Source organism: Malaya genurostris, chromosome 2 (genome assembly GCF_030247185.1).
Source record: "Malaya genurostris strain Urasoe2022 chromosome 2, Malgen_1.1, whole genome shotgun sequence".
Lineage (NCBI taxonomy): Eukaryota > Metazoa > Arthropoda > Insecta > Diptera > Culicidae > Malaya > Malaya genurostris.
This window is the reverse complement of record NC_080571.1, coordinates 80,597,756-80,721,933: the sequence shown is the minus strand read 5'-3', so window position 1 is coordinate 80,721,933 and position 124,178 is coordinate 80,597,756. Positions and strand designations below refer to the sequence as shown.

Genomic DNA, 124,178 nt, shown 5'->3' with positions numbered 1-124,178 from the left:
CATCGTTCGAATGTAAAAATTGCAAGTCGCCTCACACTCAACAGATTCATACATAAATCGCTCCTTGATGCTGGAAACACATACAGCGTAATCTTTTTAGTTATTTTCATTGTGGAATACGCTTTTAACAGGCACTTTTTCGTCATTTTTTCAATTTTTAACTTGCAGTCGCAAAACAAAACAAGTACACGGCAACTGTCAAAGATGAACTTGATTCATCGGCAGTTCATTTGTGTCGTCATCGTGCAAAACCTAATTAAAACCGAACTGCTAACCTCAATCGGATGAACACTTTTTGACAGTTCAGCAGTACTGTTTGTAAACAGAGATTTTTTTGTTTGTCTGTTAACAATTTGGATGAGATATCGCCTAAATACAGTTGCAAAGTGTAAAGATGATTGTTTAAAATGTGTTCTTCGATTTATGTTCAGGCTTGTTTGTAAACAGTACCGCTGAACTGTCAAGGGTGCATGCTTGTTCATTTGTGACGTCACGATAAAAAAATCTAGTGGCGGTAAGAAACCTAATGAGAGCGGCCTTCAAATGAGGTTCATGTAAGCATTCGAATTGGTTCAAGATAATGTATTAAAGGTAAACCATTCATGATAACTGAAATGTCAATTACAAAATAAACATAAATTGGGGTAACAGAGGTATTTGGGACACTTCATATATTTTGGACCACATAACAAACTTTACCGATTTTATCGATGTTAAGTAACCCATGTTGCATCAATTTGAAGCTAATTACATTAAATTACCTATTGCGGAAGGAGTTTTCAAAGATATTACAATATTTGATGGATATTTTTGCAAAGTGGGCCAAAATAAAATCAATCCCAAAGTGGGCCAGAATACCTCTGTTACCCTAATTGTTCCCTCTTACAGTTTTCATTTTTAATACTTTTGAACACATTCGAATACATTTCAAACAGCCGAAAATTATCGATTCAAACTTGCTGGTGATAATCAAAAGCTCAAACGAGAACCGCCACCCTCTATTTTTAATTCTGGCCGGAGAGAGTTTTATGTCATTTTCGCTTGAGAAAACTGAAACTGACCCAGGTTAGTTTCATCAAACAAACAAACAAACGTCGCGAAACTGTGTTGGGTTCGCACTTGGCAAACTTGATATAAAAACCAGGCTCGAAACTGACTCGATTTTCAGTTCAACAACGTTGAAACTAGCTTCTAGGTTCGAACGGTTTGACAGCAGTTAGGGTGTAAACAGTGCTAGGGTTGGCATCAAGCAAAAACGACATTAGTTATCGAGTTGATGTTCGTACCTATTCAATCGAACTTGCTCACCACCAACAGTGAAGACAATGAAGCAGGTAGACTACTTGGCACTTAAAACTTCAAGTGACTAGGTACGGTTATTCAATTTACGATGAATGCTGGGAGCTTCATTTCAGTATGGCAACAAAAGTCAAATGGATGTCCTGACAATCAGTGGCTATAAATTTCATTTTCATCTAATATTATTCGATTGAAATGAATGTTTAAGGTCTGAGGACAGACGGTCACGTATTGAGTTTTAAATCGACCACGTGGCTCGCTAAATTCCCTTTGCGCAACGTATTGCTCTTGTACTCTCTCGTATATGAGCAAAATGTACCGGGTTGCCAGCATACATTTTATTATTTTGATGAGAAGTTTTATCACATTAATCTATCGTGTGGGTTGGACATTACATGGATTCCAATAAACAATGAAAAAATATTCAACTTCCACAAAGATAGAATGTCTGTGTGTTTGGCAGCCTTGTCAAGTCAATTTTATTTCTCTCTCCTTTTTCAGAATGCTATCAGGAAACCAAAATGGCGGATGCATTGAAACTGACTTTGTTTCACAGAAAAATACAAGACTTTTTTTATCGCGATAACATACATGTTTTTATGTACTAATCGCATCTAAACTAAATTATCTAGACTTAGTCACGGTAGATTTATGATACAAGCCTTCAATGCCGAGATATTCGATGAATTAGTAGAGGTATGCATTTCCGAGCGTTCCAATTTTCAGCAGTTCTTCAATAAGAAAAAAATACAACACAACCGCTAAACTCAATGAATCATTCTGAAAATTTCACAGAATATTCTCAACTAAATTTCGAAGACATTGTCAGGTGGGTTTTTCTATATTCTGCACCGTTTCCAAGTACATTTTAATTTGAAACGGGAAAATAGCAAAAAACCTACCACTTTACGGTACTGTCCTCAGCCCTTAACGGCACTGCTTGATGCTATAAATAGAACTGCAAACAAAACTCCAGTAAGCACTATAAATGTATACATAATTGTATATTTTTAGGCTATAGATGCCCATGTTCTTGGTACGCGTGTTCGATACTCTTCGGGGTTTCACGCGAAAAGTAAAAACTTTGCATTTCGAATAAGGATCGATAAACCATTGCACATTAATAATAAAGTATAATGGAGACGGATTGGAGTGAGTAATGGAAAATATCGTGCATTTAAAATTCCCATGAGGCTAACCCTTGTTTTGTAAAATTATTTTTCTCCACAATATCAATATATTTTAAAAAATACTAGAGAAATAACCAAAAGCAAATGACAACACAGCAGCAGTTTTCATAGCTATTCTGACAACTACTAAGAATACGACATTTTTATTTATCAAATATCTAGGACCTGTAATAGTTGGAGTCTCACATTTAATTACCGGCGAAGTATAGAAATAGTTTGGTTGATAATCACTGCCACAATTAGTACAATACTGATTATGATAGATTCTGCAGTTCGATTCGTAACTACTGGGATAACCTCCCGCGATCAATCAAGACTTTCTTTTAATGTCCACTGTAAACACCGAACATCGAAGATAGCTACTGTTTTCATATCGATTATCTTGTTTATTGTTCCAATGGTACCATGTGCTCCGGAAAAGTGGGCTTGCGTCCATTACCGAAGCGACACGGCAGTACATGGCGATTACTAGTCGTACAGAGCAACCAGAAGATGAATCTCTAAATTGATACTGTTTGCGTCTTCCTACTGTGGGCAACGATGGCCACCCTAATCACGTGAGAATCGTGTCATCTAACTCTTCTTCTTTGCCCACTGGCTGCAGGGCTACCTTCCGCAGGACTTTACTGACCACTTCGCTCAGGGAATCTCGGGCGCCCAGTTCGAGCAGTGTCAGACATTTCTGGTGTACTTCGTCACCCTCGCGCAACCGAAGTACGTAGACTAGTGCAATTTCCGAGTTGGATTTGACGTAACCGTTCTTTTCCTTTGTTCCATTCACGAGCATCGGAATCACTAGACGCAGGTACTCCGGTGCCGTTCGATCGACCGGAACGGTTTTCGCCAGATGAATGCAAGTTTTTGCGAGCAATTGTTTCACTTCGTTGCTCGTGTGATTCATAGATTTCACGAAAGGACCGATGATTGTCTGGGGAAGTTTGATCTCATCGGTACACATTCCGTACTGGAGAAGGTAGCCGGCGGCACGAACACCATTCAAAGCTACTTGGATCTTGTCCGTCTGTATCGAAGTGATAATGGTTTTGCAGATTTTAGCCACATACTTGTCAATGTAAACAGCTGCCGGATATTCCTTAAGAATCACGAAAAGAGCAGTTGTACGTCCATGCCGAAGAATCGTATCTTCGCCGTAGTCTTCATTCAGTAAGTGTGAATTCATGGCATCGTCCAGCTGGTCAGGGTTCAACCATCGACAAAGGGCACCGAAACAACCGGCCGCTGCCGACCGAGTGATGTCCTCTGGGTGACCCAACATGCCGGCAAGTGTACCGTAGATCTGTTTCTTCAGTGGTTCCGTCATCTTATCACCGGCCGGTGTCAACAGTCCACGCAGAGCTTGCAGCATCGTTTCCCGAACAGCCGAATCGTCTGCATTCTTAATACCGTTGTGCATTTCGATGAACAATGGATCCGGTCTGGTGTGTATTACAATCAACTCTGCCAGTGCGTGACCTGCCTTGATCCGGACAATTCGGGTGGGATCGTGCAATGCTTTGAGGAATGTAGTTTGCAGTTGAGGCAGAAATTGTTTCAACATGATGCCAACCTTATGCAGTAGAATAGCCAGAGTCTCGAGAACTGCGGCTTTAACGCCAGCATTGAACCGATCTCCGAGGATACGAATCAATGGTCCGGTGATGTGAACAACAGAAGGTTGCAGTGATGTCGGCGATGTCAATTGAATGACTTCTCCCAAACCCTGAGAGGCATTTTCCTTTTCCTCGGGTAAACCATTGAGAATAGCTTCACGGAATACCGGCAAGAGTGGTGTGATACCTTTCGGTAGACAGAAACCGGGTAGTTCCGTACCTTTCAGATCACTGCTGGCGAACTTGACTGCTTGACGAACGTCCGTTACGTGAGCAATTTGCTGAGCTGAATCTAGAGTTTTGGTAACGGCATTAAGAGCATCCCACGAACGCTGCAGAATATCTCGATCAGAGTCCGCAAGAAGTCGCAGCAATCCGCGGAGCAATTGAGGAACGTATTGGGAGTAATCTCCCGGAGAATGGGTACAGAAAGCACAGAGGAGTGTGGCAGCCGCTTTTCGAGTTCCTTGATTTTCCGATTTGGTAGATTCCATAACGGTATCCATAATGGTGCGGATTCCCACTTCGTCACTAACCGATAGGATGACAGCTTGACAATATTCCAGCTCTTGAGCTTCTTCCGGAGTTCCCTGGGCAGCTGCGAGGGCCGACAAAAGAGCCGGTAGGATTTTCGGTAGATATTTAGTAAGGGCTTCCCCGGCAACGGACGCCAAAATGGAAAGTGCTTTCGTATTAACCGGATTGGCCGTCAACTGCGGAATGAGATATGGCAGAACGACACGAGATTTGATGGCCATAACTTGACGAAGACCATCCAAAGTCCATTCGGCAACATCGGGATCCGGATCGGAGAGACTTTCCAACATAGACGGTAGAATATCGTCCAAAGCTCGAGATCCTACGGTTGCGTGCAAGGAGTCAAACGTCTTGGCAGCGGCTTGACGTACTTCTGGGAGAGGATCTGCCAGGGCTTTCCGAACCGTTGGAACTAAACTGTTGACGAAAGTTAGCACCATATCCCTCGACGTAGACGCCATGATTTCCGAGAGACCAATACAGACACCCTGTCGTTGATCGGCTTGATCTGAATTCAAGCCCTTCTCCAAAATGGGAATGATTTCCGGTAGAACACGTTCCCCTAGTTTTCGGACTAGATCTCCCAGCGTTCTAGCGGCCACCTGCCGCTTATCGTAGCTCGTACTGGCCAAACATCCCAACAACAAACTGAACAACGTGGGCAAAATCTCGCGCAAAGTTCGAGGGGTATTCGTTACTACCACCTTCCAGACATGCAAGGCCGCCTGTCGAACCATCAGTGAAACATCACTACGACCCATGTACAACCCTGCCAACACTCGGTTTCGGCGTTCGCCACCCAAACTCCTGATGATCGCTTTGTGGCTTTGCTCCGTTCCGAAGTTGTCATCTTCGGAAGCGGTCTGTGTGGTCATCTTTCCAGAAACACCGGAAATTTTGTACAGCAAATCACCCAACAACTGTACCGAACTGTACCGAATACGCCAGTTGTCGTCGAACAAGCCCTTCTCGAGTTCCGGTAGCAACAAAGCGATGGCCGATTCCGCGTACAGATTCACAATTCGTTGACCGGCCTTCAGCGCAGTATCCCGCACGTATTCATTCTCGTCGGCGAGCGCCTTCAGAATCGGATTTATGATCTGTCCAATGTACGGGGTGAAGTCATTCGGAAATGCACTCGGCATGTAGATGAACATCATAATGTAACCGTCTTTCACGTGCGGAGCGATGTCGGTTCGCTCCGCCGTGGCAATGATCTCCGGCATCAACTTGTGAAGCTTTTCAACGCCCAGTCCACCGACAACCTCCGACAGTCCTTGGGCGGCACCGGATCGATCAACGCTGCTACTTTCGGACGTGAGAGTTTGCATCAACCACGGCAGCAGATCTTCGAACGAAGATTCGCCCATTCCCTTGACCATTGCTCCGAGGGCACGCGACGAAACGGCACGAACCTCCGGTACCGGATCCAGCAAGGAAGTCTTCAAACCGGGAATGATGTTCGGTAGATACGGGGTAAGATCTTTCTGATCCGTCAGTGAGTACATATTTCCAATGATCTGTGCTGCCATCTTGCGAGTTTCCGTTGACCGGTCCATGAAGGCTCGCTGAACCACGGGCATAATCAGAGCAAGCGAGGGAGCATCGATGAAGTGAACAAATTTGGTTTCCAACAGACTCTGCAGACAGGCGGATGTTTTCGAAGATGGATTTTCCAGAGCCTTCAGCAATACGGGAACAATCGCTTGAATTTCGGGATTTTTAATTACACTGCCGATCACGCGCAGAGCATCCGCACCCGCTTCCTGGACTTTAATGTGTGAGTCTCCCAACACTTCCATCAGTTTCGGAACGATGCTCGGTAGACAAGAGGATAGCTGTTTCGGAGCACAGAATGCCATTGCACCGAGCAACTCGACCGAAGCAGTTTTCGTACGCCACGAGTCTTCGTCCAGTGCATTCAACAGCGAGGGTAGCACCAACTTTACTCCATGAGCCGACAGCTTAGCCATAACCGTTTTGGCACACTCGTCCGCTGCTTCCCGAACGTAGGAGGAAGAATCTCCGAAGCACTGGAGCAGATGAGGCAACACGTGAACAATGTACGGTTCAAACAAACGACCCAAAGTGGCGCACAGCATTTCGAAAGCGAATAGTGCCCCCTCCCGGCACTTGTAGTTCTTCTTGTCCTGGATGTGATTGGTAAGTTTCGTCATGATGTCGAGTTGTTTGAGAGACAGGATGCCAAGTCCTTTCACAATGCCAGCAATACCGTAAGCAGCTCCCTTTCGAACGCCATATTTTTCCGACTTCACCAGCTGTTGCATCAGTTTTCTTACCATTTGCGGGGCCTGGTCTTTTACGGACGGAATCAGATGAGGAATACAGTTGGCAACCGACTCCTGCACTTGCTGGGATGGCGTCGAAAGCGCCGACAGAAGCCGATTAACGATCGGTTGAATGCGTTCATCGTCGCGATCCAAGTGTCGAGCCAGCGAGCCCATCAAAATAACCACCGCTTGACGGATGTTGTCGTAGTCGCTATTGTTCGGTGCCTTATCCAGGAACTCTTCGAACGTCGGCAGCAGATAGGACACACTTTCCTTGCCGTGGTGTTCGACTATTGCCAGTGAAGCAGCCAACATTTCTTTATGTACGATTTCTTCACGATCCCGTAGTCCCGTTGATACCATAAACTGTGTCAAACTGTTCACCAGTTCGGTCGTTAAAAACGGTGCAATCTGACTGAGAGCAATCGAAACCCCTCTCCGTGGTCCCCAGGGATCAATGGCTGGTTCGATCTCACGATCAAATTGATCCAATTTCGCCGGAATCATTGTCAATTTTTCCTGATAAATTTCCAATAGTTGTTCCACAATACTGTCGATAATGGAAGAGTCCTCGGTCAGAATGGAAACCAAAGCATACGATGCTGCCTTTTGAATGCACGGCTCTGGGTGAATGATGTCCTTCATAAGTTCGTCTGCCATTACGATGGGTACTTCAAAGTTGCCCTGAATCCACAAATTTTCCGCTAGCTCTCTGGTATCCTGACATATGTCATGCTTCGCTACCCATAGTCTCCTGGTCAATCTCAACCCTAGTTCGTAATCGTCCGTGATCGACGGGAGAACATTGATCATGATTGCCAGCGCTCGTAAAGCCACGTCACGAACCGCATCCAACTCGTCCTGCAGGGCTACCAGCAAACATTCAACCTCGCTGTGGTCTGCCCGAGCCGTGTACTCTTTTCCCGAACTACTCTCAGCAACATCCAGCAAAGCAGCTACTGCCTGTGTCTGAATTCTTCCACGATTTTGCTGGATCAAACGCAACAACAGCTTCAACATATCCAGTCTAGGCATATATCTCGGATGGTACAAATCCTCAAAATCCATCCCGTCCACTGTATCACCCTTCAGTTGCGCATGATAGGCAATAATCTGTATTCCATTGATCAGCAAACTCTCATCCTTACCCGCCTCCGGCGTAATCAAAGCCCTTTTCAGAAACTCGAACGTATAGCTGAAGGCAGGGGCGTTTAGCAAATAATTCTTCGCTTTTTCCTCGTCAATGTGTACATTGTACTTATCGATCGTTTCGTCGTAAAGCGACACCAGAATATCGCTAACCAACTCGACCAAGTTGGCAGTACACCAACTCTCCTCTAAGTCACAGTGCGGTTTACTCAGTCGAACCGTGGCCACGGCCAAATCACGACCCACCTCGGTCAAATCACCGCAGAAACAGGTATCCATCAAGCGCAGATACAGCTTAACCATGGAAGGAGCCGCTAGTGGGGAAGAAAAAACACGCAGAATAGCCGGTAGCAAGGTCGGGAAAAACAACGACAGATGCCGGGGGGTTCCCTTGATGGCACCCTCGATCTGCGAGATTAGCGTCGCGATGATATTGTTCAGCTCCCGGAGCCGGGCTTTGATGGCCTTTTCCTTTTCCGTTTGCTTTTCGATCGCTTCCTTCTGCTTCGGTGTTAGCTGGGGCGGTTTGGATTTACCTTCCTTGCGACGCTTTTCCTCAATTTCTCCGCGGAGTTGGAGCTCTTCCAGTTGTTCCTTGTAGCTAAAATGAAATAAAAAAAGGATTTATTATTGAAGTCATTTAGAGATTTTTTTTCAGATAAGATTTGAAGACCTTTTAACTATACGTTGCCCGGATATTTCATTTTGTTAAAGATTGGTTTGATGCACATGACTCGATTTATTTTTCTTTACGTTTCGTCTTCGACTCGTCAGTGCATAACAGTTTATGTTGAACTGCTAGGTGTCATAACAATTCAACATAAACTGTTATGCACTGACAAGTAGAAGACGAAACGTAAAGAAAGCGATGCAGACTTAGGAAAAGAGATTGTACTCAAGAAGGAACCCCAAATTTGCCAGAGAAGACAATGAACAAAAAACAAAATTGATGGAACTGACACTGAACAAGCTTATCCAAGCAAGCAAAATGGCCTGCTTTTACATCCTGTGTTCATGGTAATCCATGGGCCCAACAGGGTAGAGAGACATGTGTTTCTAAAACAAGACGCATTATCTTGTGCATACCGTCTTGAAATTACAGAGCTTCACTCGCTTATGGTCTCAAACAGTTACTTGGGATGAGTAGTGACTTCCTTTCAATACATTCAGTGTGAGTTATCCTCTTCGTTGGAAGTGGCCAGGAGTCTGGTTATTTGGAATAACTTGCCTACAAGGTATTCTCCCAAATCCTTTGCCGTCGTCTATCACAAATAGCTAAGGAATTCGTAGGGCCGTACCAAGCGGGATTCACTGGAGCACGCGCCACTCCGGATCACATATTCGCGATAAGACAAGTACTCCAGAAGCATCGTGAATACAACGTACCCACAATACGAATACGGTTTCCCGGATAAACTGACGTGATTGGTCAAAGCAACGATGGATAGAGTGATGTGCTACGTCCGAGTATCTGGGACACTCTCGAGTCCCTTCGAATCTCGGAGAGGGCTACGGCAAGGTGATGGACTCTCTTGTATCTTGTTCAATATTGCCTTGGAAGGTGTGATTCGAAGAGCGAGGATCGACACGAGTGGCACGATCTTCCGAAAGTCCGTACAACTTTTAGGCTTCGCTGACGATATTGATATTGTAACACGTAACCTTGAGAAGATGACGGAAACCTACATCGGACTGAAAGCTGAAGCTAGGCGTATCGAACTGGCCATAAATGCATCAAAAACAAAATACACGAGAGGAAGAAGCTCTAGAGAAGAAACACTACGCCTCCCACCACGAATATTGATAGACGGTGACGATATCGAGGTGGTTGACGAGTTTTTGTATCTGGGCTCACTGGTGACCGCCGACAATGACACCAGCAGAGAAATACAGAGACGTATTTTGGCAGGGAATCGTGCGTACTTTGGACTCAGAAAAACCCTTCGATCGAGAAAAGTACGCCACCGCGCGAAATTGACCGTCTACAAAACGCTCATTAGACCGGTTGTTCTCTATGGTCACGAAACCTGGACTATGTCGGCAGAGGACCAACACGCCCTCAGTGTTTTCGAAAGAAAGGTACTGAGGACCATCTATGGCGGAGTGCAGATGGAAGACGGAACGTGGAGACGGCGTATGAATCACGAATTGCAACTGCTGCTAGGATAACCATCCATCGTACGGACAGCTTAAATCGGACGTCTACGATGGATTGGGCATGTCATAAGGATGTCGGACGACAGCCCAGTGAAAATGGTTCTTGAATCTAATTCGACTGGTACAAGAAGAAGAGGAGCGCAGCGAGCAAGGTGGATCGATCAAGTGGAGGGTCATCTCAGAAGCGTACGTACCTTGAGTGGCTGGCGACGAGCAGCCATGGACCTTGTTTGTCATACGGACGGTTCTCTGTTCATGCAAAAAAATTCCCAGTTGTTTCAAGCAAACAAACGATCAGTTGCTCATTACACAAAAAATAATTGTTTCAAATCGAGATATCGCAGATTCAAACAAAACATGTTTGCTTTAAACTAAAATTTGGTTATTCCAAACAAATGTTGACTGTTTAAAAAAAAACATTGGTTGGATCAAAAAAGAATTGTTATTGTCACTATATCAACTTGCAAAATTCGTTACAATCACCCGGAACTCAATCATTTACACAATTTGATTAGTTGTGCTGATGTCTACTATCGTGAAATGAAATGAGAGCAATCTCATTCACTAGGTGGATGCTGTACTATTGTTCAAGCAAAAATCTAGGCGATGTACAATCAGCGCTTGAGCAGAAGATCGATAGCAAACCGATTTATTTTTTGTTCCAGTAGTTAGGCGCAATGACATGATTTAAGATCAAATTCAGTGATCGCATTTCGAACTTAAATCGAAGACCTCAGCTTTTCAATGCCATTTGCTACTTCTGGGTACTCGGCCAATCTATTATTACTGAAAATGTATGAGTTGGCTAGAATGATTCCGTTGAGCCAGATCCAGCTTTACCACTGTCAACTAGGGCTGTTTTTTGAATAGTCATCTCTTATAGGAGTGTATCGAAAATAAGCGATCCACAAATTTTTCTTTCAAATTATGACAAAAAACGATATTTTATTCAAACTAAAAATTGATCCTTTATTGCACGAGGTTAAACTCGAGCATAATGAAAACTGGTTGAAAATTAAGTTATTCCTTCACGAATTTTCGAACTTTTGATCGAACGCTTTTCTTCAAGTTCCGGACAAGTGTTGCGTCGTATTTTTTGAACGCTTGAGCCCAATTTTTTTTTACTCCTGCATGTTCCCAGCTGCCTTACCAGTCTTCTTGAAGATCCTCTTCACGATTGACCAGTAACATTCGATGGGTCGAAGCTGAGGGCAATTTGGTGGATTGATATTCTTCTCAACGAAATTTATACCCTTTTCCGTAAGCCAATTGAGAGTGGTTTTGGCATAGTGAGCCGACGCCTAATCCGGCCAAAACAGTGGAGGTATAGTATGCTTCTTATATAAAGGCAGCAATCTCTTCTGGAGACACTCAGATCGATAGATTTCTGCATTTATAGTTCCGGTAGTGTAAAAAATGGTTGACTTCAAACTACAGGAGCATATTACTTGCCATACCAATACCTTTCGACCGAGTTTCTCCACTTGAATCGAACTGTCAGCATGACGACAGTAAAGTATTGTGGACCTGGAAGGGTTTTTGAGTCCTCCTTTACATAAGTCTCATCGTCCATCAAAACGCATGAATCCGGACATTGCAAAATACGCGAATACAATTTCCGGGCCCTTGTTGCTGTTCGCTTCTTCTGTTATACACTTTGTTTCCAGATTTTCTGCTTCTTGTAGGTCTTCAGGTGATTTCGCCTCTTTATATGCTGGATCATTCCGACACTCGTTCCCACTTTTTTGTCAAATCACGTATTGACATTGATTTGTTCTTCATGATTAGAGATACCACTTTCTGGTCCAGTTTCGGGTTGGAAAAACCGGATTTTCTGCCTCTTCCTAGGAACTCATCCAAAGAACAGTGCTCCCGAAACTTATTAATGATGGTTTTTTACACTAGTATGATGAATTCCAAACCGTTTCGCAAATTTGTAATACCCTCCTCACTTGTGCCATGTGCCCAGAACCTTAATTTTCACTTCCTTTTCAATCCGCGACATTTCGGAAACGCAGAATTTCAACCGCACAAACAAGTAAACAAACGAAAGCTAACAGCCAAACGCACTGCATGCTGTGATCTGAGCATAAAAAACCATCACAAATTCATGCGTACAACACAAATGTATGTGGATAGCTAATTTTCGATACACTCCTTAGTTGGTCTGTCGGATGATAAAAACACAATTTTTACGAATTTTGATGTGGAACACATCTTTGTTTTCTATATAGGGGTGCAAATTAGAAATTCAAGGGTAAATACAAGTAGAAATGTGGTCAGCTTTTGAACACTTACAGCTCAGTCAGTTTAGTTTTAATCAGATCAATTGTTTCACCAATAGATTGGAAATATTTCTACCTATCGATTTGAATGTTTATAGCCATGTATTTCAATTATATATCCTTGAAATGTTGATTATTAGCTCAATCTCCAGCATATCGAATTTCCCTAACGTAGACGACGGTTTTGAATCAATGGGAAAGCATCGCTCTGATTGGTCAATCGATTCAAAAGCGACGCTGTTGGAAGCACGCAAATCTATGAATGCAAGCGAAATTATAGCTAACGTTTCAGTCCTACGTGTAGCATGCCAGAGGTAGGTTGTTCCTAGACCGAAGGCTCTATAAAACGATTTGAAGCTTTAGTAGGTATGCTCTGATCTTGTGTCATGCAAGTTTGGATGAAATTCCATGTTATGTCGTTTTCGCCTGAGAAATTTGCAACTAACCCAGGGTAAATTTTGAGTGATTGAGATTAATTTTTAATTTATATAAGATGTACTCGATTAATAATCATAAAAAGTTTATCGCTTCAACCGAAATAGCAGAATGGTTGTAATAATAAAGAAACAACGCTTTAAATATAACTGCTTGCATACAAAACTTGAACACAAGCTTGATGAGGAGAAGCTTAAATATCGAAATCCATATCGCAAGTATGTACAAAGATATAATTGCATACTTTTGGGATATTGATGTAATTTTGTCGGCTATAAAACAAATACAAATCAAGACAAACAGAGTCTATATACTAGATTCGAGTGTTCGGTGATGGTTTCTAATAAAAAATCAATCTAAGCAGATTCTCGTGCAATCACGGATTCAAAAGTGTGACGATTGATTGAACTGTTTGATTGAAAATGTCGATCATTAGAAATTTTGGTTGCCTTGTTTCACATGAATGGCTCGAACAACCCCTTGGGGCTAATCCTTGTAGTTTTTTTAGAACTATCGTTTAAAAAAAACTCAAATGTTTTGCACAATACAAAGCGTTGTTCTAACACTGAACGCACGTTTGCTAGCTTCAATCTATGATAATCCTTGAACGGAGACACATCGAGTACACAGGCCTCCATCTACGTTAAGAAAGTGGAACTATACCCGACATTATTCAACTGGTGCTTCAACCAGTGGTGCATATTGAGCTCCGTTCCTCAAGCATAAACGCAGAAAAACAACAACTAGTTCCCCAGTGAGCACATCTGCTGTTGGATATTCGCAGTGCGAGTTTCGCTTCAAACAAGAGCGATTGTGTCATCCAGCTGCTGGTCATTTGCATTGGAGAAAAAGAAAACGAAACGTGGACAACGATGGGGAACATTATACAAAATCAACCGTTCTAATAGCTCGAAAATGTTATCTAAGGAACTATTAAGATTATTTCTTTGCAAATTGAAGGTAAAAATCATCAGTTTAGTGCAGATCTAGAATAATTTGATTTGCTTTGAGCACTTTTCGCTGTGTGAAATTCGCACCCAAATTCACACTCCAAAGAATTTGATTGCATTTATTTTTAAGAATGTGAGAGATATGAGAAAGGCAGAGCTGCTATATGTCACTATCAACTAGCAACTTTGCACGACGAAGATTGGAAAGCTTATGTCACTGGACTGCTGCCAACCAGGCTCTACCAATTGAGTGTCTGAGAGCCGATCTGACATAACTTAAATTCTCTTGATATTACACGCGATTGATATTATCTTCATTTCTCCTGTAACTGCTTGATTACGATGTGACTAAATATTAATCAAACAGCATAAACATTGAATTATATTCATTTACACCAATAAACTCCGAAGTTTTATGATTTTTTGCAAAGAGCAATGAACTATTTATGTTTATGTTAAAACTCTCATAGAATTTTTTAGGAAAATGAGAGAGAAAACAAAAAAGTCATCTGTCTTTGACTGAGTATACTTCTACTCGGTCATAGAACTATCGAGTATCTCATTTGACAGACACTTGACCGTACCGATTACAGTTGACGATGATTTTAGTCAGTCTGTCAAGGTCATTTGACATGACTGACAATTTGCACCTCTGGAGAAAGGCATCATCACCACTAGGTGGATTGAAACAGGTTTTTCACTTGCACTCACATGATCCAGAATTACTACTGCACATAGTTAAAAAAATAATAGTAATTGCCTTTCTCATATAGGAAGGCTATACAATTACTGTGTAAACCGACTTTTCAACCGAGATCCGGAGGACCAATAAAACAATAAAATATCATCAAAAATTGCACTTCTACTCGAAACTGCAAAACCAGAGCAATCCACGCCACCAGTGTTTTTGAATGAAAAGCGGCATTGGATTCGAATGAAAGGTCTTATTGTCTCGTAACCTGCTATTGAATTTCACTTGGATCCGATTTCCGGTCCCGGAGTTATAGGGGAATATGTGAAAATTTAGTAGAAAATGTACACTCAATTTTCTCAGAAATTTCTTACCGGTTTTCACAAATTGGGATTCAAACGAAAGGTCTTAAAATCAATTAAAATATTTTAGAACATTTTATTCGGATTTGATTTCCAGTTCCGAAATTAGAGTGCGATAAGCGAAAAATTTTCAAATTTCATGAGTATTCTATTCAAACTGCCGTATAAAATGACGATAGAAAACTAATACGCACCGGTGGGAGTAAACAAGGAAGAAGAAAACACTCGCCTTCACGAACAATGCACACCTCGGGCTTTCGTACACGCTATAAAGAAAACAAAAACCAACACCTAAACTGATTATTTCCCTCAGATATAGCGTGACCGTTTTTTACAAACTTAGGTTCAAATTGAAGGTTTTATGATCCCATAGAAAAGCTTTAGAATTTCATCCAAATACAGCTTTCGGTACCGGAATTACAGGGTGAAGAGTGTTGCAAATTGAATACCGTCACGTTAAGCGGCGAAGCTAAAAACATGAAAAAAGTTCTAAACGTAATTTGAAACTATTCCAACCGTTAGTCATGCTCATCAAACTAATTCTGGTTACTCTGATGCCCGATTTCCGATTCCGGAAGCATCGAAAATAATGTTTAAATACTTCAAAATGAAACTCAGACTATTTTCTCAGAGATGGTTTTGCCGATTTTCACAAGCTTAGGTTAGTTAAAGTAGAAGGTGTTATAATCCCGAAAAAAATTCCTGAATTTCATCAGGATTCGACTTCCGGTTCCGAAACTACTGGGCTGGTTAAGCGTTAAAAATTTTATACCGCTACTTAAAGCGACAAAGCAATAGATGGAAAATTTGACAATTAGGTTCAAAACTGTTCCAATTTGTAGGTCATATTTGTTGCTGGTCATACGAATTAACTTCGGCTATTTTGGTCCTCGAAAACAGGTTCCGGAAGTATTGGAAATAGTCGTAAATATTACTCGATTATCTGGGTTAATAATCGACCATTTGATTCATCGATCTCAAAACGGTTGCAAATGCATATCTTGAAGAGCTGCAGATAAACTACATTTGCAAAAACCATCAATCGTGTGCTGTACGACCTGACTGCCGCTCAATCGAACTCATTAGAGAAATAAAACCTACCTTTGATATAGCGCAATTTGTACGATTGCCGATTTGCATGCAAGAAGTCACCGCTTCCGACTATTAAAACCAGAATTCTATCTTAACTAAACTAAATTCTATCTAAACTACCCAACCGTCACGGTCGCTACTCACCTGTAAGCTTTGTTCTCTCGCTTCAAATGGGCAGTGTTCATCTGCTCGTCCGAGTTCGGTATCACACTTTTATCGTACAACTCTCCATCCGGTGTCAAATAGGTAAAATACTCTTCGTCACTGACATTGGACATCCGTGAGTTATTCAGTTGATTTGTCACATTTTTCACCAGCACCGGCAGAACCGTTTCCGGGCTGATGCGCGCTAGTGTGGCCAACGTATTTTCGTACATGGCAGTAGCTTTGTAGCCGTCGAAGAAACACTCCTTGATGGCGACAGAATTCATCGAGATGAAATACTTTCCGTTCAATTCGTAACGCTGCAGAATCGATTCCCACAGGTCGGATTGCACCGAGATGGCTGCCGGATGGTGCGTACAGAGCAGGGCGCTGAGTGCTATTATTTGCGAGTTTGCACTCTGAATGGAGTCAATTTCAGTAGTGGTTTTGATGGTATCCACCAATGCCTGAGCCGGAATGCCTCCTTCTTCCTGTTCGCCTTCGTTAAGAATTTTCGTACTTTCTACAAAAGTGATTAACGTTTGAAGCAGACTTTTCGCCAAACTGATGCCATTCGAACTGTTGACAATTTTCCTTAGCCGAGGTAAACAATATTTGCGAACTTTTTTGTGGGAAGAATTCACGCAGTATATTACCGTTTTGAAAAGAGCATCCGAGGAACCCTTAAGCTCTTCCAAATGATTGAGCAGTAGTTGTTCACAGAATAGCATCACGTAGCAAAGTGTCTCGGCTGCGGTATTGGCAAGAAATTTTTCTCCCAGAAAAACCTTTTTGTTCATGTCTAGAACTACGTTCCAAAAATCTTTCTGCTGATCGCTAACTTTAGGATTGGTCACCAGAATGATGCAAGCAGCGCCTACTCCTTCGGAAACCGCCGGAGTCTGTGTGGGATTCTGAGCAGCTTTCTCCACTATCTTTGACAGGGCAGCAGTGAAATCACTTCCACTGGGTAGCGTTCCATTCTCCAAACAGGCAAGAAACCATTGCAAATAACTTGTCCGCAGCACCGGTGATTTTGCCTCCAATCCCTTTTTGAATGTTTGAACGATTTTAGCGGGAATCTCTCCACGGAAATAAATCGACCAATGGCCAAACATTTCCAGTGCATGACAAAGCGCTTTCTCTTGCAGTTCAGTCTCCAGCGCTTTGGTGAAATGGTCGGTAACGGCCGACATGAGCGACTGAACCTCTTCGGAGTCAATTTTATGGTAGCTCAGATTACCGGCACCCTACGAAGAAAACGAAAAATGGCATATTTTCGAACCGAACTGAATGCAATGCAACTTACCTGCAACAAATTAATCCGCAGCTCAACCATCGTAATCTTTCCACCCGTTCCATTCAGTATGGCAAACACCTCTTTCAGCAACGTCTCAATGGCTTTCGGAGCAGCACATTTCATCGCTATCTGCTTCAACGACTCGGTAGCTTCATTGCGAACGGTTTCATCCTTGGAGGCTAAATTCTGCACCAGCGTTTTGCCGATATCCAGTGCAAAGTCGCTTATATCGGCCTGAATTTCGCCGACAATGGCACCTACGGCTCGTAGAATTACTTCCGGCGAACGTAGCATGGATCGCTGCAGTGCCGGTAAAATGCTGGCTTTGAATTCTTCTTTGCTGAAGGCACTGAACAAGATCGAACAACCGACGATGTCGCTTGCATGCGGTTTAGTTTTAACCGTAATCAACCCTTTCACTATATAATCTAGTAATTTTGCCTTGTTCTGATCCAGTAACGTAAGATTGTCATGCTCTTCTTTACAATACCTCAATATAGCCGATAGGAGAAGGACTACCGAACTGGAAGGTTCCATCGTGAGTAATTTAGCAAAATAAACCTTTTCCAAATCATCCTTTTCACCGAAAAATTCCCGCAAAAAGCTGTACGCTTTGTCGGATATTTTCTGAATGCCGGACGTCAGTGACAACTGATACAAACCAGCCTGATTTTCGATTAGCTTGGGGTACTCCTTCTTGCCGACATCGGATTCATGGTTTCCATGTAATGCAACCAGATTTGCCCATCCCAAAGCTAGGACGGCAGCTTGTGCCCCTTTCAGAGGTGGTGCCGCCGCTAGATCTTTCGTAACCAGCGCTTTCAGTACATTGTTCAAGTGCTCGTATGACAAATCGGGATGTTCTTTTAGCAACGCAACAATAAGCTCGCGAACCAGTGCCTGCGACGACGGGTCTTTGAATTTGGTTAGAGTCGTTCCAATCACTTTGCAAATTCCCCGAACGATGGTAGCGTTGATACCTGAAATAGAGCAGTCACAACATAAACGATATTAAAACCAAATAAAAAAAAATAACAGCTCGCGCCAAGTCAAAACACAGGACAGCTGTCAATGGCCCGTTAGAAGGGTGGGGATCTAACCAACAGAACAAAGTGAGGTTACAAACAAGTCTGGCGAGAAAAGTTGCTGGTACGTACGGAAAAAACATCTGATTCTTTCAAATAAACGCACGACGAGCTCTCTCACCTGGATTGGGCAGTACGGCTATCACATTCCGGAACAATTCGGGACGTTCCTCGACGCTCACGTTCAAAACCCGATTCGGCAAGTCCTTCAATGCTTTTGCAAGCTGCAAACAGAAGAAACGCTTTTGATGAACGAAAAATCACCTCAAACACATCATCCGGTACATCGCTGTGTAGAAGCGACATTCATTTCTTTCATGTTGTAAAAATTACCTCAGCATCTGCCATTTTTCTCAAGAAAAAAGTTTTTCTCCGGTCGATTTGTATTACAGACTTGCACAAGAAAACGCAAGAAGCACAAGACAATGCAAAAATTGACAACTGGACATCGGTTTGCTTTGGATTCTTCTTGTTTCTGTACCGCACTGTCATCGAATTTGCTTATGTTGCTTTCTTGTACCCACTGCCGGGGGGTGCCCGGATGAATTGATTCCATGAAAGAAGTGTGCCTCACGCTTAAAAATAGTTACTCACAAATGAGTAAGATCTTACTCATCTACAGAAAAAGTGGAACAACTCTAATTTAGAGTAACTCCGAAGTTACTCAAATTTGAGTTCTTCCACTGGAAACGATGTTTGGGTAAAATCTACTCATTTACTGAGTAATACTTTATTTTTACATGTGCCAAAAAATAGAGTAACTATCACTCAAATTTGGAGTGAAATTTTATTTCACATATACCAAATTTGCGAAAAAAAACTCCTTTTGTGATTGTATTGTATTGAAATATTAAGTAATTGAACTCAATACTATATCAAGTGGTGGTCGCTAGGAGTAGTGTTTCAATCGCAAATTAATATACATGTTAGTTATGCTCAGGCACCAATCAGACACTTATTCCTCATAAATGACATTTGAGCATATTCGTTTCCAGTCTAAAGCACAGCACGGAGTCTATCATTCCGGTTTTTGCAGACACAACACCATTTGTGTTGAGCGACTCACCCTCGAAAAACGCGATCTCACTAACAAAAAATACAACCTGTTGCTACAAATGCTTAATACAACTTTTAGACTGATCTTGCGAATAGTAACAAAAAAAACGAGTTCTTGCGTTAAACTCAAATTTAGAGTAGGAGTTACTCAATATCATTGATGATAACTACTCAATTTTTGACGTTTCCATGTATCATTTGAAAATGAGTAACTAGTACTCAAACTTTGAGTAACTTTTTCTAAGCGTGCTGTTCGTGTGACAATTACTCAACTTTTGGAATAACTAACAATGAGCAACTTTGGAAATGAATTGCAGGTGAACTATGTCTAATGAAATATAATCTTAATACTAGACGGAAGCTTCAATTTATAATTGAACTGAAACTGATGGTGAGTCGAGTTCGTCGAGGAGTCCTATTTAAGTGATACATGCAATATCACAGGCCACACTATTATGAGGTTATCTATGCTCTCAGTGATCTATGCTGCGGAATTCCTCTTTAGAGTGAATGAAACAGGTGGCCTATTTGGCAGTATCCCAAAAGAACGCAAAATACAAACTTAAATTCAATTTTCCTGTTTATGTTTTCTGGATTTCTCACTTATAGATAATTTTGACAACCTACAAGCTTTTCCTTTATTGTTCGATACAATAATACTAAACTACTTCCAGTCGGAAAAGCAAAAATAAACCAATCGTTCCATCGAAAATTTTTATTGAAGTTTCCTATGTGACTGTTATGTGTGATTTAGAAATGGGTAATCCGTTCGCGACCGGTTCAAAAGAACTAGTTCTTCTAGAAGAATGAGTGAACTGGTGGCAATTAGAAATAGAATTTTTTAATAGAGTAACACATTAACTGCGTAATGGTCTCTGGTTTCAGGAATATGGTAAAAATAAGGTACATAAAAAGGAATAATTATGAGTGAAAATTTCAAAATGCTGTAACTATCATTAAATTGATTTACTACAAAACATCCCGTAAAAAACCATTGATTTTACAGCATAAACAATTGATTCACAATTAGATCTGTGGGTTATAATACAATTTATTGTATCTTGACAAGATTTTTTTTCATTTCCAACGATTCAATGTATTGTTTCTACGATTCACAATTGAATTTATAGTACACGTGGAGTTTCAAACAATTTGCAAACTGTATATTTAATTGTTTTCCGAGAAAAAATGTATAAGAAAATTTTATGATTAGAATTGTACGATACTTAACAACCTATACATTCTATTGTGAAAAGCATGTTCACAATTAATTGAATAGTGTATAACAATACATTAAAATATTTTTCAATGGTCAAAGCAAAATTGTGCAAGGTTTTGTAACAACAAATCATATAGTTTTTCTACAATATTTTTTATTCGGGATAATTTATGGTTATTTTTTTGAGGAACATACAAAATCTCAGAAGAACGAAAGAACGGTTCAACAAACCTAGATCTTTTGGATGAACTATAAAGCTCTGAGCGGTTCTTTAGAACGAATGGTTTTGCCCATCTCTAGTCAGAGCTGCTAAATGTCACTATCAACGAGCAACTTTGCACGACGAAGACTGGAAAGTTTATGTCACTGGACTGCTGCCAACCAGGCTCTACCAATCGTCATTTATTGAGTGTCTGAGAGTCGATCTGTCATAACTTAAATTCTCTTGATATTATACTCACCAGTACGCTCATTGATTGCCGATGCGATTGATATTATCGTCATTTCTCCTGTCACTGCTTGATTAAGATGTGACTAAATGTTAATCAAGCAGCATAAACATTGAATTAAATTCATGTACACCAATAAACTCCGAAATCCGATGACTTTTTACAAAGAACAATTAGCTTTATCAATTTATGTTTATGTTAGTACTCTCATGGAGTTTTTTTAACTTCAACAGGGAATAGGAAAATGAGAGGGAAAACAAAATGCGTCACCTGTCTTTGACTGAGTATACTTCTTCTTGGTCATTGAACTATCGAGTATCTCATTTGACAGACACTTTGACTTGTCGATTACAGTTGACGATGATTTTAGTCAGTATGTCAAGGTCATTTGACATGACTGACAATTTACAGCTTTGTCTCTAGTATGAATTACTAGGTTCATTTTTTATGCGAAAAGTTAGGTGCGGTAATTTCGTTTTAAAATTGTAGTAAACCCAAGTAGAGATCTCAATATGCGTAAGAAATGTAACGATTGCTTGGTGAATTGATCACCAAGTAGCGGTTCGCCTAATGGCGCTTCAAGCAGTCCAGCGATCACTTAAGTTGCCATTCATACAGAATTACCTGTAAAGTATTGATTTGTATACGTCGATGCGAATTTTATGCAGGATACCGATTTTAATACATATTGCCAAAACTATATACATAATTGTGCCTACTTCTCATCCTCCAACGCAATACAAAATCAAACCCGTATTGTTACAATATTTACTTGCTTCTGGTCTGCCGCCACTTAATTTATTTTGGCCCACCCAACAAACTTTATGGATTTAACCGATGCTAAGTAACTAATGTTGCATCAATTTGAAGCTAATCACATTGAACTACTTTTTTTTACGGAAGGGTTTTTCAAAGATATTACAACATTTGGTGGATATTTTTACAAAGTGGGCCAACATATTTATCAAAAGTCTTATATATCATATTATATCCTGAAGTTAACACTGTTACAAAATATTTTTAATTCACTTTCTGTTCACATATACGGTTTTTAATTCTTTTGCAATTTAATTTGAATTATCTCGTTCATTTCTAATCTAAGTGTATCCCACATTTTAAAAATATTCGCCCTTATTCTGAATAACGACGTATCGTTTTTTGATCGTATTTCATTCGTATTCATAATAACGCTAGCAAAATCAAAGGTAGCTAGGATTCGACCGAACCATGTTCGATCGAAAAACCAATACGTCGTTACTCAGAATAAGAGCGATTAATTTTTATAATTCGCGTCACAGAATGCTACCCTTAAATTAAAATACACGCAGAAGTTATCTGTAAAACATCATTTTCTCCATGTAGTTTCATATAACTTCTATGTGCGAATCACTTAGATTGATGAAAGATGAATCTTATTACATATATTGGAACGAGCACATATATGCTATGTGAAATACTAATAAGAGTTACTGGTCCTTCCAATGTTGTTTAAGTGAAATGGCAATGAATGTTATTAGAGTTGGTCGTACATTTTATGTGCTTTACCTATAAGAATTACTGATGTGATATGTTATTAACTTTATTTGAAGTTGGTTCACCATCTTAAAATTATATTCAAAGAAATTAATTACAATCAGAAGCAGTAAAATCATTCGTAACCGAATGTTCGAAGTGAGCACACGCGTTTTTTTAACAATCGACATCGGTAAGACGAAGGTGCCTATCACAGCAGAGGCTGTAGTATAGGCATTAAATAAAAGTGATAAAAAGTAGCATCCCCGCAAGTGAGTTCTGTCTGTGCACCGGTTTTGTATCGGTATCGACAGTAGACGCTATTGTGCTATCCTCGGGCAGCAGTTATTTCTATTGTTTACTACCCGCATCGCAGCAGCCAAATCCTGAGTCAAGGTCACGCTGAAGCACAACGAAGGAGTGAAGGAGCAACTCACCTAACAGCTTACCGTGACATACTGTTAAGTATTTTCTCAAACTTTTTCTTTCAACTTTTACTATTCATATATTTTCTTTTCATTTTATTTCTTTCTTTCTCATTTCAAGTGCGGGAGACTTCTTTACTCCCGCACTTTAAATATGAATATTGATGACAGTGGGGGTGTCTCGGAGGAGGGCGAAGCTGAACGAATGAACGAAGAACATTTAGAGGCTGAGTTTGCTTCCGAGATGCCATCTACCCCTCCTATACCATCTCCCCCTCCGATACCATCTCCCTCTCCAATGCCATCTCCCTCTCCGATGCCTCCATCTCCCTCTAAGATATTGCCTGCTCGCCAAAAAGTTTACCAGGACGATGGCTCGGGGGGTCCGTGGGTGGTATACTTCCGGCCCAAATTAAAGTCTCTCAGAGTTTTAAATATTGCTCGGGACCTGGAAAAACATTTCTCGGCAATAAAAACAATAGATAAGGTTTCGCCAAACAAGTTACGCGTTGTTGTGTCCGACCTGAAGCAAGCAAACGAGATTGCTACCAGCGAGTTGTTCACGAAGGAGTACCGCGTGTACGTCCCGTCTCATGTGGTGGAGATCGACGGTGTGGTCCGTGACGAAAGTCTGACAATCGAAGATCTGATGAAGGACGGGGTAGGCCGTTTCAAAAACCCCGACCTTCAACCAGTGAAAATTTTGGAGTGCAAGCAATTGCACTCCAAATCGATAGATGGTAAATTTTACCAATCGGACTCATTTCGCGTGACTTTTGCCGGATCTGCACTTCCAAATTATTTGGTAGTGAGTGGAGTTCGTCTACCTGTTCGGCTGTATGTACCGCGGGTAATGCATTGTACAAGCTGCAAACAGCTAGGTCATACGGCAACCTATTGTTGCAACAAACTGCGATGCGGCAAATGCGGAGAGGCCCATGAGGACGATCTCTGCAGAAGAGCAGTGGAAAAGTGTTGCTACTGCGGGGAGAATCCTCATGATCTTTCGGTGTGCCCTACGTACATACAGCGTGCGGAGAAATTGAAGCGATCCGTGAAAGAACGTTCCAAACGTTCTTATGCGGAAATCTTAAAAAGAACCACTCCATCGACCCCTGAGAACCCGTTTGCAATCTTGCCAGTTGAAGAGGATACCTCTGACGACCCAGGCGAAGGACCTTCCTACACACAGGTTGAAGGAAGCAGGAAAAGACAAAATCTGGCTTCTCCCAAGCTTCCTCGTAAAGGCCTCAGACTGTCCTCTTCGTCACAAAAGAACCAAACGGAAACAAAAAGTGCTGACTCAAAACCGAAGCAAACACCTCCTGGGTTCAAAAAACTTAGGGATGATAAGGAGTACCCAGCACTTCCTGGGGCATCAAAAAACCCGAATGACCCCAAAGCACAACCAGAAAATCCAACAAACGCTGGATTATTGAAATTTTCTGATATCGTGGACTGGATATTAACAGCCTTCAATATTACTGATCCTCTGAAAAGCTTCCTAACTGCTCTACTGCCAACAGTAAGGACATTTTTAAAACAGTTGACTGAACAATGGCCCCTCCTTGCAGCGATCGTATCTTTTGATGGATAATTTACCACTGAGAATCGAAGATATGATAATTGTGCTTCAGTGGAATTGCAGAAGTATCATCCCAAAACTTGATTCTTTCAAACACTTAATACATACTCATAATTGCGATGTATTCTCCTTGAGTGAAACTTGGCTTACTTCTAACATCAACCTCGACTTCCATAATTTTAACATAATCCGCCTGGACCGAGAAGACTCTTATGGAGGGGTACTTTTAGGGATTAAAAAGTGCTATTCATTTTATCGTATTAACCTCCCCTCGACACCGGGAATTGAAGTTGTTGCTTGCCAAATTAATATTAAAGGCAAAGATCTATGTATAGCTTCTATCTACATTCCTCCCAGAGTCTCGATAGGGCATCGTCGGCTTGCAGACATCATAGAACTTCTTCCTTCACCGCGGCTGGTTTTAGGGGACTTTAACTCGCATGGTACAGGATGGGGCTGCTTATATGATGATAATCGTTCTTCGTTAATCCAAGATCTGTGTGACAACTTCAATTTGACAATTCTAAACACGGGAGAAATGACACGGAACCCTAGACCGCCAGCACAACCAAGTGCGCTGGATTTATCCCTTTGCTCGACATCGCTACAGTTAGATTGCAAGTGGAAGGTAATCTGTGATCCTCACGGTAGCGATCACTTGCCGATCATAGTTTCTATCACCAACCGTGGAAGACCATCGGAAATAATCAATGTTTCGTACGATTTCACACGAAACATTGATTGGAAACGTTACGCGAGCTCGATATCTGAGAAACTAGAAACATCACAGGAGCTTCCTCCGGAGGAAGAGTATACATTTTTGGCTGGCTTGATTCTTGACACCGCAATTCAAGCTCAGACGAAACGAGTACCTAGCGCGCAAACTAGTATGCGTTCTCCCAACCCATGGTGGGACAAAGAGTGCTCAGAGCTGAAAACGAAAAAAAACTTCAGCCTTCATCTCGTTTAGAAGGAACGGAACTCCAGATAATTATCGGAAATACGCGGCGTTAGAATTTCAAATGAAAAGTCTGATTAAAGCTAAGAAACGCGGTTACTGGCGAAGGTTTGTTGACGGATTAACGAGAGAAACAGCAATGAGCACTCTTTGGAATACGGCCCGTCGCATGCGCAATCGAAATCACGCGAACGAAAGCGAGGAATATTCTAACCGCTGGATATTTGATTTTGCTAAGAAAGTATGTCCTGATTCTGTTCCGGAACAGAAGATATCCCGCGTCGCGACATTGAATACAAACGAAACACCGTTTTCGATGGTAGAGTTCTCACTTGCGCTCTTGTCGTGTAACAATAGAGCCCCGGGGTTAGACAGAATTAAATTCAACTTGTTGAAAAATCTGCCCGACTCTGCCAAAAGGCGCTTGTTGAATTTATTCAACAAGTTCCTCGAGGGTAATATTGTCCCACACGAATGGAGAGAAGTGAGAGTTATTACTATTCAAAAACCTGGAAAACCAGCCTCCGATCACAATTCGTATCGGCCGATTGCTATGCTTTCCTGTATTCGGAAATTGTTGGAGAAAATGATTCTCTTCCGTCTAGACAATTGGGTCGAAACAAATGGATTGCTTTCAGGTACACAATTTGGGTTCCGCAGGGGCAAAGGAACGAACGATTGTCTTGCGTTGCTCTCAACAGAAATTCAAATGGCATTTGCTCGTAAAGAACAAATGGCATCAGTTTTCCTCGACATCAAGGGGGCATTCGATTCAGTTTCCATTAACGTTCTATCTGAGAAGTTGCATCAGCATGGTCTTTCACCAGTTTTGAACAACTTTTTATATAATCTATTGTCCGAGAAACACATGCATTTTGAGCATGGTGATTTGACGACAAAGCGATTCAGTTACATGGGTCTTCCTCAGGGCTCATGCTTAAGCCCCCTTTTATACAACTTTTACGTAAATAACATTGATGAATGTATCAACACATCTTGCACGCTAAGACAACTTGCCGACGACAGTGTTGTGTCTATTATAGGACCCAAAGCTGCCGATCTCCAAGGACCATTGCAAGATACCCTCGACAACTTGTCGACATGGGCTTTTCAAATGGGTATCGAGTTCTCTACGGAGAAAACTGAGCTGGTTGTATTTTCAAGGAAGCGAGAACCTGCGCAATTACAGCTTCAACTAGGGGGTGAAACCATAGCTCAGGTTTTCACATTTAAATATCTCGGGGTCTGGTTCGATTCCAAAGGTACCTGGGGATGTCACATTAGGTATTTGAAACGAAAATGCCTACAGAGAATCAATTTCCTTCGTACAATAACCGGAACTTGGTGGGGCTCTCACCCAGGAGACCTGATCAGGTTGTACAAAACGACGATATTGTCAGTAATGGAATATGGATGTTTCTGTTTCCGCTCCGCTACGAATATTCATTTCATTAAACTGGAAAGAATTCAGTATCGTTGTTTACGTATTGCCTTGGGTTGCATGCAATCAACCCATACGATGAGTCTTGAAGTGCTGGCGGGCGTCTTACCGTTGAAAAACAGGTTCTGGGATCTCTCATATCGACTGCTAATCCGATGCGACATTTTGAATCCGATGGTGATAGTAAACTTTGAAAAGCTCGTCGAGCTCAATTCACAAACCCGTTTTATGTCCTTATATTTTGACTACATGGCTCAGAATATAAATCCTTCTTCGTTTGTTCCCAATCGTGTTCATTTTGTGGATACTTCTAATTCTACTGTGTTTTTCGACACATCCATGAAAGAAGAAATTTGTGGAATCCCGGATCCTGTACGCCCTCAAGAGATCCCAAAAATTTTTAATAATAAATTTAAAGAAGTCGACTGTAATAAAATGTTTTACACTGACGGATCATATCTAGACGGGTCCACTGGCTTCGGTATATTCAATGTAAATTTCACCGCTTCCTATAAACTCAGTGATCCAGCTTCAGTTTACGTCGCAGAACTAGCTGCAATTCAGTATACCCTTGAGATCATTGACACTCTGCCCACAGATCACTACTTCATTGTATCGGACAGTCTCAGTTCCATTGAGGCTCTCCGTTCAGTGAAGCCTGGAAAGCACTCACCGTATTTCCTGGGGAAAATACGGGAACAATTGAGTGCTTTATCTGCAAAATCATACCAGATTACCTTGGTTTGGGTCCCCTCACATTGTTCCATACGGGGCAATGAGAGGGCGGACTCGTTAGCCAAGGTGGGCGCACTAGAAGGTGATATCTATGAAAGACCAATCTGCTTCAATGAATTTTTCAGTTGCTGTCGTCAGAAAACTCTAGCTAGCTGGCAGAATACATGGAATAGTGGAACTCTGGGACGATGGTTACACTCAATAATCCCACAGGTATCGACGAAAGCTTGGTTCCGGGGGTTAGACGTGAGCCGAGACTTTATTCGTGTAATGTCAAGGCTCATGTCTAATCATTATATGTTCAGCGCGCATCTCCGTCGTGTGGGGCTCGCTGAGAGTGGTGTCTGCGTTTGCGGTGAGGGTTATCATGACATCGAACATGTTGTTTGGACATGTGTCGAGTATTGTGATGCCAGGTCCCAACTCATAGGTTCCCTTCGGGCCCGAGGTATACCACCCTTCGTACCAGTCCGCGACGTCTTGGCAACTCGAAATCTTCCTTATATGACTCTCATCTATAACTTCTTGAAAACTATCAATGCTCAAATTTAGTGCTCTCCCTATCTCTTTCTCGTCTACAGCTCTACCGCACTCTTCTTTACGTTGCTGGAAGTATGGCCTGTGTAAACGATGCTTCGGAGCATGCACCTGCCTTGAACTGACTGAGTTGCTGGAAGCTACCCAAAAACGTCACATCAACGTCAGAACACACCAACGAAGCATCCCAATCCAGAATAATCTCTTCATTGCTACAAGCTGAAAAACATGAAGATTCATCGAACGCAAAATGTGTCTAAAAGATGTATGCCACAAACCAATGATGTATTCAAATTTCAATTCAATACTGTGTAGGTCCCACCCTCCCTATGTCCCCTTACTAACTGGGGAGTATGCCGCCCCGTAATACGGCATCCCTTTCTCTCTCCCTAACAACAAGACAATCGGCCATGTTAAGCTAAAGCAAATGAGCCTAATAAAAATTTTATTTGGAAAAAAAAAAAAAAGAAGCAGTAAAAATGCTAAACTTTTCTAGCGTAAATGGTAATTATCTATTCTATGCAACTGATGCCCAATATAATTGCAAGTATTCTCGTAATATCGGCATTGCTCTGAAATAAATACAGCATGGAGTGGTCGATGGCAAACGCTATCCTGGAATTGTCAACTCAATATTCTGGTATTGTAAGGAAATCCAGAAAAATATTGTATATTACATTTTTATCGATTATACCGTCTAATTTAGCCAGGGACAGGGAAATTTTAATAAGCAAGCGATCGTTCAAATTCACATTTTCAAAACTGTTAAACAACACTTCTGTTATTCTCACGTGTGAAATCTGCATAAAATTTATTGGATGTATATGCTTTAGTTGTATTCATATTGATCAATAAATACATTCGTGGTATTAACATGAATGTTATTTGCCTTGGGCATAATTTTTATTCGGGACACATGTTTTCAAATCGAGCTCGTGTGATTTTTCAAATGAATATTATGGGATCTCTTTTTTCAGTGTACATTCTCGCTGATTAACTGGATCAGGTGCAGTGGGTGCAAGTGAAATGGGCACAATCGGTCCTAACCCATACACAAACATGTGCTGCTATGATTAGGAGAGTTTCCCGGCAGCCGGTGGGTGTGGATTTGCAACAATTCGCAAACAAAACACAGCTGATTACTCATTATCGTGGTAGGAGCTGAACTTCGCGGATTAGAGTGAAATTAAAATGATTAAGCGTCCGTCAAAAAACGACAGTGAGAATGACATCCTGCAGATGCAGCAAGATTTCTTCGCCGAAACGAATCGGGATACCAGCTTTCAACCAGCTGCCAAAGTTGTTCGTGTTGAGCGTGAAAATGATGCCGATTCCAATGGAAAAGGTATTAAAGAATGTTTTGGTTTCTGTCTACATGTTCAATGCCACGTTTTTTTTTATAAACTTTCATAGATCAACGCCAGTCGGAGTTTGCTCGTCGACGCAATCTTAAAAGAGCTCAACAAACTGAACCAGTTCGAAAGGAGTTGGTTCCGGAAAATACGATCATCGGGGAGATTGTTGAAAAACATCCATCCGTGGTAATGGAGCCGCCTGAAGAAGAAGAAGCTAATGTATCGAAACAGGCTTTTCCTAAGCCAATACCTTTACAAGGCCTTCTGAAAGAGCGGACTGGAAAGAAGAGTTTGTTCGCTCAAATGTTTAACATGAAAAACGATCAAGTTGAAAATAGAAAAGAAGTTCGGTTTGGGTTGGGTACTGAAAGTGACGATACGGTGGATGTCGATGCACAGCAGATTCATGAGGAGAATTTACAAAAGTTGAATCAGATGAGTGAGGATGAAATCCTGAAAGAGAAGCAATATCTCATGAACACAATGGATCCTAAACTGCTGGAATTTTTAAAATCCAGAAACAAAAACAATGCTCCTAATCCAAAGCCTCAAACAGCTCCAGCTGAAAAAATTGAGGAAAAATCGGTGGAGACTACTGATCTTGATGTGCTGAAGCTTGAAGGCTCGGATCAATGGATAAATTTTGACATTTTAGAACCGGAAAAACTGGAGTGGACTAAGAATATACAGAAAAGTTTGAATGATTTGAAACCGGGAGAATCGTTTGAGGCAAGATTTGACTGGAAGGGAACACTCCAGCCGTACACCGTCAAAGAACAAGATGCCAAAACGGACGATCGTGAGCTTTACCTTCACGGAGAGGATGCTGATCGGCCGGGTTATACTTTGCAAGAGCTGTTCCGTTTGGCCAGAGCCAACGTTTTACAGCAAAGAATCTCAGCACTCAATGCAATCGCTGGAATATTGAATATTTACAATCAAGGCTTTTATGACGGTGTGCTGGAGCTTCCTATTTCGAAAATATTTTTCTTTTTAAGATTTGCTTTGGATGAAAATACGCCGGCTGTAGTGGAAGCTGCTTCCCGAGCATTGGCATCATTATTTTACAACGACACGGATGAAACATTGCTGGATACTATCTATGATACGAAACTAGGTATCTATCAACCGGAAATGGGATTGAATGTAACGCACAGTCGTTCGGAGAAAGAAGAAGAACGTCAGAAAAATCTCGAGAGTGGATTCAATTCTTTGAGTCTAAAGTCCGGAAATCCACGAAGTAAAAGCAAACACCAAAAGGTTAAGTTTGAAGCTCACCTGGATGACGATCCGGACGATCTGGCTAACCGAGAAACGATGAACGATTTTCATCTGGCCGAAACGGATCTACTGGAGTGTTTACTGCGCACCAACATTCTGGAACGTATTCGGTATATTTTGTTCTCGATGCGTCCGGAGGGAACCACCGCCATTAGTTGCACTAAGCTGCTGATTCGGCTGGCCAGAACCAACGGTACGATTGCGGTAAAAATTGCTACCAACGAGCAGTTAATGGAAGGATTGATCAAGCAATATCTCGGTTCGATTGAGGCCCAGGGAAAACACGTGCCGCATCATTTAGTAATAAAGCTGTTGCGGGTTTTATGTTCCCATGGGAATGATTTTTACCAACAGTTTCTCAATCGGTTTCACGTGGTCAGTTTGTTGAAGCGGTACGTTTTTACCAGAAGTGACATAAATGTAAGTTGAATTATGAAATCGGCGAGGGATGTTGTTTGATAATGATTGGATTGTTTTTTTTTTTTTGTAGATTCAATTGATTCTTGTTCAAATAGAAACATTTCGTTTCATGCGTTTGCAGCTGAAGTGTAACCGGGATGATCAACTGTATCGGTGAGTGTTATTTTAAATTCAACATTAATGGTAAGTCATAATCGAAACATGGAAAAACAACAGTTACTCTCTGATTTGTCAAATAACTCAGGCTTGAACCAATAGAAAAAAGGCGAGTGGGTAATGTCAGCGACCTAATTGTGTTGATTGATTGTGTGAATTTAGCCACACGCCAGCTACCGACAACTAAAACTTCAACACACAACCTGTTTTAGTCCATCTAGTGGTGCGATGATGCATTTCGCATGTTACTCATACCATCATAAATATTACTGTGCAAGATTGTTCAGACGTGAACTAGCATAATCTATACTTCGAAACATCCGGAATTCCGTATGGAACCGTAAGACTTTCCGTTTGAACCTAGGTTTGTGAAAATCGGTTTAGTCATCTTGGAGAAAAGTAAATGAGATCTTCTTTGTATTTTGCAACAATTATGGAGAACAAATTAAAACAGTTTGGAGCCTATTGATTTTCCCCACTTTTGCATCATTGCAAAAGTATCACAGTTGCAAGTATCGTACGAGTGCGCATTTTCGTGATATTTTGACTCCGGTTTTCTTTGGCCCAGTCCGGTAACTTAACCTCCGTTTCAATCGGCGCGTTCCGGTACCCAACCTTCATTGTTTAACCAGGCCAGAAGAGGAAAATGACACTCCTCGCACTGCCGCTGTTTCAGTAAAACTTCCGGAATTTCGGAAGACGGATCCAAAAATATGGTTCGCAAAAGCGGAAGCGCAGTTTGTTTTGGGCAATGTCACGAAGGATGAAACTAAATTTTATCACATCATCGCAAAAGTGGACCATTCGGTAATCTGTCATATCGACGAGTTGGTTGCAAATCTACCACTACAGGAGCAGTACAGCCATCAGGCTTGTCGCACGGTTTGCTCTCTCTCTCTCTCTCTCTCTCTCTCTCTCTCTCTCTCTCTCTCTCTCTCTCTCTCTCTCTCTCTCTCTCTCTCTCTCTCTCCACAAGCCCGTTTTGAACGGTGATGGCCGATAAAATGATCGAAACTCCGCAAACAGCTGCCGTATCTATTAAATCCGAGGCAAATGAAGAAGTGCAAAAAAGGCGGGTGGGTAATGTCAGAGACATAACTGGATGTCGTGAAAACGAAAACAACTGACATGTTTCTTAACACTTCCGAATATCAATTAGTTGATCAATTGTATGAAATTGTATGTAGAATTTGAAACGATGCACCTAAACTAAAGTACAGATTAGTTACATTTAACATTCTGAAACACAAATATTATAAAATTACCAGTATAGGGTAACAGAGGTATTTTGGCCCACTTTAGGATTGATTTTATTTTGGCCCACTTTATAAAAATATCCACCAAATATTGCAATATCTTTAAAAACCCCTTTCACAATAGGTAATTTAATGTGATTAGCTTCAAATTGATGCAAAATGAGTTACTTAACATCGATAAAATCCGATGAAATCGATAAAGTTTGTTAGGTGGGCCAAAATATATGAAGTGGCCAAAATACCTCTGTTACCCTAGTTCTTTATAATAAAATAATGGTGGCTTTGAAAAAAACCTTTTATGAAAGAGTTTGTGATGGAGAGTGATGAGTTGAATTCGAATTCCGATGGATGCCGCTGACTTCCGTCATCTAATTACAGGCTGAACTGTTGGTGTAGGTGTAGCGTTTACTACCGATTATAATCTTCCAATAAAGAAAACATTAATTCGCTGGGTTGATCAATGATACAATAGGCCTAATTCATTGAACGAAACTATCAATACGCTATAGGGATTCGTTTCTAGCATTCAGGAGGGTCAAATTGCGTAATTCTCTACGACATTAAACTCTGGAACATTTTTCGCAAAAACAAAGAAGGCTTCACTTGATCTCGATTACTGTGAATTTCACACAGCGAAAAGTGCACAAATCTAACCAAGCAGTTCTAGATTTTCACTAAACTGAAGATATTTACCTTTGATTTGCGAACAACAAATCCTAATAGTTCTTTAGAAAACTTTTGAGCCATTAGAACGGCTGATTTTGTGTAATGCTCTGCACCGTTGTTTTTCATCAATGCTAATGACTGGCAGCTGTGACGTAATCGCTCTTGTCGGAAGCGAAACTAACAAACGACACAAAATACATCTGCTCGCAGTGGGGATAGAATCCAAACTGATTCAATTTTGGTTAGGAGCTATCTTTTTACGTGATTTCATTTGTAGCTTTTTCACTAATGGGCGGTCCTAACGGCTATAAAAATAGCCGCATACAGAATTTTAATGTCGATTATTTCATTTCGAATTTGCATAATTTATTGAAAGAAACTATCAAACTGCACAGATCACTGAGCTATGAGCTTTAAAAATACGAGCAAGGCAAACGCGCCTTATGGATTATCCCCTTTGATACTCGTTTATACCAAACATTTCAGAAAAGTTCAATTTTGAATTATTTGAGATTATGTCACACAACTGATAATTTTATCATAAAATTGTGATCATATTTCCGATGGCGTGTAGCAAAAATTATGTTGATTCGTTAGATACAACAAGAGATATTCACGATCAAAAACTTATCACTCTCTCAGAGGGTAAATTTTGAAAAGGCACCCCATAGTAAAATAAGTCGTATTCACGACAAAATAAAGGAATAACTGGAGGTACTCAGCACGGAATTCTGTCGATTCAAGCCTGGCCCGACTCAGGGTATCGATCGTCGTCACGCTCCAGAGGCGATTTGGATGTATGCTGGTACCATCGGAAGTACGGAAAACATGCAGAACGATGCAAGCAGCCGTGCAATTATAGCCAATAAAAAAAACTAAGTGCTAACCCACCTGAGTCGGCCGAGGTGGGCACCGTTTTTTCAAGCCAACGACTGAAATTGTATGATAGGACGCCAATTCCATTTTTACTACACACAGCTAATGGGTCGGAAATCAAAACATATTCGACCAAGCTCATTACTATGGATCTTGGACTAAGAAGCCGTTTCACATGGAATTTTTTAGTATCGGATGTTAGCCATGCAAAAATCGGAGCCGACTTCTTAGCTCACTTTGCTCTACTCATTGACATAAAAAATCGAAACCTCATCGATCCCAAGACGAACATGCGATCTAGCGGAGAATTAACGAAAGCTGATGTTCACACCATCATCACCTTTAATTGGAATCACCCATTCCACGAGCTCTTGAAACAGTATCAAGAAATTATACTTCCAGCCACTTTGCTAGCAAAAACAGAACATGGCGTCACACACCACATCGTGACAAAAGGACGGACAGTTTAGGTTTGTCGGCGATTACCGCAGTTTGAACGAATCAACAGTTCCTGATCGCTACCCCGTACCGTATGTACACGACATTCTTAATTCTCTATAAGGCAGAAACATTTTGACCACTCTGGATCTAGAACGAGCATACCATCAGATTCCCGTGGAGGAAGCAGATATTGCTAAGACGGCGGTGATAACCCCTTTCGGCCTCTTCGAATTCACTTGGATGGAGTTTGGTCTGTGCAACGCCAGTCAGACATTTCAACGCTTCACGAATAAGATACTGGGGGGCCTAGCCTTTGTAGTCTCGTTCATCGATGACATCTGTATCGCGTCAACAACCGTAGAGGAGCACAAAGAACATGTGCAAATGGTCTTCGAACGACTGAAAGAAAACGGTCTAGTCATAAATGTCGTAAAGAGTAAATTTGCACAACCTGAAGTAGAATTCCTCGGCTACGTGGTGAACTAAGAGGGTGTCAAACTCAGTGATGTCCGAGCTCAGCACACGAGCTGCTCTATACCTGCAGTGTGTGCCTATTAAGCTCGTGCGCTGTGCTTTTCAAACCAGACTCATGAGCGTGTGCTATTTGTGTAGTCCACCTACTGACAAGAGACAATAGAATAGCGGACACTGTGTGCTTAAAAATTATATTATATTATTAAATAAAGAAAAAAACCGGCACTCAAGTCAGCACATGAGCTAGCACGTGAGCTCATGAGCCAGCATCGCGAGCTGGTTCTTCGAAGCATACGACTTCCGATATAATAGCAACATAGCACACGAGCGTGTGCTTCACACTTCGTATGCGTGTTTTTGAAAAGGTACAGCACACGGACTGTGTGAGAGCTGGTTCATCACTGGTCAAACCACTACCGTCCAAAGTTCAAGCAATCAGCGAATATGCCAGACCATCTACAGTTCGCAGATTCCTAGCGTTGGTGAATGTGTACAAGATTTATCCCCAGAGCGGTAGACATGCAGCTCGAACTACGAAAACTGAATGTACTGTGGAATGATTTTGCGTTAGCGGCATTTGATCATCGTATGCACCCACTTGCGGGAACAACACTCCTGCATTACCCAGATTCAAAGAAAGAACTGATGATCGACGCATCGAATACGGCTGCCGGAACCGTACTGCAGCAGCTATCTGGATCATCGTGGCAACCACTTGGTTTTCATTCCGAAACATTTTCGACGTCACAGAGGAATTACTCTACTTTCGGGCGCAAGCAAACAGCTATGAAGATATCTGTCAAATATTTTCGGTATTTCTTGGAAGGTCGTAAATTTGTTATCTTCATCGACCACAAGCCCCTCACATACGTCATGACGACGAACTCGTCCTGTAGACTCCCTCACGAAGAGCGATATTTTAAATACATCTCATTGTTCACTACCGACATTCGACACATAAATGGAAACGAAAACATCGTGGCTGATGCACTGTCCCGCGTGGAAGCATTATCCGGCATCGATCTCTCTGCGCTCGCAGAAGACCAGGAAAGCGACAAGCAATTGAAAGTGCTGTTAAAGTCATCAACACTGAAGATTGAGCTTATTCGAATCCCCAGTGTTTCTCACCCTGTATACTGTGATGTATCCGTGAAAAATCGTATTCGCCCCATCGTTCCAGAAAAGCATCGTACTAGCATAATGCAACACTCTCATGGTTTGGCCCATCCCGGTACACAGGCAACGCGGATATGTGACAGATTTGTCTAGGCATCCATAAATCGAGACATCAATAGATTCGCCCAAACCTGTGTTAACACTATTTCGGCTTTAGGAACATTCGACCCTCTTAAATCCCGATTTCAACACATACACATCGATCTGGTTGGCCCGCTACCGCCATCTAAGAGAAACGTCTATGTGCTGACCATGATAGATCGCTTCACGCTTTGGCCAGAAGCAGTTCCATTACCTGATATGAAGGTGCTGTCATATACTGTTGCCAAGGCATTGATTTCCTGGTGGGTATCGCGATTCGGTTCGCCTGAAACAGCAACATCGGACCAGGGATGTCAGTTCGAGTCCGACTTGTTCCGTGAGCTTCTTTACATCCTTGGGTCACATCACATTCACACAACGGCGTACCATCCTCAAGCAAATGGAATAGTGGAACGTTTCCACCGAACCTTAAAGGCGGCGTTGATGTGCCGGAAAGGAATCCAATGGAGCGAACAGCTTCCGGTGGTACTTTTGGGACTGATAAGTGCGTATCGCGAGGATTTGAAGTGTTCTACTGCCGAACTACTTTACGGACAACCACTACGCTTGCCAGGAGAGTTTTTCGATCCTCCATCTTCAAGCATCGATCGCACGGCCTTTGCACAGCAGCTTCATCAATACTTCTCAGGTATGCGGGCACCAAAAACGAATCACCATTTAAAGCCTTCAGTATTTAGACACAGGGCGCTCAACTTTTGCATCCACGTATTCATCCGTGTTGATTTGGTCCGCAGTTCCCTACAACAGCCATACGAGGGACCTTATCAAGTGACAAGCCGTAACAACAAACATCTCGAAGTTATCATCTCTGGAAAAAAGTAGATTATTTAAATAGACAGAGTTAAACCAGCGTTTTTGTGTGAGCAGGATATAGAGCATCCATTAGAGGACACTCGTACAGTCGTTACCCAATCCGGACACCGTGTCCGATTTCTGTTGGGGAGCCTATGGGGTATAGTTTATGATCATCCCTATCCTACGCTCTTCCAGTTGCGCACCTACAGAGAGAATTGAGAGTCTATCGGAGACAGTTACACAATCACTCACAGAGAGAACAACACACAGCAGTCTTATGCAACTTTTATTTCAGAAATTTTGACTACTATTGCCGATATCGGAATAGCACAGTAAATGAATAAGGCCTTAAACTAACAAGGCCTACATTTAGAACAGTTTCACAGAGTTTTCACGTAGTTTACAGCGTTACCTCAAATGAAATTTGAAATCTATATGACAATCTGTTCTCCGAACTACGGTTCTAAAGTCACTTTTTGGAGTAATTGCATAACCTTTCTATATGATAAAGGAAAATAGATTTTTATTCTTTAAAAAACAGTTTTGGGAGGCAAAATTTGGATGAATTTTTTGGGGCTAGTGTTCCTTCAGATTGGACCGCGAAGATGTGGTTTCGATTTCTCAGATAAAAAAGTTATCCTCCTGCTGTGTGCCGCACATGCATACTCTGGACTGAAAAGTCAAACGCGAGCACATTTCGGAAGCAGTTTCGGTTATGGTGATTAAATTCGAGTGAACTTTTGGTATACGTCATGTCACAGAACAGAAAGATTACCCGACAATGGACAGATGTCGGCACGAGTGCTCCGAAGCAGTCTAGAGAGGCTGAATGGGGAGTTCTTTGGGAATGTCATGGTATAATTTTCGTGGACTACCTCGAAAAAAGAAAAACACTATCGACAGTGAGTATAAGTGTGCATTGTCGGGGCGATTGAAAACCGAAAAAAATCGTGTTTTTGAGACACAATGCGCCTGTGCATAAAAGAGGGCCTGGGGTCCACTAGGAGATTGTCGTAAAAGGCGTCAATTGCAGGAGTTTCTTTTTCCTTCCAGTTATCAGATATTTCAAGTTTAAAAGAAGAAAAGTTTTATTTGGAATGTTTTCTTCTTCCATGTTAATGATTGTCTTTCAGGATTATAAATTGAATGATAAAATTCAACTATTGCGCAAATCCGTTGATATTACAAAGATAATAACAGAGATAACATATATCAGTATATTGAATACATAGTAAAAAATACTTGATCCTAATATTTCAAACAATAAATTAATATTTTTCTCGGTAGCCGGCTGCCCAGATCAACCAATATAACCAAATAATAATTATAATAAATAATTAAAATAATAAAGCGGAAATAATACAGAATCAAGACGCTCGTGAAATCTGTTGACCTGTTGATTTAAAATGATTTTATAACAACTGTTTAGAATACGTCAATGCAATGAATCAACTATTTTGTCTATATCCTTTTCACTCGTTTATGTTGTATCACGTAATTTCATTTATGCAAAATAGGGAAGTTTTTATTCTTTACGCGATAGTATTGAAAATTTTTCTCCAGTTTCCTCGAATAAGAGCTGTGAATCAAGACTTCCCGGGACTTTAATATAGGAAATTGTTGAAACGTTAACTCGGGAAATCAGTGAGTTTAGTGGTGCATCCGAGTCCGAGCATCTTGAAACCGGAACATACTGAGTCGCGCGTGAATAATACCAATACTGAAACTTTTACTAACAAATATCCTTCTCCCGTGACACTTGTGGAGTGCGCAGTAGTATATACGGCCTCTAGTAACAACAAGTGTTGGACTAACATCCCTTCCCATTCCTTAGACGATCTACGTTCGGGCCTGGCCGGCGCCGGTACTGATCAATGAATTCTGGGATTACCAGAAGATGTACATTGAATGATGATTTACCAGTCCCAGGTTGGATCATCTATAAATTCCCTGTACAATTTCAGCTAATCCCGATCAGTAAGGGAGTAGCAACCAGGGGTGGTCGCTCAAGCTCACAATGCGCCTGTACATAAAAGAATCGTGTGAGTTTGATTTTGGGTTTCTGACCGCCACTTCCGGAACCAGAAACCAGGAACCTTATGGATACTTACCTCATTACATAATATTACTTAACAGTTCGGCTGAAAAGTTCGTATCGTTTAATAGAAACACACATTTTTTTTGCCAAAATTCGTTTTTATTATTGAACATAATTGCCATCAGAGGCGATACAGCGATTATAGCGATCTTCCAACTTTTCGATACCATTTTTGTAGTACGATTTGTCCTTTGCCTCAAAATAGACCTCTCTTGAGGTCTGAGAACAGGAAAAAGTCACTGGGGGCCAAATCTGGAGAATACGGTGGATGAGGGAGCAATTCGAAGCCCAATTCGTTCAATTTCAGCATGGTTTTCATTGACTTGTGACACGGTGCATTGTCTTGATGAAACAAAACTTGTTTCTTCTTCAAATGAGGCCGTTTTTTTTAAATTTCGTCCTTCAAACGCTCTGATAACGCTATATAATAGTCACTGTTGATGGTTTTCCCTTTTCAAGGTAGTCGATGAAAATTATACCATGCGAATCCCAAAATACAGACGCCATAACCTTACCGGCCGATTGTTGAGTCTTTCCACGCTTTGGGTTCGGTTCATCGCGCGCAGTCCACTCAGCTGGCTGTCGATTGGACTCCGGAGTGAAGTGATGGAGCCATGTTTCGTCCATTGTTATATATCGACGAAAAAAATCAGTTCTATTTCGATATAACAGCTCCAAACACTGCTCAGAATCATCAATTCGTTGTTGTTTTTGATAGATTGTGAGCTCACGCGGCACCCATTTTGCACAAAGCTTTCTCATATCCAAATATTCGTGAATAGTATGTCCAACACGTTCCTTTGATATCTTTAGGGTGTCAGCTATCTCGTTCAACTTCACTTTACGGTCATTGAAAATCATTTTGTGGATTATTTTCACGTTTTCATCGGTAACAGCCTCTTTTGGACGTCCACTGCGTTCATCGTCTTCGGTGCTCATATGACCAGTACGAAATTTTGCAAACCACTTACGAATTGTTGCTTCGCCCGGTGCAGAGTCTGGATAACACTCATCAAGCCATTTTTTGGTATCGGCGGCACTTTTTTTCATCAAAAAGTAGTGTTTCATCAACACACGAAATTCCATTTTTTCCATTTTTTTCACAATAACAAAAGTAGCTTCACTCAAAATGCAATATCTCACAAACTAATAATCAGACAGCTGTCAAATTTATAAACGTATCTTTTGAAGGTTGGTACTAACTGAAAATGGTATGGATTTAATTCTAGTGGCGCCCTCTCATAGAAACGATACGAACTTTTCAGCCGATATGTTACAAACTGGAATAGTTTTGACGCGCATTAAGATGATTTTTTTCTGTTCCTAACGAATCGAAACAAGGGAGTCACCTCGGACCACTCTTCTAATGCTATTTGTGAATGATCTATGCAGTGAGTTGTCGTCATTTGAAGTAGTGGATGCAGATGATCTAAGAAAATATCGCAAGCTTTGTGGATTGAGATGCTCTACAAATAGACATTGAGCGGGCCACAGACATATGTGTTCAGAACGGCATCTAGTTTGTGTTTTGTTACTACGAAAGCCTATGAAGTTTTATGACTCATCAAATGAAGCACTCAAAACTTCCAACGATGTGTGTTATGTGGTTCTTGAATACGCAAAATAGATAAGTATTTCTTCGGTGGCTCTTTGTTTTCCATTCACTGACTAACAACATCGATTGACCCATGCTATTGGAAAAAATGAATTTTAACGTTATGGGTAGATTATTGTGGAGAGCGGAGTTTTCTTCGAAGTTCAATTCACCGCATAACGACAATACGGTTATCTTCGTTTCAATAGTGAACATCTAGGCTAACTCTAATTGAAGACAATAAGGAAACATAAACATATATGCTAGTTTAAGATTTGGAGCACTCATTATCCCGTTCCGAAGCTGAAATTTGGATTCGGTTGAAACAGCATGAAAATCTAGGAAATTTGAATTTGAATTCAATCTTCCAATTATGAAACTTGTTCTAGTCATCTCTGAGAAATCTATAAAAGCCCAATTTAGGAGTATTAGACAGCTACTAAGAAGATTTTCCTGTTGCTCATCGTCATTTCTGATGACGAATTGAAATTTTCAATACTCGCCTCCCTCTATTTCCAAACCCGGAAGTTGGATTTCGTTGAAATTAATCCGAATCGGTTCTTTGTATCAAAAAGATTTGTTGGTGAAATGGTGACCGAAAGCCGTCACACATTGTGTCCAATGTATCAAATTGATTACGCAAAGACTATGTACATGTGTAACGTAAAATACATGCACACATGTATTGGTAATGGAATGAAATTTGATATTTGTGTGTTCTGCATCATGCATCATTTCAGTTGTATGGTATGGTTCACATTCGTATGTTGTTCGCAACTGTCTTTCAATTATTACAATATTTGGATAAAAAATTGTGACAATGGAATGGTGTGATAGTGAATGTGGAGAAGATCCATGACATGCGTATCAAATTTAATGAGTTTACAAATTTTAAACTCGATCTCTTCCCTTTGACACACAGAACTTCCTGCTTCAATCCCCCATATTCCCATCAAAAATATGTAAATATTCACTTGATTTGCCAATTACATTCTATGTGAATTCGGAAATTCTTTCTATTTGTTTTGGAATTTTAAATCTGCACTCACATTTCTAAGAAATAAAACGTATAAAAGGCACACCTAAAACACACCCTGGGCCACTCCCGAAACGAAATCTTGTGTACGGGCCTGACTGGCGATAATCGTAAACTCAAATGCGAACCGCCACTCTGCGTATTATACCGATCGGAATAATTTTCTTTCATCGAGATGAAACACATGCCTATTCATTCGAACTTGTTCAGACAGTGAAACAATTTGACACTAAGAAATCTTAAAAACTTCAAAATACTATATATAATTATTCAATTGGCAATGAATTCAGTGATCAGTTGAGTATGACAACAATGGAATTTCAATGTCATTCGAAAATGAAATTTTACCGCACTGGTGTTAATCAAGGTTGTACAACAATTCAACGATTTTTTGCTTCGCCGTTTTAAGTAACGACATAAAGTGTCACCTCCACTTGCACTTTCCTAGTTGTAATTCCGGAAACCGGATTCAGATGAAATTCAGGAGCTATGTGTAGGAACAGAAAATTTTTCATTTGAATTTAAGTTGGTAAAAATCGGTTCAGTTTTCTCCAAGAAAATTTAGTGATATTATTTGTCATACACGCATTTACACACATTTGCTGAACGAACTGGTTCAAATATTGTATAACAGTGATAGCGTAACCAGTGTTGGTGATAGACGAAAATTTGACAGAAGCTGCTCGATTTTTATCTATATAGTATACAACATTTTCAATCCGGTAGAAGATCCCTCTCAGCAGGCGGTTCTATTTTGTTGGTCGTTGAGCGCTTGTTGAACGACATACTGCACGAAATATTCGTTCAGTTTGCTGGAACGGTGTGTTGTTATGTTTTCTCTTGCAAAAATAGTGCGAAAATTACGTGTTACCTTCATATAGAAAGAAAATTTGTGGTTATTCTAAGTGAAGTAGAAGTGTTGTGCAGGTATGTAGTGTTAGTTGAAAAAACAAGTGGAATAAACTCCAGAAATTCTCCAGTAGAACTAGTCCAACGGGGCTCTAACTCCTTATATAAAAAATGGCTCAACAATCGACCTCTGCCTGCCGGGTTTGTTGAACGAAATAAATGGCATTCGGTTCAACGGTATGTTTCAAAATCGGCAAACGAAGGTGCCGTGTTGGCCTCCCGTTGAACGATTGATTGGACGTTCATTGGATTAATGATCCAACGTATTGGACCAATGAAGGACCACCGTTGAACGTTTTTTCTTTAAGAGGGATGCTACAAGAACTCGAGTATTTCACCGCCCTTAAAAAAATACAGTCTGATAATGATTGGTGCTGTGTGGAATTTACCAAGAGAGAATCGCATCGACAAACGCAATTGACAATTATCGCAGAAAATCGAATCGATGATTCGACTTGATGATTCTCATACTAGGTTGCAATAGTCCAAAACCCTTGTGTGGAGCATTCACATACATTTTCATAGACACAACTCAATCAAAGGTTTAATGCACATAGTTGGAATAAGCGGCAATAGTAAAATGATTCTATCGCTATTGTCCACTGCCCATACAGAATCGGATCGCGAAACGAGAATAAGCGACCGTTTGTTGCTTCAGAGAGAATCCTCACAGCAGCGAGCTAACCTTTGATTCTCAGACAGGTCATCGAGATAAATTCGCTCTCGCACTGGTGTCTATTCTACATGTGCTAAATGAACCATGTCGGTTTTGTTGCTGCGATGATATCCGTCTCTCGTTGATGGCACTTATTGAATCGTGTGAAGAGTTGCTAGTGAGCGTTCTTTGATACGATAAAAGCCATCCTTGAGCGTAACCTTTATTTATGAGAAAAGCAAACATTATTATAACTTCAGATGATCTTTGGGGTTAAAATCCGTTTCGTCGACGGTCATTCTGCATAAGGTCGAATGACTTTAAGAAATAGAGTAGTTTAGCACAAAAGGCTGTTTGGCATAAGGCCATTGTGTATAACACAGCCCTTGTTCTTACTGTGTTTTGTCGGATAACCTGTATCGTGCCGTTGTTTCCGCTATGCACAGTTTCACCGAATTTTTTAGGATTATTTTTATATTTTATGCCAATTGATCTGTCACCAAATGCTCACTACTCCAAATGATCGTATGCCAAATGACTGTATATGAAGAAATGACCGCCCACCGATTTTCAGGAGCTTTCAACATTTCTGTGGATGAGCAGAGTACACATAATGTACATCGAAATAAAAAATATTATACTTTCAATGAGTTTAACACAAGTTATGTTATTTGAAGCATAAGGTTTGTTCACGACGAAATCTGAACACCATACATAACGTTTTTAAATCTTCATAACGTTCTTAAATCTTTCGATACACTTTTGATAACATCCAGAAAGGCAGAGATTGAAAAAAACGGATATCAGGAACCACCAGATGGACGCGAAAGTGAAGCAAATATTGCTGAAGAGACCAAATATTTCGGTACGTACTGTGGCAAGAAATATAAAAATTGTCTCCAACTTTCGTGTATACTTACAAGCAACGGAAAGTCGTTGAAGGTGAAAACTGATTCGAACCGTAATGATGAACAGAACGTGATGGCTAAAATTTCGAGTCGCAAGTCGTGAAAATTTGACGTGGTTTTCCTACATGATAATGGATGATGAAACCTTTGTGCTGGAAGGCTTTAAGCAGCAATCCGGAATGTCTTTTTAAACGGTCATGCAACGGAACGGCGTAGAGGAGTAGTTCAGGACCGAAGAAAAAGGCAAGGTTTCCCAAAAAATGTTTGGTTTGACAATCCAAAGATTCATCACTACCGGAACGGTAAACAAGGCATTGTACCGCGAAAATGCCTAAAGAAGCCATTGTTACCATTCCTTCGCAATCATGACGTTCCCTCACTATGCTGGGTTGATTTGGCAACTTGTCACTACGCCAAAGATGGTTTAAAGCGAATGGAGTCCATGTTGTAGCGAAAGAGGTGAATCCACCTATCCCCGCTCTTGAAGAGAGAACTCTCTCAATATAAGCAACAAGATTCGTAAATCTCTGATTGTGAAACATGGTAGAAATATGCGTTAGAAGATTGAAGGAAGAAGATACGACAGATAGAAATGACTTCGGTGACTAAAACAATCTGGAGAAACTTGTCCTACCTCTTTGAGATAGCTCGAGTAAAAAAGATTATGAAGTAATAGTTTCAGTTTGACATGTAGTGGACAAAAAAATCTCTACTTATTTGAAATTGGATCTGCATTTCGGTCCTACGATAATAGAGATGTACGAAGATCTGGTGCTATAAACTTAATACGAAGGAGAACCTACGAGCGGTTTGAAAAACAATCAGTTTGAAAGAACAGCAATATTTTGATTTGGGTAAGTTCTGAAAGGACACGGTCGGCGAGTGTAAAGCGTTGATTTCACAAAAAATTGTCGCAAATTCGAGTCTTCGTAGTGGATATGTTTTTTTTTTAAATATTTCATGATGCATGCAGTATTTCATAATTGATTTTCTATCTCTGAAAGTTAACTATAATAATTAAGATGGTGGCTACCTTACAGAAGAAGTAAATAAAATGATATACATAAGAAGTTTGCATCTATCGAGGCTGGTTTTGAGAAATGATTGGTTGGTCGTGCTGGTGTCTATTGTCGTGAAATAAGACTAGAGCAGTCTCATTCCCTTGGTTGATACTGTACAGTGTTCCAAGCAGATATCTGCGCGATTCAGTGTGGAATACAATTAGATTAGAACTAATTAGATAAAGCACAAGATTCGTTCTTGAGCTGCATCTAAACATGCTAGCTACTTGCGCAGCTTGCAAATTTGCGCTCAGACAAAATAGTTTTTACCAGATTGGAATATGAAAATGTCAAAATGTCTATTGCATTTTTCCAAGCATCATTGTCGGATTCTGGTCATAGCTCTGACTAGACACTGCAAACTCAACTATCACATGGATGTCATTCAGCGTCCTGAATATTATTCGTGTGATTTGTGTGAATGCGATTACGGTACTTCGTATCATCTGATATGTAACAGTCCCGCATTGACGCAACTACGTATCCAGGTTTTTGGTTCCCCATACATGGTTGAATCTGTGTATGGGGAGCAAAAATTGAAGGATATTCTATCATTTCTCATCAAGTGTACTAAGGACTCTCTGACTACAGGTCAGAGAGGTTTATTGTTCCTCCTGAATGAATGAATTCTTTCTGTTTCTACCTGTTCTGTTAGGAGAAATCTTAATTCTGCTTCATTCGCTTTATCGGGTCACTAATATGAAATGAATGGAATCGGAAAAACCTATAAACTCATTCCAAAAATACTTCATCATTTATTATGAGAAAATTTTGATCGTAAAAAGTATTACCGTCAGCGAGGTGATCCTGTACGTACGCGCTTTTGTGATTCTAAACTTAGCATAGAACAATATTGCAGTTAGCGGTCCATTAGAACGATGCCGTGGTCGGGAAATCCATTTATAGTTGCGATTAAACGTTTAAATCAGTTACCAGTAAGTGACAGAATTTAAGTACCTCATCGTGAGTGCTGAAATAACACATGGTAACTTCGTATGCCGTCTGACAGGGATCGTTTGTTACTGAAAATGCACAGAAGTGTACATAATTGTAATTGAATGACCGATCAAAAATACGACCAAACTCACCAATATGTCCACAATTCTTTGTTAGAAGCTCGAATGCATTCTTCATATCATTGTTGGGTGCCATCTCGGATAAACGATTCAGATGTATTTGTCCGGTGTTTTCGTCGATTACCATGAGCTTATCGAAGAGACAATGAATATAGCACTTGATTTCCCGATCGCTGTGCGTGGTTCCATCCAAGCAGGTCCTCAGCAGCTCCTCGGAAGCTCCTGATTCTGCCACGCAGAGTTCATGGAGAAGCTTGGCGGGTTTCTTGTATTCCTCCGGGATCTGCCAGGTCGAATCAATGGCCTGTGGATAAGTGAGTTAAAATTGAAAGAAAAGTTGCTTTGAAGATTGAGATATTTTGAGTTTTTCTTTATGTTCATTAATTTCTGATCAGAGGTACATTGCAATAAAAAATATCGATGCTTTTACAAGATTAAATAACAGGATTGACGCTTAACGCTTTAAATTGACCTGCCAGGCGGAGATGGCAGTTCAATTTAAACTGGTTTAAGCACTGATGAGCCGAAGGTGAAACGAGAAGAAACCAAAACAAAAACCCTAAATGTTTAAGACACATGTAGGTAAAAACCCTCCGAACAAAGAAACAAAATACCACTATCAGTTCGGTTTCACATTTCATCCAAGTTAGTCGATAAAACAAAACCGCTCACGTTCGGGACGGAAGAAACCAAGTACAGTATTGTGTAATGAATAATAGAACGATCTCGAAATGAGTGAACCAAATATATATGGAAGATAGTGCTAGAGAAGTGCGTGTGCATGATCTTCCTTCAAGTTCCATCGATTCTTATATTCACAAAATATATAAAAAATGTCCCAATACGAAGAGATTCTCTCTATCGAAAAAGAAAAGTGGAAGAACATTTCCCCCGGTATTCTAAATGGCGTACGTTTGTTACGCATGCGCTGGAAGAGACCTATACCTTCTTATGTGACTTTCGGTCAGGATACAAGAATTCCGTGCAAATCACTTGTTACCTATGACAATCAGATGGCCACATGTCAATATTGCCAAAAAGCTGTTCACTTCGGTAAGCCATGTGATAAACTGGACAAGGAGGCAACTACACCAAAGGACAACGGTGCTTCCTTCACACCAACCCCAAGCAACCCCAGTACACCTGTGACAGCCACCAACAACAATGAAGCATCCCCTTCAACGAAACCATCAGTATCCCCTATAGAACAAAGTACACCAGCTGCAGCTAATAACCTACTCAACGCCTGTGAAAAAATAACGATTGTTCCGCCAATACCTGTGATGCTGAACCAATGGACGGGAGTGTGAATAGCGAACCACTGCTCCCCCTCCATTCGCTAGATAGCAGCGAAAGCGCCTCTCCCACAAGGAAAAAAATCATAGCAAGATCCAGCAAAAAAACATTTTTTTTACTGTAAAACGGCCGCGTTAAACTTAAGTGTAAAGAAGCCGACTAAAAAAAAAATTATGAAAAAAATATCACTATTGTGTTAATGAAAACATTTATTTTGTACATGCCATTATCAGCATGAGAAATTTAATATGCATTTCTTTGAGTTACGTTCAAATACATATGTTTTACAAACTTTCATACGAACTTAATAGTGAAACAAGGGAAACGTGCCACTTGAGCCAATTTGTTCTGAACACAAACTGGGCTTGTTTGTATGTGTGTACTGCGGAAAACGGACTGTGCAAATAATTTTTTCGAAAGAGTCTAATCATACTTACTCCACACTAGAAATTCACATTCCTTGGAAATTAAAATAATGTTCAAAAAATCAGTTAAAAACACTTCTGATATGTTCACTACTCTGCTCATAATTTCATCTCAAAGGATTTTTATTCATCCTATCGTTGGTCCCTTCATTCATCCTATTTATTAGCAATGGCGACAGCAATCAAAACAAAACATTGCACTATTACGCTCTCAGGTTCAAAATGTCAGAATACTTCTTAAAAAGGGCCTAATGCCAACTATAAGACAACACACGATATTTTTAGAACCAGTTTTGAATCATTTCGACGTTTAAAAGCGCAATCTAATATTAATGCATTGAAGTGTTGGTAACTTTTTTATTAGTTAAATTAAATCTAAATTCATAAAATATAAATAATTTTCCATCAAATGTTGCTGAAAAATTGAACAAAATTGATATTTCATATGACATACGTACCAAATAAAATGTACGTAATACACAAATTGCCAACACAAGTTAACTTGGTTTACTCTTCATCCTTAAGAAAGTTTGACCAAAGCTTTCAGTCCTACAGACGGGGACAGTTCAGTTTGACTACTGTTTTCACTTTTCAAATAAGATATTTATTGCGTATGAAAATTTGCACTGTCTTTAGTGATAAAACTTATTTTATCATAATTACTTGTTATGTTAAGTTATTGTTCAGAACGACTTGAAAAAATATTTATTACACTGAATTCGACTTACTTTACTATGGGACGGCTTTTCAAAATTTACCCTGTACAAGAATGAGTAGATTTATTGTGGGAATAGTCCTCATGATGATATTTCAGTATGCACTGCATTTAAAGTGCACAAAGACAAAATTAAGCTTTCTTTAAAAGCACGGTCTAAGCGCACATATGCAGAAATGCTTAAAACGGTCATTGATGTCCCTCCTTTGGAAACCGAAAACGGGTTTTCAAATCTAGAGGAACCAGAGGACTCTGACTCTGACGAAAATAGTGAAGGTAATTCGTTTATCACTACCCAAGGGTCAGTTAAGAGAAAGAAGTCTTCCTCCAAATTACCAAAAAAGACACCTAAAATTTCATCTTCAAAAAAAGATCCCCGTGTTAAACAAAAAAAGTCAAAACCAAAGACTGTGCCTCCTGGTTTGTCAAATTCACAAACCAATCCAGGATCTAGTACAGAAAAAGATAATAATCCAGTGGGCTCCATTTCACAGCCACCAACAGGATTACTGAAGTTTTCGGAAATTGTTGAATGGATTTTCTCAGCATTCAATATATCTGAACCCTTAAAGACCCTCATAATGGCATTCCTTCCAATAGCTAGAACCTTTTTGAAGCAGTTATCAGCTCAATGGCCAATTGTCTCAGGTTTTGTATCTTTTGATGGATAATTTATCACCCGTCGCAAATGATACAATCACTGTCCTGCAGTGGAATTGTCGAAGCATCATGCCAAAACTTGATTCATTTAAAATATTATTGCATAGTCAAAAATGTGATGTATTTGCTTTATGCGAAACATGGCTTACTTCAAACATAGCTTTAAATTTTAATGATTTTAACATTATACGTCTCGATAGAGACTCTCCGTATGGTGGAGTGCTTTTGGGAATTAAGAAATGCTATTCCTTTTATAGATTAAACATCCCTTCAACTTCTAGTATAGAAGTTGTTGTTTGCCAAATAAACATTAAAGGCAAAGATATTTGCATAGCTTCGGTTTATATTCCTCCAAAAGCACAAGTTGGACAGCAACAGCTTAATGAAATGGTTGAAGCCCTTCCTGCACCACGATTGATTCTGGGGGATTTAAATTCGCACGGTATTATGTGGGGTTCCGTTTACAATGATAGCAGATCATCTAATACAAAACATTTGTGACAATTTTAGCATGACGGTATTAAATATGGGTAGCATGACACGGATCCCAAGACCTCCGGCACGCCCAAGTGCATTAGATCTATCTCTTTGCTCAACATCAATTCGACTAGATTGCACCTGGAAAATACTGCCTGATTTACACGGTAGCGATCATTTACCAATCATCATCTCAATTAGCAGTAGCAATTGCATTGCTACTTCCGCTAGTATTCCATATGATTTGACAAAAAATATCGACTGGATTAAATACCAAAGTAGTATCTCTAGTATTTTGAATTCAATGGAAGAGCTCCCTCCACTTGAAGAATATGACTTCCTCATTTGTTCGATTCTGGAGGCAGCAGAACAATCCCAAACTAAACGCTTTCCTGGGCCAACGACTAACAGAAGGCCTCCCAACCCCTGGTGGGACAAAGAGTGCTCAGAGGCTAAACTCGCAAAACAAAATGCTTGCAAGACGTTTCTAAAACGGGGAGGAGGAACTCCTCAGAATTTTGAAAAACTTATGGTTTTAGAAACCAAGTACAAGAGCATACTTCGAGCCAAAAAATGTAGCTATTGGAGACATTTTGTCGAAGGTTTGTCAAGAGATACCTCAATGAGCACTCTTTGGAACACGGCCAGACGAATGAGGAATCGTAACGTGGGCAATGAGAGTGATGAATACTCGAACCGATGGATATTTGACTTTGCTAGGAAAGTTTGCCCAGATTCTGTTCCTACGCAGAGCATTATACGGGAATCTCCTCCAAATAATGGTTTTATTAATAACCCATTTTCAATGATGGAATTTTCTATAGCACTCTTGTCTTGTAACAATAACGCTCCAGGGTTGGACAGAATTAAATTCAACTTGGTGAAGAATCTGCCCAACCTCGCAAAAAGACGTTTGTTGGAATTGTTCAACAAGTTTCTTGAGCAAAATATTGTTCCACCTGACTGGAGACAAGTGAAAGTTATCGCCATTCAAAAACCGGGGAAACCAGCTTCCAATCACAACTCATATAGACCCATTGCGATGTTGTCCTGCATCAGAAAATTGTTCGAAAAAATTATTCTACGACGTCTCGACACTTGGGTCGAGACGAACGGTTTGTTGTCAGATACTCAGTTTGGCTTCCGTAGAAATAAAGGGACGAATGATTGCCTTGCATTACTTTCGTCTGACATCCAAATTGCCTTCGCTCAAAAGCAACAAATGGCATCTGTATTTTTAGACATTAAAGGAGCATTTGATTCAGTTTCCATTGATGTTCTTTCAGACAAGCTTCACCAAAATGGACTCCCAGCGGTTATAAATAATTATTTGCACAACCTTTTGTCAGAAAAACACATGCATTTTTCACATGGCGATTTGGCAACACTCAGAAATAGTTACATGGGTCTCCCGCAAGGCTCATACCTCAGTCCGCTCCTCTATAATTTTTACGTAAATGACATTGACAGCTGTCTAGTAACCCCATGTACACTAAGACAATTGGCAGATGATGGCGTGGTTTCAGTTACTGGACCCAAAGCTATTGATCTGCATAAACCATTGCAAGATACCTTAGATAACTTGTCCGATTGGGCTGTTCATCTTGGTATCGAATTCTCTGCGGAGAAAACAGAGTTAGTCGTCTTTTCAAGAAAGCATGATCCCGCGCAGCTTCAGCTCCATATGATGGGAAGAATGATCCAACAGGTTTTAACTTTTAAATACCTCGGGGTGTGGTTCGATTCCAAATGCACGTGGGGAGGACACATTAGGTTTCTGATAACAAAATGCCAACAAAGAGTAAATTTTCTTCGAACAATAACAGGATCTTGGTGGGGTGCTCATCCGGAAGATCTAATAAAATTGTATCAGACAACGATACTTTCAGTGATGGAATATGGATGCGTTTGCTTTCGTTCCGCTGCAAACTCTCATATTATCAAACTGGAGCGAATTCAGTATCGTTGTTTGCGAATTGCTTTAGGGTGCATGCATTCGACACATACAATGAGTCTTGAAGTTCTGGCGGGAGTTCTTCCATTAAAAGATCGATTTTGGGAGCTTTCATCACGCCTGCTAATAAGATGTGAGGTGCTGAATCCCATGGTAATTAATAATTTCGAACGACTAGTCGAGCTTCGATCTCAAACAAAATTCATGACAGTATATTTTAACCATATGTCACAGGAAATCAACCCTTCAAGATATATTCCTATCCGTGTCAGCCTCCTAAATGTCCCTGACTCAACTTTATTTTTCGATACATCCATGCAGCGCGAAGTGCGTGGAATCCCGGATCATCTACGTTCGACGGAAATCCCAAAAATATTTTCAAGTAAGTTCAGGCATATTGACTCTGAGAAAATGTTTTACACGGACGGATCGCGAATTGAAGAAGCGACAGGGTTTGGTATGTTCAACAATAATGTTTCGGCCTCATTTAGGCTTCAAGAACCTGCATCTGTTTATATAGCAGAGTTAGCAGCAGTTCATTATAGTTTGAGTGTAATCGTCACATTATCTCCAAACCATTATTTCCTCTTCACAGATAGTCTGAGTGCAATTGAAGCCATTCGCTCAAACATGACTGGCGAGACTGAACCGTTTTTCCTGGGCAAAATAAAACAGTGCCTGAACGACATATTGAACAATAATTATCTAATCACTATAGTCTGGGTCCCGGCTCATTGCTCCATTCCTGGCAATGAAAGAGCCGATATTTTAGCCAAACGTGGTGCTATTGAGGGTGAAATTTATGAGAGACCAATTGCTTTCAACGAATTCTATAGCTCGTCTCGCCAAAGAACACTTGCCAGCTGGCAAGCTTCTTGGGATAAAGATGATCTGGGTCGGTGGATGCACTCAATTATTCCGAAAATATCGACAAAGGCATGGTTCAGGGGACTGGATGTGAGTAGAGATTTCATTCGTGTGATGTCCAGACTCATGTCCAATCACTACACGTTAGATGCACATCTCCTTCGAATTGGGCTCTCCGAGACTAATCATTGTGCTTGTGGCGAAGGTTATCGAGATATTGATCATGTCGTTTGGACATGCGTGGAGTATCGTGATGTCAGATCTCAACTAATAAATTCTTTGCGTACCCAAGGTAGACTATCCAATATCCCAGTTCGAGACATTCTTGCTTGTCGTGACCTTTCATACATGAAACTTATTTATCATTTCATAAAGAAAACTGGAGTTTCAATTTAATAAAGGCCCCTTTCAAGACTTAGTTCTGATCCCAGCTGCGTCCATGAGTTCAACCAATAGCTAAATTAGAATAAAAATAATGTAATGATACAAACAAACTCGAAACAGTTTATGAAATTATTAACAAAATGTCTGAAAATAACAGCTTATTTTATAATTTATAGAAGTTAATCGTTTGGTTCAAATAATATTTCCGAGTAGATTTCATAATTAATGACGAGTTACCTAAGATGATATTTAAGTAATAAGAGAATATGTTTTAATAAATGCAAAACGTTGTGACTATGTTAGAATTAAATTAGGATAAGAATATTATGTAAAAGTGATGCTACGGCGAAGAAAAACTTATGTAAACTGCCTTAAGAAATAAACGTATTTATGAAAAAAAAGAATGAGTAGAACTTAATCTCGAATATCTATTGTTATATTTAACGCAGCAACATAATTTTTTCTCCATATTTTCAAAAATGTGATTAGCAATTTATGATAAAATTTTCAGTAGTACAAGATAGCCAACTAACGTAAAATCGAAGTTTTCTAAAATGTTTGGTACGAACGAGCATTAAGGTAAAATTCAGTGTCTAAGCAAGGCGCGCAAAGTCGCAACCGCATAAATTGAACGAAAAGCTACTAACTATGAATGTTTATAAATCATGAGTATTTTTAATTAATTATTTAAATTCTCAAATTCGGTTAGTGGATATTTTTTCAAACGCTATACAATTTGTATTCTCGCGACGGCTTTGACAAATACGTTATTGGAATAAATGTCATATTAATTCCCAGCTTAGATTTAGAAATCGTAGATGGGAAAAACGATTTGTTGTGGATTTTTCAATTTATAAATGAATCTGAACATTGCATTTTTGATTCAGTCTGTCTTGTCCCCTTATACACCCCGTAATTTTTTGCTCTCGTGTGTTCCTCTTTATAATTATACCGTTAAAATTATGCAAGTAACGCATTGAAAGTTTGCAAAATTCACACAATCAATCAACTAGATATTAGGATATGTAGAAAAAGCAGGTCAGTTTGATTTGTATTTACGTCATCCAGTAAGATCTCTGACATTACCCTTCCGTCTTTTTTCCAATGTTTGGGGCAAAGCGGGGTACTTTATAAAATCTCATAGTAATGCCGTTCACATTAACAAATATATATGGAGCCAATATTCTGTCAACAATTGATGGTTGGAAAATTATTCATTTTATTTTAACAACGAATACAATGAAAACTAAATTTTTTTGCGCACTCGGGCAAAAAAAGGTTACACCTTGCTGTGCGCTTTCTGACGGATGTTATTTCTAGAAGGTTTTTTTTCACTAGAGATTACTCTATTATCTGAAAGTTGTTTTGACAGTGTAAAGCGACGTCTCTACTCGGTATTGTTTGGCAAATCATCATGAATAGGTTAACTCCAGAACAATGTTTTCAAATCGTGGAAATTTATTTTCAAAATCAGTGTTCAATTTAAGCTGTTTTTAGCGCAAAATTCTCTTCGCATTGTTTTGTTGTTGAATGGACAAAGGTTAACAAACAAAATTGCCGTATTTGGAACAAAGATAATCCACACGCCGTTCAAGAATTACCGATGCATCCTGATAAATGTACTGTTTGGTGCGGTCTATGGGCTGATGGAATCATCGGTTCTTATTTCTACAAAAATGAGGAAGGACGACGGGTTACTGTGAATGGAAATCAATACAGAACCATAATCAATTTTTGATGCCAAATCTTTAAGATACGGATGTGGACGAAATGTGGTTTCAACAAGATAATGCCACTTGTCATACTGCGGCCGAAACAATCGACTTATTGAAAGAACATTTCAACAACAATATTATTTCGAGAATTTGCCTCCGCGTTCGTGTGATTTGACGCCACTCTATTACTTTTTGTGGGGATACATGAAGTCATTGGTTTATGTGGATAAACCAGCAACGATTGATGTTTTGGAAATTAATATTCATCGCTGAAATACGCCCTGAAAAAGTGGTCGAAAATTGGACCTCCAGAATTGGACCTTCGTGAAAAATAGTCTCGGCGACTATATGCCCGGAATCGTATTCAAATGTTAAATGCCAAGTAATAATCTACCAACTGGAAAAATATTGACCATTTCATAAATTGGCATGTATTTTATTTGAATTTCTAATCAGTAAACTTTTAAAAAGAACACCCTTTATTTAGAATATCAAAAAACCGTATAAAATTAGTCTTTATCGATCTGGCAGTTGTTGAATATTTATATAAAAAGGTTGACTAGTTTTTGACGAAAAAAAATCATAACTTTTGATTGAACTTGAAAAGCTTAGTTCAACAAAATTTTGCGCAATAGTTAGCTCGAAAAATTTTCGAAAGTCGATTTTTCGTAAAATTGTTAGAACAAAAATGGTGGCTTTTTGAGAGCCATCCTACTTTTACTACGAAAAATTTATGTTAAGGTATTAGGGTGGCTCTTATCATTAGATGGTTATCCAAAAAATTTTTTCCGAACATATTGAGATAGAGGTTTACTTTCTTCGGCAAAATTAAGAACAATTTATATCAAACAACTTTAATGAATGATAAAAACAGTGTTTAGATAAACTAATGAATACCATCATACCAATATGCTATTCGAAATGTATTAGGTTTAAAGTACTATGTATTGTGGATGTCACGGCGAATAAATACTTATGTATATTGCCTATGAAATAAACGTATTCATGAAAAAAAAAACTTCACTGAAGACGCCGTTGTGGTATCTATAGTAGTTTCAGTGGTGAAATTATTTTAATCAAATATCTTAGGGTGTTCCTAAGAAAATCAGACTTTTTACTCAAGCATTTTTATTTTTCCCTTCACGTGTTTGGTGTCTGAACATTTTTTAAAGTTCATTCAAACAATATTTCTCGTGACTGATACGTTCAGCTAGCGCTTTTTGAAATGAAGTTATTGACAAAACTAGTTTTTTTTGTTTCAATTATAGAGGCTGCAACATCTTAGGTCATTCGCCTCTTCGGACCAGAAAATCTTTCTGACCCTATGTGCGGGGTTGGGAATCGAACCCAGGCGGGCTGCGTGAAAGGCATCGACTGTCCCATCACGCTATACCCGTCCCCTCAAAACTAGTTTAAAAATAGGTCATTTTGAAACTGTTACATTTCTACAGCAAATGCTTCCAAAAATGTTTATTAAAAAAATAACGGAGGAGACATTGTTTTTAATTTTTTTGAATTGTGTTAAAAAATTGTGTTTGTTTCATTGAAAAACGCAACCAATTTTTGTCGAATGGCTGCTGTCAAAAAATGACAAGTCCTACAAATAAGTGTTGTACAAGTAGTTTTCACAAAGTTAGTCAAATTTTGAAATAAAAATTCCGAAAAAGTCTTAATTGAGCCAACAGAACTCCATTTATGATTCGGATAAAGTTTGGTCCTAAGATAGGTAATTATGTTCCTTACCATCCGTCCATACATCGCAAGATACGCGCTTTAGAGGAAACAATCTTTTCCAAACTGGATTTTTTTTCAGTTATTTTTTTCGCAAACTAAACTAAACTTTTGATTAAGGACCTTTTATCCGTAAACTAAACTGAATGATGACGAATTTCGCACAATTAAGGGAGGGGCGAAGGGGACATTCGCCCCGGGCGCAACATTTTTAGGGTGGCGGGAAACTGTTTCTTGGGACCTGCACGGAAAGACCGAAATCAGCATTTTTGCAAAAAAAATAGTTGATTTTCTGATTTTAGTTAGTTATTTTTTGAGACATCTAAAAAAATCTTACTTTTGCTAATTTCGATTTTCTAATTCTCATTCCCTTAATAATAATAAAATATTTGTTGAAACGACTATTTTTTTAGTTGAATTCACCAATTAAACGTGCTGTCATTTCTTAGCTAAGGCACACATCATTTCCATTCAACTAATTTTTTAGTTGAATTAGAGAAATAAAACGTTATTTTCAACCAACATAAATGGCTGAATTGGCTTCTGCAATTTACACCTATATGGCGCACTGTCACCGAAAAAACGTTAACACCATAATGACTACTAGCCACTAGATGGCACAATACTACCGGAAAAAAATTTCAGTCGCGGTTGTCTTTTCTATATTGGCAGGTATAAATATGATGTTGTATTGGAGAAAAAGACATGAACGAAACATAAACTTCTTCATGAATTTTTTTCTTCTAAATCGCTGTTTTCTTCATTCGACTTCGCGAAATCGACTCACTCACTGAAAACTTTGAGCACACTTTGAGTGCAACATTCGAAACTCACTTAACTGTTCCACTTAAAAACATGATTACACACAATCGCTTCAAATGCGCACCAATTGTGAATAAATACACTTTCCACTAAGAGTTTACGGCATTTTTACATATCGGTTTAGTAATTTATATATGGATATATCGTAACACATGCGAAAAACAATTTTCAAGCAGTTTCAATAAGACTGTCCTTTTTAGCTTTTTAATGGATTGCTTTACTTTGACACTTCGCATGAGTTTTTGGCTAATAAACATGTTAATAAAACCAATTTCATTTTTGTTTTCTTTGTGCTGTCCTTCAGTAATGATAGTGATAGATAAATAGAAACAAATTTTCTGATTTTAATAACAAAATTAGTTGTCAATGAGAATTTCGTGTTGGATTGAAATATTGCTGGTTTGTGTCCAGGATATTCGCCAACTAAACACATTCCTAAAAAAAGAGTTTTTTTCAGCACAGTAAATTCTCAATTTTACCTTATTTCATAATTATTTTGGAAATTTTCTTGTTAAAATTAACTAATTCAAAAACAGTAATACGAATTAGGCACAGAGCTAATTTCGGTCGTTCCGTGTGGGAGTCATCTTTGCGGAGATGGAGTTCAGCTTTGTTTTTTTTGCTCACTAAATCAACGATGGGGCGGCAAATCTTTTGTTTTGCCCTTGTTTTGGCTTCAAATTTTCTCGGTACGCCACTGGTTCGAGGCCCGGCCTGGAAGGATTCTTAATATCAGCAGGATCGTAGTACTAGTAATGCAAAAGTTCTCTAGGCTATGAATTGGCTGCGAAGTCTGTTGAAACAGAAAGTCAAATTAAACAAAAGGAATGTAATACCAAGGCATTCCTTTGGAAGTCGATAGTTATGATTTTCAGTCACGAAAAAAAAATTGTTTTAACTTGCTCTACAAAATGTTCGGAGACCCCAAACACGAGAAGGGAAAAATGAAAATGCTAGAGCAAAAAGACAGATTTTCTCAGGAACACCCTATGTTGTTTGATTAAAATAGCTTCACTACTGAATCCATTAGAGATACCACAACGGCGTTTTCAGTAAAGTTGTTTGATTTAAATTGTTCTTTAACTTTGCCGAAGAAAGTAAACGTTTGGAAAATAATTTTCGGATCACCCTAATGATAAGAGCCACCCTAATACCGTCTATATCCCAAGAAGGCTCCTTCGACACTGACCATTTGTCCTGAAGACATCACAGCTCTAAAGTATAAGGCTGGGCCAGAAATATTTTTATCCCCCTAAATTGTGGTTTCGAACCCACTGTGCAATGGTATTATTATATGTATAATGGTTGTAACGATTGGATGATGTGTTGACGGCTTTATCAGTCAAAAATCGCTAACGTATGACAAAAAACTCACTTTCAAGGATCACATTGAAGGAATCCAGGCAAAGTGTAATAAATATATTAAATGTTTATATCCTCTTATAAACAGAAATTCTAAGCTCTGTCTAAAAAACAAATTGTTAATTATAATTTGTTATAAACAAATTTTCAGACCAGCCATGCTTTATGCAGTACCAATTTGGTCAAGTTGTTGTTCCACCAGGAAGAAAACGCTTCAAAGGATTTAGAATAAAATTCTGAAAATGATTTTGAAGCGTCCTCCCTGGTTTAGTACAAATGAGTTACACAGACTCACACATATAGAACCATTAGATGTAATGTCACATAATATTATAAGCAAATTCCGACAAAAATCGATGCAATCTTCAATTGAATCGATTCGCTCTCTGTATTAGTTAGTAAGTTAGTATATAAGTTCTTTTTCCCGATTACACAATACAAGTAGGTTTAGAATTTTCCCTACACAAAAATCTCAGAATTGCGGAAGCAAATGAATGAAAATGAATCCTCATTGTAACAACCAAATCATATATATATATATATATATATATATATATATATATATATATATATATATATATATATATATATATATATATATATATATATATATATATATATATATATATATATATATATATATATATATATATATATATATATATAATAGGGCTGAAAAGTCACCACTTGTGGCTGAACACCCAATTTAAATCCTAATAATTTAATTTTAACTCATATTCCAATAAATAGTTATAAAAAAAAAGTCAAAAATCACTAGACAAATGATTTAATTATTAAATTGCAGGACGTTTCGGCCGTTTTTGATGACCTTTTTCAAGGGAACTTTAGTCAATTCGTGAATTCCATTGAAAAAGTTTCCTGTTTCGATTGCTTCGATTTCTTGTTTTTTACATGATTACTACTTTTCCATCTGGTTTGATCCTCTAGAAAGTACCACAAAAGCACAAGATCAAATCTTTCCTGACTCTAAGTCATATTCTCTTCCGAATGGAAAGATGTCCTATTTAATCCGACAAACTCATTCAATCCATCAGCGGTTGGAAAATTTGACAACGTGCAAAATACGAACGACTCCGGCTTCTGCGGCATTGTTCCAGATGCTACTATCGGAAAGACACGATCTGCTCTGTGCTGTAATTTCCCGGTGAGTTTTCCAATTTCCTGCAGACTCGTCATGTGTTTAACACTTCTGAAGTGTGCGCCACCGGTCCGTCGTTACCCGCTTTCCTCACTGTGCGTGTGCTGCGAAAGTTCAGCACATTGTAGAGGTATGTGCCATATTGGTAAGATTTCAGTCTGATGGAAAAGTTCGAGTCTCGTGGTTTGCCCTGGAATCCCCACACGTGGCGGAGAGTGGTGATGGTAAAAATTTGCATATTTGGTTTTTCGGAATTTTGTGTCTTGTTTCCTGCTGAGAGCCGTCGTCATATGCTCGGAGAAAATTGTCTGATTTCGTATCGGCCATCTAAATCTGCTCTGATGTAAATTGGATTTCGAAAGAATGTGTTCATCTATCGATAGTTGAAGCTTACTTCGAACTGACTGCGGTGGCCACCGGCAAAAGCTTTCCGTGCAGAAACTTTGACCAACTATTCATCAACTTTCACCTTTTTCCGAACCGACCGTGATCGAAGAGGGGTTTTGTGTTTGTGCTGCTATTTTCGATTCGATACCCGAACATCTGCCAGGAAAAGTTGTACTTACCATGATGGAACCAACGGCACCGGAACCAACTAGTAAAACTATCAGGAAAAGTTTCATTTTACCAAACTGTCTCCGATCACCGACTGTTCGGTGCCGGTGAATAGCGGCAATGGCCAGGAAACACAACTTTATCTGTCGACTCTCGGTCGACTAGTTCTACCTAATGACTGTATTTTTTAGGTTCCTTCTGTACTTTTATACGCTTGCAAATTGTCGGCTTTCATGTAAGCTGTGACATTCGCTGAGATGCAAATCATGGTGTTTGAGTAGGGGTTTTATTTCACTTGAAAGGAATAAACCTGTTGGAAATATTTTGCATTGCTATACGAGAGAGAGAGAGAAGTTTACTGATAGTTGGCAGAAATTGAAGTTTTAGTGCTAGTTGAGATAGTTTTCCACCTTTCAATCTGTTCGGAATTTCAAAAGTTCTAAGAACGAAGACGAGTGAATGTACCCATAGCCATCAGTCATCTTACGATTATATCTCCGGAACCGGAACTGTTCGTCATGGCTGGCCTCCACAAACTTACCATTTTACACTTTACACAAAAAAAAGGTCATAACATGATTGTTTCTAGTTATGATCACAAAATATAATTAATAATCATAGAGAAGTGATTACCCCAAAAAGCTGAATAGACGCGTTAACTCGGGAATTCGTAAATTAATTTAACCCAACAACATAGCTTTTTCTCCTTTTTTCATTAATACGTTTATTTCATAGGCAATATACATAAGTTTTTCTTCGCCGTGGCATCCACAATACATAATACTTTAAACCTAATACATTTCGAATATCATATTAGTATGTCGGAATTCATTAGCTAATCTAAACACTGTTTTTATCAAGCGATTTGCTATTATAAATTACATTAAATAAAATACATTTATTTTGTACATGATCTTATAACTATTTAGGTTTGTTTGTATCAGTTCATAACTTTTATTCATATAATATAGCTGGCTATTAGTTGAACTCATGGAAGAGTAAGGAGTCTAACATAAAGACTGTCCCAGAAAGTATGAACGCACATTGATTTCGCTGTAAATAATTCACAAGTGTTAAATATTCAAATTTTATTCGATATACTGATAATATTACACTACAACAACAGAATATTATTCTCAACATTTGCTACTTAGCCATTGTAGACTAGCTGGCGCACCTTCTTGCGAACGTTCCTCATTAAATTCCGTACAGACTTCTTGGCGACAAGTTTTGACACTTTTTCCAATCTTTTTCGAACTGTTTAATGGTTTCGGCTGCCGAGACATGTTTCCTAAGATGTGCCTTCGTTAATGCCCAAAATTCCTCAATTGATCGAAATTGTGGTCAATTTGGTGGATTCATGTCTTTTGGGACGAAAGTGACATTTTTGGTAGCATACCATTCTACGGTTGATTTCGAGTAGTGGCAAGAAGCAAAATCTGGCCAGAAGACAACAGAGTCCTTGTGGCTTCGAATCATGGGTAGAAGTCGTTTTTGTGAACATTCCTTGATGTATATTTCGCTGTTCATTGAAGTTCTGCTGAAAGTCCGCGCATTTCGAAACAAACTAATGAAAACGAATAAACAACTGCACAAGTGGTTAGAGAAGAGTGTAAACAACAGGACGCAGCCATAAAAATTGAAAGATTCTGAACCATTGCGATGGCAGTGGTTTTTTGTTGCGCCCATACTTTCTGGGACAGTCTTTAGATAAAAAAAATCAAATTGGAACTCCATTGGACTTGATGAAATGATAAAAAAGTTTCATGTAAGCAAGGTCACGACAAGCAAGAATGTCGCGAACTGGGACATTGGATAGTCTATCTTGGGTCCAAACGACATGATCAATATCGCGAAAACCTTCGCCACAAGCATAATGATTAGTCTCGGAAAGTCCAATTCGAGGGAGATGTGCATCTAACGTGTAGTGATTGGACATGAGTCTGGACATCACACGAATGAAGTCCCCACTCACATCCAGTTCCCTGAACCATGCTTTTGTCTATATTTTAGAAATAATAGAGTGCATTCACCGACCCAGATCATCTCTATCCCAAGAAGCTTGCCATCTGGCAAGTGTTCTTTGGTGAGACGCGCTCTAGAATTTGTTGAAAGCAATCGGTCTCTCATGAATTTCACCCTCAATAGCACCACATTTGGCTAAAATATCGGCGTTTTCATTGCCTGGAATGGAGCAATGAGCCGGGACCCAAACTATTGTGATTTGATAATTATTGTTCAATATGTCGCCCAAGAATTGCCCAAGAAAAACGGTTCATTTTTGCCAGCAGCGTTTGAGCGAATGGCTTCAATTGCGCTCAGACTATCTGTGAAGAGAAAATAATGGTTTGGAGATAATGTGACGATGACACTCAAACTGTAATGAACTGTTACTAACTCTGCTGTATAATCAGATGCAGGTTCTTGAAGCCTAAATGAAGCCGAAACATTATTGTTGAACATACCAAACCCTGTCGCTTCTTCAATTCGCGATCCGTCCGTGGAAAACATTTTCTCAGAGTCAATATGCCTGAACTTACTTGAAAATATTTTTGGGATTTCCGTCGAGCGTAGATGATGTATCGAAAAATAACGTTGAGTCAGGGGCATTCAGGATGCTGACACGGATAGGAATATATCTTGAAAGGTCGATTTCCTGTGACATGTGATTAAAATATACTGTCATGAATTTTGTTCGAGATCGAAGCTCGACTAGTCGTTCGAAATTATTAATTACCATGGGCTTCATCTTATTAGCAGTCGCGATGAAAGCTCCCAAAAACGATCCTTCAATGGAAGAACTCCCGCCAGAACTTCAAGACTCATTGTATGTGTCGAATACATGCAGCCTAAGGCAATTCGCAAACAACTATACTGAATTCGCTCAAGTTTAATAATATGAGAGTTTGCAGCGGAGCGAAAGCAAACACATCCATATTCCATCACTGAAAGTATCGTTGTCTGATATAATTTTATTAGATCTTCCGGATGAGCACCCCACCAAGATCCTGTTATTGTTCGAAGAAAATTTACTCTTTGTTGGCATTTTGTTATCAGATACCTAATGTGTCCTCCCCACGTGCATTTGGAATAAAACCACACCCCGAGGTATTTGAAAGTCAAAACCTGTTGGATCATTCTTCCCATCATATGAAGCTGAGGCTGCGCGGGATTATGCTTTCTTGAAAAGACGACTAGCCCTGTTTTCTCCGCAGAGAATTCGATACCCAGATGAGCAGCCCAAACGGACAAGTTATCTAAGGTATCTTGCAATGGTTTTTGCAGATCAATAGCTTTGGGTCCAGTAACTGAAACCACGCCATCATCTGCCAATTGTCTTAGTGTACATGGGGTTACTAGACAGCTGTCAATGTCATTCACGTAAAAATTATATAGGAGCGGACTGAGGCATGAGCCTTGCGGTAGACCCATGTAGCTAATTCTGAATGTTGCCAAATCGCCATGTGAAAAATGCATGCGTTTCACTGACAAACGGTTGTGCAAATAATTATTTATAACCGCTGGAATTCCTTTTGGTGGAGTTTGTCTGAAAGAACATCAATAAAAACTGAATCAAATGCTCCTTTAATGTCTAAAAATACAGATACCATTTGTTGTTTTTGAGCGAAGACAATTTGAATGTCGGACGAAAGTAGTGCAAGGCAATCATTCGTCCCTTTATTTCTACGGAAGCCAAACTGAGTATCTGACAACAAACTGTTTGAAGGATAATTTTTTCGAACAATTTTCTGATGCAGGACAACATTGCAATGGGTCTATATTAGTTGTGATTGGAAGCTTGTTTCGCCGGCTTTTGAATGGCGATAACTTTCACTTGACTCCAGTCAGGTGGAACAATATTTTGCTTAAGATACTTGTTGAACGATTCCAACACACGTCTTTTTGCAAGGTTGGGCAGATTCTTCACCAAGTTGAATTTAATTCTGTCCAACCCAGGAGCGTTATTGTTACAAGACATGAGTGCTATGGAAAATTCCATCATTGCAAAAGGGACTATCAATGGTTCCGCTGTTTGGAAAAGATTCCCTAATAATGCTATGCGTAGGAACAGAATCTGAACAAACTTTCCTTGCAAAATCAAATATCCATCAGTTCGAGTATTCCTCACTCTCATTTCCTACGTTACGATTCCGCATTCGTCTGGCCGTATTCCAAGGAGTGCTCATTGAGGTTTCTCTTGACAAACCTTCGACAAAATGTCTCCAATAGCTACATTTCTTGGCCCGAAGTATGCTGTTGTACTTGGTTTTTAAAGTCAAGAATTTTTCAAAATTCTGAGGAGTTCCTCCTCCTCGTTTTAAAAACGTCTTGAAAGCATTTTGTTTCGCGTGCTTAGCATCTGAGCACTCTTTGTCCCACCAAGGGTTTGGAGGCCTTCTGTTGGTCGATGGACCAAGAAATCGTTTGGTTTGGGCTTGTGCGGCTTCCAGAATCGAGATTGAGATGATGATGATGATTGGTAAATGATCGCAGTTCATTCTCGGAGTTGACCTTATCGATTTTTACAAAATCAGATTTAAATTAAACGTCTTATGATCCCATAGAAAATTCATGAATTATATTTTGATCCGACTTTCCCTAATTACAGGATGGTTAGAGTAAAAATTCGTAGTTCAAATTACTTATTCACTTTTTCCAGCGATGGTTTGACCGATTTTCACAAACTTAGGTTCAAACGAAAGGAAGTTTTGGTTCCATATGGAATTACTGAATTCCATTAGGATCCGACTTCCGGTTCCGGAATGATGGGTTACAGTGTGTTAAAAATTTGATAACATCGTTTAAAGTGGTAAAACAACAAACGTAAAAACTTTCCTTAAGGATCAAGAGTAAACCAAGTTAACTTGTAATTAATTTGTAATTTGTGTATTACGTACATTTTATTTGGCTCATGTCATAGATCTATGTATTCATACATGCAGTGCAACCAGTTTATTAAAGCGATTGAGTTTCAAACAATCTTTTTTAGCAATAAACTTTTTGGATGAAATATCAGTTTTTCTCCAACCAAAATTGCATATATTTTATGAATGTAGATTTTAATCCCCTAACAAAAAGGTTAGCAACACTGCTTCAATGCGTTTGTATTAAATTGCGCAACACAAGATAAACAAAACTAAATATTTCTGTTACAAAAGCAGTTTTCCAAAATAAATAAATAGTTTTACGACAACATTCCATATCCATTGCCTTTTGCGTGTTAAATTAAAGGTTCCTATTTTCCGTTTTTCTTATAGAAAGTACGTAAATCTATTTTTGATGCCAAAAAGCTTAGAATTTTTGATGCCAAAAGGCTTAGAATGGCATGAAACGTCGAGATTTAGTGTCATCTCGAAAAAAATTTTTTTTGAAAAAATCGATTTTTTGGGACTTAGAAAAAATATCAAAATTTTTCTAAGCCCCAGAAAGTTGATTTTTTAAATAAATGTTTTTTTGAGATGACACTAAATTTCGATGTTTCATGCAGTTTTAAGAGTTTCGGCATCAAAAAAATTTTTGATTTTGGAAATTTCATGTAACATACTCCCCCCTATGGTGCTTTTTCAAGATCGAAAATTGTCAAACCTTTACCACCGGGCAGCACCCCTTACACATGTCCGATTTAGCTCAAATTTTGCATGAAGGCTTTTTTCGCGGTGCTTAAAGTTTTGAGCACTAGAGCTTAACGAAAATAGAGGTTTATAACATATCCCAAAATTTTGGCACCCCTATATATAAGAGCGGTAAAAATCAACGTGTTTTGTCGGTTACGTCACATATACCATCATATATCTGGAACCAAAAGTCACAACCATTTGATTTTCGAACTTGATCAATGGCCCGACAGTAGCTTTCAAACGAGCCCAAGTTTGTTAAAATCGGTTCAGCCATCTCCGAGAAAATTGAGTGCGTTCAAATATCTTCGAAAAGTGCACACACACACATACACACACAGACATTTTCCGATCTCGTCAACTGAGCCGAATGGTATATAACACTATGGGTCTCCGAGGCTCCGTTCAAAAGTCAGTTTTTCCAGCAATTCTAATACCTCTCTATAGAAAAAGGCAAAAAATTTTCTCGAGCAGTTTTCCGAAAAACGGAAAAGTTTTAGACTAAGATTTTCGCTTTTCTTAAGTTGCAATTTTAAACAGAATGAAGCAATTGGTTTATTTTTCAACCATATGGAAGATTTATTGATTAAAATCAAAAAAGAAGCGCAAACAAACCGTTTCCGGTTATTTTCTTCATTAAAGATACAATAGAAGAAAACCGCGCGCTGCACGTCGAGCAAATCTGTCACAGCCAAAGATGTCAGGAATTTTTTTAAATTCTGTGTCTGAACTAAAAATCAGTATGAGCGAAAAAAAAACGGTTCCGTAACTTTTAAACGTTCTGTAGGACACTTTGATTTCCTTAGCAATTTTTTACTTTTAGGGGCTCTTAGTCAGTCTGCGATTGATTTCACAAATCTGTAAATATCTGTATCATTTTTTAAATCTGTGCAGCATATTCCGAATCTGTGAAACTCAGATCAATCTGTGAACCTGACATCCCTGGAGACAGCAATTTGTTTTCAACTACCATAAGCATAAGCTACTGAAGGTGTGCATATAAGTTCTCACAGAGCCAAATGTGACAAAGAGAACAATAAATTTCAGAGCTAAGCTGAGTAATTCCCTCTCTTCTTGAATCTGTGTAGTAACTCATGTGCACGGAAAAGACATTAACAGTGTGACAAGAGACACTTGAAATTTTAGGTTGGATGTATACGAGATGTGTGTAAATACACGCAATTTCGGTGCACAAGGCAAAGTGCTCGAGCTCAGAGTACCACGTATTGGTTACGGCAATGCGATATGAAAAGATCGTTCGGCTGTCATTGACCAGCATGCGCAAGCAGCTTGTAATGAATTTGTGCATATTTTGCTGTGGACAAAATGGCTCATTATTTTCTGTTCGGTACCATCCTGATTTAATCGAATAAATAGAGATTCTAAAAACTAATAGAATGCGAATACTCCATTGTATTTGAGTGATATAAAAAATTTGCTTTTTCTGTGGTTGTAGCTCAAGACAGTTACAATCTTTTTAGTTATAAAAATGTAAAGGTCAGAATTTCCAATATAAGGTTTAACACGTCACAGTAGAACAATTATGTTGCCAAAAAGTGATCGTGCTAAAAATAATTCGAGCCAAAATACCATGCTGAAGAGTACTGTATTCAATATCTCAAGCACCCAGAAATGATTGTATTGGAAATTGTGTCTAATTTTGATTCGAAGTGTCACTTCATCTTACTTCGTTCAAAATCCCAACTATCTGAGATCGACAACACGGAATACGGTATTACGACAAGGTATCTAAATTTGAAATCATATTTAATTTTCAAGGTTATTTGCGACAGATATGTTAAAAATTGTATTTTCACCTTTTTTTATATATATAAAAAATAGGTATAGAATTCGCTCAAACTTTAGAAAAAATATCCGAGGCCGAATGTCATATACCAATCGATTCAGCTCGACGAACTGAACAAATGTCCGTAGTGTGTGTGTGTGTCTGTATGTGTGTTGTCAACTAAGAGGTCTAGATCTCAGAGATGGCTGGACCGATTTTGATCAAACTAGTCACAAATGAAAGGTCTCCCCGTCACCCAGCACGCTATTGAATGGGTTTGAGATCGGATGCTTACTTTTTGAGTGATTCGAAGTTTTATGTCAAAATTTTTAGTTTTTTGACAGTATCTGTCACACTTGACCTTGCAAACAGTAATAGCTATCCAACAAGCCATAGATTGTTAAAATCCGTCTACTTTTAACGGAAATATCGATATTTTTGTGTAAGTGACTTTTCCCCCTATTCCAGTAGGAATTTTGAGCGCTGTATGACAAAGCAATGCTTGGGAGCAACGTGAAACACGATTTTTTATACTGTTACATACAATTGTTTCTAAGTACCAAAAAGACTGTGTACAGCATCCTTTTACAAGACATTTTGCCTTGGACCGATTTTAGCACGGTTCGTTTTTGGCAACATAATCGTTCGAATATGACATATGTAAACCAGATGATGGCAAAGATGGCAGCATTTTCGAGTTGAAAGCAATTCCATAATTATATAGTTTTAAACTAATTATAGCAATATATACTGGAAAAACATAACACCCATATACCTTTCGAATCAGTTCGTCGAGATGAGCAAATGCGTGTGTGACATATAATTTCACTCAATTTTCTCGGAGACTCAACCTAAACCGTTTTCTACAAACACAGATTCATATGAAAACTCGAATGCTCCCAAACAAGGTTCCTGAATTATGTTTGGGTCCGACTTCTGGTTCCGGAACTACAGGATGATATGCGAAACAAAATTAAAACTGTGTAACTCATTTGTCTCGTAGATGGCTGAACCGATCTAAGATTCAAATGAAAAGTTTTATGATTCTAAAAAAACATCTTGTTTTTCAGTCAGATCCAACTTCCGGTTTCGGAGATACAGAGTGATTAGTGTGAAAATGTCTATTTCACATAAATTAATCAGGTTTATCGGGTTAGCAGATTTGGATAGTCGATAACCAAATGAACTTATTTCATTTTTGGTTGTATTCAGTTTTTGTTTCGGATGGCACCTAAAAATTTAATTCGCACTACGATTCCTCAAAAATGTATATATTGATTTTCAAACATTTTGAAACAAATGTAAACTATACAGCTATTCAGGTGAATTTATCTGATTTCGGCTACACCGAATTTCGAATTCCGGTTCCAGTATCGAATCGTTTTCTCAAAGCTCAATCGTTTTCTCAAAAAAAGCCAAATCGAATTTCAGAAATAAAAGTTCAAATTAAATTTTATCCAATTTTATCCAATTCTGACTTCCTATTCTGGAATTGTAGGATGATGAATTTTTAAAATTCAAAGCGAAAATGACAATCCCGAGAAGCTTTAAAGTTGGACTCAAAAATATTGCAATTGTTTCGTCATATGGCCATACGAATCGGTTTGGGTTATGCTGGTTCCTGAATACCGGCTCTGGAAGTACTTTAAATTACCCTAAACTCTAAAGTGGAAATTACTTCGACATCTCATGGAATGTGCAATCGATTGTAACACGTTTAAATTCGATCCGATATGCAGTTTCGACATGACACGGTAATGTCGGAATGACTGAAATCTCAAACTGCGTCTTAAAACGACGGTCATTAAGATAATGTCATGAGAACTAAAACACCGAAGAATATTCATGCAAAAAACACATGCGGATTGATAAAAAAAGGTATCATCTCACTGCTAGGTGGATTAAGCACGTTTTTTACATAAAATTTTATATAACTTAGAAACTATTCAGTAATAAGATACAAAACCAAAAACGTAATCATCAGATCCAAACAACAAAAATCCAAAATTCAATACTGCCATCTTTGTGACACCCCTCTTAATTATGCACACACATACCAACACAGACATTTGCTCAGTTTGTCGAGCTGAATCGATTGGTATATGACACTTGGACCTTCGGGCCTCGGAAAAGTTTTTCAATGTTTGGGCGAATGCTATACCTATTTTTTATATTTATAGAAAAATGAAAAATGCGGATTAATAAAAAATGGTCTAATCTCATTGCTAGGTGGATTAAGCACATTTTTAAAAACGAAGAAGTCACAGGTGAAACCGTTTGAACTAATTTGCAATGCTTGAGTTGTTTGATACAGATCAATGATTAGAACACTCATTGCTCAACTTGTCGATTCTGGGAAAAGAATTCATCGTTTTATTTCAGTGTGTGTAGTGTATGAGTACTCAATTGATTTCCTCATATTTTTCGTTACTTTTTGGTACCATTAGCAGTTTTCGAGTAGCTGTAATTTTAAGAAAAGGCATGCAAAAATACATTCACACTTTTTTTAAAAAAAATTACACTTCTGCTACAATCGAAAAAGGCGCTAAAACCCCGTACCGAAAATGAAAATAAAAATAAAAAACGAACAAGAACACACAACACGATTTAATGGACGAAAACTTGATTGGTGAACCAATTGACATTAAAGTATAGTACGATCACCTTTGTCACAAATAATTGATCACCTTTGTCACAAGAGATAGTAATGATAGTAGAATCGGTAGAAATATATGATAAACCTAATCGATTATTTAAATCGTATAACATTTTTCGAACTGACAATGTTCTTGTTTTTGGGTCTGATAAAACAGCAACTCAACCGTATCTCTTCTTGACGGAATTCTGTTCTTAAAATCAATATTTATTTTTCCGACGCTCTAGGGCCAGCGTGTGCAACCAATCGTACCATTGTTTACTGTATTAATCAATCATTCAATTAGCGGTGTTCTTGAAATGCTACAAAATTATGGGCTTCGGCCGATATTCTAAACAACAGTAGAGTAGTCGAAGCGATCTCTAATGTAATTGAATCATGATGGGGTCGGCCGTAGGCGAAATCTAACAAAGAGTGAATTTTCACCCTTAATTAGGGATATTATCCACCTAACGGATGGGTGTTTAGAGTAGCTTACCGTTAGTGATGCAACACCCGTTACGTAGCTGACTGTTGCAAGGGTATCGATTTTCCACCAATTTTCCACTACTGAATGCTGACAATGGGGATTATAATAATGACGTTGCACATTTGCATAATTGTTAACATGTGGTGGAGACTGGTATCCAAGGGGTTAAATCATTTGAAATTATTACAACATCTGCTGCTGACTTTGCAGCTAATTGATTAAGCAATGGGAAAATAATTGTTCTACGTATTTCTAGCAATGACAGAACATCAGTTTCTGTCCATGTGCCGAAGAACCTATATGTTATGCATTGTATTTATTTAAATCAAATCTGTTATCCAGACAGTAAATATTTCTGAATGGAAGAAGGCTCAAGAATCTGATGGAGTTTTCCCTTTTGCATATTAAATTATCCGAAAGCGGTTGCTCTTCTTCTCGTTTGCTATTTATTGCAACTGCAATGTTTCATTTGTGGTCAAATGTTCAGTTTAATTGAGTTATTTGGTGCGTAACTCAGTCGGAAGCTTTAATTGCTAGAGAATATGATGCTTCAGATCAAATCAGTTGCATGAGGTTATGATAGATTGCACATATCCTTGCGGCTCATGCCACTGAATCCTGTCTATGAATGTTGCCCAGAAGAGTGATGTGTGTGTGTCAACAGCATTAATCCGTGCATTGAGTGTACTGAAATTCCACCGAGAAGCCTGTCAAAGCAGATGGTCAACATTCCGCCAAGAGTTTGCATTGCTATGTATACTTTTAAGACGGTGCTCTTTTAACTCGCTATCACTACTGCTCCTGTGCAAGTAAGCTTTATAATTAGATGTGACGTTTAAAGCAGTTACCGAATATCCGATTCAGTTTTATATAGAGAATTGGTATCGTGTTAAAATCGAGCAAAATTTAAAAAAATATAGAAGCACATTGTAAAAAAAACCTTTTTAAATCCTCCTAGTGGTGCAGTGATGAATTTATCATATTATTTATATTTTCAAAAATATCACTAGAAGATTCTGTCAAAAAACTTTTTTCCAAATTTTATTTGGGTAAAAACCAATACGTGTTTGTACATTAAATTGACGCCTGATTTCGAGAATTGATACTTTCATGAAGTTCTATCAGAAGTACCCTTCGATAGCCCAAAAACCCTTATTGATAAAAAAAACAGCCACCAAGAACAATAGCACTGTACCTGGGGTCAGGTACAGGCAGCACACCAAGTCACCAAGTTCAGTGGTGACCACAACGACGGCAGAGCAACTGAGATAGCAGAAAACGATACCAAAAGACTGCCAATTGGAAATCGTTGGGTGAGCTTCACGTCTTTCTTTACGATAGAGGAACAGAGACAACAGTAACAAAATATATTTAATTTAATTTAATTTTTTTATTTCTCTTATAACTGAAATTTTTACTATACATAAGTTTTTATTTTGATATTATTAATTTACAAAAAAAAACAGTTAATGCAATGGATGATCATCCGAATCCGATTCCGGATACTAGTAAGATCTTAAATACTCCAAGGGCTAAACATTGACCACTGGACTATGGATAGTCTATTTTCGAAAAAAAGAAAAGGTAATAAATTTGATGCAAATTAGAAAGGTATTGACATCAAATTTTTCAGAAGTTGTAGAAATCTCTAAAATTATTAGAGATAAAATTCGAGTTGTTGTTATCGATTTGAAACAGGCGAACAAAATTGTAGCCTGTAAATTATTTGCTGTTGAATATAGAGTTTATATTCCATCGAAGGGATGGAAATTGACGGTGTTGTCATGGGAGCAAGTCTGACAGCCGATGATTTACTTAAAAATGGAATTGGTCATTTTTAAAACTCAATGCTTGAGGGAGTTAAGATACTCGAGTGCAAGCAATTATTGTACTCAGCATCTATTGATGATGGAATTAAGTCTTATCGTCCCTCAGATTCGTTTCGAGTAACATTTGCCGAATCCGCGTTGCCTAGCCATGTCTATATCGATAAAATTCGTCTTCCTGTTCGGCTTTTCGTACCGCATGTTATGAATTGCACGAACTGTAAAAAATTCGAACATACAGCTACTTATTGAAGTAATAAATCTAAATGTATAAAATGTCAAGGGCCTCATAAGGATAATCTTTGCGAAAAAGATATTGAAAAATGTGTTTATTGTGGGGAGAGTTCTCATGATGATTTTTCAGTATGCGCTGCATTTAAGTTACATAAAGACAAAATGAAGCTTTCTTTGAAAGCACGGTCTAAGCTCACATATGCAGAAATGCTTAAAACGGTCATACATGTCTCCCCTTTGGAAACCGAAAACGGTTTTTCAAATCTTGCGGAGCCAGAGGAATCTGACTCTGACGGAAATAGTGAAGATACCTCGTTTGTCACTCCTCAAGGGTCTGTTAAGAGGAGATTACCAAACCACAAATTGCCAAAAAAGGCACCAAAAATTACACCTTCAAAAAAGATCCCCGTGTTAAACCTAAAAAGCCAAATTTTAAACCAAAAACTGTGCCTCCTGGATTGTCAAATTCACAAACCAAGCCAGGAACTAGCACAAGAAGATACAATAATCCAGTGGGCACCGTTTCACAGTCACCATTAGGATTACTGAAGTTTTCAGAAATTGTAGAATGGATTTTCGCAGCATTCAATATTTCTGTACCTCTAAAGACCATCATAACGGCATTCCTTCCAATAGCTAGAACTTTTTTTAAACCGTTATCAGCTCAATGGCCAGTTCTCTCAGATTTTGTATCATTCGATGGATAATTTATCATCCGCCGCAAATGACTCAATCACTGTCCTGCAGTGGAATTGTCGAAGCATCATGCCAAAACTTGATTCATTTAAAGTTTTGTTGCATAGTCAAAAATGTGATGTATTTGCTTTGTGCGAAACATGGCTTATATAGCTTTAAATTTTAATGACTTTAAAATTATACGTCTCGATAGAGACTCTTCGTATGGTGGAGTGCTTTTAGGAATTAAGAAAAGTTATTCCTTTTATAGATTAAACATTCGTTCGACTTCTAGTACAGAAGTTGTTGCTTGTCAAATAAACATTAAAGGAAAAGATATTTGCATTGCTTTGGTACCAAGTACAAAAGCATACTTCGGGCCAGGAAATGTAGCTGTTGGAGACACATTGTCGAAGGTTTGTCAAGAGAAACCTCAATGAGCACTCTTTGGAATACGGCCAGACGAATGAGGAATCGTAACGTAGGAAATGAGAGTGAAGAATACTCGAATCAATGGATGTTTGATTTTGCGAGGAAAGTTAGTCCAGATTCTGTTCCAACGCATAGCATTATTATGGAGTCTTCTGCTAATAATGGTTCCATTGATAGCCCCTTTTCAATGATGGGATTTTCAATAGCACTCATGTCTTGTAACAATAACGCTCCTGGGTTAGACAGAATTAAACTTGGTGAAGAATCTGCCCGACCTTGCAAAAAGACGTTTGTTGGAATTGTTCAACAAGTTTCTTGAGCAAAATATTATTCCACCTGACTGGAGGCAAGTGAAAGTTATCGCCATTCAAAAGCCGTTCAGGATATTGGAGATCATCCGGAAGATCTAATAAAATTGTACCAGACAACGATACTTTCAGTTATGGAATATGGATGCGTTTGCTTTCGTTCCGCTGCAAACTCTCATATTATCATACTGGAGCGAATTTAGTATCGTTGTTTGCGAATTGTCTTAGGCTGCATGCATTCGACACATACAATGAGTCTTGAAGTTCTGGCAGGAGCATGGAAGAGCTCGTTTTTGGGAGCTTTCATCGCGACTGCTCATAAGATGTGAGGTACTGAATCCCCTGGTTATTAATAACTTTGAAAGGCTAGTTGAGCTTCAGTATATTTTAACCATATGTCACAGGAAATCGACCCTTCAAGATATATTCCTATCCGTGACAGCCTCCTAAATGTCCCTGACTCAACTTTATTTTTTGACACATCCATGCAGCGCGAAGTGCGTTGAATCCCGGAACACCTACGCTCGATGGAAATCCCAAAAATATTTACAAGTAAGTTCAGGCATATTGACTCTCAGAAAATATTTTACACGGACGGATCACGAATTGAAGAGACTACTGGGTTTGGTATATTGAACACTAATGTTTCGGCTTCAAGAACCTGCATCTGATTATATAGCAGAGTTAGCAGCAGTTCATTGTAGCTTGAGTGTAAGTGTCACATTATCTCGAAATCATTATTTCCTCTTCACAGATAGTCTAAGCGCAATTGAAGCTTTTTGCTCAAACTCTGTTGCAATGAAAGAGCCCATATTTTAGCCAAACGTGGTGCTATTGAGGATGAAATTTATGAGAGACCGATTGCTTTCAACGAATTCTATAGCGCATCTCGCCAAAGAAAACTTGCCAGCTGGTAAGCTTCTTGGGATAAAGATGATCTGGGTCGGTGGATGCACTCAATTATTTCTAATATATCGACAAAGGCATGGTTCTGGGAGCTGGATGTGTGTAGTGACTTCATTCGTGTGATGTCCAGACTCATGTCCAATCACTACACGTTAGATGCACATCTCCTTCGAATTGGGCTCTCCGAGACTAATCATTGTGCTTGTGGCGAAGGTTATCGCGATATTGATCATGTCGTTTCCACATGCGTGGAGTATCGTGATGTCAGATCTCAATTTATAAATTCCTTGCGTACTCAAGGTAGACTAACCAATGTCCCAGTTCGCGACATTCTTGCTTGTCGTGATCTTCCTTACATGAAACTTCTTTATCATTTCATTAAGTCAATTGGAGTTTCAATTTAAATTTTATTTTATGTTAGACTGTTTTCTCTTCCATGAGTACAACCAATAACCAGCTATATTATATGAATAAAAGTGATGAACTGATACAAATAAATCTGAAATACTTATAAGATAATGTACAAATTAAATTTATTTTATTTAATGTAATTTATAATAGCAAATCGCTTGATATAAACAGTGTTTAGAGTAACTAATGAATACCAACATACTAATATGATATTCGAAATATATTAGGTTTAAAGTACTACGTATTGTGGATGCCACGATATTTATGAAAAAAAAAACAAGTGGGTACAAATTAATTAAAAGAGAATATAAAGGATGGTAAACATTATACCAACCATCTGCTAGTGACGGTTTATCTATGTTAACTTTTCTAGTAATTCAATTATTGATCATTTTCATATACAGATTACAGATTGACAGATTTCTGAAAAATATAGATTTGAATGTAGCAACACTGCACGCTATACGAAATTGAAGAAAGCACGTTTTTTTTTTTATTTTTTTTTAAATAACTATTTATTGGAATATGAGTTAAAATTAAATTATTAAGATTTAAATTGGGTGTTCAGCCACAAGTGGTGACTTTTCAGCCCTGTTATATATATATATGATTTGGTTATTACCATGAAGACATCATTTGCTTCCGCAATTCTGAGATTTTTGTGTAGGGAAAATTCTAAACCTACTTGTATTGTGTAATGGGGAAAAGGAACTTATATACTAACTTACTAACTAATACAGAGAGCGAATCGATTCAATTGAAGATTGCATCGATTTTTGTCGGAATTTGCTTATAATATTATGTGACATTACATCTAATGGTTCTATATTTGTGAGTCTGTGTAACTCATTTGTACTAAACCAGGGAGGACGCTTCAGAATCATTTTCAGAATTTTATTCTGAATCCTTTGAAGCGTTTTCTTCCTGGTGGAACAACAGCTTGACCAAATTGGTACCGCATAAAGCATGGCTGGTCTGAAAATTTGTTTATAAATTAACAATTTGTTTTTTAGACAGAGCTTAGAATTTCTGTTTATAAGAGGATATAAACATTTAATATATTTATTACACTTTGCCTGGATTCCTTCAATGTGATCCTTGAAAGTGAGCTTTTTGTCATACGTTAAACCTAAGTATTTAGCTTGATCAGACCATGTCAATTCCAAGCCATTCAATTTGAGAATGTGATTATTGTTTGGTTTAAGAAAAGAAGCTCTTGGCTTGTGAGGAAAGATAATTAATTGCGTTTTTGCTGCATTTGGTTTAATTTTCCATTTTGACAGATAATCACTGAAAATATTTAAACTTCTTTGTAGGCGACTGCAGATCACTCTTAGATTTCTACCTGTGGCTAACAGACTTGTGTCGTCACAGAATAGCGATTTCTGACAACCAACGGGTAGATTTGGAAGATCAGAAGTGAAAATATTATACAAGATTGGAGCTACACTCGAACCCTGCGGAACACCGGCTCGTACGGGTAGCAATTCAGATTTACAATTCTGATAGCTAACCTGAAGAGTACGATCAGTTAAATAATTTTGAATCATTTTGATCAAATAAATAGGAAACTGGAAATCAGACATTTTTGCTATTAAACCTTTGTGCCAAACACTGTCGAATGCTTTTTCTATGTCTAGAAGAGCAACTCCAGTGGATAACCCAGAAGATTTATTTGATTTTATCATGTTCGTTACTCTGACAAGTTGATGAGTAGTTGAATGTTCATGACGAAATCCAAACTGCTCTGGTAAAAAAATTGAATTCTCATTTATATGAGTCATCATTCTTAACAAGATAATTTTTTCAAAAAGTTTACTGATAGAAGAAAGTAAGCTAATTGGGCGATAACTTGATGTTTCTGCTGGGTTTTTATCAGGTTTTAGGATAGGAATTACTTTAGCGTTTTTCCATCTTTTTGGGAAGTAAGCTAATGAAAAACACTTGTTGAAAATTTTAACCAGGAGTCTCAAGGCAACATCGGGAAGATTTTTAATAAGAATATTAAAAATTCCATCATTACCAGGAGCCTTCATGTTTTTGAGTTTCCTAATAATTGATTTAATTTCATCAAAATTCGTCTCAAAAATGTCATCGTGTGATAACACTTGGGTTGAAATATGATCATACTTCAGTGAGACTTCATTTTCAATAGGACTCACAACGTTTAAATTAAAATTGTGGACACTCTCGAACTGCTGAGCTAGCTTTTGAGCTTTTTCACCATTTGTAAGAAGTATTTGATTTCCTTCCTTGAGAGCAGGAATTGGTTTCTGAGGTTTCTTAAGAACCTTAGAAAGTTTCCAGAAAGGTTTAGAATATGGTTTAATTTGTTCAACTTCTTTAGCGAAATTTTCATTTCGCAAAAGAGTAAATCTATGTTTAATTTCTTTTTGTAAATCCTTAACTATGTTTTTCATAGCAGGATCACGAGAACGTTGATATTGTCGTCGACGAACATTCTTCAACCGAATGAGCAGTTGAAGATTGTCATCGATGATAGGAGAATTTAATTTAGTTTGAGCTTTGGGAACTGAAAGATTTCTAGCTTCGATAATATAATGATTCAAATTATCAATTGCTGTGTCGATGTCCGCAGAATTTTCTAAAATAGTTTCATGATCCACATGATTTTCAATGTGAGATCTGTAATCCAACCAATTAGCTCTATGATAGTTGAAAATAGAGCTAATTGGATTAATTATAGCTTCGTTGGAAAGTCTGAATGTTACAGGAAGATGATCTGAGTCAAAATCAGCATGAGTAATCGGTTCACTACAAATGTGACTTTGATCTGTTAGAACCAGATCAATTGTAGACGGGTTTTTCACGGAAGAGAAACAAGTAGGATTACTGGGATGAAGAACTGTAAAGTAACCAGCTGAGAGTTGATTATGAAGTATTTTACCATTACTGTTATTTTGCCTACAATTCCACTGGACATGCTTAGCATTTAAGTCCCCTATTACGAAAAATTTCGATCGATATCTTGTAAGTTTTTGCAAATCGCCTTTAAAGAAATTTAATTGTTCGCCGGTGCATTGGAATGGCAAATATGCTCCAGCGATGAAATAAATTCCATGAATGGTTTCAACTTCGATTCCCAAGCTTTCAATAACTTTAGTATTGAAAGAAGGTAAAATTCGATGTTTAATTTGCCGTTGGATAAAAATGGCAACTCCACCACCAATTCCAGTAAACCTGTCAAATCGATGAACCACATAATGTGGATTACTTTTCAATTTTACATTTGGTTTAAGAAAAGTTTCTGTCACAATGGCAATATGAATTTTGTGAACTTTGAGAAAATTATAAAATTCATCTTCACTCGATTTCAAAGATCGAGCATTCCAATTTAAAATATTCAAATAATTATTTAACATCACTGTTAAATTTTAAATTCATTATAATATTATTTGCAAATTTCCATCCGATTTGAAATGCTTCAAAAAGTGATGAAGTCGAATTCATTTGGATGATCATTTGAAAAAGTTGATCTTGTAGGTAGATCATTTTATTTTCAGTTATATCGCCTAAATCGACTTCATTTAAAGAAGCGAATGGCATTGAAGGAATATTTGTAGGTAGACTGCCATTAGAAGAAGATGATTTGGCCGGTCTACCTATTAATAAATTGTTTTCGTTAGAAGAAGAACTGCAAGGCGGTCCTGTGTTTTGATTATTTACATTAGAAGAAATAGGAGATAGATTTCTACCTAATATACCAGCATAACTGACATTAGAAGAAGATGATGACGAGGTCGATCTACCTGTCAATAAATTGTTTTCGTTAGAAGACGAATTGGCAGGTGCCTTAGAAGAATTTTCAGGTATATTCTGTAAATTTAAGGTCGTTGATTTGACTTGTTGTCTAAGCGAACGAGCGTTTAAAATTTTGTCCCTGACAGGACATTTCAAATAATTGGATTTATGATTTCCATTGCAATTTGAACATGAAAATTTATCAGTGGTTTCATTCATTGGACAAACGTCTTTCGAATGCGATTTACCACAATTCAAACACCGTATATCCATATGACAATTTTTGGTTCCATGACCGAAGCCTTGGCAACGACGACATTGCGTTAAGTTGGCAATACGATTATGCCGTTTATAATGTTCCCAATGAATTTTAATGTGGGAAATGAAACGTACCTTTTCTAAAGTTTTCAAATTGTTTACATCACTTCGATTGAAGTGTATTAGGTAAAGTTCATGGGAAATTCCAGAGCGTGGTTTAGAAGTACCATTCGCTCTTTTTTTCATAAGTATTACTTGGGAAGGGGCAAAACCAAGCAATTCTTTTAGTTCATTTTTAATTTCATCAATACTTTGATCATTTGATAATCCTTTCAAGACAGCCTTGAAGGGTCTGTCTGATTTTATATCATATGAATAAAATTTATGAAGTTTTTCGGACAAATATCGAATAAGACGTTCGTAATCTTCCAATCCATCCACCAAGACTCGACATTCTCCTCTTCGTCCGATTTGAAATGAGACTTTTACTTCCGGGAGAAAAGTAGAAAGCTCAGTACGGAATGCTTTGAAGTCGGAAATCATCACCGTCACTGGTGGCATAGATTGATGTTTCTTCCCAGAACGACAAGCGTCCATTTTGGGAATTTTTGAAGAATTTTCTTCTATGTCGCTACAATCGGATTCAGGAAGAATCTCGTAAATATTGTTAGACGGCATAGGATCAACGGAAGGGAAATCCGTCCGTTGTCTTTTATTTTTACATTCAGATTCTATAAGATCGTGAATGTTATTAGAAAAATGTTGAATAACGGATTGTGATTTATTCCGTATTGAATTATTTTTAGCCTTAGGCTTGTTGCCTTTCCGGTTGGACGCAGGCATTTTTGAAATTAATGAAATTTTAAATTAAATTAACTAGGCTAAATTAGTCTTCGATTAGACTCCTAGCTAGCCTTAAAAAAGGCTGATTAATTTCTTAGTCACTCTAATATCACTCTTTGTATCACTTAGTCACTCTAATATCACTCTTTGTATCACTTAGTCACTTAGTTAGTGATTCAGGTAGCCTTGAAAAAGACTGAAGCCTTGAATCAATGAAACTCTAGGTAGCCAGAAAAAAATTCCAGGAGCCAAGAGCTACACGCGTGCGGTGCGAACGACTGTTCAACACCGACTGAAGAAAGCACGTTGTGTGCTTCGTTCGAAAGGCGGTGGTGTTTTCTTCTTCCGTACCAGCACGTACCGATGCAAAAATAATTTATCGCTCTCCACCTCTTTCATCATTTCCTTCCAACCGGCATATGAGTGACAAAGGGGCTATTTTAGAACAATGAGCAAGATTTTTTTGCTGAAGAATAGATATAAATGAACGGAAATGATTAAATTCAGTGAAACAAATTTCTTACTACCTTACAGAATCTGAGGAAATAATTAACTAATGAATAATAGTTTTTCAGTTTTAGCTTCCAAGAGGGCCGACTTTCAAATAACATTCGAATCTGTTCGCTCGTTCAGTTCAGTCTGTACGTGTATGTATGTCGATTGGCGTGTGCACTTAATTTTCTCGGAGATGGCTAAATCGAATTTCGTAAATTTAGATAAGAAAAAAAATTCGTTTGAAAGACAGTGAAAAATCAGTGTACACTAAGGTCTCTTTTTACACGGGGGTTACGTACCGTGTTAAAAAAATCGTACCGTAATTTGATTATTTGTTTGTTTTGTTTTTTATAAAATGTAACTGTTTTTTCACAATAAAAACGGAAATCTTAAAACCAGCCTGAGGTTACGAGAAAGATTCAGTCATACTTGATAAAACACATTGGATGACAAATTAAAATTAGAACACTCAGGAAACACATTGTGCGATAAGCAAATTATTGTAAATGGCTCATAATTTCTGTTTAATGAATTCGTGTTCAAAATAACGATAATACGTACAATTTAAGAGTGAAGAAGTGCTGATAATACTACCCATGAACACTTTCACTGCAAATAAAGCTTGAGAATAAGTTTTCAATTCCGAAGGTGCGATGTGTAGTAAACACTAACGATATTAATAGTCATTTTCAACTAAACCGATTGTATTGGATGAAGATCTATGCACGCAGCAACAGAATCAAAGGGGAAGAATTCATAAAGATGAATATGAATCAAATTAGAAAAGGCATTACTATGTGTCATACTGAAGCAACTCATTTCATCGGCGTAAATCAGAATACTAATAAAGGGTGATTTTTTAAGAGCTTGAGAACTTTTTTAAACAATAAAACGCATAAAATTTGCAAAATCTCATCGGTTCTTTATTTTAAACGTTAGATTGGTACATGACATTTACTTTTTGAAGATAATTTCATTTAAATGTTGACCGCGGCTGCGTCTTAGGTGGTCCATTCGGAAAATCCGCTTTTTTATCGACAAATTTTGTTCAGCGATGAGGCTCATTTCTGGTTGAATGGCTACGTAAATAAGCAAAATTGCCGCATTTGGAGTGAAGAGCAACCAGAAGCCGTTCAAGAACTGCCCATGCATCCCGAAAAATGCACTGTTTGGTGTGGTTTGTACGCTGGTGGAATCATTGGACCGTATTTTTTCAAAGATGCTGTTGGACGCAACGTTACAGTGAATGGCGATCGCTATCGTTCGATGCTAACAAACTTTTTGTTGCCAAAAATGGAAGAACTGAACTTGGTTGACATGTGGTTTCAACAAGATGGCGCTACATGCCACACAGCTCGCGATTCTTTGGCCATTTTGAGGGAAAACTTCGGAGAACAATTCATCTCAAGAAATGGACCGGTAAGTTGGCCACCAAGATCATGCGATTTGACGCCTTTAGACTATTTTTTGTGGGGCTACGTCAAGTCTAAAGTCTACAGAAATAAGCCAGTAACTATTCCAGCTTTGGAAGACAACATTTCCGAAGAAATTCGGGCTATTCCGGCCGAAATGCTCGAAAAAGTTGCCCAAAATTGGACTTTCCGAATGGACCACCTAAGACGCAGCCGCGGTCAACATTTAAATGAAATTATCTTCAAAAAGTAAATGTCATGTACCAATCTAACGTTTAAAATAAAGAACCGATGAGATTTTGCAAATTTTATGCGTTTTATTGTTTAAAAAAGTTCTCAAGCTCTTAAAAAATCACCCTTTAGAAGAAATTCAAATAGGTATAAAATACTTTACTGCTCGATATGATGAAGAGTTGAAGAGATTAGTAAATTCGACTAGTTCTTCAACGCTACGAAATTCTCGATGATATCAATGACGATGCTGACATCATACACGCTCAACTGAGCGGAAGTAATTTACGACAGGGATTCAGAACCTGAAGACTGATTAATCATTTTATGGAAGGACCGTCAATACTCCCGTGAATTGTTGAAGAACTCAAGCATTCATTTGACTCCAAGCTTGTGAAAATTATATCTGAGGAAACATTGCAGAATTCAATGAACTGAGTCGAATGCTATATCACTTTTTCGGATATTTATTAGTCGAGTTTTAAAGCTTTGCCTTAACTTTCTTTGTTCGTAAGATAAAAAGCGCAAAATTATTTGAAACATATTTATATTCAATTTAAAATTAATATTTGAATAAAACCTACACAATTTTAGTAGGAATTACTTAGGAACGTTCTCAAATTCAAAATTTAGGCCATCATTTCAAAATCAAATATTAAATTGCTGTTTTCAAAAGCATCTTCAGGTTTGTGAAATTGGAAAAAATGTTTGTTACTGCTCTTTTTTTATGCATAGCATTTTTCGGGTTGAAAGTCAAAAACATGATCGACAATAGTGTTTGAACTCTTTTTTCTCAATTCTATAGTATAGTTTTACCAGAAATATAACGGCACGTAATTTAATATCTGAACTTGTTATAACCTTAATAAAATCTATATGTTTGCTTCTGATTTGGAAACATATTTATAACATAATGAGATATAAATATTAAGATCATATATAATTTTGATAGAATCCTGTTATGCTCTGTTGATCGGGTTTCGATATGTAAACGCTGATTAATTTTCACATTTACCAACCGAGCGATTGCATCAGATATGTTTTGGCAACGTCAATTCGGTACAATTTATGCCATGGATTGCTTCACATCGAAACAACGCGCTGAAATAGCGACACTTTACAGCGAAAACAATCGTTCCATTATGTTAACTCAACGTGCATGTTGGAAAAAATATCGCGGCAAAAAGGCACCATCAGACAATACTATTGATTTAACCCCCCGGACTTCTTATTGTGGGGTTATCTGAAAAGCATGGTTTCCGCCAACCAGCCTCAAGGCTGGCATTTGTGCTGAAATCGACGCTGTAACACCCGAGATGCTCGAAAAGGTAATGACAAACGTAGAAGAAAGGAGTCATTTTGAATTGCTAATAAAGCTGGCCACTTAATTGATACTGTTTTCAAAAACTAGTCCAACAAAAATGTAAGGAATCAAACTGAATAAAAATACATCACTTATAGAAATCGGTTGTTTTTTCCCAAAGTTATTCAATGTGTACATACCTACATAAAAGATGGAGCACCCTGTGGTAGTCCCTAAGCAGGTCTATATATCCAATAACTAACAAGATCTGCCAACTAGATGAATTTACCAGAAAGCTTTTATAAAAATTTGCCCTTTCGTTTCGCCATCGCATGAGAAAAATTACTCATGAAATTGAAAATTTTTCACTTGTCGCGCTGGAATACCAGAACCGGAAGTCGGGTCTGGATAGACTTGGTCAAGTATTATATTTTATACTTAATAAAATATTACTTACAAAACCGTATCGATTCGCAAATGAAGCTGAGTTACAGCTTTTAGCAACAGTTTTATTCGTCCCTCTAGCATTGAAAATGACCTCAAACAACCCGGTATTAATTCCGCACCTGAAAGCTAGTCACGGCGTATTTTGAGCAAAATCTTAAAATGCTACCGAAAAATTAAAATGATACTGTTTCTTCATAGTAACCAGGTAAAATTAGCTTAGATTGCCCGAAATTCAATTATCTATTCGCACTGTAGTATTCACCAAATGTTTCCGAAATCTAAACACAACGGAATTTTCATTTTAATTGGTTTACATTGAATAAGGTATGAAGTTCCTTTTCCGTGGAGACGCCGGGTGCGTTTTGAAACAGTCCAGCACCGTGCGCTTACTCACGTGGCGAAGCAGTTTATTCAAATTACAGAACATCGTATTGCTAATTTGTGTCGGAAAATAATAGCCTTTCGCACTGTTTCGTTAAAATTGCGTTCGGGCTCGGCGATCGTTTTCCTTCTAAGAGCGCTAAATACATTTTTCATTAAATTACAAATTCAAATTATGTCATTTTTCCATTTCATACTTCATACCTTGCAGGGATCTTTTGCCGGCGCTGTTCTACCTTATCGAATGGCACTATCAACACCTCAGCATGGACGAGGGAGGACCGTTCATCATCCGTCAGCACGCAGCATCCTTGTTAGCACTAATTGACTGTGACTATTTGCAAGCAGCAGCCGCAGCAGTTGCAGCAGGATTCACCCCGCAGAACTGTGACCGATTGTTTGCCTGTTTCTGCAAGTGGTTCAATGCAGCCACGAAGCATGGTCTTGAAGAGGTAGGTGGGTAGGGGGAGTGGTTCAGTTCTGAACGGCTGTTGGGTCAAGTGAATGCAAATAAAATCTTTTATCTGTTGCAGTTCTCCCAGAAACTGCTGTTGGGGGTTTGTCTGAATGTGGCTGCCAAGGTGCGACCACTGGCGGTGAGCTGCTATCACAATTTTGCCAATGGATATTTGCTGCCGTACATGAAAAGTCACAAATTTGATAGCCTGATGCAAGAACTGAGGTAGGTTCCTTCCGCTCCACTAATCAAGGATAGGTATTTGTAGCAAACGAGCAGAAAGTGTTAAGATATTACGCTCGATTTACTGCAAGTGAAGCTCAAAGTTTCGTAACTCTAATTTGCGACAAAGCTTAACAGATGCCATTCATTGTTATCTTTCTCGTTCTCAGCAATTCACACCTCTTGAATCCTGTAGCAGTGGAAGATAGAAGCGCAAAAAATTCCCCCCTCCCGAATCTCGGTGGAATTTTGGTGAATGAAAATCACCCGACGAGTGCACCCACGCTGATTCTGGCAAAGTCGTATCCAGTGTTTTTGCTTCACGCCATGCTCGATTTCTTGCGTCTGCACGCGGAACACAACCGACAGCTGTTGGATTTATTTATACACAACAGGCACCACTTTAGTTATCTGTCTAAACTTTCCGGCACGGTGACGGCCAGCTCCGGCATGAGTTCCAAATCGATTACCGCGGCCCACCGTAGTGGAAAGGCGACAACAAATTGGTTTCTGAAAGCCGAGTTAAATTACCTTTTGGACGTGTTGGCACTCCTGGCCGAAAACCGTTCGCATGGGAAAACGATCTCCGATTCACGATGCGACGATGATATCGAAATGGCCAGCAGCCCCGATGTCGGAAACGTTCGACTCCAGTTGTCGGTGGCTTTTAAGGTATTACTGTATCTTAGTGAGGAGTTTTATCCGGAAATTATCAAACTATTTGATCAAATAATTTTCGCCAGCGATTCCTATTCGAGCGAACAGATTGTGGCGGAAGATCTGCAACGGTGGAAATTTAATTATAAAGTGAAACTTAATTCACTGGTTACTAATGCGGTAGGTATTTTGGCAGTTCTTTGAGTCTAAAATCTAAATTAACAATCAGTGTTGCTCTTCAGAATTCCATGGTTGTTATTGTTGCTACAGACAGGTAGCAACTTTCGTGAATTCATTAAATAATTACGCACTCCTGTTCAAGGTTCAATATTTGTCTCGTTGTCACTAACAGCATACAAATCCAATTTGCCCAGATTGTGATTTAACTCAAATTAACAACTTTCTACTCGAAAACGTAATATCAAGTAGATTAGCAACTCAGCCAACACTCGCGAAAGAGTTTAACAGCGCACCTCCACTGAATAAAAATATCGTCAACACAAGCAAACGATTGCCGGTCTACTCGATATGCTATCTTCCTAGGATACCCAGCATCCACCGTCCCCGTTCATTTGCAACTTTGCCTAATCGAATTACTGGCTACTGCTTTCCACAGGTTAACCTCTCGGATTCGCACCGCAGCTTCAGCGTTGTGGGATGGCGAACGTCACTGCTGCAACCCACCTGGCCCTACTCGTTGCTCTACTACCTGTTGGAAAAACTCGAGCAAGGCAAACCGCAACTGGAACATTTCACCGAGGAGCAGATCATCAAAACGTCGCTGATGTTTTCCGAACTGGTGGAAAACAACTTCATCCTGTTGGCAACGGTCACCGAGAAACTGATGTACCAGATGACAGCTTTTCTTGGACCGGACTCGAAGTTTCTCGACGATCAAATTTCCACTCTTATCACACGCCGCATCGATGCTCTGCGGACCGAGATGAGCGTTGCCGGGAAAAAGTTTGATTTTGAAACCCGACTCGAAGAAAGGAAAAGCTATCACGGACTGTATCAGCTGGTCTTGGATGTTTTCCAGAGTTCCAGCTACGGTCATGCTTCTTTCAGTGCGTTGGTCATGGTTCCACTGGCGCAAAAGTATGATATCCAGTGGCGTAACCTTGTGTGGTCAGAACACGTTGCCGTGCTACGTTTCATAACCTGCAGCGAACAACAGGTTCGTAAGGATGCTTTTGCTCATAGATACAACATCATTCAATTACTCTTTGTCTTACCTTCTTCTAGCTTTTTGGTTCGATCGATGAGTATAGACAACCGACAGAGACGGATATTACATTGATAAAGTATTACAGCCAAGCGTTGAACTCGAATCTACTCCGACCGGGGTCAATTCCAGCACAGATTGCTGCCCATCATGTGCAGGCTTATCGAGCTAAGGTAGACAGGATGAAACATTTTGATGATGGTGATAAATAAAAGCAAACAAATTTGTTCTACCCTTGTGTGTTTTATCTGTTTTTCCGACAGTCATTGTCCGGGTTCTATCTGTGAGCGCAATGGTAAGGAGCTGACAGTAATGTGAAATAAAATTGATTCCTCGAAGAGCGAGGTGAACCGTATCCAAAAGTTGTCTGACCCAAAATCAACATCGTTAGTGCCTTTGCTTGTTACGTCGGTGTTAAATTAATGTTTTTCTATTTTTTGTGAAAATAGATGTGGTCAGTTTGTCTCGCGAAAATAGTAGACAATGTGCAACTTAGAAAACAATTCTGCAGAAGATGATAGCAATTTGTTGTTTTTTGTTTGGTTTAGTGGCGTTTTGTCCTCAGGTGAACCTCGTACTTTGCACAACCTGCCAGTTTAGAAGGATTTAACTGCATCTTTATCCGCCTTTATTTTCATAAATTCTTGTTTCTGATTTGAGCAGACAGGCAGGATGGTACCGGAAATAAAATATTTCACATTAAGCTGCTTGCGTTTACAGGTCAATGAAAGCCGTGATTATTGTTTGGTTTAAGAAAAGAAGCTTTTGGCTTATGAGGAAAGATAATTAATTGCGTTTTTGCTGCATTTGGTTTAATTTTCCATTTTGACAGATAATCACTGAAAATATATAAACTTCTTTGTAAGCGACTGCAGATCACTCTTAGATTTCTACCTGTGGCTAACAGACTTGTGTCGTCACAGAATAGCGATTTCTGACAACCAACGGGTAGATTTGGAAGATCAGAAGTGAAAATATTATACAAGATTGGAGCTACGCTCGAACCCTGCGGAACACCAGCTCGTACGGGTAGCAATTCTGATTTACAATTCTGATAGCTGACCTGAAGAGTACGATCAATTGAATAATTTTGAATCATTTTGATCAAATAAATAGGAAACTGGGAATCAGACATTTTTGCTTTTAGGCGTTTGTGCCAAACACTGTCGAATGTTTTTTCTATGTCTAGAAGAGCAACTCCAGTGTTTAACCCAGAAGATTTATTTGCTTTTATCATGTTCGTTACTCTGACAAGTTGATGAATAAATTCTCATTTATATGAAACATCATTCTCAACAAGATAATATTTTCAAAAAGTTTACTGATAGAAGAAAGTAAGCAAAGACATCATATTAACAAGATATCCAGCTCTCACATTTCCCGAACAAATCATTGGAAACATCCTTTTTTGCGAGCATGGTTCCCTCAGGCGAGTCCACATTGAATCCTGTACATACAAGTAGTTGAGAGAAGTGTCAAATTCATACGCGCGAAAATAGTAGCACTGCGCACCCATACAATTGACATGATATGTTGAATGTGATGCCGTTGCTGAACTGAAGATTGATTTCACTCCAAGCTGACAGGGTCTGAAGTAAGCTAATTGATCGATAACTTGATGTTTCTGCTGGGTTTTTATCAGGTTTGAGGATAGGAATTACTTTAGCGTTTTCCATCTTTTTGGGAAGTAAGCTAATGAAAAACACTTGTTGAAAATTTTAACCAGGAGTCTCAAGGCAACATCGGGAAGATTTTTAATAACAATATTAAAAATTCCATCATTACCAGGAGCCTTCATGTTTTTAAGTTTTCTAATAATTGACTTAATTTCATCAAAATTCGTCTCAATAATTTCATCTTATAATAACACTTGAGTTGAAATATGATCATATTTCAGTGAGACTTCACTGTGGACACTCTCGAACTGCAGAGCAAGTTTTTGAGCTTTTTCCCCATTCGTAAGAACTATTTGATTTCCTTCCTTGAGAGCAGGAATTGGTTTCTGAGGTTTCTTAAGAACCTTAGACAGGTTTAGAATATGGTTTAATTTGTTCAACTTCTTTAGCGAAATTTTCATTTCGCAAAAGAGTAAATCTATGTTTAATTTCTTTTTGTAAATCCTTAACTATGTTTTTCATAGTAGGATCACGAGAACGTTGATATTGTCGTCGACGAACATTCTTCAACCGAATGAGCAGTTGAAGATTGTCATCGATGATAGGAGAATTTAATTTAGTTGGAGCTTTGGGAACTGAAAGATTTCTAGCTTCGATTATGTAATGATTCAAATTGTCAATTGCTGTGTCGATGTCCGCAGAATTTTCTAAAATAGTTTCATGATCCACATGATTTTCAATGTGAGATCTGTAATCAAACCAATTAGCTCTATGAAAGTTGAATATAGAACTAATTGGATTAATTAAAGCTTCGTTGGAAAGTCTGAATGTTACAGGAAGATGATCTGAGTCAAAGTCAGCATGTGTAGTCGGTTCACTACAAATGTGACTTTGATCTGTTAGAACCAGATCAATTGTAGACGGGTTTTTCACGGAAGAGAAACAAGTCGGATGACTGGGATGAAGAACTGTAACCAGTAGTAACCAGCTGAGAGTTGATTATGAAGTATTTTACCATTACTGTTATTTTGCCTACAATTCCACTGGACATGCTTAGCATTTAAGTCCCCTATTACGAAAAATTTCGATCGATATCTTGTAAGTTTTTGTAAATCGCCTTTGAAGAAATTTAATTGTTCGCCGGTGCATTGGAATGGCAAATATGCTCCAGCGATGAAATAAATTCCATGAATGGTTTCAACTTCGATTCCCAAGCTTTCAATAACTTTAGTATTGAAAGAAGGTAAAATTCGATGTTTAATTTGCCGTTGGACAAAAATGGCAACTCCACCACCCATTCCAGTAAACCTGTCAAATCGATGAACCACATAATGTGGATTACTTTTCAATATGACATTTGGTTTAAGAAAAGTTTCTGTCACAATGGCAATATGAATTTTGTGAACTTTGAGAAAATTATAAAATTCATCACTGTTAAATTTTAAATTCATTATAATATTATTTGCGAATTGCCATTCGATTTGAAATGCTTCAAAAAGTGATGAAGTCGAATTCATTCGGATGATCATTTGAAAAAGTTGATCTTGTAGGTAGATCATTTTATTTTCAGTTATATCGCCTAAATCGACTTCATTTAAAGAAGCGAATGGCATTGAAGGAATATTGGTAGGTAGACTGCCATTAGAAGAAGATGATTTGGCCGATCTACCTATTAATAAATTGGTTAGAAGATGAACTGCAAGGTATTCCTGTGTTTTGATTATTTACATTAGAAGAATTAAGTGGAAGATTTCTACCTGTTACACTAGCGTTACTGACATCAGAAGTAGATTATGACGAGGTCGATCTACCTTTCAATAAATTGGTTTCGTTAGAAGACGAATTGGAAGGCGTACCTGTTTTTTGTTTTAAATTCGAAGAAATAAGTGCCTTAGAAGAATTAGGCGTGGCATTTGTAGCGGTTTTTTTTTTTATTTTCAGGAATGTTCTGTAAATTTAAGGTCGTTGATTTGACTTGTCTAAGCGAACGAGCGTTTAAATTTTTTTCCCTGACAGGACATTTCAAATAATTGGATTTATGATTTCCATCGCAATTTGAACATTGAAATTTATCAGTGGTTTCATTCCTTGGACAAACGTCTCTCGAATGCGATTTACCACAATTCAAACACCGTATATCCATATGACAATTTTTGGTTCCATGGCCGAAGCCTTGGCAACGACGACATTGCGTTAAGTTTGCAATACCATTATGCCGTTTATAACGTTCCCAATGAATTTTAATGTGGGAAATGAAACGTACTTTTTCTAAAGTTTTCAAATTATTTACATCACTTCGATCGAAGTGTGTTAGGTAAAGTTCATGGGAAATTCCAGAGCGTGATTTAGAAATACCATTCGCTCTTTTTTTCATAAGTATTCCTTGGGAAGGGGCAAAACCAAGCAATTCTTTTATATCATTTTTAATTTCATCAGTACTTTGATCATTTGATAAGCCTTTCAAGACAGTCTTGAAGGGTCTGTCTGATTTAATATCATATGAATAAAATTTATGAAGTTTTTCGGACAAATATCGAATAAGACGTTCGTAATCTTCCAATCCATCAACCAAGACTCGACATTCTCCTCTACGTCCGATTTGAAATGAGACTTTTACTTCCGGGAGAAAAGTAGAAAGCTCAGTACGGAATGCTTTGAAGTCGGAAATCATCATCGTTATTGGTGGCATAGATTCTCGTTTCTTCCCAGAACGACAAGCGTCCATTTTGGGAATGTTTGAAGAATTTTCTTCTATGTCGCTACAATCGGATTCAGGAAGAATCTCGTAAATATTAGAATTAGGCATAGAATCAATGGAGGGGAAATCCGTCAGTTGTCTTTTATTTTTACATTCAGATTCTAGAAGATCGTGAATGTTATTAGAAAAATGTTGAATAAGGGATTGTGATTTATTCCATATTGAATTATTTTTAGCCTTAGGCTTGTTGCCTTTCCGGTTGGACGCAGGCATTTTTGAAATGAATGAAATTTGAAATTAAATTAACTAAACTAAATTAGTCTTCGATTAGACACCTAGTTCGGAAAAGTTTTTGATTTTGTAGTAGTCTCAACGACTGACGGATTAGTTCGAAGAAAAGTTCTTTGAATAGCTAGCCTTAAAAGGCTGATTAATTTCTTAATCTTGAAAAAGACTGATCATATTAGAATATCACTCTTTGAATAGCCTTGAGAAAGGATGACTAATTGTTAGTCTTTAAAAAGCCAACCCATCATTGATATTTTTTTCGTCACCTCAGCCATGCTGAAAATAAAGGCTGATTTTTTTAAGAGTTAGAGGATTTGATTTTCAAGACAGAAAATTGTTGCAACTTTTATTGGAATCGATAGAACAATCAATCTAATTTAATGTTTGAAGATGATTTCCAATTTTGTCACATTTTCTCCTACATATCGGCCGGTATTTCCACACCAAACTGCGACTTTTTAGGGATGCATTGGTAGCTCGTGCAATGCTTCTGGATGGTCTTCATTCCAGATGCGGCAATTTTGCTTGTTGACGTATCCATTCAACCACAAATGAGCTTCGTCGCCCAATACAATTCCTCGACAAAAAAGTGGATCTTCCTTCAAATTTGCCAACGTCCATTCATGATTAAGTTATAGACCAAACGACGATTCATGATTAAATTATAGACCAAACTGAACAAGTTTACACGGACACAAAATTCAGGCGTGATCTGTCAAAAACAGTGTTGCCAAAAGGATACCAGGAAAATAATCACCCTTTCTTTCAACTACACGACTATATGTTTATATGCTTTTATTTGTGGTAAGAAAGTCAACACCACGAAAATTGTAGTTTGTCAATGATTTCCGTCCTAGGGAGAATAATCGATCAATAAGAACTGATTTCGATGACTCCGCTCAAACAATCCGTGGTGAATAAACATGTTTTGACACTCAAAAGAGAGCAATCTTTATATTGAAAATCGCTGTCATCCCCTTTTATTTCAATCAACGTCACACAAGATTTTTAGAATTCAGTTCAGGTTCAAGAGTTAAAACTAGGGCTCTGGACAGTCACGTACTCTTCAGTAATATTATTTTTTAATCTTTGGGCCCCTTCCGAAATGAAATCCTGGGTACGGGCCTGGCTCTGATACTGAATCTTAATTCTAGATTCTAGAACTGGTTTCTTGATTGGAAACCCGGGTAGGCGGTTCAATGCATAGAGCACTGGCTTGTAAGACCAGTTGTCGTATGTTCGAGTTCCGATCTGGAAGAATTCTCTGTGTCAGTAGGATCGTAACACCAGCGTAACACAATGATTCTATATGTTATGAATCGGCTGTGAAGTCTCGTTGAAACAGAAGGTCAAATTCCACAAAAGAGATGTAGTACCCAGGCTTTGCTTTTTTTCTTGACTGGAATTTTGTTTCTTAGAATTGTGATATGGAAACAATTCTGGAATAAAATTTAGAATTCTGGATTGAAATTAAGGATATAAAATCTAAATGTGGATTCTGGAACAAAATTTTAGATCTGACTCCGAACCATAATTTTTCACCTGACTTCGGAATCGGAAATCAATTCCTCAATTAATTTTCAGAATTCATTTCCTGAAGTTTTTTTTCAGGATTTAGTCCTAAATTCAGTTTTAGAACTCATTTCCACAATTCACGTTTAGAATTCAGAACCTGTATGTTGTAACCTAATTCGGAACTTGGGTTCTAGAACTGAATTCAGTTCCTTAATCTAAGTTCGGAATTCATGTTTAGTACAATCAGGTCGTTTGTTTATGCGAAGGATACGTACCGCACAAAAAAACTGGACAGAATAACCGCATAAATTCGGAAATCCGCATTAAAAAAACCGCGTGACTTCGGAAATCCGCGTGAAAATCCGCAAAACTATAGAAAATTTTTTGTTGTTGTTGTGCCTTCAAAAATTCATTCTAGAAAAATAAATCTGCATTTTTCTGAATGTTAGAGACGGGAGCCTTTTAAAAAAATATTCAGGATAACAGCAGATTTCGACGCTCCATGCAGTTTTGCATCGTCGTTTTGAATGACGATTGAAATGTTTTGACATTCATCGCCCCATAATTTCAGAACCGGAAGTCGAATTAGGATGAAATTGCACAGTATATTTAAAGACAATGAGAGCTTTAATTTGAATCATGATTCGTGAAAATCGGTTGAACCGTTGCTGAGGAATCGAAGTGAGTTCCGTTTGTGTAGCTTTTCTTCACTTTTAGTGGTGATTTCGGAAGCAGAAACTGAGGACTAGTAGTCCTAAAGTAGTTTTATATATTCACTAACTAACAAGATCTGGCAACTAGATAAATTTAGTAAGTTTTATAAAAATGTGCATCTCGTTTCGCCATTGCTTGTGAAAAATTACTCATCAAATTGAACATTTTCACTAATCGCACTGTAATACCGGAACCGGAGGTCGGACCTGGATTAACTTTTCGGGGACTTTTTGAAGAATATCGAAACCTTTTATTTGCTTCTAAGTTTGTGAAAATCGGTTAAGAAATTTCCGAGAAAATCGAGTGTGCATTTTTTATTAAGTTTGCACGTATTTCCTTGTAATTTCCGGTAGTTGGATCCAAATGAAATCCAGGAAAATTGTATTAAGGCATAATACCTTTCATTTGAATCTAAGTTTGTGAAAGTCGGTTCAGCCATGACTATTTTTTTCTTTTTTTTTATGTATATCGCCCTGTAATTCCGGAACTGGAAGTCGGATCCAAATGAAACTCAGAAACTTTGTATGGGACCTTAAGATCTTTAATTTGAATCTAAGTTTGTGAAAATCGGTTCAACCATCTCTGAGAAAATTGAGTGACATTATTTGTCACATACACATATTCATACATACATACACACAGACAGACATTTTGTGATCTCGACGAACTGAGTCGAATGGTATATAACACTCGGCCCTTCGAGCCTTTGTTGTAAAATCGGTTTTCACAGCGATTGCATCGCCTTTCTATATGAATTCTATTCATATTTTCGATTCCCGAAGCTTCGGTTGAATATTGATACTGCAAAGTATACGGGTTTCGCTGAAAACCGAAAATGACTGAAAGGGTAAACGAAAAGAAGAACACAGTTTTGAAGCTACTATTTCGCTCTTATCGTTGACTGCACATAGATTCTCAAAATTTGCAAGCAGTGCTGAGAGTGACATTTATTTTTCGTAATTTTCGTCTATTTTGAGTTAATTAAAATTACTTTTGTTAGTTCTGGTCATGATTGAGGAAATTACGTGGGAAGTGGACTCTGCAGAATTTCGTGCTGTGATGATCGATGAAACCACTGGCGTTTCAAGGAAATCGCAATTGGCTTCAACTTTGCGCTATTTTTCAATGGGAGGATGGGAAGTTATTCCAATAAGCATCTAAAACGACATCGTTGAAACACGTTGTCTTTTGTACATCGTAGTATTAGATTACCATCATTAGATTGTGTATGTTTCACATTCGATGATATGAGCAAGAGTAAATGCGCCAAAGTCCTTCCCAAACAAGTGATTAATCATTACAGGAAATTTAAAGAATCTCGTCTCTAGTTAATTACTTGAACGTATGACGGAGCTCGCGTGATGCCCGGAGCTAACGGACCAATTGTTGAAAAACTATTTCCAAAAGCATGTACAATATGTTAATAATTTATTTTGGTTTTTAGGTAATTTTATTACCAGCGAATGAATTTGACTAGAGAAAATGATAACTGTTCAACTTGATCTAAGTTAAGGAAAATTTCGGCAGATATGGAAAACTTGTACTCGATGCTTCGTAGTGAATAAGAAGTTGATCGGGAAAACACATCAATTGCATTTTGTATGCGAGATTTATCAAAATCTTTCGAACCGACTACGACATTGGAGACACGCGAAGCTGATTATTTCCTACGAGAAATGATAAGATAAGAGCGACTAGAAGTTGTAAATACACAAATCGAAATGTAATTGGAAGATCTCTTCTGGAAGTCGCTAGATGGGAGCCCATTGTGTGTCTGGTCACAAGCAGCGTGACGTCAAACTGCACAAAGATTCTCATTGACCGAAAAAACGAAATGGAATGATTGAGTAAAGAGTTGGATGTATGTTGAAATTTCAATTCTCGGTTAATTTTTCAAAAGGGCGTATAAGCAAGTGACAACTTCTCTTTGTTTACTTTCTCTTCTGCAGAATCTTGCTTGCGCACTTTCTTTTTTCGGTCTTTCAGTGCAGTGGAATTTATTGGAGGGGCCATGCCAAAATGGCAACTGGAATAAATATTTGAAAATTTGGCTAGAAATATCTTATGATATAACACTTTTTTCTGTTATTCCCGTAGTTCGTCTACGTAGTCCTTCAAATTTCTTAACTAAGTTACTAAAATTTTTAAACTAATTTACTTCAATGTGAAATGTGCTATACTTTACTACTTTCGAATGTTGGTTATTACTGGAATAGTAGGGAAAATGTTTGCGATTTTTACTTGGTTGCTTTTTATTTGCTCTAACCTCTCCTTTTCCTTTATAAAAATGCTTTACATATTGCAAAGTTCAATGATCTGTAGTAATAATTTTTTTGTGTCTCACCTCCCCCCCCCAATATTTCATGGAGCATACCGTATGTAAAACTTGGGATGCCAGAACTCTTGTAACGCAATTTAACACCTTTAACTTACAAAAAGTAACACATATAACGCTTCATAAGACACAAAACTTACAAAAAAATACCGGATGTAATGACTTGTAACGCTTGTACTACCTTTTAAAAATGTAACACATGTAACATTTTGTAACACATAAAACTTACAAAAAATGTTACGCATGTAACGATTTGTAACGCTTATAACTTACAAAAAAGTAACGCAGGTAACACTTCGTAACGCTTGTAATTCGCAAAAGAGTAACGCTCGTTACGCCTACAACTCATATAAAACTAACGCATGTAATACTTCGTAACACCAAAAACTTATACAGAGTAACACATGTCACGTTTTGTAACGCCTGTAACTTAAAAAAATAACATGTGTAACGCTTTGTAACGTCTATAATTCGTAAAAAGTAACGAATGTAATGCTTAGTAACGTTTCTGGCCCACAAAAATGTAACGAATCGTAACGCCCAAAACTTATAAAAAGCGACACATATAACGTTTGTAACTTACAAACGAATAACGTCGTAATTCACAAAAAAGTAACGTGTCGTAACGCCTGTAACTTACTTACTTAACTAACTTACAAAAAAGTAAAACATGTAATGCTTTGTGACGCCTATGACTCACAAAAAATAACGCATGTAACGCTTCGTAACTCCTATCACTAATGAAAAATTAACGCGTGTAAAGCTTCGTAACACCCATAACTTACAAAAAGTAACGCATGTAACGTTTCGTAACGCCTTTAACTTACAAAACAGTAACGTTTGTAACGTTTCGTAACGCCTATAACTTACAAAAAAGTAACGTTTGTAACGCTTCGTAACACCCATAATTTACAAAAAAATAACGCATGTAACGCTTCGTAATGTCTATAACTTACAAAACAGTAACTTTTGCAACGCTTCGTAATGCCTGTAACTTACAAAAACTTAACGCATGTAGCGCTTTGTAACGCTTTGTAACTTACAAAAAAGTAATGCATGTAACGCTATGTAAAGACCATAACTTACAAAAAATAATGCATGTAACGCTTCGTAACGCCTATAACTTACAAAACAGTAACTTTTGTAACGCTTTATAACGTCTATTACTCACAAAAAAGTAACGCATCACTAACGAAAAATAACGTGTGTAACGCTTCGTAACGCCTGTAGCTTACAGAAAAGTAACGCGCGTAGTTTCGTAACGCCTATATTTTTCAAAAAAGTAACGCATGCAACGCTTCGTTACACCTTTAATTTACGCGACGTTTATAACACTTCGTAACACCTAACACCTTTGTACCCCCGAATTTAATAATATTATCGTATACTACGCTTTCTAGCTTCTTTAACTTAACGTAACGCTTTTTATTCACAAAGAAACAAATAAAAGGTCTTACATTTTTGCCTTTCTCATATAGAAAGGTTATGCGATCACTTGAAAAACCGACTAGTGAAAATTGGCCCGGAGGGCCAAGTGTCATATACCATTCGACTCAGTTCATCGAGCTGAGCAATGTCTGTGTGTGTGTGTGTATGTATGTGTGTGTGTGTGTGTGTGTGTGTGTGTGTGTGTGTGTGTGTGTGTGTGTGTGTATGTGTCAAATAATCTCACTAGGTTTTCTCGGAGATGGCTGAACCGATTTTGACAAACTAGGATTCAAATGAAAGGTCTCGTGGTCCCATACGGAATTCCTGAATTTCATCCGGATCCGACTTCCGGTTCCAGAATTATAGGGTAAAGTGTGTTCAATATTGTACACCGTCACTTAAACCGGCGAAGCAAAAAACGTGAAAATTTTCCTAAACTGGTCTCAAAACAACACAAATCGATAGTCATTATCATTAGGCAACTAAACAAACCGATTCCGGCTATCCTGGTTCCCGGTATCCGGTTCCGGAAGTACCGGAAATGATGGTCATATATACCAAAATGGTTCTCACTCACTTTTCTAAGCGATGGTTTGACCGATTTCCACAAACTTAGATTCAAGTGAAAGGTCTCCCGGTCCCATACGGAATTCCTAAATTTCATCCGGATCCGACTTCCGGTTCCGGAATTATAGGGTAAAGTGTGTTCAATATTGTACACCGTCACTTACACCGGCGAAGCAAAAAACGTGAAAATTTTTCTAAACTCGTCTCAAAACTACACAAATCGATAGTCATTATCAGTAGGCAACTAAACAAACCGATTCCGGCTATCCTGGTTCCCGGTATCCGGTTCCAGAAGTACCGGAAATAGTGGTCATATATACCAAAATGGTTCTCACTCACTTTTCTCAGCGATGGTTTGACCGATTTCCACAAACTTAGATTCAAATGAAAGGTCTTCTGGTCCCATACGGAATTCCTGAATTTCATCCGGATCCGACATCCGGTTCCGGAATTATAGGGTAAAGTGTGTTCAATATTGTACACCATCACTTAAACCGGCGATGCAAAAAACGTGAAAATTTTTCTAAACTGGTCTCAAAACTACACAAATCGATAGTCATTATCAGTAGGCAACTAAACAAACCGATTCCGGCTATCCTGGTTCCCGGTATCCGGTTCCGGAAGTACCGGAAATAGTGGTCATATATACCAAAATGGATCTCACTCACTTTTCTCAGGGATGGTTTGACCGATTTCCACAAACTTAGATTCAAATGAAAGGTCTTCCGGTCCCATACGGAATTCCTGAATTTCATCCGGATCCGATTTCCGGTTCCGGAATTATAGGGTAAAGTGTGTTCAATATTGTACACCGTCACTTAAACCGGCGAAGCAAATAACGTGAAAATTTTTCTAAACTGGTCTCAAAACTACACAAATCGATAGTCATTATCAGTAGGCAACTAAACAAACCGATTCCGGCTATCCTGGTTCCCGGTATCCGGTTCCGGAAGTACCGGAAATAGTGGTCATATATACCAAAATGGATCTCACTCACTTTTTTCAGCGATGGTTTGACCAATTTCCACAAACTAATATGCAAATGAATGGTCTTCTGGTCCCATACGGAATTCCTGAATTTCATCCGGATCCAACTTCCGAATCAGGAGTTATAGAGTTATGTCATGTTAGTTGGTGGCCGTACGAACCGACTTTGACTATACCGGTTCACGGGTTCCGGTGCCGGAGGTGCATATAATAGTGAACCCATTTCGTCCTCTTAAGGATGGCTTACGCAATCAAAGCACTGTTTTATTCTGTATGTTATGCATAAACAATCACTTGGTTTCTTTCAAAAATCGAAGAGAAAATTTTTGAATAAAATACCACAATATTATATGTACATGAGAAAGGCATCATTACACCACTAGGTGGATTAAGACAGGTTTTTTTAAAAGTCTCCGAAAAGTTTATCCAGATCTGACTTCTGGTCGCGGTACTACAGTGCGATTAGTGAAAATTTTCAATTTCATGAGTATTTTTTCACGAACAATGGCGAAATAAGGTGCACATTTTTATAAAACTTACTAGTAAATTCATCTAGTTGGCAGATCTTGTTAGTTAGTGAATATATAAACCTACTTTGGAACTCCCCGGTTTCTGCTTCCGAAAGTACCGATTGTACTGGAAAAAAGTTCTTAAAACGAAACTCACTTCGATTTCTCAGCAACGGTTAAACCGATTTTCACGATTCATAATTCAAATTAAAGCTCTCATTATCTTTAAATATACTATGCAATTTCATCCTGATCCGACTTCCGAGTCCGAAATTATAGGGCGATGAGTGTCAAAACATTTAAATCGTCATTCAAAATGATGAAAAACGCAGCTTGCTTTGTTCAATTCGACCGTCCCACGACAAAAGGGCCTAACTCCAAATGACAATTTCTCTTTGTTTACTTTTTTCTTCACGATTGACCGAACTGTTTTTATATTCGACGCTTTACTCTTCGCAAAACCTTCGAGGTAAAACTACAAGCTTCCGATTCATATTGGAAACTTTAGAGAATTTGCAATAATGGCTCCGTAATAATCAAAAGAGAAAGTAAACAAAGAGAGGCTCTCATTTGCAGTTAGACCCTTTTGTCCTGGGACTATCGAATTTCGTATAGTGTGCAGGGTTGCCATATTAAAATTTTTATTTTACAGGTGAAAAATGTAAATTACTAAATCTTTTATTCAATTTGTATCTATTTGTTAGTGTTATTACAAAATCATGATAACGATGCTTTTCAATAAAAGTACATTGATTGCCTTTCTCATATAGAAAGTTTATGGAATCACTTGAAAAATTGACTAGTGAAAATTGGTCCAGATGGCTAAGTGTTCTATATCATTCAACACAGTTCATCAAGCTGAGCAATGTATGTGTCAGCGCGTGTATGTGTGTGTGTGAGTATGTGTCAAATAATGTCTCGCTCATTAAATAAAAAAAAAGTTTTCCCACAGGTTGCTATTGAATTTCACACCGTTATTTAGAGCGACGATGCAAAAAGGGTAAAATTCTTCTAAATTTGACTTCAAAACTGATCCAATTTGTAGGCTAATTAGTTACTTACTAAACGAACCAACTTCGGTTATACTGGTTTCGGGAGCTTCCAGAAGTACCGGAAATAGTGGTCAAAAAGTTTAAAATAAAACTCACTCAATTTTCTCAGAGATGATTTGATCTATATAGGCTATAGGGTAAAGTGTGTTTTATCATTTAGTGCAAAATAAATAAAAAAATCTTATTAACTTGACATAACTGTTTACAAATTGAAAAGGTTATGTTAGTTTATAGCCAAAGAAAGTTTCTTATTTTATTCGAGATTGGAAAAAAAACTTCTTCACACAATCTTCTTGTGATATTTTTGGAAATATAAGTAATATGAGAAAGGCATCATTACATCACTACACAGTGGTTTGAATCGACAAAAACGTGAACCTTATTCTCTAGCTGCAGACCCTGTCAGCTTTGAGCGAAATCAATCTACAGTTCAGCAACGCCATCGCGCGGCATCACATTCAACCTATCATGTCAATTGTATGGATGCGCAGTGCTGCTATTTTGGCGCGCACGAATTTGACATTTCTCTCCCTTACTTCTATGTATGACATTCGATACGGAATCGCCTGAGGGCTTAAGTTTAAATGTTAAATAACTTTTTAAAGAAAAGGCCAAACCCTGCACAGTCTTCTACAAAAATGTGTAATTTTACGTTTTTAGAAATTGTCTCGAACATAGTAGACACTGAAAATAATTGTGAAAATAGTTATGTACAAAAAATTGATTTTAAGTGGTTTCAAACGATATCGCTTCATATATCCGAAACTTTTTACGTTAGACCTATAGCTTCTTCGGGAAAGTTTTTTCTCGTTAGAAGTTCTAAAACTTTGTAAAAGACATCGTTTTTCTATCTCTTAAGGGAAAAAAGTTGTTGAAATGAACTTTAATCGTAGTAGGCTTTGCACATTTTTTTATTGTAGTCAAATCACGAGGTATGTTTTTGCGAATGAGTTCTCCAAAGGAACTATGTATATCGGATCAACGGTTTAGCAGCTAGAGAATTAAGTTCACGTTTTTGTCGATTGAAACCATTGTGCACTAGGTGGATTAAAAAATGTTTTTTTAAAGATGCGCCTAGAGGCATAGGTATGTTTGCTCAATTATCAAATGCTAAATGTTTTAAAAAGCATAAAATACTTTGTAAAAAAATAGTCCATACCGAAGCGATTTTTCTTATAATCGGAAGCTTGAAACCACTAACCCAAACACTTGTTCTATTATATTTACGTCTATTGAAAATTCATAATTACAGAGAGCTTTGTTTGATTTTGAACAAATTTTATTTCATTCTATCTACAGAAACACAGAATCCACAGCAGAAGCTCAATAAAATAGAATAGGTAATAATTGTACATCCAAGAGGCAGCATCGTGCTACACAATAATACCGAAAGAACGGTAGCAGATTTGATACCGATACTACATATCGGTTACGATAATACGCAGTACACGGAGGCAATGCTTTTCATTTCCATGATTGTAGGGCTGCACCTTTGCCCGCCTTCGCATACACACATATGTAACTAAATTGACATCGATAATCTATCTATTACAGTTGGGACGTGCTCGGCCGAGGAAATTCTATACGGTCATGTAGTTATAATCGAAAGCATTTACACAGTTCGGTGAGCGTGAAGTCCACTCCGGGACGAACGTGCTGCCGACAGTGCATAATCCCAGTGTTGCTCATGTAATTTCCTTCCGTTCCGGAACAGAAATGATATCGTACAATAATGCAATCCAGTAGCCTCTCTAGTGCTTCGCATTTGTTCGACATGTGCTTTGTTTCTATGGTGGTGCGGTCGACGTCATTGCTAGCTCCAAACACAGCCTCAGTATCTAATGGCAGTGCTGTACTGCCAACACTGGCCGAGGAAATATTTCATTTCTCACTGAGTTTGACATTTGGGAGAATTTCAAGCATGTTTGACTCACTCTTTCTCTAGAGGTTATTAAGTCTATAGCCACAATAGATTCACTTGTAAACGAGGGGTCTACTAATTATCTAATCAATCCCATTTCGTCAGTTTGTGATAGAATGTGGTCATACACTGAAATGAAAATCTTATTTATATTCATTAGATTTGTCATATGAATCATATGCAGAATATAATTCATAGAAATTATATGGAAACTTATAATCTTTATTTAATGTGTACGTCAAATCTAAATGGACGTTATCATAATGAAAATTATAAAAATATCCCATATAATTTATATGGAAATCCGATGAAAGTCGTGAATAGTTGTGTCCTCGATATTCATCCAGACCATTTTTTTCAGGAAGTTCCGCATCTCAATGTAATTTTAAATCGCTGACACGACACGACGCTCATCCAACTTCGTTCAAGGATATGCGTTAACGGGCCATGAAATATATATCCGGTACATTTCATTACTCTATCTGTCTAGTAAGATTCATTTTTTTTATTTTCAGTCTCGAGATCTCACTTCTCTTTCGCAAATATCATGAGGTGCTCCCTTACCGAATGGAATACTAGTAAAGCTTGAATCCTCATAGAAAAGTAGTAGTTGGCAATTATCTGCTATTCGTATGACCTCCATTGAAAGTTATATATATATATATATATATATATATATATATATATATATATATATATATATATATATATATATATATATATATATATATATATATATATATATATATATATATATAAATTTTATAAAACTAGTCATATGGTATATATGAACCTATCTAAATAAAATCGAAGTGAATATAATATGCGCTTCATAAATTGTTCCAATGTATGTTGTGCGGATATCTAGTAATGGTTATAAGACGCGCCAATAAATTTGACTCAGACTGGAAATTTCATTCGTTATATGGAAATGCTGTAAAAATAACGTTAAGAAGAGTTTTATGTTTCATAAGATTATCTCATATATTTGACATGATGTTGAACACATCTTGTAACTATGATTGGAAATGCTAATAGTGCAAAATCATTAGAATATCATATAATGTGAAAAAGAAAATTTAGCTCAGTGTATGTTTGCCATGCCGAACCCAGTTTGAATAGCTAGTTTTGTTGAACTTGTAATCCGACTCTATGAGTTAAGAATCAAAGCGTCATCCAGAATTGTAGAACCTGCCGGTCCACCGATAAGAAACGGTATACCTCCATCTCTCTACATTTGAACGAAACTTCTGTGCTTCTGTGCCAACTAATGGGTGTTACATATTTCCTTCCCGGGCAAGAAGGGAGTGGTGTTCATAGGTTCATGCTCGGTTGACTTCTGCTATTCAGATATAGTAAATTGACTTCATGCCCCGGTTCTGTTCAACGATGCAGAAGTCTCTGTTCATTGTAGTTAAATAGAGCTAAGTGTGGATGAGCTCATAGCCTGCATTCGTTGTGTATTTGCTATACTATATGCAATAAACACCACCTGTTTGTTGTTGCTCGGCAGAGGTTTAACGGAACGGTAAAGATTTGTTCCCGGCATTGTTCTAGCATTCTTGGTTGAGATGCACCAATAAATGGGAAAGGTGGGTTATGACTTGTTATGATGTATTTTGTGCGAATCCTAATGAGATACAGATGGTCATCACACATATTCCTTTTGTCAAACTAATCTTTAAAGTATTTGACGTAATTGAAAACAGTTCTCCTTTGGGGCACTAGAAATTGAAGTTACACACTTAGAAAATTTCGCAGAATTCGGTAATTTTTTACCGAATTTTCAACAGCTGAACGTTCGGTAATCAGTTCGGTAATACAATTGATTACTGATCGTTCGGTAATTGCTGAACTGTCAAACAACTACCGTAAACTGTAAACCAAATGGATCTAACTGATTGTTCGGTAATTTGTTGTTTGTTTGTTTTTCTTTGGTGAAAATTCTTTTATTTTCGGATTTCAAAAAACAACACATGTTCACATAAATGAATGAAGAAAATTGAATTTTTAATTTAATTCCCACCTGTTGTGGCTATGGTTTTATTCCACCTTCCAAAACACTGCACAATCCGTCGAGTCCACCAGAAATTACCCTCGAACGATTTGTGTAGGCAGCAAGTGGACAAGTGATACAAAATTATTTTCTGCCTATAAGTAAACAAAAAGCTTTTAGTCATTCTAATGTTTCAATAATTTTAGCACCTGTACCTCAATCCATTCGATGAACTCTTCAAGATTTTTTTCGTTTGGTTTATAAAAAGACTCTTACTGAACATTTTATCAATTGTTTGACAGTTAGTTTTCACGACAATCTGTATTTACAGAAGTTCGGTTATTGGAAAATTATTTTACCATACGGACGGTAGAGTTTTACCGTACTCGGCGACTATTCAGATTTACCGTATGAATTGTATATCTATTTACAGCATTCGTTAATGAAAACTTGCGTAACACTGATCGTCCGGTAAAAATTTGCATAATTTTTGTAAAATAACGTTCATGTGCCGAAATATCGGTAATTTCTATTGATTACCGAAAGTTTTCGTCAAAAAAATTACCGAACAACGGAATGGAATCTTAGTGTGTAGGTTTCGAGAAGTTTTAATGAATCATGAGATTTCGTTCTTTAAAGTGGAAGTGAAACCAATGATAAACTAAAGATTGCAACGTCCTTTAAGATAAATTTAAAAAGCTTTGGTCAGTAATCGTGAACTAGTAGGCTCAGAAATAGTGTTTTTCTATATACAGTATCCAACTACCGCGGAATAGCAGCTTTGTGCGCCGTATCTAATGGCGTTTTCGTTTTTAATTTGCACTACACCGGTGCAGTGCTACACTGAGGCATGAATAAACGAACAAAAATGACGAAAACATAAACAGTAACCATTGACTACAATTAACGATTCCATTGCACAGAGCTACACCAAACTTTTGATGAGTGCTACACCAGTGGTATCGGTGCAGAAACAGTGTAGCACTGGTGTAGTGCAATTGGTAAAAACGAACGGTTTAGGTGCAGCTTTCGCTACACCGGTGTAGTGCAATTTAAAAACGAAAACGACATAAGCTTTTTGAAATTATAGCTCTGAGTTTTATAACACATAATTGCTCTAACTACATATCTGAGACTCAACATGGTTTCATGCCGAATCGTTCGACGTCTACAAATTTAGTATCCTATACTTCCTTTATCATACGTTCGTTACAATCACGACTACAGGTAAATTATATCTACACCGATTTCTCCGCTGCGTTCGACAAGATTAATCATCAAATAACAATCTCAAAGTTAAATAGACTAGGATTTAACGGGTCATTTCTGAATTGGCTTCACTCATATCTTACTGGTCGCGAAATGATAGTGAAAATAGGAGACTGTTCAACTTTACCATTCGATGTTACCTCTGGAGTTCCTCAAGGAAGTCACCTTGGACCGATTATATTTTTATTTTATCTCAACGACCTAAATTTTTCGATCAAGTGCATGAAACTATCGTTCGGTGATGAATTCAAATTATTTCATGTCATCAAATCCAAAGCTGACGCAGAGTTCCTACAAGAGCAGTTGAATAATTTGACTAACTGGTGTAATATCAACAGAATGGTTTCGAACGCCTCCAAATGCGCCGTCATCTCATTTAGTCGCAAACAGTCTATAGTCAGTTTTGACTATAATATTTAACAAATTGTTCTGGAACGTACATCGTCTGTGAAGGACCTTGGTGTCCTCCTGGACTCTAAGTTAAATTTCAATGAACACATTGAGTTTACTATCTCCAAAGTCTCCAAGCTGCTAGGATTCATTTTCCGCGTTACTAAAGAATTCGATGATGTACATTGCTTGAAAGCATTATATTGTGCCTTAGTTCGCTCTACGCTCGAATACGCCTCGGTTGTGTGGTCACTGTACTACCAAAACGATATCCAACGCATTGAAGCAATTTAACGGAAATTTGTTCGATTTGCTCTGCGTCGGCTTCCTTGGAGAAACCCTTGGAACCTCCCAAGTTACCATGCCAGATGCAAATTGATTGACCACGATTTGTTATCTGTCCGTCGCGATGTTAGCAAGGTTACTTTTGTGGCTGATCTCCTCCAATCAAGAATAGACTGCTCCGAGCTCTTACAGCTTTTACAAATAGATATCCATCGCCGTAATCTTAGAAACTATTCTTTTCTTATGACCCCCTATGCTAGCACTAATTATGGGTATAACGAGTCTTTCGCCAGCATGTGCCGAATATTCAACCACTGTTCCAATTCATTCTACTTTAATCTATCACGAAACGTTATCAAGAAATTGTTCCTAGGGTTACTATCTAATTAGATTTAGTAAGTTTAGAAATGCTATATTTATTTGAAATGTATCATTTGGATGATTGTAATCTGTTAATGCTAAAGATGAGGAGGTTTTATGGCTGTTGGAGATTAAGTTTGACAGGAACTAATTCCACCGGGCTTTTCCCTGCTCCAAATAAACAAATAAACAAATAAACAAATAAACAAATAAACAAATAAACAAATAAACAAATAAACAAATAAACAAATAAACAAATAAACAAATAAACAAATAAACAAATAAACAAATAAACAAATAAACAAATAAACAAATAAACAAATAAACAAATAAACAAATAAACAAATAAACAAATAAACAAATAAACAAATAAACAAATAAACAAATAAACAAATAAACAAATAAACAAATAAACAAATAAACAAATAAACAAATAAACAAATAAACAAATAAACAAATAAACAAATAAACAAATAAACAAATAAACAAATAAACAAATAAACAAATAAACAAATAAACAAATAAACAAATAAACAAATAAACAAATAAACAAATAAACAAATAAACAAATAAACAAATAAACAAATAAACAAATAAACAAATAAACAAATAAACAAATAAACAAATAAACAAATAAACAAATAAACAAATAAACAAATAAACAAATAAACAAATAAACAAATAAACAAATAAACAAATAAACAAATAAACAAATAAACAAATAAACAAATAAACAAATAAACAAATAAACAAATAAACAAATAAACAAATAAACAAATAAACAAATAAACAAATAAACAAATAAACAAATAAACAAATAAACAAATAAACAAATAAACAAATAAACAAATAAACAAATAAACAAATAAACAAATAAACAAATAAACAAATAAACAAATAAACAAATAAACAAATAAACAAATAAACAAATAAACAAATAAACAAATAAACAAATAAACAAATAAACAAATAAACAAATAAACAAATAAACAAATAAACAAATAAACAAATAAACAAATAAACAAATAAACAAATAAACAAATAAACAAATAAACAAATAAACAAATAAACAAATAAACAAATAAATAAATAAACAAATAAACAAATAAACAAAGGAACAAATAAACAAATAAACAAATAAACAAATAAACAAATAAACAAATAAACAAATAAACAAATAAACAAATAAACAAATAAACAAATAAACAAATAAACAAATAAACAAATAAACAAATAAACAAATAAACAAATAAACAAATAAACAAATAAACAAATAAACAAATAAACAAATAAACAAATAAACAAATAAACAAATAAACAAATAAACAAATAAACAAATAAACAAATAAACAAATAAACAAATAAACAAATAAACAAATAAACAAATAAACAAATAAACAAATAAACAAATAAACAAATAAACAAATAAACAAATAAACAAATAAACAAATAAACAAATAAACAAATAAACAAATAAACAAATAAACAAATAAACAAATAAACAAATAAACAAATAAACAAATAAACAAATAAACAAATAAACAAATAAACAAATAAACAAATAAACAAATAAACAAATAAACAAATAAACAAATAAACAAATAAACAAATAAACAAATAAACAAATAAACAAATAAACAAATAAACAAATAAACAAATAAACAAATAAACAAATAAACAAATAAACAAATAAACAAATAAACAAATAAACAAATAAACAAATAAACAAATAAACAAATAAACAAATAAACAAATAAACAAATAAACAAATAAACAAATAAACAAATAAACAAATAAACAAATAAACAAATAAACAAATAAACAAATAAACAAATAAACAAATAAACAAATAAACAAATAAACAAATAAACAAATAAACAAATAAACAAATAAACAAATAAACAAATAAACAAATAAACAAATAAACAAATAAACAAATAAACAAATAAACAAATAAACAAATAAACAAATAAACAAATAAACAAATAAACAAATAAACAAATAAACAAATAAACAAATAAACAAATAAACAAATAAACAAATAAACAAATAAACAAATAAACAAATAAACAAATAAACAAATAAACAAATAAACAAATAAACAAATAAACAAATAAACAAATAAACAAATAAACAAATAAACAAATAAACAAATAAACAAATAAACAAATAAACAAATAAACAAATAAACAAATAAACAAATAAACAAATAAACAAATAAACAAATAAACAAATAAACAAATAAACAAATAAACAAATAAACAAATAAACAAATAAACAAATAAACAAATAAACAAATAAACAAATAAACAAATAAACAAATAAACAAATAAACAAATAAACAAATAAACAAATAAACAAATAAACAAATAAACAAATAAACAAATAAACAAATAAACAAAAGAACAAATAAACAAATAGACCCTTCGTTTATAAGCGTCGACCAGCTGAAAACAATACAAGTTAGAAAGAAGCAAACAATACAAGTTTGAAAGAAGCAATGTAACATTCAGCTCAAAATGATTTGTTCCTGCCATTGATTCAGATTCTTTGTGGGATGAGACAATAACATACTAAATAAATTCTAAGCAATAATTCTAAGTAATTCTCTTATTAATATCTCATGCAGCAAAATTGTTTAATATCGTTCATACTGTAACTTGATATATTTTCAAATATACATTTTCGTCGAAAGCCATTTCGCCGAAAGTCATTTCACCGAATGGGTCATTTCATCGAAGATGTAATTTCTCCGAAAGGGCAATTTCGCCGAAAGGGTAATTTCGTTTACATCACATAATGAATTAGAAAACTGCAAATTCTGGTAACTCATCAAAATTGTCTATTCGTTCCTATGTCTCCTGGATAATTGGTGTGGCGCAGCCACATAACCGAAGCTAAGCGAAGCTAAGTTCGGTGGCACAAAGCCATCGAGACGACGCCAGCTGAGTTGACCGCTGCCCCGCCGTCGGAAACGACGGCCTCTTGCATACAAACATGTAACCACCTCGTTTGCTTGGTTTATTCAAAAATAGGTTTTTTACTTCAGTTAGGTCCGAACGAGCGTTAGCGAGGTCGTATCGCACACAAGCAAAGTGATTTGGCGAAGCCGCATTCATTTCTGGTGGATACTCTGACAAAGTCATAAAGTTATTTTTGGGAATTCCGTTCTGAAGATTATGAAATATAAATAAAATATAAAGAAAATAAATAAATCATTGAAGTTTTTCTGTATTATTTAAGAAGTGCGATTGTAGCTCAACAAAACGGGGGTAAACATTATCATTTTTCATTTCGCTTTATTTCAAATCAATTCCAATCACGATAAGAAGACTATTGAAGAATTCGGCGAAATGACATTCGACGAAATATCCCTTTCGGCGAAATGACCCTGATCCAAATCTGTAGATCTGGCATCTCTGCGAATAACATATGAAGACAAACACGAGAAAAGGTCCTAAGTGCAAATGACAGTTTCTCTTTGTTTACTTTCTCTTTCGAGTATTACGGTCCAATCTGCAATCTTTCCATCTAACACTTTACATAGGATAACCATCAACTTTCGATATGCACTGTAGAATTTGTTGGAAGTTACTGGAATTGAATTGAAAGAGAAAGTAAACCAAGAGAAACTGTCATTTGCACATGGGACCTTTTCTAATTTTCATCGAGATATGATGTTTGATTTCATCACGAAAAGCCATATGGTTTTGAGATCTCTCTTATTATCAATGATTTGCCACAAAGGTATAGAAAGCTCTATTGCCGCTTGTGAGGAATTCTGGCAACCGTCAGAAGGCTGGCTGCATTCCGGCTGCTGTCAAAATTGTCCAAAAAAACGAATCTTGAGACGAGGTGAATGAGATTGAAATATGGGTATGTTTGGCAGAAAGCAATGTTTTTGGCAATAACATTTTCCATAAATAGTATAGGGCAACGGCTCCCTATTTCATCTGAGCTTCTATTTCCATCTCATCCCTTCACCTCATAACTTTGAACATGAATAATATTTTTCAACCTACCGGAAGCAAACTGTGAAATGTTTTAAAATGATTTGAAAAGCTATTGTCACACTTTCCTATTGAAAGAAATGGTTTTAAATTCTTCGGTGATCGTTTTTTTCATATAAAATAAACTCACTTTTCAATTTAGTACACACTTTCGTCTCAAGATTTACAGTTCGTCATGTTTCTGAATATCTACTAATCGATTCGTCTCAAAACATGATCACTATTTCGCACAATTACACTACCATTGAATGCTGGATGACTTCATAATTAGTAATGTTCACTTGCCACTTGTTTAGTTAACGATTAAAAACTTTAAAATTTACCCGACAAGCAATAAAAATCTTCAAAACTATGAGATGAAAGTTTTTCATTTCGTTCACTTGATTGCGCTTTGTTTTCATCTCATTTAGTTTCGCAAAGTTGCCAAGTTATCTCATAATGTTACAAAACAAAAATTGTTTATCTTCTTCAAATTATCATCAAAAAGTATGTTTTTGGTATCCGTGACATTAGTTTAATTATATTATTGATATTAATATTTCAATAAAACTGTTTCAGCTTCGAATATTACCAGAAAGAACGTGTTAAATACTAATGAAATAACCATTGTGGCAAATCTAGTAGCACTGGTTTCATTCCGCTATACGCCAACATAACGCTGTGAAGTGTGTGTGTGTTTCATCGGCTGTGCACAGAGATGCCAGGTATTTTCATAGAAAATATGTATTACTTTGCATAGAAAGTCTATATCTGTTCTATCTGTTTTCACTAATAAAATGATGTTAAAAGATAGTTCTTTAGATTTTCGTAAGTCATTGCCCCATTAATTAGATGATTCAACGAGTAAATTTTGTACCAATAATAATAATGTGGAAAAATCCTGGTGGGTACGGTTGTATCGTTTGAGTTGTATATGTGGCAGCGGTAAGGCAGTCGGTCACCAGAATGTCTGCAAGCCATATTTTTCCAGCTGACAGCGTTTAGTCAGCCATATGGCAGCCATGCGAATGCGGGTGAGAGTATAATAGTGGAATATTTTGTTTTGATTGCTGTCGCCATTGCTAATTTATAGGATGAATAAAAGATCAACGATAGGATGGATAAAAATCCATTGAGATGAAATTAGGAGCAGAGTAGTGAAAACATCATTAGTGTTTTTAGCTGTTTTATAAATATTAGTTGAATTTTCAAGGAAAGTGAATCAATTTTCAACGTGGAGCAAGGCGAATGAAGCAGTAATATGAAATAGTTACAGTGATTTTAGTGGCTAAATCGGGGTTTGAAGGCGACGTCCTTACAAATGAGATGAAATAGGGAGCCCTTACCCTATATGAAGGGCAATAACGTATTGCCTTTCATATGTACTTTTTATTGAAGAAATAAAACCTAGACGCTAAAAATGTAGAACCGATTCAAAACGGTTCTGCCAATCTTGTATGGCAAGAATCTGACAGAAACAGAACCGTTAATAATCGCTAGGCGAAATTCTCTGCCGGAAACGGTTGTTGCATTGGCAGAATTCCGGCAAAAATGGCTGGTGAACATAGCCAGCCGTCTGGGGGGAAATCTACCCGCCGCGTACAAGTGGGGGAACTGACAGTGAGTTGAATTTATCGAAGGGTCCTTTTCAAATAATACACGAAAAATTGCAGAACACTTTATTTTGAGTTTATTTTTGGTGAAACACAGAGTTTACAGAGTACTACGCCATTTTCACTCCGCCTGTAAAATGACTCGCTGGAGGTCATCAAAACTAACACATGGATCAATAAGTCCCGAGACTAAAGCAGAGATGGCGCTCGTAGTAAACCAGCAACTACGTCTTTCTAGAGTACTAACCTTTGCTTGAAACGGATCAAAATTTTAAGTCGATCCGACCAGAAACAGCAGAGTTATCGAGGTTGGAGTAAAGTCGTTTTGTAGTTTGTTTAAAAATGGAAAAAACCGAGTTTCGTGTTTTGATAAAACATTGTTTTTTAATGGGTAAAAACACCGTGCAAGCGAAACAATGGATTGAAAAATGTTATCCGGACTCTTGTCCATCAAAAGCAACGATTTGTCGGTGGTTCGCCGAGTTTAAACGTGGTCGTACCGACACAAATGACGCGGAACGCTCGGGTAGACCTGTGGAAGCCGTTACACCGGAAAATGTGAGTGAAGTGACAAAAATTATAATGACAGATCGTAAAGTGAAGCTCCGTGAGATTGCTGAGATGACACAGATATCATATGGAATAGTATTTACTATTCTTCATGAAAAATTGAGCATGAAAAAGGTTTTTTCCAAGTGGGTGCCGCGATTGCTTTCGATGGAACAAAAACAGCAACGAGTCGATGATTCAGAAAGCAGTGATTCAGAAAGCATTTTAATCGCAACAAAAAAGATTTCTTGCGTCGTTACGTGACCATGGACGAAACATGGATACATCACTACACTCCAGAGTCGAAGCGGCAGTCATCTGAGTGGCGCACAGCCGGCGAAAGCCGTCCGAAGCGTCCGAAATCGCAGCAGTCAGCTGGCAAAGTCATGGCGTGATTTTCATTGACTACCTCGAAAAAGGTAAATCGATCAACAGTGATTATTATATTGACTTACTGGTGCGTTTGAAGGAGGAAATTGCAAAAAACGACCGCACATGCAGAGAAACAAATCTTTTTTCATCAAGACAATGCACCCTGCCACAAGTCGATGGAAACAATGGCGAAATTGAACGAATTGGGCTTTGATCTGCTTCCCCACCCCCCATACTCGCCAGATTTAGCCCCCAGTGACTACTGGATCTTTGCTGATCTTAAAAAAAATGCTCCAGAGAAAAAGATTTGACTCAAATGAGCAGGTCATCGCTGAAACTGAAGCTTATTTTGAAGCGAAAGATAATTTTTTTTATAAACATGGTATTGAAAAATTGGAAAAACGTTGGAACCATTGTATCATCCTAAAAGGTGATTATGTTGATGAATAAAAAAAATTTAGCAAAAAAAATGTTGTTTCCATTGTTAGTCTCGGGACTTATTGATTCATGTATTAAGCTAACTAAGTGTTCGCTAGTTCCATTCGCATAACTTCCCGCGTGTCTGTGATGACGTTTGGTTAAGAGAACGGCGTCGGTTGGGTGCTATCATCTTATGCGTTAGTAGCAGAATAAGAGGGTGCGAATTGGTTCGTATGTAATAGATAATTTGAAATGCAAAAACCCCTTCTTAATCCACCTAGTGGTGTGATAATGCCTTTCTCTTCTTTCATAACAGTCTCATGAAAATATATTTCTTTTATAAATTTTTTTTACTATTTTTATAACTTTTATTATATTTTATTACTTTTATAAAATATGTTCGGATACTAATTTTGACACCAATTGATACAGATTGATATGAGTAGTTCACAAAAGCATGCTTCAGTGTTTATGTCACACAGTCAGCATCATTTTCCCAAACTAGTGCTTGACATTTGCGTTGCCTATTTGTAATCTAAAAAAAGCCTTATCTAAAAAAAGCCTTCTTAGTCCACTTAGTGGAATTTTCATATGTCTTGAAAAATCACCATAGGGGGAAGTACATGAAAGTTTCGAAAACGAAAAAAAATTTTTGATGCCAAAAGGCTTAGAATTGCATGAAACGTCGAGATTTAGTGTCATCTCGAAAAAATTTTTTTTTGAAAAAGTCGACTTTTTGGGACTTAGAAAATATATGAAAAGTCCCAGAAAGTTGATTTTTTCAAAAAATTTTTTTTTTGAGATGACACTAAATTTCGACGTTTCATGCAGTTTTAAGAGTTTCGGCATCAAAAAAAATTTTCCATTTTGGTAATTTCATGTACTCATACTATGGTGCTTTTTCAAGATCGAAAATTGTCAAACCTTTACCACCGGGCAGCACCCCTTAAGCATGTCCGATTTAGGTCAAATTTTGCATGAAGGCTTTTTTCGATGTGCTTAAACTTTTGAGCACTAGAACTTAACGAAAATAGAGGTGATCCCAAAATTTAGGCACCCTTATATATAAGAGCGGTAAAAATCAACGTGTTTTGTCGGTTACGTCACTTATACCATCATATATCTGGAACCAACAGTCAAAACCATTTGATCTTCGAACTTGAGCAATGGCCCGATAGTAGCTTTCAAACGAGCCCAAGTTTGTTAAAATCGGTTCAGCCATCTCTGAGAAAATTGAGCGCGTTCAAATACAACGCTTTTTGTCGGTTACGTCACTTATACAATCATATCTCCGGAACCAAAAGTCACAGCCATTTGATCTTCGAACTTGATCAATGGTCCGACAGTAGCTTTCAAACGAGCCCAAGTTTGTTAGAATCGGTTCAGCCCTCTCTGAGAAAATTGAGCGCGTTTAAATATCTTCGAAAAGTGCACACATACACACACATACACACACACACAGACATTTTCCGATCTCGTCGAACTGAGTCGAATGGTATATAACACTGTGGGTCTCCGAGGCTCCGTTCGAAAGTCTGTTTTTCCAGCAATTCTAATACCTTTCTATAGAGAAAGGCAAAAATATTAAAAATCCTTCAAATGGGTCAAGTATTTCGGCTTGACGTAAATAAACCCTTTAATATAACTTCAAACTGGCTTCAATTTATCGAGACTTTTTGTCAACCTGTTTCCGAAAAAATCGTCCGTAATATTCTTTGCAATATACATAAATTAGCATCCTTAAAGAATTCGACGTATAAAATAAAATACGACTCATGAGTAAGAGTAATTGTTTTGGTAAAAATAATCTTTCTATTCATGTTATTAGTGTTTTATGTAGAAGCGCCTAAAGGAAAAAAAATCAAATATGTGGAATATCATATTATTATGGTGGGTTCCTAAGGTTGAAGGCTCGGATTATCAATCGGAATAGGGCATTGGATGCAAACTGGGGTATTGGTAAGAACAGTTGATTGCCATTTACAAAAAAAAAACTTTTTCTGTAATGTTTGAATCATTTGATGCAAACATTGCATTGAGGCAGGGCTGGTCAATGGATCGGTGACCTCGCAACACGATTTGCGCTGTAAAAGAAGTGAGCCATCGGAATTTGATTGAGTTAAAACATTGCCTGAGTCCTGGGAATTAAGGGGCTTTCTCACGGCTAACATCATTATTGAATGTCACTAATGTTCCGAATGTATGAACTCTTCAAGAACAACGTATCGTTCTGTCTTGATAGAAATTTTCATCAACCCTATAAAACCAAGAAGCATGTTTATCTGCATGCCGAATCTTTGTTTCGCATCTTCGAGCGCTATATTGAACAATGGATTTGAGAGTGTGACGCCCTGATTTAATCGATCTAACGTCACGAAAGCATCGGATGTCGTACCAGCTATTTTTAAGCTTGATTTAGATCCATCGAGCATTGCACGAACCAGTACGCTGCTTAGAAATCTACATACGGATGATGAGTCCGCAACTTGTATAACTGAAACTTATCAAGAATTTGTCGCAGGGTGAACATCTGATCCGTGGTTGAACATCGCCTTTTGAATAATTTGGCAAAAGAATTCTTCCCTTCAGATCTAAACGTTTTCATCCCTGATTTTAACGTCGTGTTTATGGCCTCCTGATGATTTGACGTCGTGTTTATTGAAGAACTGGCCCTCCATCCTCAACAAACTGCTTTGTTCATTCACCGACCTAAAGCAAAGTCTTGGCAAGTCTTGGCTGAGACTTCGCAGCCAATTCTTAGTGTACAGAATCATTGCATGGCTAGTATCATGGATCCTACTGACACTAAGAATCCTTCCAGGTCGGGGCTCGAACATACAACTGGCTTGTAAGACCAGCGTCCCGCCAACCCGGGACGGGACGTTCACCGACCTCCACTTGATTAAACATCAAGTCGTTGTTGCTTACGAGGCACTACAAAACCAACTGCGTTTTCTGGTTTATCGCCGCCACTGTAGTACGTACGTGGTACCTGAACGAGGTGCCAGCAGTTGGGTCCACCGCGCGGAATTCTCGCTTGCCTGTGCCGCGCTATCATACTTTTTGAAGATCCGCTACCTCCACATTGACTTTTTACCGCTCTCGAGCTAGAAAGCTGGCTCATACATATTCCAACAGGTTCGTGACGTTCCATGTAGCTAGTTTTCTTCAAACGTTATCTTGCCAGTCCATGTTGTATTCGTATTTTCATTTTTCTTGGTGTTGTTTCATTTTATTTCAGTATACCGCCTTATCAGGGCAGCGATACTTAGTCTCTTGTTAGGTTATAGCGACACCGCTATTCATCTTCAGCCGCCCGCTCCGCGTCAGATGCTGTTTTGAGCCGCCCCTTACATGGTAAATGGATGCTTCTCTGTCAGCATACGACTATAGCTCCCACCGAGGTTGGTTACACGATCTTTACTAAGAATACTCGCACCCCAGTCGGCGCCTCGGGGAGGAAGGGATTAAAGTTCTGTATAAGAGGTGAATGACCGCATAGTGGGGTCTCAGACTGCACGTTATAAAGCTTTGCCGATCGAGTTGACCTTTTCAGCGAATTTCAATAACGGAGAATTTAGGAAAACTGCTTAGAACTACCCGGACATCAAGGATACACTTTTTTCTTTAACCATAAGCAATACAATTGATGATACTTTTGTTGAAAATAGATTCCAAAATGTACTCAAGTTCAAATACTTTTTTCCTGAAATCTATCTAATTCACTCAGTAAAATAAAACAGCGATATTTTTAATCATTGATTAAAATTAGATGTACGTTTCTAATAAAGGTTAAGAGTTTTTATATTTACGAAATTTGGAAGCGATTTCGCAGAAATAATATAATTTGTTCAGAAATTGATAATACATATTATCTACCTACCAAAAACTACCAAAAATATATCCACTAGGTTCCTGCTTTTATGTCGCAAAAGGCAACAATTGCATGAGTTTCTTTTTCCTTTCTTTCAGTTATCAGATTTTTCATCATCTCTTCATTTAAAATTGTTTCAAAAAATTTTTTTTTCTATTTTGGGATAACATTCAATAATCACAAAAAAGCTAGTAATGTGAACGAGGAAACAAATTTTTAAAAACACCGTTAGGCAGACGTAAAGTTAACAGTTCGGCTGAAAAGTTTGTATCGTTTAATAGAAACACACATTTTTTTTGCCAAAATTCGTTTTTATTATTCAACATAATTGCCATCAGAGGCAATATAGCGATTATAGCGATCTTCCAACTTTTCGATACCATTTTTGTAGTACGATTTGTCCTTTGCCTCAAAATAGGCCTCAGTTTCCGCGATTACCTCTTCATTGCTTCTGAATTTTTTACCAGCGAGCATTCTCTTGAGGTCTAAGAACAGGAAAAAGTCACTGGGGGCCAAATCTGGAGAATAAGGTGGATGAGGGAGCAATTCGATGCCCAATTCGTTCAATTTCAGCATGGTTTTCATCGACTTGTGACACGGTGCATTGTCTTGATGAAACAAAATATTTTTCTTCTTCAAATGAGGCCGTTTTTTTAAATTTCGTCCTTCAAACGCTCTAATAACGCTATATAATAGTCACTGTTGATGGTTTTTCCCTTTTCAAGGTAGTCGATGAAAATTATACCATGCGAATCCCAAAATACAGACGCCATAACCTCACCGGCCGATTGTTGAGTCTTTCCACGCTTTGGGTTCGGTTCATCGCGTGCAGTCCACTCAGCTGACTGTCGATTGGACTCCGGAGTGAAGTGATGGAGCCATGTTTCGTCCATTGTTATATATCGACGAAAAAAATCGGTTTTATTTCGATATAACAGCTCCAAACACTGCTCAGAATCATCAATTCGTTGTTGTTTTTGATCGATTGTGAGCTCACGCGGCACCCATTTTGCACAAAGCTTTCTCATATCCAAATATTCGTGAATAATATGTCCAACACGTTCCTTTGATATCTTTAGGGTGTCAGCTATCTCGATCAACTTCACTTTACGGTCATTGAAAATCATTTTGTGGATTTTTTTCACGTTTTCATCGATAACAGCCTCTTTTGGACGTCCACTGCGTTCATCGTCTTCGGTGCTCATACGAAATTTTGCAAACCACTTACGAATTGTTGCTTCGCCCGGTACAGAGTCTGGATAACACTCATCAAGCCATTTTTTGGTATCGGCGGCACTTTTTTTTCATCAAAAAGTAGTGTTTCGTCAACACACGAAATTCCTTTTTTTCCATTTTTTTCACAATAACAAAAGTAGCTTCACTCAAAATGCCATATCTCACAAACTAATAATCAGACAGCTGTCAAATTTATACACGTATCTTTTGAAGGTTGGTACTAACTGAAAATGGTATGAATTTAATTCTAGTGGCGCCCTCTCTTAGAAACGATACGAACTTTTCAGCCGATCTGTTAATACTATTTTTGAAAACACTTTTTACTATTACACAGTAGTGTAATGTCTAAACTGACGTCTCGGACGAAACAAGTTTCGGCTTGACCGTCCAGATTGTGGTAATTTGAAAGCGAAAAAAAATTTTTTACCCTCAAATTTATGCATTCAATTTAATTTTTAACAAAAAAGCTGTGAATATTATAGTTTTAATAACATAGATGAATTTGTCATATTACCAAATAATGACTTTTGCGATTTGATGATTAAAAAGCTGCACAATACTTGATATACTTGATCATCCAACTCCTGATAACCGATAGAAGAGGTTATGTATCAAACTCTAAATTTAAACTAGTTAAATTAATTTTTTTTTTTCGGTAGCTGGCTATCCAGGTCGATTCATTGAACCAATTGACCATTTTATTGTCGTGAATACGACTTACTTTACTATGGGGTGCCTTTTCAAAATTTACCCTCTGAGAGAGTGACAAGTTTTCAATCGTGAATATCTCTTGTTGTATCTAACGAATCAACATAACTTTTGCTACACTCCATCGGAAATATGATTACAATTTTATGATAAAATTTTCAGTTGTGTGACATAATCTCAAATAATTCAAAATTAAACTTTTCTGAAATGTTTGGTATAAACGAGTATCAAAGGGGATAATCCATAAGGCGCGTTTGCCTTGCTCATATTTTTAAAGCTCATAGCTCAGTGATCTGTGAAAGGATTTATATAATCTAACTACCAATGGAACCGAAATTTTCAACTTAAACGTGTATAGCAAAAGCATTGAAGTATTTCAATACTACACTAGTGAAAAACCTGTCTCATTTGACCCATGTCAACACCAGCCAATCAGAACGCGATCTAAGGAAGAGAACAAAATATCTGCTGCTGTACAACAAATAGATCGAGAAAAATGTTCCGAAAAGTGTTGAATATCGTAGTGAGTTCCTCAATTTGGTAGTTCTGAATGCTAGAAACGAATCCCTACAGCATATTAATAGTTTCTTTCAATAAATTATGCAAATCCGAAATGAAATAATCGACATTAAAATTCTGTATGCGGCTCTTTTATAGCCGTTAGGACCGCCCATTAGTGAAAAAGCTACAAACGAAATTAGGTAAAAACAAGCCTCTCAACAAAAATTGAATCAGTTTGGATTCTATCGCCACTGCGAGCAGATGCATTTTGTGTCGTTTGCAAAGCTAGTTTCGCTTCCGACAAGAGCGATTACGTCACAGCTGCCAGTCATTTGCATGGGTGAAAAAGCAACGGTGAAGAGCATTACACAAAATTAGCCGTTCTAATGGCTTTGCACTTTTCGCTGTGTGAAATTCACAGTAATCTAGATCAAGTGAAGCCTTCTTTGTTTTTGCGAAAAATGTGGAAAAGGGGAATGCTTGCATAATTCATACAATTGATCAACTAATTGATATTCGGAAGTGTTTAGGAACATGTCAGTTGTTTTCGTATTCACGACATCCAGTTATGTCTCTGACATTACCCACCCGTCTTTTTGTGACAAATAGCAATAAAGTAGTGTAAATAATAAAGAAGTGATAATCTGCATAAGAGTCATAAGGCAAATCTAATGAATATTAGAAACATTTTTGTTTCAGAGTACACAATATTTTATTCAATTCAATTATCCCATAATTTTAGGTCATACAATCTGTTTGGTCAATTTTTCCCTGAACATGAGGTTTAAAAGCAGCCGCATATCAAACTCGTTACAGTTCTATGCAACGTCACTATTTGGAGGCGCAATTATTACTTATCAGACAGATCGAGAGATATTTTCTGGATGGCTCCAGATTTGAATGGCGCATCTATCCCCGATAATTGCACTCCATCGTAGCCCACGGTCAATTAATTTGATACGAGATAACGTCATTGTAGGCTTGTGACAACCACAACCAGAGACGATGAAACACGTAATTGGGAACTGATGTCTGTTCCTCTGCTGATAAAATCAACCCTTGATTTTACAGATATCAATCTGTTTGACAATTGTAAATCAATCAAGTATTTGTAATCAAGAAATGCAATTGCGGCTGCCGAAATTTGTCTGTGCTTTGTTCGTTACATGACTAGATTTCTGCAACAACGAAATGGAAAACTCCTTGTGATATTTCTACAATCGCGTTCCTTCTTCCTTCGTTAACTGAGCAAGTACAATCTCAATTCGAATTTTTGTTTTTGGATAAGTTAAATTTAACTGCTCAATAGCAACAATAGAAACATTGCGCAATCACTTTTTTTTATTGGTTATTAATCAATAAACGAAGAACAATGATTGATCTTTGTAAAATAATCAATTGGAATCAAGTCTCATTTTCCTACAGCTACTGTTGCGTTCCCCTTAGTGTACAATTATGAATGATTTTTTTTTATTTGAAAGATATTTTATTCAGGCCTATTAGCGTACAAGCTTTACGTGGCCGATTTAGCTGAGTTTTTAGATAATTTTTTTTTTTTGTATTGGATCTCGTTGTCACCCTTTTTCTAGGGGGAGAGGAGCTTCCATTTTTCTCCCGCGAGGATTGAGGGGCAGTTTGTTCGTGGTTCGTCTCATCATCCATTGCCGTGGTATTGTTGTTGATTTCGTTGCTAGTTGCTGTAGATGCGCCTTGGTGTACATTGTTTGCAGTTGCTGGATGGTTAGATGGTAAGCCGTAATTGCAGCTGGTGTACTTTGTTCTATAGGGGATACGTTGGATGGTTTCGTTGAAGGGGATGCTTCACTGTTGTTGGTGACTGTCACAGGTGTACTGGGGTTGCTTGTAGTTGGCGTGAAGGAAGCACCGTTGTCCTTTGGTATAGTTGTCTCCTTGTCCGGTTTATCACATGGCTTACCGTAGTGAACAGCTTTTTGGAAATATTGACATGTGGCCATCTGATTGTCATAGGTAACAAGTGATTTGCACGGTATTCTTGTATCCTGACCGAATGTCACATAAGAAGGTATAGGCCTCCTCAAGCGCATGCGTAACAAACGTACGCCATTTAGAATACCGGGGAAAAAATTCTTCCACTTTTCTTTTTCGATAGAGAGAATCTCTTAGTATTGCGACATAGTTTTGTGAATATAAGAATCGATGACACTTGAGGGAAGATCATGCACACGCACCTCTATAGCACTATCTTCCATATATACTGGAATGTTGTACTTAATGTTTTCGTGCTCCACATACTACACATTGTTATTGTCTTTTACGAATTGAATTGCATCCAACTCTTTATAGAACTGAATATAAACAACATTATTGGTCTTATTGCATTAAAGTAAATGCACATGTTTAATGTCAAGATGCATTTGCTCCTTAAGCAAACCTTCAAGTTCTCGTATCGAAGGTCGAATTTTGCACTGTCTGAAGTCAACAATAATTGTATTCTTTCGTACCGGCGGTAGCTTTTGTTCGTTTGGTTCACTCATTTCGAGATCGTTCTATTGTTCACTACACAACACTGTACTTGGTTTTTTCTGTCCCGAACGTAAGTATCAACAACCAAGCGGTTTTTGGTTTATCGACTGACTTGGATGAGATGTGAACTGACATGAATGAATTAGATAGAATCAACGAATTTTTTTCATTGGAGTAAAAAGTTGTAACTGAAAACAGTATTCTAAGCTGCATAAATACTAACTGTGTTAGTTGAAATCAAACAAATATTTTGATAAATTTTCCATCATTTGTAGCTCAAATCAATAGTTAAAATCAGTTGGAATTACCAGAAATATCACTAAATTCAAAATGGATTAGTTTCAATCAACAATAACAGTACTGAATTTTCGAATATCTTCCACTGAAACCAACGAACAGCAACTAATATATAGCTGATTCAACTAAAAAATAGTATAAAATGGAGTTATAAAGAATAAACATACGCTTATTAATGACAACTTGTTTGGTTGGGAACTTTACCTAAGAAATGAACAAATT

At 37.7% G+C, this 124,178-nt stretch overlaps 3 protein-coding genes across 3 annotated transcripts; 1 reads left to right on the top strand and 2 right to left on the bottom strand.

Moving 5' to 3' along the window:
* Nucleotides 1-2,849: 2,849 nt before the first annotated feature.
* Nucleotides 2,850-19,027, bottom strand: LOC131427998 (stalled ribosome sensor GCN1). The gene is made up of 5 exons (XM_058591635.1): nucleotides 18,911-19,027; nucleotides 18,699-18,801; nucleotides 17,502-18,472; nucleotides 16,193-17,442; nucleotides 2,850-8,677 (listed from the first exon to the last, which is right to left on the bottom strand). Exons 1-5 carry the CDS (start codon nucleotides 18,923-18,925, stop codon nucleotides 3,043-3,045), a joined length of 7,974 nt encoding a protein of 2,657 aa, XP_058447618.1. The 5' UTR covers nucleotides 18,926-19,027; the 3' UTR covers nucleotides 2,850-3,042.
* Nucleotides 19,028-29,611: 10,584 nt separating this feature from the next.
* Nucleotides 29,612-88,194, top strand: LOC131428127 (RNA polymerase II-associated protein 1). The gene is made up of 8 exons (XM_058591810.1): nucleotides 29,612-29,839; nucleotides 29,908-31,550; nucleotides 31,621-31,703; nucleotides 85,613-85,853; nucleotides 85,935-86,083; nucleotides 86,251-86,917; nucleotides 87,354-87,914; nucleotides 87,983-88,194. Exons 1-8 carry the CDS (start codon nucleotides 29,686-29,688, stop codon nucleotides 88,172-88,174), a joined length of 3,690 nt encoding a protein of 1,229 aa, XP_058447793.1. The 5' UTR covers nucleotides 29,612-29,685; the 3' UTR covers nucleotides 88,175-88,194.
* Nucleotides 46,489-61,136, bottom strand: LOC131428128 (general odorant-binding protein 83a). Its single transcript, XM_058591811.1, has 3 exons — nucleotides 60,963-61,136; nucleotides 46,842-47,133; nucleotides 46,489-46,775 (listed from the first exon to the last, which is right to left on the bottom strand). Exons 1-3 carry the CDS (start codon nucleotides 61,017-61,019, stop codon nucleotides 46,666-46,668), a joined length of 459 nt encoding a protein of 152 aa, XP_058447794.1. The 5' UTR covers nucleotides 61,020-61,136; the 3' UTR covers nucleotides 46,489-46,665.
* Nucleotides 88,195-124,178: the final 35,984 nt, after the last annotated feature.

Bases quoted from the DNA above. Each gene is read 5' to 3' on its own strand.
- LOC131428128 (XM_058591811.1), bottom strand. From the start codon at position 61,019: ATGAAACTTTTCCTGATAGTTTTACTAGTTGGTTCCGGTGCCGTTGGT. The intron at 47,134-60,962 runs GTAAGTACAACT...ACTTATCCACAG, and splicing joins GTGCCGTTGGTTCCATCATG to GCCATTGATTCGACCTGGCA. The intron at 46,776-46,841 runs GTGAGTTTGGTC...GTGCATTTTCAG, and splicing joins AAAGAATTGTGGACATATTG to TAACAAACGATCCCTGTCAG.
- LOC131427998 (XM_058591635.1), bottom strand. The intron at 18,473-18,698 runs GTGAGAGAGCTC...GCTCTATTTCAG, and splicing joins AGCCGTACTGCCCAATCCAG to GTATCAACGCTACCATCGTT. The intron at 17,443-17,501 runs GTAAGTTGCATT...TTTTCTTCGTAG, and splicing joins TGCGGATTAATTTGTTGCAG to GGTGCCGGTAATCTGAGCTA.
- LOC131428127 (XM_058591810.1), top strand. From the start codon at position 29,686: ATGATTAAGCGTCCGTCAAAAAACGACAGTGAGAATGACATCCTGCAG. The intron at 29,840-29,907 runs GTATTAAAGAAT...AAACTTTCATAG, and splicing joins TGCCGATTCCAATGGAAAAG to ATCAACGCCAGTCGGAGTTT. The intron at 86,918-87,353 runs GTAGGTATTTTG...TGCTTTCCACAG, and splicing joins ATTCACTGGTTACTAATGCG to GTTAACCTCTCGGATTCGCA.